At 37.7% G+C, this 144,179-nt stretch overlaps 7 protein-coding genes and 1 long non-coding RNA gene across 10 annotated transcripts in view; 2 read left to right on the plus strand and 6 right to left on the minus strand.

Moving 5' to 3' along the window:
* Positions 1-424: 424 nt before the first annotated feature.
* On the plus strand, positions 425-42,548 carry kcnip1b (Kv channel interacting protein 1 b). 3 transcript variants are annotated; one of them, XM_051909364.1, is made up of 8 exons: positions 425-1,517; positions 37,588-37,712; positions 38,680-38,749; positions 38,845-38,915; positions 39,014-39,121; positions 39,201-39,305; positions 40,991-41,053; positions 41,440-42,548. In XM_051909364.1, the coding sequence occupies exons 1-8, from the start codon at positions 1,430-1,432 to the stop codon at positions 41,485-41,487; spliced, it is 678 nt and encodes a 225-aa protein (XP_051765324.1). In that variant the 5' UTR covers positions 425-1,429; the 3' UTR covers positions 41,488-42,548. The 3 variants fall into 3 exon arrangements, with proteins under 3 accessions (XP_051765324.1, XP_051765325.1, XP_051765327.1); XM_051909365.1 differs by lacking the exon at positions 425-1,517 and adding an exon at positions 22,528-22,762; XM_051909367.1 differs by lacking the exon at positions 425-1,517 and adding an exon at positions 27,384-27,745.
* A 1,376-nt stretch (positions 42,549-43,924) lies between these two features.
* Positions 43,925-48,608, plus strand: npm1a (nucleophosmin 1a). Its single transcript, XM_051909362.1, has 11 exons — positions 43,925-44,090; positions 45,147-45,226; positions 45,334-45,453; positions 45,573-45,666; positions 45,784-45,893; positions 45,971-46,050; positions 46,134-46,203; positions 47,102-47,179; positions 47,280-47,420; positions 47,601-47,675; positions 47,821-48,608. Exons 1-11 carry the CDS (start codon positions 44,051-44,053, stop codon positions 47,860-47,862), a joined length of 930 nt encoding a protein of 309 aa, XP_051765322.1. The 5' UTR covers positions 43,925-44,050; the 3' UTR covers positions 47,863-48,608.
* Positions 48,609-49,903: 1,295 nt separating this feature from the next.
* Positions 49,904-55,680, minus strand: tlx3b (T cell leukemia homeobox 3b). Its single transcript, XM_051909363.1, has 3 exons — positions 54,881-55,680; positions 52,474-52,711; positions 49,904-51,050 (listed from the first exon to the last, which is right to left on the minus strand). The coding sequence occupies exons 1-3, from the start codon at positions 55,320-55,322 to the stop codon at positions 50,837-50,839; spliced, it is 894 nt and encodes a 297-aa protein (XP_051765323.1). The 5' UTR covers positions 55,323-55,680; the 3' UTR covers positions 49,904-50,836.
* Positions 55,681-72,216: 16,536 nt separating this feature from the next.
* Positions 72,217-74,638, minus strand: ugt5g2 (UDP glucuronosyltransferase 5 family, polypeptide G2). The gene has a single exon (XM_051909549.1). It carries the CDS (start codon positions 74,255-74,257, stop codon positions 72,863-72,865), a length of 1,395 nt encoding a protein of 464 aa, XP_051765509.1. The 5' UTR covers positions 74,258-74,638; the 3' UTR covers positions 72,217-72,862.
* Positions 74,639-78,577: 3,939 nt separating this feature from the next.
* On the minus strand, positions 78,578-84,488 carry LOC127521932 (uncharacterized). The gene is made up of 4 exons (XR_007932486.1): positions 84,354-84,488; positions 83,716-83,792; positions 81,636-81,880; positions 78,578-78,756 (listed from the first exon to the last, which is right to left on the minus strand). It is a non-coding gene; the product is annotated as an uncharacterized LOC127521932 (long non-coding RNA).
* Positions 84,489-88,512: 4,024 nt separating this feature from the next.
* Positions 88,513-90,830, minus strand: ponzr2 (plac8 onzin related protein 2). Its single transcript, XM_051911352.1, has 4 exons — positions 90,653-90,830; positions 89,964-90,077; positions 89,519-89,673; positions 88,513-89,140 (listed from the first exon to the last, which is right to left on the minus strand). Exons 2-4 carry the CDS (start codon positions 90,067-90,069, stop codon positions 89,018-89,020), a joined length of 384 nt encoding a protein of 127 aa, XP_051767312.1. The 5' UTR covers positions 90,070-90,077; positions 90,653-90,830; the 3' UTR covers positions 88,513-89,017.
* A 9,749-nt stretch (positions 90,831-100,579) lies between these two features.
* On the minus strand, positions 100,580-105,490 carry cldn7b (claudin 7b). Its single transcript, XM_051910780.1, has 4 exons — positions 105,018-105,490; positions 102,771-102,935; positions 102,268-102,352; positions 100,580-102,118 (listed from the first exon to the last, which is right to left on the minus strand). Exons 1-4 carry the CDS (start codon positions 105,238-105,240, stop codon positions 101,962-101,964), a joined length of 630 nt encoding a protein of 209 aa, XP_051766740.1. The 5' UTR covers positions 105,241-105,490; the 3' UTR covers positions 100,580-101,961.
* Positions 105,491-111,413: 5,923 nt separating this feature from the next.
* The window catches only part of fgf11b (fibroblast growth factor 11b), a 63,430-nt gene continuing 30,664 nt past the window's right edge, over positions 111,414-144,179 (minus strand). The window contains exons 3-5 of the mRNA XM_051910668.1: positions 134,672-134,775; positions 117,386-117,584; positions 111,414-116,055 (exon numbers count right to left, since the gene is read on the minus strand). Of these exons, the coding sequence (XP_051766628.1) occupies positions 115,922-116,055; positions 117,386-117,584; positions 134,672-134,775 (437 nt within the window). The 3' untranslated portion in view covers positions 111,414-115,921. The remainder of the gene's footprint in view (positions 116,056-117,385; positions 117,585-134,671; positions 134,776-144,179) is intronic.

Here is a 144,179-nt window from a genome sequence, read left to right on the forward strand (position 1 = left end):
GCAGAATAGAATATTTTAGCTGTACAAAATATTTTACTTTAACATTGCAAAATAAGGTGGATATAGTATAATATAATCGAAAGTTATAGAATATAATGGAATGTTATAAAGTAGAATTCAATAGAATATTGAAACTTTAATAGAATAGAATCTAGACAATTAAAGCAGAATAAAATAGAGTATTTACTAAATTTAATCAAACATGAATAGAATAGAAACTTTAATATAATAGACAAGCAGAATAGAATGGAAAAAAAGTTTTAATGAAATATAATCTTTAACAGAATAGAGTAGAATATAATGAAAGTTAGAATACAATGGGACAGAAACTTCAATATAACCTGTTATAATACAGCAAAATAATACAGATTTAATAGAATACAATCTTGAACAGAACAGGACAGAATAGAATAGAAACTTTAATAGAATATAATCTGGTAGAATAGAGCAAAAGGATAGAATAGAATATTAATAGAAATATTATCTTTAATATAGTAGAATATTTTATAATGTCATACAATAAATAGAATAGAAACTTTCATAGAATCTGGTAGAATAGATTAGAACAGAATAGAGTAGAATAGAATCTATTCTACTATAATTTTAGCTTAGCTATGACAAAGCAAGAGTGAGAGAGATGTGCAAGAAATGCTTCCTGAGAGAGGGGGAGAGAGAGAGAGAGAGAGCGCAGTAGTCTCCTCTTTTATGCAGCAGGGATCTGTCCAGCAGCACAGAGCAGTCAGAAACACCGCAGCAGACCACCGACTTCTCGCCACAACACACACCACACACTCACACACGCACAAACACACATACAACTAGAGGAAGAGAGAGACAGAGGCGTAACCAGGAGAAGCATCGTGAAGGAAAAGGAAAGCCACTCTTTTGTCTCCATGGACACTCAACTTCCTCCGAGCACTTCATAGTCCTTGTAGCGCAGCATCGGGCTCTTGCCATCCGCTTAATAATTCATCAGGTCGGTCTCTGAGCTTTGAGCCTGCAGCGCTCACCAACTTTTCCTTCTCTAACTTTCGTACAGCAGCAGTCGGCTGTTTCAGCAACTCTCCTTTTATACTTCAAACAGTTGGCACAGAGGCAGAGGAAAACAGGTTCAGGCACTTTGTGAGCGTCTTGTGTGTGTTTGTGTGAGTGAGAGTGTGTGGGGAGAGGGCAAAAGGTGTGTGTGTGTGTGTGTCATCTGGACGGAGGGCATCCTGGTCATCTCATTCTTGGACTTGGTACCCATTTGTTAAACTGCAGCTCTTGTGGGACTAAACGTGCGAGACTGTGACGTGAGAAGCACTCTGGAGTCCACAGAGAGGCTCATATGGGACGTACGCCTCGTCTGTGAGCACCTGGTGAAAGCAGCTCTGTGCTGTCTTTAGGCTGTTGTAGGGGCTGTCTGTGCACCCTCGGATTCTCTCTCATCATGGCTGGCTGTACCAGCCGCTGCAGACAGGGGGTGCTAAAGCTCATTCAGTCCCTTCGGAGGCTTGTCTCCGGAACCCTCAGTAAAGGTAAGACACCTGCATTAACATTAAGTTCAAAGAAAAAGGGAAATGAGCTTGTTTAAAAGCTTGAGTAGAGGTAAGTTGGGACAAGCGGTAATGTTTTTTATATTTAATATAAAGGTTTTATGTAATATTAGATTCAACACAATTTTTAAAAATTCTATTAAAGTATTTGTTTTTAATATTATATTTAATAAAGTTTTTTTTAAATTATATTCAATATCAAGATGTTATTTTTGATATTAATTTATTATATTCAGTATAAAGTTAATGTTATTTTATTAGAAAGCATTTATTATTTAATATTATTTTCAATATAATGTTTTTAATATTTTATTTATTGTAAAATGTTTTTAATATTATATTTAATGCAAAGTTTTTGATTTTAAGATTTTTACTTTTTTCTCTGTATAGTGTAGAGAAAAATATAGCTATTAAAAATGGTATTATTTATGGGGCATGAGCCATTTGGCATTATATTTTAAAACAACAGCAACTACAGAATTTTGTAATGTGTCCCAATTTACCTGTATTCATTTATAATGTATTGGTATGTTTTTTTTTATATTTCAAGCTTGTATAGTAGTGCCAAATAGATGAATATGCCAATGTTAGGATGGAGTTCCAGTGCCTCACTCTTTCATTCTTCACCTGGGTTCTTTCATCAGCACACTTTTCCACTTCCTTTTAGGTCCTATAAAAATCGTCTTTTGTAATCACTTTTTTTACTTTAAAGAACAGTCTGGCCGCATTGTTTGGCAGTGATATTCTTTTCTCTCTTTCATCTCCCTTATCTCTTCTTTTTTTTTTTTTTTTTTTTCGAGTATCATAGCACTGTGTCAGCAGAAAAGCACTGCATGGTTCGTCTCCATGCCGACGGTGCCTGTGGAGATGCTGGAACCAAGCAGTGGCTGTTTATCTGCTGTCACTGAGTGCGGAGAGCCGGAACCTGGCTGCGCACTGCATGATGAACCCCGCCATCTCTCGACTCCCTTATTATATCTTCCTCACTGATAGATACTCTTCCCATACACAGGGGGATAGGAAGTTAATTTAAAGAGGATATTGAGGATTTGAAGGGACGGTATAGAATCTAAACCACTCTCTCTAGACTACTATAGCAACACAGTGAGGCAATAAACACAAAGAGCGCTAAAGCTATAAAAGGAAGCTGTGACTTTGTACTTGTGTAAGCTGACTTTATCTTAGTGTTACTATCTTAGGCTGTGTGAATAAAATATAGAAGCAGAAAATAATCCTTCACCCCCAACGGAACTGCTAAATGTTCAGTTAGAGGCAAGGCAATACGATAACAAACAATAGTGTTGTCAAAAGTACCAACTTTGGTACCAAGTCAGTACTGACATTTTAAAAATGTGACGATACCTAATATATCCGCTGATAGACACCTGCTTTTAAATGCTCCCGTGTGTATCTGTGTAAGCGCTTAGCGAAGATGTCTATTTACAACATGTTTTTGAAGCGTTGATCATTGTAGCCAATCACAGACATATCTGTTGAGCATGTGAACACAATGGCCAATCAGAGAAGAATCCGCTTGGTCCCGACTTGGTACTGAAGTCAGTAGTTTTGACAACACTAATAAACAATATACTTATACTTTAGTAGAATAGAGAAGACTACAATAGAATATTTAACAAAGTATAACAGAATAACATTATAGAGTAGAATAAAATCTTTAATGAAATGGAATTTATAGCAAGAGTTCTATTCTTCTCTATAGAGTCTTTATTACAACAGATTAGAATAGTTTGATCTGGCTAATCAGCCTTCTTTTAGAGATGATAATTTGTGTGAATTTGTAATGAAAGCTCAGTGTGAGAAAGAGTCTGTATTCGTTCATCATGGTTATTCTAGTTATTCTAGAAATATTGTTGTCCACGTACACCCAGTCAGAAGCTGTTTCATTGTTACACTCGCAACCAAGAGTACGAGTGACAAGGTCAGTCAAGCACATGGCAAAGTGTATGTGTTCTGTTTAAGTGCAGTGTGTGTGTGTGTGTGTGTGTGTGTGTGTGTGTGTGTGTGTTATGGGTGACAACATGGCTATGCTGGTGTTACTGCAGTTTTACAGCTCCAATAGGATGAGCCTCTTGGGGGAAGAGAAAGAGCTTTTGACATTTTAAAAGAGTACAGGGTCGATCAATCCAGCAAACTTCCCTTGACATGCTGCAAATTTTCCATGTTCTCTGTAGAGGAAATGTAGCGCACATGAGAGTGTATGGTATATCCATAACAGTTACTGTGAACCCTTCTGATTGGCGGAATCAGTACTGATGCAAACTCGCTTAGAATTTTGCACCAGGTTGAATGTTTCTATGGCAAAGAGCTATAGAAAGAGAGACGACATTCCTATATAGACACATTATACTATATATACACATATATACACATGACACGTGCTGGCAAAATGAGTCGGAATGCGCACGGGCTAATTTCAAACTACATGCAAAACAAGTGAAAAATGTCAATTTTGGTCGAAATTGAGGTTTTCACAAAAATAGTTCATTAAGCCCTCATCTAGCGATCCCAATGCTCGAAATATCCATTAAACATCTAAAAGTATCTTTATTTGTTCATTTTCTATGAGGAGTACCTTTCCTTTGCTCGTGCTTAGCTCGTGCTATTGGTGCTTCCCTCGTTTTAAAGCGCAGCATTCCAACTTTGTGAATATTCATAGCGAATTCATAGCGAACTCATAACAAGTCTGAACCAATGACATGTGATTTTCAAACTCATGCTGATGTAAACAAAACGATCTTACTCGCACTGACTGACAGATCTGAAGCGCACACACAAAGACGCCTCAGACAGCTCGCTATCCCGATATACACATATACACAGAATTACAGTATTTCAAAAAATTTGTCTTTGCGAGTATTCACGCAAACATTATCTAGTATGTCTTAAAGGGTTAGGTCACCCAAAAATGAAAATTCTGTCATTTATTACTCACGTTCATGCCGTTCCAGACCCGTAAGACCTTCGTTAATCTTCGGAACGCAAATTAAGATATTTTTGTTTAAATCCGATGGCTCCGTGAGGCCTACATAGGGAGCAATGACATTTCCTCTCTCAAGATCCATAAAGGTACTAAAAACATATTTAAATCAGTTCATGTGAGTACAGTGGTTCAATATTAATATTATAAAGCGACAAGAATATTTTTGGTGCGCCAAAAAAACCAAAATAACGACTTACCTTTATGGATCTTGAGAGAGGAAATGTCATTGCTCCCTATGTAGGCCTCACGGAGCCATCGGATTTAAACAAAAATATCTTAATTTGTGTTCCGAAGATCAACGAAGGTCTTACGGGTGTAAAACGGCATGAGGGTGAGTAATTAATGACAGAATTTTCATTTTTGGGTGAACTAACCCTTTAAGTGAATGTTTGGTTAAGTGTTGGGGAAAAACATCTGATCAGTAACATCATATTTGATCCATTTGGTACAGCAGGTCTTAATATATAGGCTGTCTGTTTCATTAATGTTAATCATACAATTGTGAAATCATGGGAAAAAGTTTATTTTTTCCTATAGATATGGGCTTTTACTTGGTTTGTGCCAAATGTGGTGTATTACCGGGGGTAAAACATTTATAGATGTTTATAACATCTATAAATACATATTTCTTTAGGAAAAATATATAACATCTATAAATCTATAGCTCCTTTTTTGTTCCACAGAAGTCATACAGGTTTGGAAGAGGATGAATAAATAATGACATTTTGGGTGAACCTTTAGGGCCTGGATTATAGACACAATTCCACTGAATCTAAAGCTCAACCTCTCTCATTTTGTGTGCCTTTAATAGATTTTTATGAATTATATAGGCTACCATGTCTGAAGTGCTGATGCAATGTTCAGTCCAATTGCCTGAGGACTCTAAACCAGAACATTTTAGAACAGTGCAGAACAAGATGTACCACACACACTCACAAAGAGAGAAACAGAGAAGGAGATATGGAGATTAACTCAGTGATTTAGTGTCTCATTACAGTAAAGGGATAGTTCACCCAAAAAAGAAAATTCTGTCATTATTTACTCCCTCCAAATAGGGTTGTCACTGATACTTCAGTACCAAGTTGATACTTAAATTTAAAAAAAACTTAACGGTACCAACCTTTCTGCAGTACCGGTAATACCGAGTATCGGGTCATTCTAGTACCCACTGATAGGCACATGCTTTCAAGCACTCCCATCAGTGTTGCCAAGTCCGTGGTTTTCCTGCAAGAATTTAATTTTCAAACACTTAAATAGGTAAAATAGTTTCAATTGTTTTTGCTATTGATACTGAGAACCGGTATTGAGACTGGTATTGGTACCAACTACTGAAATTTTGGTGCCAGGACAACCCTAGTTCCAAACCTTTCTTTCTTCTGTTAAACACAAAAGGTGAATTTTTGAAGGGATCCTGCACTTTCATTATGATAAAAGTGAAAGGATCTGGATCTGTCAAGCTCCAAAATGAAAAAAAGCCCCATAAAAGTAGGCTGTCTTATCAAAAGATAACATGACTCACAGTTTATATTCCAAGTCTTCAAAACCATACAGTAACTTTGTGTGGGAAACTGACCATTATTTACTGATTATCATCCCCTCTGATATGCAGAGTGGAAAGTGCTACACATATCTAGAACTTACACTTACAAAACGAAAATACATGTTTGCAGCTTAGTTTCAATTCAAAACATTGAACTATTATTTCAAAAGATCATTACATTTTTTTCAAGATAATACCTCAAAAGAGCTTACCTATTTAAGATAGAATAAATAAAGATAGTCTAAATGACAGGTCATGTTAGTAAACGTAGAAATGATTGAGAGGTTTTTAATGAGCGCATGTAAATGATAATGTCTTTGAAATTGGATAAATAAGTTGCAGTGGGGAGTCAAGGTGCTTTATATGCACTGAACTAATTTAATATATTTCCTTTATTTTCCAAAAAAGTTTTTTTTCTTCTCCATCTGGTTTCAAACTCTTTAGTTGATACTAGTTTGTTACCATCTGTCTGACAGCTACAATGCCAATGCAATTTAACTCTCCCCCACACTCTTTCCCTCCTTCGCACATTTTCTCCTTCTCTTCTATTTCCTTCTCTGTCACTCGCTGAATTTCAATCTCTTTTCAGACTCCGGCATTTTCTCCACTGTTCTGTTTCGTTTTGGCTCAAGCAGCTGTGGAGGTGCCAAATGTTCCTCAGCATCATCTTATGTAAATGTAACATTAGATGTGAAACGTTCACATCTCAAATTTATTCAGGCCTGTTCACGTCCTCCTCCTCCACCTCGGCCTCCTGCTCCTGCTGAGCTGTTGATAGTGTACGTGTGTGTGTGTGTGTTTCTGAGGTTCATAATCACTTGCGGCAATAACACAGGCAATGCCAGCAGGACCCAACCTCTAACATATTTGCTTTTATCTAAAGAAGGAGAAAAGTAATTAAACAGAGAGAAAGAAACGGTGACATCCTAATGGCCTTTTCGTGACCTTTAAAAGAATATGTCTGAATTAGCATGTTTATATGTGTGTGGGAGAGTGAACTCAGGTCCTGTGTGCTTGCCCTGATCTGTGCATTAATGCTGTTCACACTAAGGATGATAACTATAATGAAAATTATAAATATACAGTTCTAACAACTGCTCTACATATAAATGAATAGCAGAGTCCACACTACAACTATAATGATGTCACAGAGAAATTATATTGTTGTAATCACTTTCAGAATGATTTTTTTTTTCTAGCTGATGAGCGTTAAAAACATTGACAGCCAAACAGAATCCATCTATTCTTGTAATAAACAGCATGATATCACCCACTGGTGTGAATGCTAATATAGTTACCATTATCTTTTTTGTAGTTATCATTCTTGGTGTGATCATTATAGTTATCATTCATTAGTCTATACCTGTGGACTGGGAAAAATAAGCCGTAGTCTGAACCATTTATAGGGTGAATTCAGGTTAAATGGGACACTTTTTCCCAGTCATCTCAGTAGTAAAAAGTGTCTAATTTAACCTGAATATATCAGGATGGCCATTCACTATTGTGTCTTTTGAATACTGTATCAGTTACTTTCTATCGTGGAACACAAAAGTAGATGTTTTGAATAATGCAGTTGCTTTTTTACATACAATGTAAGACAGTGACCAGTAGTCCACACAAATTGTGTGCCATTTTCAAAATATTCCTGAATCTTTGTGTTTCATCCCCAGCACAGCAGTCGCTCTCAAATCACATGCACACACTTGGGCACATTCAAATGCGCCCTGTGAAATATGAATAACCACAATGTGGATTTGTATTTCTGGTGCTTGTGTTTGTGCTTTTATGTACATATCAAAAAATAATAATAATAATAGTAATTGTGTTCTACAGAAAAAAATAATGTCTTAAAGGTTTGAAAATGACAAAGTTGAGTAAATTATTATAGAATTATTTTCATTATTATTCACTATTGGAAGTGTAGTCAATATGCAGATATAACAATACAAACATGATTTAATAGACAAATAGATGTTGAAAATGCTTTAAATATTATTTTTATATTTTGTCTTAATGCATAATATTAAAACCTATATTAATATCATCATATCAGCATATTGGCCTTACCCACATTATTCCACCCCAGAATGAAAATAATCCTGTCATAATTTATTCTTCATGCAGTTACAAATATGTAAGACAACTGCAGAATGCCCAAGAAAAAGCACCACAAATATAAATACACAATGTTATATTTCATAGGAAAATTACACACTGCAGCTTTAACATGTTTATGCACCTAAAAATATGCCTGTGTTAAAAAAAAAAAACAAAAAAAACAAAAACAAAAAAAAAGTCCGAAAATTTCGTATGCGTTTTTTCGTATTCGTGATCTTAAAAATTTGTCACGCACAGAGTCCTTGCACACTGAGTCTGATGTGTATTAATGAATCCGTTGCGAAAAAATTTGCAAAACAATACAAAATGGAGTCTTCAAGCTGGGAGAATGAATTAGTTGTCCTCTCTTCCTAAAAAGAGGAAATATTGGGCCCATCCAATCCCGAGATTGCGTAGAGAGAGAGAGGAAGGAGAGTTCCACCTCATCAAGGAGCTGCATGATTATCCCGAGCATTTCAAAGTTTTCTTCAGGATGTCAGTGGCTCAGTGTGATGCTTTGCTAGTGATACTGTCTTTATACTCTGTGTCTTTGTATTCCGCACTTTGTTTTCATACAGTGCTGCTGCTTTGTGATGTAGACGGCGTGGATCAACTTGTCAGATGGCATTCTGGATTTTGGCGTTTGCTTGTACGGTGGCTCTGAATTGTCAAAACGTCTCTCAAAATGCATGCCACAGATGCAAAAAACGCAGAAAATCGAACCTGATCAATTTTTTTTTTTGACGGACGAAAGTTTCGGAGTCAGTGTGCAAACGTGATTGACGAAACATGAGGTCGTATTTATTTTTTAACGTGCAAAAATTTCGGATGCGAATTTCAGACTCAGTGTGCAAAGACCTTAACTCTTTCCCTTGATCTCAGGAGAATAATTATAATTTATCATAGATTCTTGTACATTTTAATGCAAATTCTGTCTCACAATGAAGAACTGCAGTGTGTCAGAGTTTACGTAGCTTTCTGTCTTTCAACGTTCATGAAATGTTGTTTCATGTTTCATAAAACATATCTGAAAACCTGGTTTCATGCTTCTGACAACAGACTTTGTACAGGCAAACTGAGGTTTGTATGCATATGTAACCATGGTTACCCTGGCTGTTTAACAGAGGCACTTTAATTGACTTTTAATGGAGAGATAAGCTGGGACCAGGAGAGACCAGAGCGGAACAGCACTGCATGTGTATGAGAGCAAAGTCCACCTGACTGCAGCGTCCCGGAGGTGTGTTTGAGTCTGTGTGAGCTTGAGCAGAGAGAGGCAGCCGCACAGACACACACACAGATGCAGAGGCATTCAGCACTTTTCAAGGGTCACACACGCACATTGGCACACACTTGGACGCACTTTCAGAAACACCTGGATTGAACTATCTCTAGAGATAGCAGTCAGCTTTCTTCCTACCATACGTCCTCTCTCTTTTGCTGTCCTTTCTGTCCTTTTCTTTGCACACAAGAACAAACACACAAATAGAAACATTTAGCTATGAACACATCCCTTTTTTTTCCCCTTTCTTTTTCTTTCTTTCTTTCAAGAGCTAAGCATTGATTGCAGCTGGCCTCGTTGGGTCAGATTGGCTCTACCCAGCAAATATATATATATATATATATATATATATATATTAGAACTTTCTACTGCCAATAGATACACAGACACGCTGCTGTGAGCATGTAAGATATGCTGCTGCTGCACGAATAAACATAAATAAATACTACAGCAGATCTAGGCGTGGAGCTGGGGAAGGTGGAGGGTTTCAGCACGCTGCAGAACTAGCTTACAGCAAACACTGAACCAGACTATTAAATTGTTGAACAAGCAATCTCATTGGCTGCAGGTTCAAGAGAGGCCAATCAGTTTGTGCCATGTGTTAATGATGTGATTGCTTACAGACTGCATGTAAAGGACCTATCAGACTCTAGATATAGAAAGAAGGTTCACTCCTATTACTTGTGCATGGGAGAAACTGCAACATGCAATATGACGGAATATGCATCACCTTCTAAGTAAAAGAGCCAATTGCTGATTGGTAAAGTCATTGCGTCACTGCAGCTGACGTTAGAAGCTCCGTTCCTATAGAAACCTGAGACTTGCGCTTAGGACTGCACATGCACATGGTCATGTTTTTTTTTTTTTTTTTTTTTTAACTCTATTTGAGCATAAGAAAGAACATTTATTGGACAGCTTATGTCAAATTTTATTGCTGATTTGAAATTGTGAGTTTGGCAAGCAGTTTTTGAGATTTCAGGATTCCCCCATTTAAATGGATAGGACTTGGTCTTGGATGCCCGAAATAGCTGCCTGGAGGCGTTGCAATTATGGCCGCCGAGTGAACAGACTTTCCTTAAAAGGGACTTTGCTATCAGCTTACGCTATCTAAAGTTTCATGACTGAATTTTATATATATAAAATTACATAAAAATTATAAAAAATTACAAGGTTTTCAATTTATATTATTATTATTAATAATAATAATCATAAATTATTCTTATTGATGCTTCTCACAAATTCGGCAAAAATATGATGAATACCTTTATCTTGGTGAGCAGAATTTACAATAGCAATGTTTAGCACAGCACAGCAACCCAATATGCTTAAAGTTTGCAAGACATGAAAACACATTATTTCAAAAATTTGTAATGTTGCTTTTAGACCATAAACGACATCTGCAAAGTTACGACGCTCAAAGTTCAATGCAAAGGGAGATATTTTCTTTTAAAGAATTTGCTGTTTAAGGACTACAACAAATGGCTGGTAGGGACTACAACAAGCTTCTTCCTGGGTTAGTGACATCACTAACCCTAAAATTTACATAAACCCTGCCCCCGAGAACACGCAACAAAGGGGGTGAGGCCATGTTGAGCTGCTTTAGAGAAGAAGAGTAGTTGTGGTAGTAGAGTGATTTTGCCATGCCGTTATTTTACGCCTGACTGCTTCACAAATGAGGGTCAATTCAATGCTGGATTTGCACAAAAGATTAACATGACGGCACATGCTAGTCAATAAGTTGAATCAACTCCACAGCAACTACATAAATTTATCGACTAACCATTCAGAAACGTCCAGTTGCATTCTAAAAGTTGTAACTTCTTCCTGAGTCTCTCGATCAATGTCCGACTTCAGTTTGAACAGTGTAAGGCTGAACACCGTTACTGACAATCGTCATTTTGGCTGCGTGAGATTCTCCAGCTTTGTTGTTGTTGAGCAACCGAAGCGTGAGCTGTTAAAGCTCCGCCTCTTCTGGAAAGCGTCCGGGAGCAGCAGCTCATTTGCATTTAAAGGGACACACAAAAACGGCATGTTTATGCTCACACCCAATTGGGGCAAATTTGACAAGCTATAATAAATGATCTGTGGGGTATTTTGAGCTGAAACTTCACAGACGCGTTCTGGGGACACCAGAGACTTATATTACATCTTGTAAAAGGGGCATTAAAGGTCTCCTTTAAAGACTGAAGTAATGGCAGCTGAAAATTCCCTGAGGATATCACCAAAAGGACAAGTTAGCTACCATTCAGGGACATTTAAAAAAAAAAAATTACAAACACACACAAAAATCAATCCTTTACTAAAGTAAGAATATGTTCATATGAGACTCAGTAGTCTCACAACAATGTCTCACAGTGTATTCACATTGACTAAAGACTAAGAAACAGCTGTTAAAATGTTGCCTGTCCAGATGTACTGCTACAGAGGCCAGATGTTAAACTCACTGGAGTGAAGACAGAGACTCTGTCTGGTTGGCAGCAGTTCTTTCTCTCCCCTGCAGAGTGAACATAAACGTCTACTATGATGCTCTAAGTTAGGGTATCTTACGTTATCTCTCTCTGTCTTGCCCTCACTCTCTCTCTCTCTCTAACAACAGATCGAAGCTGACAGTGCACGTCTCCACCTTTAATTTTTAAATCACTCGTCCCGTTTTACGTAATCTACTTCCTCCTGCAGTTTATTTTTATCCCCAGCATCTCTATCCATCTCTCGCACTCTTCCTCTCCATCTCTTATCTCCTTTACCCATCATTCCTCCATTTTCATAACACTTCCCCCATTCTCTCTCTCTTTCCCTCTTTCTCTGCTGTTTGTTTCCCCATCCATCATGTCCTTCTCTCTTGTCTTATGCGCGCTGACCCAGAGCATGAGGCCTTGCATCTTACTAAGACAATCATGGTTGGCTTAGATCTGCTCGCTGAGAGTTTACGAGCTACTGAAACAAACATTACCAATCATTTAGTTATGAGATCAGTGCATTATATCAGAACGGCAGCAGAATAAGTGCCGTTCACGCTGACAGCGATTTTGTCCCTGCTAGGCACTGTACTATCGTTAGTAAGCTTTCAAGCAATACCTCAGGAGTGACAGAGCATGTGCTTTGGTAAAAGTGGATCCCCAATTTGCAGTTTGTTTGCAACAAGTAGCTTACAATCAATGTTAATAACTTTAAACCAATAGACTGACATTATTATCATTATTGCCAAGTTACATTTAAAATTAATGACTTTACTCTGGTAGCTTTGTCGCTTCATATCACTGTCAATGTGAATGTCCTTTACCTGGGACTTTGTATGTGGGGGAACGCTAAAAGTTGCATATCCATGTATATCAGATTTTGTTTTTTTTACATTTTATTTTGTGATTTCCCTGAAATTGAGGAGAAGTGTGCATTAGAGAAGCGTGGGCAACTCTTTACTGCTCTAGGCGGATATATGACCTCTAACAGGGTCTGCCACCGACTAGAGGGAAGCATAATGCTGAGTATAATGAACTTTAAAGGTTTTTTGGAGGAGGTACACTCCTTAAATGGACACAGAATGTGCTGGACCAAACAAAACTGGCGCATACAGGACGTGAAATGAATATGGCATCTATGATACTGCATCAAAACAATTCTGTGCATCAGTGATTATAGGCACATTTTTATTTTCAGCAAAGCTCATTTGAAATTTTATATATATATCATCTGCGTTAAGGGTGTGCAGATTGTTTCCATGGAGATAAATGTGGCATGTGGTATTTTTAGGCAGAAAGATATTGATGTTCTTCCTCCATATATGTGATTTAATCTTTTTTTTAAAGTTATTTTATAAGTAGCCCATATTTTACAAACTCATCTTCACTAAAAGTATAGTTATGCAGTTATGTTCACACAAAATTCTATAAATTACAATAAAGAGCTTCTTATAGATCAAAACTGTAGACAATAGAGATATCTGTTACAACTCAAACATGCAGTGAATGTAAAGAAGCTCTTGGGTCACGTAACAAGAGCATGGCTCTCATTGTACTGGACAGAGAGGAATTTAGTTATCAAGATTAGTTGACTTACTTTATATCAAGATGTACAGCTGTGGTTAAAAGTTGCTTACAGCAGCACAGCATCACTGCCTGACATCACAGAGGTTAGATGGGAGATTATCTGTAAAATGCTGCCCCCTTCTGGTTCATGGAAGAACTATGCACACTTGTTAAAGTAACCATAAAATCAAGATTGATAATTCAAATTTTTTATGGAATGTTGCACTATTTATTATAAATGATTTATCAGTGCCTGTCTTTATTTTAATCATCAATATTAGAATTACCCAGGGTTAACTATTTTAAATGTGAAATGCACTTTTGTTTAAAGTGGGTCATTCTAAAACCCAGTTAACAGAATCCTGGGCTGTCTTCCTTCATATTTCACACTGCTAATAAGTTAACAATTAAACCTGGGTATTCATAAATATTTGCTGTGTCATTGCCAATGATTGGACGAATGTAGCACGCGACCTTTAGAGCACGATAACCTGGGGTTAAGTGCCATGAGAAAAGCCCTATCTTGAACTAGCCTATGACCAGTCACTTCATTGTGTTTTTGAGTTACACATTAACTATACAATATTTTTTGTTCTAAATTAACAAACTGTAAATAATGACTGAGTACATCCATCTTCCAAGACATGTTTTTGCCTTACCCCCTAAAAAGTAAGCCTTTAATAATTATTTATATTTTAGAGCTGTCAGGACAAGGGTTGGTTTTCGCAGGAAACTTTATACTTCCATCATTCATCCATGTTTACATCATATCCGTAAATAAAGGCTACAAATATGCAGTGGAATGTGTCCTAATAGCTTGAAGCCAAACAAATGTAGGCCTACCTGGAACTAACAAGTTTCCCAGCCAAAAATGTAAGCAATAATGTCCATAAAACACAAATCAACACTGGCTCTCAATATTGGAGTTTAAAAATAAATTGTTTGCATACGATCACACTTTCTGTGCATTGGCAAAGTTCACAAAACAATGTTTATGCATAAAGCCATCAAATTCCCCAGCGCGAAATAGAAGAGCAGAAGCACAACTCACCTAATAACCAAAACAATGTTCCTCCCCAAGTAGCCTAACTTGTAGTTATATGGTTCAACCTCTAGAGGACCAAAAGTGAGCCTATATAGCAGGGGTACTCAATAGGCGGACTCCGGTCCGTTTCCGGACCCAGACACGGTTAAATCTGGACCGACGCCAAAACCAACATGCTATTTTAATCATAATCCAAATGAGTTTTCAGTGCAGTGCACAATTTTGATTCCGCGCTATATATCTTTGAGGCTTCTACTCGGTTTGGCTGCTTCATCTATGTCCGATCACATCAGCTGCAACCGCATCGCTATAACAACGTCACTCACTCAAGTCAGTCAGATGTATCCACCGGTCACGTGCTCTGGACCAGGCAGATAAACAGGCAGTCTCATCGTTTGCGAGCAGTGGAAATATCGGTAACCGTTCTTTTTTTTTGCTGTCTAAAAGTGAAAATGGCGTGCTCAAAGCTGTCTGTTGATAAGAAAAGAAAAGTTGATTTTGAAAACCGCGAGTTTAAAAGTGAGTGGACAGAAAAATATGCGTTCGTGCTCCCCGTGGGAAGCACAAAACCAATGTGTTTAATCTGCAACGACACGGTAGCAATCATCAAAAGTGGTAATGTGAAGCGCCATTACGAAACCAAGCATGCACATTTTGAACAAAATTTCCCTCAGAACACAGAGTTGAGGACCACAAAAATAAAACAGCTGAAATCAGCCTATGCAGCTACAAGCAGTGTAATAGTTAGATCAGCCACACAACAAGAGCGGGCAACAGAAGCCTCACTAAGAGTAGCATGGGTCCTGGGAAAACACAAGAAACCCTTCTCTGATGCTGAAATAGTCAAGGAGTGTATGAGTGAAGTGGTGACTGCTCTGTTTGAAGGGACTCAAAAGGATGAAATAATCAAGAAAATAAGCCAAATACCCTGTTCTGATTCCACTGCGGCAAGACGAACTGAAATACTTGCTAATGATTTGCTTGAACAACTTAGCTCTGCTATAAAAAAAGCCAAATTCATTTCATTGGCTGTGGATGAATCCACAGACAACACAGACGATGCACAACTCATGGTCTTTGTCAGATTTTTTGATGAAGAAAAGGGAGAATTTCATGAAGATGTTTTGGGTGTCACAAACCTCCATGGACACACAAGGGGGGACGATATTTATGAAGCAGTGACACAGATGCTTAGAGACAGAGAGATAGACCTGAAGCATGTTGTTTCCATTGCTACTGATGGAGCGCCAAGTATGATTGGGAGAGAGAGGGGATTAGTGGCACGCTTGAGAGCTCACCACCCTGACCTCATGGCATACCACTGCATAATTCACCAGATGGTTTTGTGTGCCAGCCTTGGAGAAAGGTACATGGAAATCATGACAACAGTCATGAAACTTGTCAACTATCTGAGAGCATCCTCTGCTCTGCAACATCGTTTGTTGCGCTCATTTCTAATAGAGGTGAATGCAACATTTGATGATTTGCTCCTTCACAACCACGTCCGGTGGCTTAGTAAAGGCAAGGTACTGGAGCGGTTTTGGGCACTGCGGAAAGAGCTGGAGACATTTCTATTGGATCAGAAGAGTGCAAAAGCCAAACCGTTTGTGGATTTCATGAAGAATGAAGAGGAAATGGAAATTGTTGCTTTTCTAACTGACATTACTTCCCATCTCAATGACCTTAATATGAAGCTCCAGGGCAAAAACAGCACAGTGTGTGGCCTCATGTCAGCTATCCGTGCTTTTCAGAGGAAGCTGGAGGTTTTCAAATGTGACTTACAGCAGGACCTGCTTCACTTCCCAAGACTTTTGGATCAGACTGCAGGAAAACATCACCATCACAATTATGCTGAATTCCTGGACAAGCTGATCAAACATTTCCAAAGTCGCTTTGAAGATTTCCCTCTGGGAAAACAAGTCTTGCTGTGCATTGAAAATCCATTTCTTGTCAAAAATATTGCAGAATTCTCAACTGAAGCCACGAAAGTCTTCCAATGGGCCAGTGCTGCTTCTCTGCAAACAGAGCTAATTGAGCTCCAAGAAAACCTAGCACTGCAGGAATCTCACTGTGACCCTGTCACCTTCTGGACGAAGATGGTCACTGCAGCAGGTGTTCCTCTCCTGCAGAAGATGGCCCTTCAAATTCTCACAATGTTTCCCTCAACATACTGCTGTGAATCTGCCTTTTCAACCATGAACATGGTGAAAAACGCATACCGCAGCACACTCACCAATGAACACTTACATCAGTGCCTCCGCCTGGCCCTCACACCTTTTATGCCCAAGTTTAAACAACTGGTGGCACAAAGAAGGTGTCACCTTTCACACTAAAAGGCCTACCATGTCGTTTTTTTGTGTATAGTTCGAAAGTTCTGGGGATTGCCTCTGTTTTTTTTGTTGGAGTTCTCTATTTGGAATTTGACCATCACTTTTCTGGACCTCGGACTGAATGGAAATTTGGTAAGTGGACCTTTCAAGTTTATATTTGAGTACCCCTGCTATATAGTGTAGCATTAACCATTAATGTCCGACAGCTTTTCTTTGGTCCCATCAGTAACCACAAGAGGGCAGTATATATCCAACATAAAAGCACTGGAAGAAAAATCCCTGTACTGAGATGATTTAATGCCTCTGTAAGCATTCTGAGGGTGGCTGGTAAAATTAGATATGACAAAAGGAAAATACATCTGCAGCCAACAGGCTCAAAAAAATTGCCTACAAGGCAAAAACATGTGTAACAGTTATTCATAAAGAAGCTGACAAGTTAGAAACCTATAAAACACATTTTAGGAACTGCACAACTGAATATTCAAGTCTGTAAGTTTATTTTCCATGGCATAAACAGCATGCCATGTAGGCTATTTGTAGCATTTGTAATCTTAATCGTATCACACTTGCAAATCATACTGCAGTCCTTCCGCGTTCACGAGGGACTGTGTTTACATACAGTCGACAGCAGGCCTGGAGCAGAAGCTGACTGTGAACTGTGGGTATATGAGGGGGCACGAGCTGATGATCTACCCCAGGCAGTAACTCACATACTGTGAGCTGCAGCTGCCGCTGTCGAGCAACTGATACATTAGCTTTGAAAATACCATATAATGAGCTAAGTAACCTCAGTTTAACAATATTAAGCTGGTATGGTGCATTTTTTCTTTCTTTCTTTCTTATTAGTATTACAATGCAGAGTATAGCACATACCCAGTGGAAGATTTGACTGCAACGAAATGGTTGCTCTTTCAAAGCTTGTTTCGTTTAAGTATCGATTTTGGCTCAGATGTTTCATCTAATCCTTAGCAGGAATACAAATAGAAACACATGAGACAATTCACAAACAGAAAGAGTATAGTGCTATAATGTGGGTAAGGTAATGTGAATAGCATTGGTTTTCTGATAAATTCATAATGAGTTCATATTGAGGTCTCTGCATTTTGATTGACTTGTAGTGAGTCACAACATTGTGACATTGTTGAGATCTCGACATGCTAAATTACTTTTTCACAGAAGAAATTTTTCATATTTTATGTTGAAAAATTGCAATTTTATTTACTATTTACTACATAACTTTACTAAATTATTGTTGTTGCTGTTGTTTGTTGTTGTTGTTTACTCTTTCCATCTTTATGAAAAAAGAGATTACATCACTTTAATCACTCTTTCATATACACCATACAATTCAAAAGTTTGTATACTCCTTAATAAATGTGGACACAATTAGTCCAAACTGACTGAAGGCCTGTCCCCACCAACATGAATGTTTGGCACAAAAATACAGTCCAATTTTCGCATGTAATTTGTTGTCTGTTCTGACTGACACGATTGCATGTGACTTGTGATTTTTTTTTTTTTTTATACACAGAGTGTTCTAATCTCTTTTCCACTAGGCAGAAAACTGATCAAACTGACAAGCAGAAGACAAATTGTATGCGAAAATAGGACCGATGTTTTGTGCCAAACATTTGTGTTGATCTGAACAAGAAAAGGTTCTATAGAACTCACATTGCTGCACATTGCAAGCACATTGCTGAGAAATCTTTCAGCTCTTGACAGAACAAGAGTTTACTTAAAAGAAAAGAACCTCATCCTTTCTTTCCCATCAACATTTCCTTCTATTTCCTTTGTCTTTTATCTGGCTTCACATTCACTATTTCATTATGATTTTTAACTTTAGTTAGTGTGTAATGTTGCTGTTAGAGTATAAACAACATCTGCAAAGATACAACGCTCAAAGTTCAATTCAAAGGGAGATATTTTCTTTTAAAGAATTCTGTTTAAGGACTACAGCAAATGGCTGGTAGGGACAACAATGAGCTTCTTCCCGGGTTAGTGACATCACTAACCCTAAAATTTACATAAAACCTGCTCCCGAGAACACGCAGCAAAGGGGGTGAGGCCATGTTGAGCTGCTTTAGAGAAGAAGTAGTGTTGTTGTAGTAGAGCCGTTATTTTACGCTGGACTGCTTCACAAACGAGGGTCAATCCAATGCTGGATTTGCACAAAAGATTAACATGACGGCACATGCTAGTCGATGAGTTGAATCAACTCCACAGCATAACATAAATTATCGACTAACGGTTCAGAAACGTCCAGATGCATTCTATAAGTTGTAACTTAAGTCTCTCCATCAGTGTCCGACTCAGGTTTGAAGAGTGTAAGGCTGAACACCATTGCTGACGATCGTCATTTTGGCAGCGTAAGATTCTCCAGCTTTGTTGTTGTTGAGCAACCAAAGTGTGAGCTGTTAAAGGTCCGCCCTCTTCTGTAAAGTGGGCAGGGAGCAGCAGCTCATTTGCATTTAAAGGGACACACACAAAGATGGTGTGTTTTTACTCACACCTAAATAGGGGCAAATTTGACAAGCTATAAAATATGATCTGTGGGGTATTTTGAGCTGAGACTTCACAGACACATTCTGGGAACACCATGAGGCTTACATTACATCTTGTAAAAGGGGCATTACAGGTCCCCTTTAAGACATTTCTCCTTAAATAGAATCTTTTTGGCATAAATGTTTCTTTAAAATTGAGTCAAAAACCCTAAAGGATATTAAACCCCTTTTAACCTTTTTTTTTTTTTTTTCTAGGAATGTATATAATTTTAGCATACTAGGGTTAATATGTCCATTCTCATTAATCTTTCATCAAAATGTATTAACTGGCTCTGCCTCTGAAACATGTTTTTTTTTTTTTCCTCTCTTTTTTTTCCAGCTGCTGTCATTATGGAAGTAAAATAAGTTGTTAGCACTGTTTCATGCTGACTTAAAGAAAAAGTTTAAATTTGTTTCCATTTAATCTCACTGCTGTCTAAGAGAAACAGTTGTGAAAAATTAAAGAGATCTCCTTTGTGATTTCTCTTTCCTAGCAAAACAGTATCTGATATTGAACTGAGAACACACAGATCAATCCTGTGTCCTAACCTCACCTGCCCCAGATCCTCCACTGCACCAGCAGTTTCCTCTGACAGAAGCAGAGATGAGCAGGGAGGGTGGAAATGGGGATGATTGGGTAGAAGATTAAGGAGAAGAAGAAGAAAGGGATGGGCAGATGAAAGGACACAGAATGATGTGCAAGCACATTGCTGAGAAATCTTTCAGCTCTTGACAGAACAAGAGTTTACTTAAAAGAAAAGAACCTCATCCTTTCTTTCCCATCAACATTTCCTTCTATTTCCTTTGTCTTTTATCTGGCTTCACATTCATTCACTTCTGTCACACATTTCCCCCCTCACGCAGAGAGGAATGACAGAGGAGAAGAGAGATTTGTGAAAAGATCAAGGGTGCAAAGCCTCGTCCTCACAATTCCTCGTCATCCTCACTTCATCCCTGTTCTTTCTATCCTCATCTAAGCCTTTTTTCTGTTTTCGATCCCCCTCCTGAACACATGCTTTAGTCCTGCTTTGTGTTTATCCTGCGCTTTTTTTTTTTTTTCTCTCCAGCTCAAGGATTTGATGCTCTTAAAGCTCTCTTTTTAATAGCCCAAATGCTTGTATTTTAATTGCAGGGTGTAATTGAATCCCTAGTTTTTTTCCTCTGCGTGTGAACGAGTCAATATGGAGCACTGAACTAAAAGATGTCAATGTTTAAGTGGCCCAGATAGATAAGAGTCTAGTCCAGCATGTTCTAGAGAGCGAGCGAGAGCATTTCGGTTAAAGTGATTATTTTAATCCTCACACTGTGATACTCTAACCACTGATAAAACCATGTATCTGAGTGAGAAATCCAGTGGTGCAAATCAAATTTATATTTTCAAAATCCACTAGAAATGGAAAATTATTTTAATCAAAATCAAAATATATAGACAGATATATCAAACGATGATAATAAATAATATTAAGGTTTTTGTCAAGCCAAGCCAAGCCAATGTTTGATGTTGAATTCGTTTAAATAAACTGCACTTGGGTTCTCTACAACTTGGAATAAGAGTCTTATCTAGCGAAACGATCTATCCTTTTGTAAAAAAAAAAAAATTATTAAACATGTATATACTTTTTAAACACAAATGCTCATCTTGCACTGCTCTGCGATGCGCCACACATTACGTAATCACGTTGGAAAGGTTGCGCTAGATGTTGGCGGAAGTACCGACCCAGTGTTTACAAAGTGAACACCCTTTACAAAAAAAGGAAAAACAATGATGTCGGATGATTTTGAAGTTGGAATAGAAAATTAGATGGAGTTTTCCACCCTACCGCAGTACTTCTGCCTATGTAACGCATGACCTTTCCAACTTGATTAAGTAATGCGCATCGCAGAGCTAGTGCAAGACGAGCATTTGTGGTTAAAAAGTATATACATTTTTAAAATTGGTCTTTTTTTTTTTTTTTTTGACCGATTGTTTCGCTAGATAAGATCGTGTAGAGCCCTTTGAAGCTGCATTGAAACTGCAATTTGAACCTTCAAACCATTGATCCCCATTGAAGTCCACTATATGGATAAAAATCCTAGAATGTTTTCCTCAAAAACCTTCATTTCTTTTCAACTGAAGAAAGAAAGACATGAACATCTTGTATGACATGGGGGTGAGTAAATTTTCAGGAAATTAATTCTGAAGTGAACTAATCCTTTAAAATAGAAAACTGTTATTTTAAATTGTTATATTATTTGACAATATTACTGTTTTACTGTATTTTTGATTAATTAAATGCAGCCTAGGTGAGCATTATGGACTTCTTTCAAAAACATTAAAAATCTTACCGACACCAAACATTTGATTGATATTGTACTGTCTATCCAACCATTACATCATCTTAATAGAAGTGCTGTACTATAAGTCACACTAAATGTAAAATATGTGTCTTAAAGAGCTGTAGTAGTCTTACATACCAAACCACCAACATTTTAACATGCATGAATAGTATTTCATTTCTAATTTTTACCTATTACAAATGTCATGGGGGGAAAAGTACTTTTTTCAATGGTAAAATACTTTTTTTTTTTTTTGTTAAATTATCTTAAGATGCAGCTTAATATACTTTAAGTCAACTATAAATAAGCTATTTGTAGGCTGATCTCCCCAAAAAGTGTGAACACTGTAGCTTTATGGGATTATCAAAATAAGCTCTTTGTTTGAGCATCCCGACCAGCCCGACAACAGCAGCACTGGCTCAACCAATGGTCTGAATTTGGGGCAGGGCAATATGTTTGACCGACCAATAGAAGACAGGGAATGTTTAGGTCGGAAACCTGTTTGGAAAACAGTCGTTATTTTTACAATTTTGTTTGATGATGCTGGTGCCACAGAAATTACACACTTCACTTTTAAAATCTTTGACTGAAGAGAATCATCTTTTCATACCTGCTGGACAGATTATTAGATATTAGAGATATCTGCACCCACGGGTCTGTTCTTACACACTGCTGAATGGACCTATTAACTACTCAGTTTTATCACTCCCTCATTCTTCACTAGTGTTCCTATATGAACCACTCACCATCTCTCATCCTCTCCTCATCCCCCTCCTCTCTCTCAGCCCCATAAAAGCTCAGGAAATGATGAGCAGCCTTCAGAGTCCACATGATAGACAGACAGAACGCGGAGGAAAGTCAGAGACAGCGAGAGCTAGTAACCAACAACTCTGAGAGCAAAAGAGATCAGGAGATAAAATACAAAAACAGGGAATAGTGATTTTTTTCAAACCAAGATCTGAAGTGAGGAAAGTGAAAAAGTGAAGAACTCTGATGAAGATGGGTGTAGTACTGGGGACCTTTTCTATGCACACCAAACAGGTCACCTACAGGACAGGTAGGATCTAATTTTACACATTAAGCAACTAGAAATACTTTCATTAATGAGTTATTGGTTTGTGAGAAAGAAGGACAGGTAGATGAGAAAAATTAGAAGATATTAGTTTCGGTGTCATTTTGATGATTTTTAATTGAGTGTATGCTTTTTTATTATTTTTTACATGTATCAATCTTGTTCTACTTAGTGTGAAACTTGAATGTCTGCATGTGTGTTTCTAACCTAGATAATTTTTGGAGAACAAAACTGCAACAGAATGCCCCTTGAAGTTGGATAAAACAGAAAAACTATTGGGGCTGTGTTAAAAAGGAAAAATGGTTCATAAAGAGACTAAATAATTTTTTATACACTTCCACAAGTGCCAGAATTTATATCTCAAAGGGCCAGCAAACAGCAATTTTAATTAGCCGAATTTAGTTTTGAGAAAGTCAAAGAATAGTTCGCATGTGTTGTCAATTGAATGTTTTGGCATATGCTGGCAAGGGCTCCATACAAGGCATTATGGGTTATGAAACTATTACATGGCCATTTATTCCAAAATTATTACCTCCTATAACGCTCGAAGCTGAGAGGATGGAGGAGGCGATTTGAAGGTTTTTGAAAAGCAGAGCGATCAGGCTGCAAGTATGTGATAAGAAAATGCATAAAAAGCGGAAAAAGTGAAGGCGGTTTGTTAGTGATTATTTATGCCTTGAAGGTTAATTAACCTACACTGTATGCAAATTTACCATTTCCGATTCTCCACGGCTTTAATGCGCTGCAGAAAATGCTAAAACAATACTGAAACAAATCAACACAACATCAATACTGCTGCACTCACATGTGTGAGCATGTGTTTATACTCACTTATAAGAGCAATAGAGAGAGCCACACTTCATATACACAAACACACACGTATACACACACCGGAGACCTGAAGAAAGACTATGGAGCCAAGAGGATTATGAGTTCTGGGCAGAAAGACAGAAATCTTGTTTGAAGTCTTCACTAAAATCCCTAGGAGTTATAGGAGCTGCCTGTGAGTTTCTAACTAGAGACACAAACTGTGTGTCAGCTTTGGCACTCAGCCCTGACGGACTATAACTTCTGCTGGATTTCTGAACGGCGCTGCTTCAGGTTCATGTGTTGGGGATAAAAACTGTGAGGATGATAACTAGGAGATTTCAGTTTCAACTTTAAATAGTGTTAGTTTGTAGGAATGGCCTATAAAGCACCGCAGCTGTACTGTGTTTATATGTTTGTATTTGTGTTAAACCCGTAGGTTTAACTCACTTAGGAATAGTTATACATGGCGGACTTTCTTTTATGATACATTTCAAACAGCCCAGTAATGTGAGTGACTAATAAGATGTCTAATCCATGTTGAAACTTTATTAAAGGCACACCCAATTCTTAACATACAAGACATGATAATGGTAACAATGAACAGGTCATTTTAGTTTTTAGCACAAAAATGACTAATTTTAACTAAAAAACTAACATTTATTCCAGACATCAAGTAACTAAACAAAATTAATAACAACTGTGTAAATAAAGCTGACAAACAGTGAAAACATACAGCCTTATTAATTATTCATGCCCTGGTGCATGCTGGGAACACCAGAATCGTATAGCTTTAAATAGCTGTCACCCTTGCTGCTTGCTTACTATACTGTACTACATTTGGTTTGAAACTTACTTCACTCACAACCAAGTATGTTCTACATGAATGTATGTAGTATGAATGAAATTTGGACATACTATATCTGCCATGTTGTCATTGTCATGTGACCTGGGAGTCAGTTGTGTTACTTCACTTCCATTCACAAATCCTCTCCCGTGGCCTCATGGGATAGTAAAGTGTTCATTGAATGCGCACTTCAGAATCTCCCTAGTAGTAGGTCATTTGGGTTCACCTACTGTTTTATGAATGCTATGAATACTTGGCTCACATACTTTTTTTCGCATACTATATATGGTTCTCAGTGATACAAGGTTTCAGGCTGTTATTCGCACCATTGCATGTTTCCAAGGGTATGCCAATCATCTGTAACCATCTCCTAGCGCATTAGCAGATTCAGTGAGGTGTCTGAATAGGGAAAGTCCAACATAGACACTTCTGAGTGAGAGAAAGAGGCTTACACCTGCCTGCGTGGATTTCACACATGCCAGTCGTTTGTTGGATATCATTGTTTCTCTTCCATGGACAAGGTGCACTGTAAAAAATTATTTTCATGATTTGTTATCATAACATTTTTTCTTTTGTCAAATCAACTTAATAATTAATGTAGTTCAGATAACATAATATTTTGAGTTTCTGTTGATTAAACCAATTGCCTTCATTGTATTAACTCAAATTTTTAATTTCATTGAACTTAAGGCAACCAGATAACTTACTTTTTTTAAGTTAAACCAACAATTCTTTTTTACAGTGTGTGTGACCACAGGGTGTTGAGATAGATAGAAAGAAAGAGAGTGTGTTTTGTGCAGACAGGGTTGTGGTGATGGAGTGCAGATAGTATTTGCTAGAATGAGGATATCTTGGCCTGATTTTCAGGTCAGTCCTGCTGGATTTGCGTAATATGGAGCGATGAGGGTTGATATTATGTAATTACTCATTACCTTCAACTTCTCTCCACACTCCCACCCCAAAGCTTGTCCGTCTGAAGTCTCATCTTTTTTGTATTATTAATAAGGTTATAGACCTGCTGTTCTGAAACTAAGACATCCCCCATCGGCAATTTCTTTTCCTCTGTAGTTTCTGTCTTTCTTTAGCTCTGTTTCCGTCTTTTTAATCAGCAAAGTTTGTTGGATCGGTTCCCTACTAACGAGGGAGAGTATGAAACAAACAAGAGTATATAGGTCGTTTTACAATGCATTAAAATGGTAAATGTACAGTACACAAACAAAAACACACATTTGTGCATAGTACACACTAAAAATTAGAGTACTTGATCCATGAAACATTCTTATCCGAGTCACGCACAGTGGCTCATAACTGGAAATGAACAATGGATGATGAAACAAACTACTCACAGTCGTACCGCAGCTCAGTTGATGTATGTTTTGCCAACATTATGGAGACTAAATGACTCCACAAATGTAGTAAAGTCTGAAATATCTTACAATGACTAGTGATACACTGTAAAATATGTTTGTAAAGACAAGACAAAAAAATGCAACAGTAAAAACCTGTTAATTGGATAACTGTACATTTTGTATGTATTAACTTTATTTGTTATATGTAATTTTACTGTACAATACTGTCAAATGTATAGTTGCATCCCAAATGATGCACTATACACAATGCACTATTCATGTAGTGTATGAATTTTATAAGTTTATTTTGTCATTAAACATTGTTTTCTGATCCCCCTCCCCCAACGTAATTAAAGCTGCGACAGCTGAGTGCATGAAGTGTCCAACATTCCACACTTTGTTTTTTCCATTAATTTAGTGCATCATCCAGGTATTTAAAGTGCACTTTTTCTTTTTGGAATTTTCTGTGTGAACGCATTACTCACAATATTTGTACTTAACGTCATAGAATAGTGCATAAGTACATGAATTGGGACGCACCTTATGTTTTTTGCAAATAGGAGATTCCAAGAAGTTTTTGACTTCATAACACATGATTATATATTTTATGTAAATAATTTTGTTTCTTATTTCTGTCATCAGTAATGTGCAATAGTGTTTTGTGTAAAATATTATATTATTTACTTAATGGTTACTATTTGTTTAAAGTAAAAAGCAGATTTTTGTAGCTTGGTATATTAACATTATATCACTTAATGAAATACAGTATACAGTTATAATTTTTATAAATTGTTATAACATACCATCCCGTAATACCTGAAACATTGTCACCATATTTATATATTAATATTAATAAATATTTGTGACCTTTAAAAAAAAAAAAAAAAAAAAAGTGTACATAGGGTAAAATGCTTGACAAACTAACCAATACATAATATGTAAGAAATAATAATAATAATAATGTTTTAAAGGGATAGTAACCATTTTCGAATATTTCACTCAAAAAAAAAAAAAATAATAATAATAATAATAATTTAAAAAATGTGTAAAATGTGTAATGTGTAATAATTCGACAAATAAATATATATATATATATATATATATATATATATTGAAAAAAATATCTTTTGTTTTGATTTTCTTACAATGAAAGTAAATGGGATCCATTGTTGTTTTGGACACCAGTGACTTTCATTGTATTTGAACATAAACAGTTGAAAAATTCTTTAAAATATCTGTATGACTTTGTATGACTAAAAAGATTGTGTTTCACAGAAAGCCATACAAGTTTGAAACAACATGAAAGTAAGTAAATTATGACAGAATTGACATTTTTGGGTGAACTGTCCCTTTAAAATGTGAGTTTTAGATGTAAGGTTAGAGGATAAACATCATTAGCTCAGTATATTAAAAAAAATAGAGGTCAATGTAACATCCCCATAAGATAGAACAGTAAGTGTATGTGCGTATAAGTGCAGCAGAGTGTAAACGAGAGTCATCATCCATCTTGCCACATTCAGTGTGAAAAACTGCAATTCCATATGGAAGAGATCCGTTTGCTGTGTGTGCGTGCAATAGAGGGCATTTCATCTTCACACTCTTCCTACTGCTTCCCATGCAGAGCAACAGTTCCTGACACCGAATAACAAGCGGGACCCAGCAGAAACAGCAAGAGCGATAGCAAAGAAAGAGAAATGAAGGGAGAGAGAGAGAGAGGGAAAAATTGTGGGAGGGGCATCAAGGAAGCAACCATATGCTTTTAGCAAGAAAATTCCAGCTTGTTTTCATTCACTGACAAGTCAGAGAAGAGTGGAGAGGGAAACAAGAGCAGGGGCTTCAACAAAGAAAGACAGACTAGTGGACTCAACGCTTATTAGTTTGAATGTGCGTGTCTCTGCGGTGGCAACATGGGAGCAGTAGTGGGCACATTGACTATGCAGACAAGACAAAGACAACCATCCAGAGGTATGTTCACAAATGGCAGATTATCTGACTTCTATTCAGATAAATAATGATGCATTTTTGTTAAATGGTTCTGTAATGGAGAAAGACACAAGGAGTTTTGAAGTATCAAATCAATGGCTAACTCAGACCCTGAAAGGGCTGAAAGAACGTTCAAGGAAAAGAGTGCCCAATTTGTGATGGATAACACTTATAAAAAAAGACATGATTTATAAACAGACAATGTTAAACTAGAGAGCTGAAAGAGGATGGAATGGATACAAGGTTGTAACAGAGAAGATGTGCAGTAGACAAGCAACACATCACGATCTGCTGTTTACAAATGATGGTTTAACCTCGTCCCTCACAGATAAACATCATCGACAGTGTGTGTGTGTGTGTGTGTGTGGCATCTTGATACGTGAGCGGTTGTTTTAACACTCTGCTCACATATCATCCCTCTTCCTGTTCACATGCGCCATGGTGTAGTTGTCATGGAGACAGCTTTCTAATGCTTGGTACAGTAGATGATGGGATGTTATGATCGACATGACAGCAAGGAATACAGCACTGCAACTGTTCTTGATCAATTTACATGGATCAAGTTTCATCAGTTGTTTATTCATTCAATCAATCACTAAAATCACTAAGGTCAACTGCACAGCAAATAAGCAGAAATATATTAAAACACAGGATCTATGTGCTGTTACATTTAAATATAATATAATATATATATATATATACAGACACACATACATACATACATATCACTCTCTCTCTCTCTCTCTCTCTCTCTATATATATATATATATATGTATAGAATATCTTATTTATGAAGAGCTTAAAAGGAATAATAATCCCAAAAAATATTTTGGATGATATTTTTCACATTTACTATGATTTTTCTGCTTCACACAAAAATATATTTTGTAGAATGTCCAATCTGCTCTGTTCCATACAATGCTCAAATAAATCCACAAATTAAAAAAAGCATCATAAAGTGTCCCAATGTTGAATTTCAATGTAATTCATTTCAAATTTGAATATAACAAAATAGAATTAAAATAAATTGAAGTGGAAACAAATTTATACATGTAATTTTTAACTAGAAGAGCCAAGTTTGTCAAAACAAAGCCTTGTATGAAGGTTTTTGGGGCAAAGTATAAAAAAGACAATGCCTGGCCAAAAAAAAAAAGGTTGCTGTTTGAATTTTAATAGGCAAATACTTGTCTATGCATGGATCATTATTACAGTGATTATTATGTTTCTAGCATGTTATATGTTTGGCAACGGTTCTTTTAACCCTTAAAGATGGAGTGTGTAGCTTTTCATTTCTTAAACAACCATCATGGCCATATTCCAGGATGACAATGTCAAGATTCATCAGGCTCAAATTGTGAAAGAATTGTTGGGAGGGAGCATGAAGGATCATTTTCACACATGAATTTGCTCTGACCTTAACCTCAGTGTAAGTTTTTGGGATGTGCTGGAGGAGACTTTACAGAGTGCTCACCTCTTGCATTGTCAATACAAGATCTTGACCAAAAAATGATGCACCTCACGATGGAAATATATGTTGTGATGTTATTTCCACCAAGGGGTGCATCAATTTTTGGTCAAGATCTTGTATTGACAATGCAAGAGGTGAGCACTTTGTAAAGTCGACTCCAGCACATCCCAAAGACTTTCAATGAAATTAAGGTCTGGACTCAGAGGTGCCAATTCATGTGTGAAAATGATTTTTCATGCTCTCTGAACCATTCTTTCACAGTTTTAACCCTGGTGAATCTTGACATTGTCATCTTGGAATATGGCCATGATGGTTGTTTAAGAAATGAAAAGCTACACACTCCATCTTTAAGGGTTAAAAGAACCGTTGCCAAACATATAACATGCTAGAAACATAATAATCACTGTAATAATGATTCAATTATAGATTAAGTATTTGCCTATTAAAATCCAAACAGCGATTTTTTTTTTTTTTTTATTTTTTTTTTTTTTTCTTTTGGCCGGGCAGTGTTTATTATTAAAAACAGAATTTTAACAGATTTCTCTCAAATGCATTACCTGTGTCGATTCTCTCAGAATAATAATTCAGTAAATTCCACGTCCTGTCACTCTAATTCAATTTCCTGTGAGGTGTAATTAATTCATTTCAAATTCACACTCATGAACTAAAGGGGAGTCAATTTCTCAATTCTAAATTCTGCACAATGGTGATTAGAAAGTTTATGACTAGTGGTTTAAATCTGATCTGAATTAACAGAATTTTTTGTGTGAATTATTTCTCAAAAATCTCCTAACCTGAGTTGGTCTAATGCAAAATTAAATGCAACTGCTGCCATCGGGCAGATGGTCTTTAGTTCCCTTTGCTCCAGCCAAACAGTTTTCCATATGACGAATGCTTTGGGACATTAGGCTCCAAGCAAAGTATCTCTCCATTTAAAGATCAGTGATCCAAGACATTTGACAGGTCTGAGATGCCTTTACTTGGCTTCTCAGCTCTATCTAAGGGGTGTAACTCTGTCCCAGTCCTAATAAGAGGGGAGTTTAGAGCTGCAGTAACAAGTGATTTGCACTGCCTTTACAGCAGCTGCTCATGAATATTCATCCTGCTGTTTAACTATTTGCTTGCAATTTGTCACTTTTCTCTGACATCTTACCCTATAGATCTTTTAGATCACTGTGTGCTCCCTTGTGGCAGAATGTGGGCAGCTTGCTCTGGTTAATTACCTGTTAGTGGGATATAGTTGAGTTTGACGTCAAGGGCTGGCTTCTAATGACAGTCTTCTTATATGTAGCGCCATAGTGATGAACTGTATTTTTTTTATCCTACATTTTGCCTGTACTGAGAAGAATGTCAGGAAACTTGAGTTAACCTACTTATAATTGGCTCATTAAAATGCTTATAATTGAAACCGAACTAGCAAATTAAATAAAATACAGCACTCAGTCATAATTAATTACTTGTTTTCATTTAGCAATTAGTGTTAAAGTGTGTCATAGTTACATATCGAATGATGATCTCTGCACTGATAACAGCATCAGAGGAACCAGAATAATAGTATACTAGGATCTAACAAAAGCAAAAACAATTACATTTCAATTTATGTCATAACTAGGCTCAAAAATTTGCATTACAATTTGCTTGCAGCTAACAAATTTCAATCTGCAGTTATTTCCTAATGAGTTCAATTCATCTCAGAGCTAAGAGAGCTCTCTAAGTTATAAAATCAATAAAAGAAAGACATCATAACAAGAAGACAAGATGGCTTGTGCTGTTGTTGTTTTAAACTTTCTTCTATCTCTGTGTTAGAGGAAGCACTCTAATGGCACTAATAGCAGCTTGAATGGAGGATGTGCCTTTTAAGTTTATTTTAGTGTGTTCCTATTGCCGCTGTTTTCAAGGACTTTGTTGCTGTTTTAAGCATTAAAGAGGAAAAGAGAGAAATAAACGGATGCAGAGAGAGAGAGAGAGTTTCAGACACATGCTGTGTTCTTTTGCTCTTCCAGCCAATTTTTTCATGTGGTGACATCTCTCTCCTTCTCCATCTTTCTACTGATCTCTCTGATTTCCCATACTAAAATCACACATTTTCAACCCCCTCTATCTTTTATGTAATATTCATCTTTTCAATTTTCAGTTTCAATTTCTAAGTAATTTATTGCCATGATTGTTTTGCATACAATAACAAAGCATAAACAGCAACAGAAATAATGAAAAATAAAATAAATACTTTTAAGTTCTTAAAGGGTTAGTTCACACAAAAAATGAAAATTCTGTCATTAATTGCTCACCCTCATATCATTCCACACCTTTGTTCATCTTCGGAACACAAATTAAGATATTTTTGATAAAATCCGATAGCTCAGTGAGGCCTGCATCGCCAGCAAGTTAATTTTCACTTTCAAATGCCCAGAAAGCTAAAGACATATTTAAAACAGTTCATGTGACTACAGTGATTAAACGTTAATGTTATGAAGTGACGAGAATACTTTTTGTGTGCCAAAGAAACTAAATAATGACTTTATTAAACAATATCTAGTGATGGGCGATTTCAAAACACTGCTTCATGAAGCTTCGAAGCTTTACGAATATTTTGTTTCGAAAGTAACGTGATTTCAGTAAACAAGGCAATTTCAATGGTTCACGTGACTTTGGCAGTTTGATACACGCTCCGAACCACTGATTCGAAACAAAAGATTCGTAATTTTGTTTTTTTTGGCACACAAAAAGTATTCTCGTCGCTTCATAACATTAAGGTTGAACCACTGTAGTCACATGAACTGTTTTAAATATGTCTTTAGTACATTTCTGGGTGTTTGAAAGTGTAAATTAACTTGCTGTCACTGCAGGCCTCACTGAGCCATCGGATTTCAACAAATAATTTGTGTTCCGAAGATGAACGAAGGTCTTACGTGTGTGAAACGACATGAGGGTAGGTAATTAATGACAGAATTTTCATTTTTGGGTGAACTAACCCTTTAATAGACATTAATTGTGCAGATAATGAATATGTGAATATGGGGATCAGTGGTTGGTCTATTTCTCTCTGCCTTTCTACATCTTTCTTAGGTATATGTTCCCCTTAGGTTTTCTTTCAGCTTTCCTTTTCATTCTCACTGCACTGCAATCAGTCTGCATGTGTTAAAAAGAAGAGAGGTGATAATTAAGACTGATGAAATGAGGGGCTGCCCTGTCGAGTTCTTGCACAAGTAGAAGCTTCACATCATTCCTGTGAGATATATTCATTATTCTTATCACAGTTATCAGACAGATCGGACAATGTTCAAGACACATTCAGTCTAGATTCAAGTATATATTCTCCATCACCACCCTATCTTGTCAGACTGGTTATAATAGCTTGCAGTCATTCAAAATAGATAGAATTTGTTTTAAAATGTCAGCGATTTGTTAGAGAGATTAAGACTGAAGCAAACAAGCCTGGCAAAGAAATGAAAAGCAAGCTGGAGGATCAGAATATTACTAGTGCAGAGAAAAGATTGAGATTTGACTGTGGATAGTGTGTTGTGTTAAAATAATAGTGATGGTTTAAAGTGCTAGTTCCCTTTAAAATAAGAATTCTGTCATCATTAACTCGCCTTCATGTCATTCCAAATCCTTATGACTTTATCAGTGGAAACACAAAAGAAGATGTTTATAAGAATGCTGACGCTGCTCTTTTCAATACAGTGAAAGTAAATGGTGACCAGGGACTGGTAGACTCCTAAAATGATAGAAAGCATCACAACAGTGTCATATATGCCGCCCATACAATTCATGCACTATATTAAAAGGCTTCAGATGTCATATCATAGCTTTCACATAACTGTTTACTGATTTCTTTATCCAAGGTAATCATGGAACAAGCAGGGAAGAAAAGCATTAGCAGGATTAGCATTAGCTATGATGAATTTAACTCACAAAACCAGCATCATATAGGCGGTGTAGACACACTTGAGTGAAATATGTCCAAGTTTCCAAGGTTAAAAAAAAAAAAAAAAAAGGCACACATAGCATACTACTGTTCAAAAGTTTAGGGTCAGAAACAGTTTTTAAATGTTTCTCTCTTTTGCTCACCAAGGCTGCATTTATTTGATCAAAAATACAATAAAAACAGTTATATTGTGAAATATTATTACAATTTAAAATAACTGTTTTCTATATATTTCAAAATATAATTTATTCCTGTGATGACAAAGCTGAATTTTCAGCATCATTACTCCAGTCTGTCACATGATACATAAAGCATTATAATGTGCTGATTTGGGGATAAGAAACATTTTTTATTATTATCAACACTGAAATCTGTTGTGCTTCTTAATATTTTTTTGCAGAAACCATGATAATTTTTTCACAGGATTCTTTGAGGAATAAAAAGTTCAAAAGAACAGCATTTATTTGAAATATAAATATTTTTGTAACATTATACATATTTTTACTGTCACTTTTGATCTCACACACACACACACACACACACACACACAAAATAAATCTTACTGACACCAAACTTTTGAATGGTGTATGTTGCATTTTGGATGCTAATGTCCCCAGTCCTCAGTCCCAAAATTGCTACCAGCATAAACAAATTCATACTGCTCTAAGCAGATCTTTAGCTGTGATAAACATGAAATCGGTTAATGTTTTTTCTATAAATTGTCCAAACTAGTCTGAAATGGCTAATGGGATCATTCTTTATCTTCTTGTGTGACTGTGTTGGTACATTTATGTTTTCAGGAAAGAGGGATGGTGTTGAGAGCTGTATGCATTAAATGAAGAATTGAAAAAAACTCATTAGTGACTGAGAGCTGTTACTGGCTGTGCTATAAATCACAGGGCTGATATGGCCATATTTTGAGTAAAGGGGAAAATTGAGGTAATAGATTGTCGTTGATAGTTTAATTCAAAATAGTTTGGAGCCGTATCAAATAGAGAACTTTAGATTTTGACCAATTCATTGGCAAAGTATGGTCCAATCCTGTGTGAATTCAAACACACACCACTTACATTAGCATCTAAGAAAATTTTTCATCTTATTACTGGCTGCCAAAATAACACTATTGGTTGAGCCAAAAGATTGCTCAAATGAACTGAGCTTTTGAAAGCAGCACAATGTTGACTCTTCAGGGAAATCAGTCTCTGAATGGCTTTCTTATTGATCCCTCTGCACATTTAACAATCCATTTAACAAACTGAGAAAGTAATTTAACATCTCAAATATTACAAACCTTCACTCATAATGTTAGCACCACCACTTTGTGGGTATATATGCACATCTCTGTGTGTTTGAGGACATGGAGGTTAAAGTGTGCGCGCGTGCGTGCGTGTGCGTGTGTGTGTGTGTGTGTGTGTGTGTGTGTACCAAAACCTGAAAGAGGATTTATAAAGGGTTGGGGCATTGATAAAGAGATGCAATGGCTCTCCAGTGTTCTGTGAAAGATGAAGGTCTTCCCCCAAGCTACCCATGGCCATTTTCATTCGTTCTACTTATTTCCCCCATCACCCCATCTGCCTCTCTACCCACAACCAATCACTTTGCCAGAGCTGACACAGCAGCAGCAGCAGAGCCTGCAGGGGACCGTGTGCGTGCGTGTGTGAGAGGGAGTATCTTGAAAGACATGAGTCATTTGAGTTTCTTTACCAAAAAGAAAGTCTTGAAGTGGATGTGTACATTGTGGGTTTGTCCTGTGACCACATCTGGTTTTGCGAAGGGAAACAGCCTTTTCATCCGAAATTGAATACTTACCCACTATATATTATAAAAAACAGTACTGTATAAACAATTCATAGTATTCGAAAAGCACCCGGATGACCTACTACTTCCGGCGAGATTCTGAAGTGTGCATTCGATGGACACTTCACTATCCCATGAGGCCACGGGAGAGGAGTTGTAAATGGCCGTGAAGCGACACAACTGACACCGCTGGTCACATGACATGACAATGGCAGCATGGCGGATGTAGTACGTCTGAATTCCTTTCATACTACATACATTCATATTATATGGAACATATTTTTTAACAAGGGCAAAGTACATTTCAAACCAAATATAGCACCTACATTGTGCGATTTGGGACGCAGTGAGCATGTGTAACCCCTCACCCAGGTCCTACTCGCCACGCTCTGCACGGGCCTCAAACCTGGGTCTCCGGCGTGGGAGTCGGACGTTCTAACAAGGAGGCTAAAGGGCATCAGTCACTAGAGCATCTCTTGAGATCAGAGGAGTGAGGTTTACTCGCACAGCTCTTACTAGCCTACATCTGTTACAAATGTTCCTAATCAATCCCATGGTGCTTTCATAATCTCATCAACTGCACTGAGAAGAAACAATGTTATCCAAACTGAAGTGCTAACTAAAATCCAAGCTAAAGATTAAAGATTAAACCTTTAATCTAAATTAATTATTGTTGTTGTTAAAGGGGCATTCAATAGTTAGCAAGTGTTAGCATCTCTGTTCTATTTTAAGTACTGGTACCACAATAGTATTATGACACAATGGTGTTATTACCATTGGGAATTTTGTGTGAGGGAGAAAGATTCCCCATGCAGATTTCGCAATGGATTCACTACAGTTACAAACAAAAAACTGCTTGGTTTAAAAATGACTTCTGTTTGAGCAGTGCTTGATACATCAATATACTATTGGCAAGAAACAACGGACCTTTGTTCCACTAATGTGTTCGCACCTTTGGATGCTGCCATCTATCGACAAGAATCCGCATGATTGTTTTATGTAAATGATGCTGATAATTATGAGTTTTAGAGAGCAGTACACAAAAAAAGAAGCAACTTGGGCATTACTTCTCAGGATTTTCTCCATTGTCAAATTTTTCTAACTTGTGTTGCTGTACCGATGTTTATCTGTCTATATTCTGGCTTCGGATCTTTTCTGCTTGTACAGATAAAAAAAATAAATAAAAAAAAACCCACACAATTTCCATCCCATGTGTTTAGAAGAACAAAACTGACACTTCCTGGGAAATATAATTAAAAAAAATGTAATAACTATTATTATTATTTACATTACTTGTAAAGCCAAAGTCTTTTCCATAAAGCCAAAGATTTCCACATGATGTCAGTTGTTTCACATCCAATTCGTCTAGATTTAAACTATCTGATCCATGCAATTCACATTCATATAGTTCTACACTCTAAAAAACACTGGGTTAAAAACAACCTAATTTGGGTTGTTTTCAACCCAAGGGCTGGGTAAATATAGGACAGAACAATTTTACCCAGCAAATGGGGTTGTTTATTTAACCCAGCAATGGGTTGATAAATTTTTACTATAATTTTCTTTTACTTCATACATGAATTAATGTTTACAGATTAACTTATATTCTCTAAACTTTTTTTAAATACTCCACACAACCACTGGTTTGCATTATAGTTCCTTTATTTTAGATCATATTTTATATCATTTTTAATGCATATTCCCTACATTTTAAGCTCATTTAACAAATCTTAGAAGTAAAAATTAAACTTTTAGAAGTAATTCAAGTGTAATCGACCAGTCTCTGTTGTCCTGGTTCCACCATAACGGCGCTGGATCTCATGGCGGAGATGGCTCGCGTTCAGCAGGGGAACTACTAACTTCAGACCACCGCCCTGCGTTTCACTCGTAGCCGAAAAATGCTGTGACTGACTCCATAACCTGGCCATAAATAATCAGTGTACAATTCTGAGAACATATTTTAACATCCTAAGTATTTATATTCTGTATCTTTTTGAATGAAATCATACAATTTTATGCACAGCATCAGGCGTTTCCATCACATGAAAAGATTTACATCTTTTTAGGTGACTCACATCGCACCCCTGTAAGTTGCTTTGCATAAAATTAAATGACATACAGTACAATAACGAATTTTTAGATAAAATAAAACATACACAAACCTGTATTTTACCGAAGACATGAACCAATTTGATGGAGCTGCACAGCTTTCTCCTGAAGAGGTCGCAAAAAGCCTGCAATAAAAAACTCAACCCTTGGGTTGTTATGTCTGACCCAGGATCTGGGTAACACAAAAACTACCCAAACATTGGGTTATTACATCTGACCCAGGAGCTGGGTAACACAAAAACTACCCAACACTGAAAAAATAACCCAAAAAAAAAAAAATGACCCAAAAGGCTCAATCCAGGACTTGGATAGAAAAAAATAACCCAAGATTTTTTAGAGTGTATAACCTTACAGTATGTCAACAACTGTCTCATTTGTCTCACTTTTATTTCTCTTAAGAAATTTAAGTAGGAACATCAGAGAGAAAGTTGACACTTCTTGCGCTATGAAAGAGCAACCTCTGAGCAATCTGTGACCATTTATCAGCCTAAAACTGACATGTCGCTCTCTTTCTCTCTCTAGATAAAATAGATGATGAATTAGAGATGACAATGGTCTGCCATCGGCCGGAGGGTCTCGAGCAGCTCGAGGCGCAGACAAACTTCACCAAGCAAGAGCTACAAGTCCTTTACAGAGGCTTCAAAAATGTACGTTGCCTGGTATTTCTCACTCATTCTCTTCACTCCCACATCTGCACATTTACTTTTCACAAATTTCTTTTGACACATTTTCACAAGCTTATGGTGTTTATGTAATACATCTTTATGCCTCAATATCTTTTCTTATGAATCATCGCATCTCATCTGCATATACTGTCCCTGTGGTTCTGTTTGCCATGTCTCATCTGTCTTTAAAACTCTGTAAACTCTTATTGTTCCTCTTTGCATTATCCAGCGTGTCACTAATCACTGTGCGCTAGCCTCAAGCAACAGTCAGCTAGTCATATTTCACAATACCAACATTCACACGCTGTATTAGACACACATAAACAATCAGCAACACACCCACACAGCAGCTCATATTTGTTGTGTTAAAAAAAGATTGACAAAAAATAGTGTGTAGTATTCTATGGCAGTGCTTCTCGACTTTTATGTTTGAGCACTGAAGCCTGTCATATCTCACCATCTTCATTAACATGTTATGTAACTGCATGTGGTTTGTCGAATACTTATTAAAAATGTATAAAAATCACATTTATTAATATAATAGTCTATACTAACATTTTTGGAACACTATTTTAGTGTCCTTGTTACATGTTACTTGTAGTTACTATAGTAAATAAATACTATAAATTCTTACGCATAATTACATGCAACTAACCCTAAACCACACCCTAATACCCTATAGTAAGTACATAGTTAATTATTATTACTCAGTATTTAAATATATAATTACACTGTAACACAGACACCTTAAAATAAAGTGTAACCAATTGTTTAAATAATTGTTCATTATTATATCATTATATTATATTATTATATATTTTTTATCATTTAATGAATCACCTGCAATTACATCCACTGGGGACCTGTGGAGCTCCAATTATCATATCCAATTTGCATATGCAGGAATCAGTCTCAAGCCAATAATATGAAGTATTTTTTCCCCCCTCAGGAGTGTCCAAGTGGAGTGGTGAATGAAGAGACATTTAAGCACATTTACGCACAGTTTTTTCCACATGGAGGTACTTGCAAAGTAAAATCCTTAAATATTACATGCTTACAATGGGTATATTTCAGGGGAATCTTAAGTGTTTAATGTTTTCATCTGCTGTACCAGATGCCAGCACGTATGCACATTATCTCTTCAATGCGTTTGACACCGGAAATAATGGATCCATAAAGTTTGAGGTATGAAGACTATGAGCCTGTGTGCAGTTTCGGCACAGCTTGAAAATATATGTTTTAGTGACATTGCACACAGGATTTATTTTCTCGCTCTCTCTCAGGACTTTGTGATGGGACTATCTACTCTACTGCGGGGGACAGTCAGAGATAAACTAGAATGGACATTTCATCTCTATGACATCAACAGAGATGGATTTATCAATAAGGAGGTATGTCATATTTAAAATAGGCAGCCATAATTAATATAACTTAATTCAGTAACTAACTCAATATTCATGTACCTCACAGGAAATGACAGAGATAGTGAGGGCAATCTATGACATGATGGGGAAGTACACGTATCCAGCTTTAAAAGGGGACGTACCAAAGCAGCATGTGGATGCCTTCTTTGAGGTCAGTAATAAGTAATTATTCAGTGAATCTTTCAAAAACATCCAGGTCTTATATATTAGTGGCCAAAGGTGATGGCCAGCCTAGGAAAGTTGACATCTTCACCCTTTTCAAATATTAAATTTGTTAAAGGATTAGTTTACTTTCAAATGAAAATGACCCCAAGCTTTCCTCACCCTCAAGCCATCCTAGGTGTATATGAATTTCTTCTTTTTGATGAACACAATCAGAGGTATTTTAATAAATATATCCTGACGCATCCGAGCTTTATAATGGCAGTGAACAGGGGTCACGAGTATGAGCTGAAGAAAGTGTCTCCATCCACGTCCATCCATCATAAACGTGTACTCCACATGGCTCCAGGGGGTTAATAAATGCCTTCTGAAGCGAAGCGATGCGTTAGGGTTAGGGTTAGTGTAAAAAATATCCATATTTAACATGTTATGAAGTAAAATATCTAGCTTCCGCCAGACCACCTTCCGTACTCAACGTATGAAGAAAGTGTAAAACTCTTGCAGTTCAAAAAGCTTACGCTACGTCCTACGCCTTCCCTATTCAACTTATGGAAAAAGCTTAACTGACGCGACGCCAGTTTACACTTTCTTCGTAAGTTGAATATGGAAGGCGGTCTGGCAGAAACTAGATATTTTACTTCATAACTTGTTAAATATGGATTTTTTTTTTTACACAAACGCATTGCTTTGCTTCAAAAGGCCTTTATTAACCCCCTGGAGCCATGTGGAGTACACGTTTATGGTGGATGGATGTGGATGGAGGCACTTTCTTCAGCTCATACTCGTGACCCCTGTTTACTGCCATTATAAAGCTCGGATGCATCAGGATATTTATTAATATATCTCAGATTGTGTTCATCAGATAGAAGAAAGTCATATACACCTAGGATGGCTTGAGTGTGAGTAAAGCTTGGGGTCAATTTCATTTGAAAGTGAACTAATCCTTTAAAGATTTTGTAAGCATATTGTATAGTTGTGCATGGAGTCAATTGTTTTATTTGTGATGAAACATGTCAAATTGTGTGGACATAATTTTTGGCCAGGGTGTCATACAAGCAATTATGAACACATGCAAAAACAAGAAAGAACCAACGAAATATTAATAACTGATTATATTGTAGCCAATGAATGTTTTTTTTTTTCTGTGAACTTTTTTTTTTTTTTTTTGAATAATAAAATAAAACCTGTAGCTGTAGTTTGCCTTTTTTGCCAAATAATTTTGTCAGATAAATACCTTAACCAAGTTTAGCGTTTTGTTCTTCCCTCATATGTAAAATATTTATAAAAAAAAAAAAAAAAAATTAAACATATTAAATACATATATTTTAATGATTTAATCTAACTTTTAGGGTCATTAAAAACTAATATCTCCTCCAGACATCACGTTTACTGTATGTATGTAAGTATATATACACATAGGCATATTTTAGGACTATTAAGATTTTTGGTTCTTTTTTTAAATTCCCAGATGATTCTCATTAGATTCTTGTTAGTAAAATGTGGTTCGAAATACATGTAGGCTTCATTTCCTTATTGATTTATACATTTCTTTCAATTTTGGCGTGAAACATGTACAGAATAGTGATATTCACCCATAGCAGTTCCCTGTGCGTGGTTTTTACAACAACAACAAAAAAATGAGAGCAACCTAAATAAATTTTCTCTCTCCTACAGAAAATGGACAAAAACAAAGATGGAGTTGTGACATTGGAGGAGTTTGTTCTTGCCTGTCAGGAGGTATGTTCACATTACATGCTGTAAGTGATTTCAGCTGTTTTACTTACATCTGCCTTAGTCTTATGTTCACAATTCAGAACCATAATAATTATTTATGGCTTAAAAGAGCACTAGTTATACAGATTCTTACTGTTTACAGAGGCTGATTGTTTGGTTCAGTAATATCTGTCCGGTAGAAGGGAAATTTTATGCATGGTATTTAAAAATATACTTTTTTCCTGCTATTTTTGCCACATATGTAATAACTGGGGAAAAAAAAAAAAAAAAAAAAAAAAAATCCACTGCGATGTTCATGTAACGTGATCCAGTTTCACTGAAAAGATTATGCTGCCACAGTGTGGTCAAACAGATGAACTACATGTAAAAGTTTCTCTTTTTTTCACCAGGATGAAAATATGATGAAATCCATGCAGCTCTTTGAAAATGTGATGTAGAGAAGATCAACCAGAAGAAGAAAATAGCAAAACAGAGAGTGGGAAAAAGAAAGCAAGAGGGATTTATGTTTAAATATATATTTGCTTTCACATGGACTGAGTTCTGGGGGGATATTATGGCCTGAGAGGGATGAGAGTCTGTAGGCTTTGTTTTTCTCTCTCTATTCAAACATTGTAACATATTTAATGTTGTCTCTTGCTGGTGTTTTGGGAGACTATCAGCCCAGAATCCACCTTGATCCAGCCACGGAAGACTGCATATGTTTGAAAGGCATTGTGCGATGCCCGACTAGTGGGTGGCGATGATCAACACCCTTCTTTCCCCGTGAAAAGGAACGCCAGTCTCAAACTTTTTCCGTTTGCTTGACCCTAGAGCTCAGGACTCTTGGTGTACTGGAACTGCATCCAGGAGGAAATACAGCCTCCTATGCTTGCTTTCTTGCCAAAAGAGCTTGCATGAAAAAAAAAAATGAAAAAAAAAAAACAGCAGATATGTTCCCTATGAGTTGCTTGAAAATTATCTTGGCCTTCAAAAATAGTTTTATGATTTATCTATGACATGGGGTTTGAGGGATACTTAATTGGATGTTGATTTTGTGTCTTTGTGTTGTCAGCGTTGTTTGTTAGTAATTGCTGTTTCCAGTCTGCCCGTTTATGTCTATCTGTCTCAGTACTTGCCAAGCCATTTTTGCCCACTAGATCATAGTGAATAAGGTGGGACAGAAGTTAAAAATGTTTGTGTCTACGTGGGAGTATGTGAGGAGTACTTAAGAGATTACAAATTCACAACTGACAATCTAGTCCCTGGACAAAACAGTATATTTACGAGAACAAAAACCCAGATAAATTACATAAAATAAAGGTGGAAAGAAATATTTATATAGAGGTCAAGTGGTCAGGTTGAGTCATAAGAAATATAAGCTATGTATATAATTGCAAGTGTGGTGCCACATGAAGAAATGTCCAGTGAGGCAAATACAAACTGTGAAAACGAAATATCAGAAATATGCTGTGCAATTCAAATCTCAGTCAAAACTTATTAAAACGTTTGTGGAATTACATTCAGCTGTGTTTTATTATTTCATTGTTCATTATTATATTATAATAAAACTTTTTTTTTTTTTACTTAAATGCTGGGTTCAGTCTTTTAGGTTATTTTGCTATGTTATTATTAATATTTTTACGTAGGTGCTGGAGAGTATGAATGGCATGGTAACACTTTACAATAGGGTTCATTAGTTAACTACATTAGTTAACATGAACTAAAACAAACTTATAATGAACTGCTCTTATACAGCATTTATTATTCTTTGTTAATGTTAATTTCAACATTTACTAATACATTATTAAAATCTTGTTAACATTAGTTAATGCACTGTGAACTAACATGAACAAACAATGAACAACTGTATTTTCATTAACTGACATTAACAAAGATTAGTAAATACAGTAACAAATGTATTGCTCATGGTTAGTTCATGTTAGTTAATACATTAACTAATGTTTAACTAATGAACCTTATTGTAAAGTGTTTATGACATTGTCAGAGATGGATTTCTCAATAAGGAGGTATGTCATAATTGAAAAGGCAGCCATAATTATAATTCAGTTACTAACTCAATATTCATGTACCTCACAGTATGTACGTTTGTGGAATAACATTCAGCTGTGTTTTCTTATTTCATTGTTTATTATTATACTCTAAAAATTTTGTTGTGTTTTTACTTAAATGTTGGGTTCAGTCTGTTGGGTTATTTTGCTGGGTTATTATTATTTTTACGTATAGGTGCTGGAGAGCATGAATGACATTCCTATATAGTGCATTATTATTATTATTATTATTTAAAAAATGGATTATGACTTCTGAAATTCATTAAATGTTTAATCTCAATCAACAATGTAAATGTTTTATTAAAATGTTTCACTGTGATAACTTTGATATTTTATGAAACGGAGAACAGAATAGATCAGTGGTACTCAACTAGTGAGTTTGCAACCCAACAAAAATGGATGTGTCACGAACAGCAGGGAATAACCTGACAAAGCATAAATAATAGTGTATATTAAGGATATTAAAATAAATCAGCTCAGTAATTAAAAATAAGTATGTAAATAAATAAATACTTCCTAATCAAAATACAGAAGTTTGTATTCATCTGTTACTTGGCAATATCACATCAAATTCTAATCTTTACCACACATAAAAAAAAAATAAAAAAAATCCATTATAATTTACCAAATCCTTCCAGTGCAATTCCGAACAGAAACAAGAAGTAAAATAAAAGTGCATTGTTTTTCTAATGCACGGAGTTCGAGAGTGTAATATATTGAATTTAAATTTTTTTAAGACATGCTTAGTCTGGTCAGTCTCATGCTCTCTTCAGTACATATCAATCATACCCTAACTCCGTGATTCTCTGTCTATGGAGTTCATTCATTGGCTGGACTGGAGGACCGTCCCATAATGGGCGTGATATTCTCAATGTGGGTTAGTGTGTCCATCCTGCACTCGAGCGCGCGACACAGTTCACCCTACGTCCAGACACATACATAGACTGCAGAGATGGATCTCGAACAAATGGGTCCCCAAACCTTCCTTTACGGTATGTAATACATTAAATACTTAACCTGATCCGTTCTGTGTCATACAGTCTATTAGATCATACGTATAGGACGTAAACGTGGCAATATGAACTTGTAAGTTAAGCAAACTGAGGATGGCGTACTGTGGTAGCTTGCCAGCTAGCCCAAGTTATATTATCAGACTCAAACTGCTTAAAAGCAAATGTTGATGTTTTAACCGGTGTAATTACATTGTATTATCTTTCTTAAATGCCTTGATATGGAGTGACAAACTAAAGCACGTGTACAGCATGAATTCGCACTAGCTAATCGATTAGCACAAGGTTAATCTCATAAGGATAATCAGCAGTTAACCTGACACCAATTTATGTTTGTTCTAGCTTTTATGATCAAATTAACTTATGAATTAAATGTATTTAAAGCAACGAAAACGAAACCTTCACTGCTCATGTCTCCCTGCACGCGCTCTCTAAACACGTGCATTGGCCTTGGCGCTCCAAAATGGCGTCACTGTGCTACACGTGTTAGATGAGAAAACGCATTAAGTGTATTAATTTCTCTTGCTAGCTTGAAGCTGAAAGTTGTATTCTTCGTTATATCCAATAAGTTAATTGGATGTTCAGTATGTACTGTTTTTTCGTTTGTTTTCTTAACAAACATACCCTGTTATTTGATCAAATTATACCAGTGCTAACGGGGTTGCAAACTATTGGTACCAAAAAAGAGCACTTCACAAATCTCGCCACGTGGAGTTTCTTGCTTTCACATAAAGTTAGTTATGTTGCGGTAATACACCGTTTGAAATGTTCTCAAATAAAACCGTCATGCAGTGAAATGACGGCTAGAAATAATACTTTAACGAATCGGATTTAATCAAACCGAGCGATTCACTGACTGATTCATTAAACCAAGATCCGTGTAGGGACCACGTGTCGACGTAAATGAATCACTGCATTGGTTTTGATAAAGAGTTGATCGAAAGTACCGGTTCTCTGAAGTTAGTTACGTTACACTACCCTTTATTAAAGGTGTCTTAATGCTTTTAATTTAATATAAACTTTTGTTTGTGTTTACAGGTTGTGAGCTCAAGGCAGGCAAGGATGTCAGTTTTAATCCAGAGGATGATGATTATGATCATCAGTTATCAGTCAGAATGGTATGTTGCATTTGCTGTCTAACCTCTCTGGGGTCGTTTTAAATGGTCATCAAAGTTTTATTAACATTTAAATGTTATACCTAAGACATTTGTTCCTGTTCCTGCAGGCCTGCGTTGATCCCGCAACAAAAGATGAACTGAACGTTGTGGAGATTGAAGGGCACGATTCAGAGGGTCAGAAGGTTAAAGCAGTTCTGGCCACACTCAAGCCTTCCACCCTCCCCAGTGTAAGCAGAGTCATCGTCCCTAATGAGCAATGTCATTTCACACATCTTTTGGTTAAGCTTGAGTTTATCTCCTGGAATTGCTCTGTTTGATTTTAACTATAGATGTGTTTGTATTTCAGGTGTGTTTGGGTGGGTTTGAGATCACTCCACCTGTTGTGTTCCGTCTACGTTCTGGTTCTGGTCCAGTTCACATTAGTGGACAGCATCTCGTCAGTGAGTACTTGATAATACTTGAGGAGGTCTATGATTATTTACTGTTGTCTCAGATAAACATGTGGAAAACTGCTTCAGGAAGCCTCACTAAGTTTCTTATTGAAATCTTTCTTTCAGTCATGGGAGGAGACCAGTCCTTTGATGAAGAGGAGGAGGAGGAGGAAGAAGAAGAAGAGACCGTGACGACAGCTAAGAAGAGACCAGCATCACTGACTGCTAAGCCTTCAGTAAGTTCTTAAATTAATTTTTAGGATTCATTATGATACTTAAATTTTGTAGCTGATTTTTTAACCAACTTTCATAGAAAAAAATGAAGTTGGATGAACAAGAGGAGGAGGAGGAGGAGGATGATGATGACGATGATGATGACGACGATGAAATTGAGTAAGTGTGGTCTTTGCCATCTTTAGTGTTATAGAAATAGCAGCTATTTTTAAATAAAATTATATTTCCATTTTACCTTCCAGTGATGAAGAGGATGATGATGAGGATGATGACGATGAAGAGGAAGAAAGTGAAGAAGAGTCACCTGTAAAGGTGAGATGAGTTCAGGCACCTTAAAGGGTTAGTTCACCCAAAAATGAAAATTGTCATTTATTACTCACCCTCATGTCGTTCCAAACCCGCAAGACCTTCGTTCATCTTCAGAACACAAATAAAAGATATATATTTTGATGAAATCTGAGAGGTGTCTCATAGAACAAAATTACCACATTCAAGGTCCAGAGAAGTAGCAAAGACATCGTTAAAATAGTCAATGTGACTACAGAGGTTCAACCTTAATGTTATGAAGTGATGAGAATACGTTTTGTGTGCAAAAACAAATAAAAATAACTTCATTCAACATTTTTTATTTTTTCTCCCCTCTACCCTGTCAGTCTTCTACACAGTTGACACAGTGCAGCTCTTCCGTGTTTACGTCCAAACGCCGGCTCAGTATTGGCTGACGCTGTTCACGTGAGCACCACGATGCGTGTGATGCTGACACAGAGTCGGCGTTCTGACGTAGAACACAAAAGCTTTGCAGTGCGTCTTCAAAGTAAACTATGTAAGAAAATGACAGGGTAGAGAGGAAACTGTTGAATAAAGTCGTTATTTTTGTTTTGCGCACAAAGTATTCTCGTCGCTTCATAACATTAAGGTTGAACCACTGTAGTCACGTTGACTATTTTAATGTCTTTACTACTTCTCTGAACCTTGAATATGTTAATTTCGTTGCTTTCTATGGGAGAAAAAAAATTCTCAGATTTCATCAAAAATATCTTAATTTGTGTTCTGAAGATGAACGAAGGTCTTACGGGTTTGGCCCGACATGAGGGTGAGTAATTAATGACAGAAATTTCATTTTAGGGTGAACTAATCCTTTAAGTTTTGTAGGATGTGTAAAAGTGTAATCAGAAATGCTTATTTCATATTTCCCCTATTGTTCTGTCAGGAAAAGAAGACTGCATCCAAACCACAGACCCCTGCACAGAATGGAAAAGGACCCAAGCCCAGTACACCTGCTAAACAGGTTAACATCTCTTTCTCCTGAAAGAAAATTGTCCACTCTTGAGTTGCAGCATTTGCTGAAGTCTCTCTAGCCTTACTGATTTGATATTTTGCTCTCACAGAACAAGACTCCAGAAAAGGGCAACAAGGGTGACAAGAAAGCACAGACGCCTAAAACACCACAGTCACCTAAAACGCCACAGACACCACGGGTTTTCACTGTCCCAGAGATCAAGGCCAAGATGATGGCAAGTGTAGAAAAGGTGTGTTTTCCTTTGCATCCTCTCTGCATAAGTCACAATGAGTTAATGTGTGTGTGGTAAGAAACCATTACCATTCCATACCTTGATGATGGGATACAGTGTAGTTGATGCATAATATTCTTGCCAAAATAATCATACCTGAAGACATCACTTTCAACATGTTTGTTTTTGTTTTTGTAGGGTGTATCGCTACCAAAACTACAGCCAAAGTTTGAGAACTATGTGAAGAACTGCTTCAAGGCCACTGATGCAAAGGTACGTGTATTGCTGTTTTTCTTTGACATTGATGTTTAGGTCAAAGACAGGGTGGTTTTTTTATATAATGTGTGTGTGTGTGTGCAGGCGAAGTGTCATGAATGAAATGTCTTACCTGTTCTTCTATTTTTGTTTTTCTCCCAAGGTCATTGAGGAGCTCTGGAAGTGGAGACAGAGTGTCAAGTAGAAGAACTGAAACACTTTTTTATTTTGCTTAAATTATTAAGCCTTTTTTTCTTGCCCAAGATTTTAGTTTTTGTTACCCACAATTTTATGTTTGTTTGTCCCCATACCCTTCAGTTTTTATGTCAAATCCGTGCCATTCCTTGAATAGACTTTACTCAGAACATGACCTTTTTCATCCTTTGCAATCTGCCCTCTCCTCACCCCTGTGGTGTTGTCATGTCCATAGAGTGTGGCCTTCATTTGGCAGCCTTGTTGCTCAAATGACTTTCTGAGCAGAAGATTTCAACCTTCTAATTTATATGGAGATTTGTTGACTGTACCCGTCCATGATTTTAAAATGACATGGAAATATGTGCATTGTATTCTGATTAGAGATGCGACTGAGAAGTTGATTTATTGAAATCTTGAAACGCTTGACTTGGTTTGCGATGCATTAGTGGGTTTCAGAATGGTATCAATGATGAATAACATTATTTCAGCAGTGTGTTATTTTTGTAATTGTCCATACCCTGTAACATGCTAGAAGGTGGAATGTATTAAGTGTTTGGGTTTGATTAGTCAACTGTAATAAATCCAAATGCCAACAATGTATATTTTAGTTCATGTCACAATCTGTGCAGCTAAATCTCAACAGAATCAGGACTCAATCTATGAATACGGTTCAGATGCGGTTCTCTTGTTCACCTTTTTTGACTTCCTTGAATCTGTTTAAATGCAAATAAAGTTTATATTTCAGGTTTAAACCCAGCTACTGTGCAGTGTTTTGGACCATAAGTGGCATTTTTAAGTAGTATGAGCAGCTGAGAGCCTACATATAGCATATAATATACATATTAGTGTTATATGTGCGGATGTCTTAATTCAACGTGCTGAAACAAAATTATAAGTGACTAATGTAAATTTTTCAGTTCTAAGATTACCTCAGGAACAGTTGAGAATACCACCGCCGTGGCGTTATAGTGTTACTTTCGCGCGTTTTGTATTTCGCCTCGTGTTGCACAGAAACGTTTCGACTGATTAAAATTATATATATATATATATATATATATATATATATATATATATATATATATATATATATAAATTTTTTTTTTTTTTTTTTACGTTTATATCAGGTCGTTCATTGGTGCCACAGTACGGTTTGCTATTTTGCCAGAAATGGTTATAAAATGTTTCAAATTTTTGTGTACTCTATTTTGTCCATAACTTTGTTCTACACCTTTTTAGCAGTTGAATCAAGTTAGATTATTTTAATGTATATCTGTTAAATATAGCTTTAATATTTTTATTAGACGTTTATTAAATGTAGGCCTAAGTTCTCATCGGAAGACTGCTGTAGACTGACATAAGAGCATTTGCACATAATAGCCTGCAGAGGGCAGTAAAACACCACCCTTTACAAATCAATTTGTAGTTGAGCAACTGTAGAAGTGGTATCACTGCTGTGTGGAAAGGAGCCATGAATACATCCTTTGTAAATTATCCTAAGCATTGATTCTATATTACTGAAGGCTTTCTCAGATGACCCCGACTCAACTGTACACATCACCTTACCCTCTCCAGTCAAAGAGGCCCTGGCACAGGTCACTACTAACAATCTGTCCACAAAGAGCTGTGGTGGAACTCCACAGGTTCACCCTGCGGAGGCTTCGACAGCATCATAATGTAAGGAGTCTGTTAAATCACTTTATAATGGACACCCCTCCATTTACCCCCCACCCAGGCCTTTAAAACAGGTCAGTTCCTGAGAGTCAGCACTTTGGGAGGAGGGAGTTGGTTGCAGAGGGCATAAAGGCATTTTTATGGTCCCACAGGATCCCGCATTTATCTGCTTGAGGACATAAGTGCTTCTTTGCTGTGGCAGGCATAATCGACTGCAGCCAACTACCAAGACTCAGTGTTTATTTGTCGATCAAGTTGTGTAGAACGGCGGTAGGACCTCTGAAAGCAACACATTACTCCAGAGAAGAGTGCTGCTTAGGGATTTGGAATATGCCTCTTCCAAAAACATTAGGGGAATAACAAATTAAGCAAAGCACACGTTTTGTGTTAATGCCAAAACAGAATGTTTATTACTTTTTGTTTGCTATTTACATATTTATCAAATACAAAGTATAATAAAGAGTTTGGAATGCAACAGCACACCTACATCACAGGGGCATTTAACAAACCCTTGTTTCATCTGAATTGTTCTTTCTCTCTGACACACAACATTCAGCCATCGAAGCATGTTTCTGAGGAGTTTCTGAGCTGCAGTTACTGCTGAATAAATCTAACCGATAAAGTATATTGCAACAGCCCCGTATGACGTCATATGCCTCTCTTCTGGACGTTTCATGCGATTCCTCATACGGTTGGGATGTGGTTTCATAAAAAAAAATAAAAAGTAGCTGGTTCCTTTTGACCCTTAAAAAGATGAATATTTATATACTACCCAGCTTTAAAAAAAAAAAAAAAAAGTAGATGATTGAAGAGTGTCTATTTGTGCGTGTTTGTGTCCTTTTATTTCCACAAATGGCCAGATTGGGGGCATTTTAGGTCGTGCAACTCACATTATAAATAATTAAATCATCATTACTTCCCTCTTCTGCATTAATTCTGTATTCTACAGTTCTGAGTGGTGGAGGGGGGATGAAAGGATGGAGGAGAAGATCAGTGGATCTGTAAAAGGGTCAGCTGAGATGGCCTGTTCCTTTCTACAGGTCACTTTGTCAATGAAACTGACCCTAATGGGGATAAAAGTCTCTGTACGCACAGACACACCATCGAAAATGGCCATCATTTATTCAGAGGCTGAGGCTCGTTCGACGCAGAACCTTTTTATTTATATGGGTTTGCTCGCTGTTGGATGGCCATAATTAGTTCCTCACTTTTTTGTCGAATGAAATAGTCTTTCGGGACGGAGATAAGGTCAACCAACATCCTAGTCCATCAAAAAAGAATGAGAATGTCATTTCCTTCTTGAGTTCTGGTACTCATACAAGCGCGGTCACTCCTCCAAGCTTGCCACTCTCCTCGCTCGCCCAAGGCTGTAGGTTCTGCAGGGCGAACAGTGATGAGTTGTGGATGCAGAGCGGGTCTGATGGAACTGAATCAGTCAAAGACTTCTGGAAGGCATCGTGCTGGAGTTGAATCATCAGCCGGTTGGCCTGCTGACGCTCTGCCTCCCTCTCCTCCGCCGTCTGCCGTCTGACATGAGATAGAGAGGGAAAAGATAAAGAGAAAATTAGAGGAGTAAAAGTTTTACATTTGCCACAAACTTGCTCATGTACTGCATCTATTCAGTTTCCAGTATAAAGACTGAATTACAGGATGAAGTGAATCACAAACACCAAGATTACAACAAGATATGGTAATCTTTGAAGGAACAAATCACTAATTGTGAGAATATTTCACCGACGTGTAGATTTGGATAGAAATTTGTGAAATGCACAAGGTTTTGTGGACATGTAACTGAATCAACCGAACCAAAAGGTAAATGTAGAGATTATTTACAGTCAAACCAAAAATTATTCTGACATTTTGGATATTTTTTATATATTTTTACTAGTGGATGCAGGACACTATAGTTCATTTATGTAAGTGAGGATAGCAAAATAAACTGTGACATATTATACCCAAAAATTCGTCATACACTGGACTACCAGTAAAATTGATAAAAATTTGGAACCAAAAATGTTTTGCTTAAGTGTTATCTGACATAATTAAGATTTTTTTTTTTCTGACGCAGTTTAACTCTGAAATCTTGTCATATTTTATAACAATATAAAATATATTTTTTTAAACTATAGTGAATAAACTGCATTAATGAATGAAATGTTCAAGGTGTCTGAATAAATTTTGGCTTGACAGTAAATATTAAATTTGAGAAACATTCAAACAACCCCTCCTCTTCTCCAAAGTGTGGCATGTCGTTAGTGTGTTTGCCTTAATTAATAATTCATATTTCTTCCTGACAACCCCATTATTTTCCCATTAATTCTTACAGATATTACGGCCGTCAGTGGGTCAAATCTAAAAAAAAGAAGAAAAAAAAGAAAAGTGATTTCAGGTCATTACAGACACTAATTTGGTTAGTATAGATAGACAGACAGACAGACAGACAGACAGATCGACAGATAGATAGATAGATAGATAGATAGATAGATAGATAGATAGATTATCTGTATATATTATTATAACTGTATTATAACTGTATAACTATTATTTATGGTCCAAAAAGGCCTAAATTTTAGCCTGTCTTCAGTTTGCTAAAATTTTAAATAGGGCAATAATTTATATGACAGATAAAATATTTCAGTCCACTCAGTGATTCCATGTCCTTATTTGAAATCATTCCCATCATTTCTGTTACCTGTTTAAAGTGACTCTGGCTAAAACCACGTTAGTAAAAAATCAGGACACCTATTTCACAGTATGTATTATTGCATTATCAATGTCCAGATTCCAGACAAATGTTTAGAAAATTATATGTAATGGGAAATATTATTCTAGTTCTTGTGCCTTTGTTCCTTTAATCACAAACTGAATGTTCACATGAGTTTTACATCATTTATCTTAGCATTTCTTCATCTTATATTAGTATATACCTCACTTTCTTTCTCTGTCTCACCTCCACTTGGTCCTGCGGTTTTGAAACCAGGTTTTGACCTGGGCGTCTGTCATCTTCAGAGTTTTGGCCAAGGCTGCTCGTTCAGCGCTGGCCAGGTATTTTTGTCTGTGGAAGCGCTTCTCCAGCTCACAGATCTGCACTCGGGAGAAAGATGTGCGGGGCTTCTTTCTTTTAGGTGGTGTGCGGTTCTGGTACGGGTGACCAATACGCCGAGCCACAGTAAAGGGCGTTAGAGCTGCTGTGGTATGAAGAAGGCAAGAAAAGCCACAGAGTGAGAGATGGGGAAAGTCGTGATGAGTCTGTCACAGTTTATTGACCTCTTTCTATCACAATGAATAATTTTTCTTATAGTAGAAAAAAAGCCTAATTGCAATCTGCCTTTTTTTAAGTTTCAATATGCCTTTTATAATATAATGTTTAAAAAAAGTATTTTGCACATCCATCTACACTGTAAATGATTTCCGTTGTTTTCAGAGTGTATTTTAAATACATTTAAATGTAAAAACAGACTGTACAAACCCCCCAGAAATGGGATGCATTTTAATTCTATTAGATGAAGAATGCACTTTTAATCTTTTATTATTTTTATGAAGGACTGTTAAGAAGTAAACAGCTTTTTGCACAGTAAAACAGCATTTGCTTGTAATTGTGTGCTGCATTAACTAGCCTAAGTTTCTGACTCTTGCTGAGTCAAAGGAAAACTGCGTTCATCATCATTTTTAAATTACTCCATACCTTTATGCACTTTAGATGTCAGATCAGACATTGTGTTATTGATTGATAAATACTAAAAAAACCCCTCATAAATAGATGAATTGCTGATGCTCTTAGGATTCGTTGAGAGGCCTGTTACTCAGGTTACACAATAAAATCACACAAAACATAACCTATTAATGTTGCATCAAATACAAACAGCAGCTGTTCTTCTAATGACTGTAATTTCCTATATTGTTCATTTATTTATTACCTAAAAAACACAGAGCAGCAGAGACCGCCTGTTCTCGCAGCTATAGGTGGCAATAATTAAAGCTGGTAAAATATTGATATGTCTTTCTAATGGAACAGCGTTCGCCATTTGCCCCAGAATAAAGCAAGCTGGTGATCTATGTGACAGCTCTGAACTAGAGTTTACATTCATATGCAAAAGAGCGGTTAACTAAATATAACAATACTCATTTACTCCCGTATTTATGTACGTTTGGTAGATGTTCAATACATATTTGGAGAAAAAAATATCCTATAGGCCCATATTTTCACTTAATTTATTCAAATAGAACAGACTATATTTCAGACGCCTTATAAATTTTTTGTATGATTTTAACGATTATAATTATTTTGATAGGCTTTATGTGTTAAAATCTGATGGCGCTCGAAGATTAAATAGTTATTCATAGGCCTATTACAAAGTAAATTAAAAAAAAAAAAATCTTAATGCTGATAAAAAGCTGTAAACACACACTGACGTGTTTCTTTCGCCCTTCTTCTTTTAATTTCGCCTATAATCGGTACAGGTGTTTCACGCTCTTCAAGGTCAAATAAAACTAAAACGAGCTCTTCAGCAACATCCATTTATCTGCCGCCTCTTTATGGAAACACCAGGATCAAGTTTCCCAGACAGTCTGTCTTATATTTATTGTATTGAAACCTCCATCAATTCATCCTTGTGATTCTTTCACAAGCAAACACGCAACATCATCAGAGCTACACAGCTAAAATAAAAAATGATAGAGATTTTGTACATTTATGCTATTTGGGGGAATACATTTCTATTACTGCGTAATTAAACTATACTTTAAATACGTTTAATAAACTACTAAGAAAATAGTTTTCTTAGTAGTGTGTTAATATGAATATATATTGAAAACATATTACCTAACTGTTTAAATGTACTTTAATGATAACTGAAGCGTAATATATTATAATACGCTTAATGTTATTGCAAATGTATGTTATTATCACCAATAAACATGTAAAAAATACTTTTTATTTTAGTTCTTCACTTTTGATAATGCCGTTCTATACATGAAATTTAAATAAAAAATAAATACATTTGAAACAAGAAAACACACAAACAAACACACACACACACACACACACACACACACACACCAGAGGTTTTACATTTCATAAGTTGTACGTCTGCTTGACTTTTTCTCTGTCAAACAACATCTACAAACCACCGCCATTTTAAAATACATCACAAGTATGTTAAAACATAATTCACTTAGAGCTTGGGCTTTTTACAGTTATGTTTGTCTTATTGTTATACGACGCAAATGGCGAACTTGAGTGATTTTTGTTTTCTCGGTCAGTTTACCATTTCCTGATTCCTAATATTTCAACCACGTGGAGCTTTTTGTTAGAAAAACGAAAGGAACAGATGGAAAAAATGCGAGTATTTATTTACCTGCAAACCTGTCTTTTGCGAAGCGTTGACTGCTCTCCATCCAGGGAAAACTGAGGCTCCCAAGTCCGGGTACCGCGCTGGCCATGGGTGGAGGCACGGCCGCGGTCAGGGGCCTGTGAGCCGGGACCCTAATCACTCCTCCGGGTGCAAGGGTCAAGTTCACTCCGTATGGACTGGATTCCTCATATGGTGCCGCGATACCATGAAATGTGCCGGTTAGTGTCGTGTACGGCGTTGCGCTCGCTCCCGTTGGGCTGCCGAGATGGTAACTGCCTCCGCTCGCGCTGCTGCTACTCTCGGAACTATTCCTGGTCGAGTTCTGCTGTGACTCTTGATCGGTGCCGCTGAGAATCTGGTCAATACCGAAGCTGATGGGTTCATGTTGGGTAGGTTGTGATGTTTGACTAGTGCCACTTGGGCTGGAGCTTGGGGCTCGGTCCATCCTCACCACCCGAACCTTTCCAGTGGGTTTATTCCACAGACAATTTCCACTGACTTCCCTGGAATTGCACTATGGAAAACTCTACCTCTATGAGTAACGGGGATTCCTAGTAATATCTACTTTGTGATGTATTACTCCTCGAGATTCAATTCTTAACTTAAGATGGCTTGGACGCATTCGTCTGTGGGTGAAAAGTTTTTGGCACGAGGACTTGGCAGATTTCTGGCACTCTCTCTCTCCACTGGATCCCTGCACGAAGCTCGTAGAGCTTTTCTCTTCACTGATTGGACAGTGCTCAATCTCCCTCTCCTTATTGGCTTTCATTTTGTTACAAGCCACAAAATATTGTGACATCATTCTTTAAAATGCAGATCATTTACTTCTCAATTTCTGTATTGGTCAAGTATCTCTTTATTATGGACATGCTGACATCAGCACGTCATCATTAGGCTAGCTCTTTAAATATTTGACTTTTAATAGAGATTCTACAGTGGCCTCATTTGGAAAATATAGCGCTCATCAACTGTATTATTTACCATATATGGCCCTGTCTGTGTAAGAAAAGTCGTTTAATGCAGTTTAAACAGATGAGATGCATAATTTGATGACTTGAGTTTTTTAACAATATATTCTAATGAGAAACTCTAATTGCTTGTATTAAAACAAGGGGCGCTTATTATCCATTTACGCTTTTAAACTAAAAAAAAAAGAAAGAAAAGGGAAAAAAAAGAAGATTTTTTTTTTTTTTATCGCCTCCAGCAATCAGATGAGTGCTTTTGACCTTAAAACTGCCCTCAACCTTTTTTTCTAATATGTCAATCAACTTTAGACTCGTTCTCGGCTTTATTAGATGAAGAGAAAACAAATTAAATATCCTCTTTATTTATTTTGTCCATGGGGCAGTTGGAATGTGGGAATAGGTCGTGTATTGTTCATATAGCTTTAAATTTTATTACATCAGTATAAAGGACAATAGAAAGGATAAAAATGATAACTAAATATATAATAACATGAAGAGGATTTTCAATTGCTGTTCGCTTTAGTCGCTGTTATATGACCATTTAAATTCTAATTATTTCTGATTTATTTAAAATTCTGCTTTATTTACTAATCATGTTAATGAATGGTCTTGGTCACATCTTGGTTTTGTTGAGTGTTTATGGAGAGCCTAGCATTTTTCTCTAAGGCTATAGGCTATATTAGGCTACTCCTAAATATTACAATTAAACACGTCTGAGATAGAAACGTCTTTGACGATGCAATTTAGCATTGGTTTATTTCCGAGATTCAGAGTATCATTTGGCAATAATGGTAACATAACATTGCACATCATCGCACAAGTTACTAAAGCAATTTTAACTTTATTAATGCAGACAGCATCTTACTTTTGAAAGTGTTGTTAAAGCCACGTCAATTATTTTGTTTCTGTTAAATATTTTCTGGAATGTTGAGTTCATTTTATTTAGCACGTATGGGACCATCATAATTTTAATGACTTTTTAGATGAGCTCTTTCTTTAGTTGTTGCATCCGGAACCCGTTAGTTTCACAGCTGTGCGCCTAAAGGAGCCAGTGCTGGCGCTTGGAGAGCTGCACTCCCATGCGCTTATTTAATCGAGAGTGTTGGGACACCCGATCTTCTGACAGCGGATCTAAGTGGTTCCTTGTAATCTGCCACGTAAAAATGATTATGCTCTTTTGGCCTGGCCGCCGCGTTTGATTAGCTTCAGGGGGTGGGAGCTGGTGTGGAGCAAATCCGTTTACTTTGAAGTAGTTGATATTTTAATAGACCATTAGTGAGTTCTGACGCTAAAAAGCCTCGTTCCCCCGGGAGCTCGGCCCTCGTCCAGTGGCTGAAGACGCTTACGTCATTCCCGTGATGCTTGTCGTTGACCCATGGTCACTGTTTCGCTCTAAGCCTATTTGCTTTTATCATGTCACATATTTCAGATCTATCTATCTATCTATCTATCTATCTATCTATCTATCTATCTATCTATCTATCTATCTATCTATCTATCTATCACGTGTTCAAGTAGCCGCAAAGAATAAAATAAATCGCTAGCCTATTCAGTCACATATAAAAATAACGCTCATAAAAACGATATTTTACTTTTCTATTTCTAGGTATTCTTTTTGTTGTTGTTATTATTAGCCTATTATTATTCTACAATAAAAATAATAGGCCTACATTTTGTTTCAAAAGTTAAAGCACTTTTTTAAATGTGCAATTTTGTATTTTTGTAGCCTACATCAATGAAATGTTTTGCATAAATTCAACTTGTAAAAATGTAAGCTTTTCTTTTTTGGTGGGTGGGTAGGCTATATAAAATCCATTCATAACTATATGAGGGACACAAACGGTTTCACCTGGCAGAGCGCTGGAGGAGAGCTCGGACCCACTTCTTATCTTTGACCCGTGCAAACAATTTAGCAGCCGAGAATCAATAGATTGATGAAAACTGAATTAAAAGCGTGAAATCCCTCGCTCAAAGAGCAAATAAAGGAATGGTTGGCGAATTGTTGGAGTAATTACCGGGATCTGCATATGAGCGGGCGCGCGTGCCACCCTGCCCCCGGCGCTGTTTTTATTGCGCGTGTCTGCCGTTATCAATTCTGCCGAACATTTTAAATGGGAGTCTGGCAGCCCGCAGTATAAAAGCGCTCAGATAATATGCAAAAAGACGACGCTGCTTTTGAATAATAAATGACGCACTTTTATAGCGGCTTTAAAACACCTGTGATGCTACGATATGAAAAGACCATGATAAGTAATAGTGCATTTAAAAAGGATCTAGTATGTTTTTATTACTATATTTTAAAAAGCATAGAGTGAGAGAGACGGCGGGAAGGAAATGGGCTGAATGAGGAGGGGCTGGGAGCCAGAGAGATATCTGTATTATTGCAATAAAAGCCAAGAAAAAGTGAAAGGCGCCGAAATTCCCTCCCAGCGAAATACCCTGCTTAATGAAAGTTTAGAGTCTCTCTCTATCTCTCTGCCCATGAAATATTCACTCAAATGTTATATAAAGCTCAGCGCCTAATGTCCTTTATGGCTTTTCTTTGTTTTTCTGCTTGTTGTTCTTGCTTATTATTCTTGGGCTGTAATAGAACTCCTTTTAATTTAGTTTACATGGTGCGTCATCTGCGCCTTTTTCTTTCTTTCTTTCTTTCTTTCTTTCTTTCTTTCTTTCTTTCTTTCTTTCTTTTCATGCATGACAATCAAAATGGAATCACTTTACATGTGCATCACCCTCCTGAAATGACAGTAAAACGTGTAAGTTTGTGTAAAAAATATATAAAAAATATATATATATAAAAAATATAATTAAAAATGGTGGTAAGAAAGTAAAATGTATTGGATTTTTACAGTCATATTGATGAATGCATACACTGACACATTATGTGCAGTTATGTGTATCAACACATTCGAAAGTTTTTAAGCCTTCTGGTCTGTTCATCATTTCTATAATAATTAGCTTGTGTGGAGGTTATACAAGTTAAACAACAGAACCTTTTAATTAAGATGATAGTTCTGTCTTTTAAGATCTTTGTCTCCCACAATTGTGAAAGTGCACACTATTTGTTTATTTGAGTTATTCGCCTATGTGTATTTGACATATTTGTATTGTTGTATTTTATTTGCTGTTCAGAATTAAACCATTTCCTTTTTATATTCTGAAAACAAAACTGCTTGAAATGAAATGAGCGTGGTGGGTTGTAATGGGAATGGCATTTGATTATTTTAACAAGTACATTTGATCACCACAATAAATTATAAATTAATCCACACACACACACACAAAAAACAAACAAACAAACAAAAAAAATTCTATAGTAGGCTATTACAATCCACCAGTAGTGATATAGATTGTAACAACAGCACTCTTTGTACCTGACATTAATTGACACAGTTTAGACACACAATTTTCTAAATTACTTTAATTTGCATCAGATAAATATGGGAACAATATATAGAAGTTTGAGACACATAAAGCACACTGAGTAACAGAGTAACACTTTCCTTTCTGCCCTAATTGATTCATATCATTGAGTCTTCAACATTTCTGAATGCAGATGCACACATTTTTAATCTATATGTCCCCATGAATATCCAGCTGATAGATTTACAGTTCTCCAAGTTTCACAACAAGACATGAGCAGATTCTACCAAACTAAGATGCATTGCTTGATCAATTAAGACTAAAGACCATTTACTGTAATACACATCAATTCTTCTGAATAATTTTAGCAGTCTGTGACTGCAAGACTGATTAATACAGTCATTTGTTGGGTTCTGACTTCATGCATCTTCTGCATCTTTTTTCTATTGTTCTTATTCAGCTTACAATCAGCTATTATTATTATTCTTTGTCTTTCTCGACTTCTTATTGTTGTTGTTTTTCTTGTTGCTTTTATTAGTAATCTGCGATGTATGGTAATATGAACCTATCTATACAGTGGAGAATCAGAAAGCAGCTGAATCAGGAAAGACCCCCTACCGTGGGACACTGTAAACAGAAGCAGATCTCTCTGTGTGTGTTTGGGGGTTGTACTGCCACAGGCTTTTCCTTTTAGAGATCTCAGAAACTGCTCCTGATTGAGAAACCTGAAAAAAAAAAAAAAAAAAAAAAAATGAGCAAGAGAGAGAGGGAGTGTGCAACGCACAGCTGTTTAAGACAATAGAGCAGGCTTTAGTGTAACCTGCTCACTGGGAGCATTTCAGCAACAAAGAGCCAAAGAGGAGTTGCCCCAGGGAGGAAATGGATAGCCTCTCTCTCCCCCTCCTCTTCCAGAGCTCTCTCGCTCACTCGCTTTGGTTCACACAGACACACAAGTGCATCTCTGTGCCTCATTATTGCTCAGTGTTCAGATGAGCTACGCTCCATTGAGTGAAGAGATGGAGAGAGTTTAACACACCACGCTGTGTAGAAATGAGCCGCAATCGGAAGTGCTCCTCTCGATGTGTGTGTTTGACTGGACCTTGTTTGATGTGATGCAAAGATTGTGGTCTTGTAAATGCTTCACTATGGCCATTTAGTATTTCCACATTCTGTCTGTCTTGATGAGCTTTATGAGTAACATAAAACAGTTCTGCCCATCTAGTCCAAACTTAAACTAAATAAAACTAATCCAACTGAAGTTTTTGTTTGTTTGTTTTAATATTATATAATAAAATATTGTATTATTATTAATATTTATGTTGATTTCATGATATTTATTATGTATCATATTTTTATATATTATTATGCTTTTAAATTGTATATTTTATTATATTTAATGTTCTAATATTATTTTAATATAAAAATTGTTATTTTTAAATGTATCATTAATGTATTTTATATCTAATATTTTAATATCATTCCAATATTTATTTTATTTTTATTTATAAAAGTATTTTAAGTGATTTATTTTACATTCATGTATTTTATAATATCTAAAAATTTTATATCATTTTAATATTTCAATTTACATTTATTTTATTTTTTATATTTTACATTTACGTTATATCTAAATTACATAATGCGTCTGGATCAATAAAGAAAACATTAATGACAGTCAACTGAGGATCACAGAATGTCATCTAAAACATTACCAAATCAGACCCCATACAGAATCCATTGATCTAACAGGTAAAGTCATCATCAAACGGGCAGAAGTGATCGCTGTACATGGAAAGCAGATTAACATTGTGTGTGCCGGAGGGGATGCTGGATCTGTGGCATGTGGAGAGCAGAACCGCTGCTCTGATGGTTGAGTGCGAGGCTATGTTTTGCTTTAATGGAAAATGAGACGGGGCAGACGAGGGGGGGGATTGCATGTTGAGGGGGGCAGCTGCAGGAACCATTGCAAGAGTTTGCAATGAACTTTTGTTGGGACACTTGATGGCACACTTTACAATTATTGTCTACCTGCTCTGAATTCACATTCAGTGTGTTTATTTTGCCTCGTAATACATATGCATTGTGTTTTCCTCTTCACATGTATCTATATCTGTGTGTACATGCTCATGCATTGATACATTGAGCCTGCGTGTGTGTGTTTTGCGCGTGTGTGGTGTCAGGTGTCAGCCTCGCCGTGAATCGTGTCAGAGGCACTCAATAAAAGGCGATTATGCAGTGTGTCGCTGTGCCTCTCTTTGTCTTCCTAACGACTGGCTTTTGACCTTCTCACCCTGCCTGCTGCCTGCCGGCGGGAGGGGAGGGAGCGCGGACCAGCTGCCACCAGTCTTACTGCCCCTCTCGTTGGCAGAGGCCTCCGCTACAGCCCCTGCTCCTCCCAGCACGCTGGGCCCTCAGGGTGGAGCAAGCTGTTGAGCCACCAGTCTCCCTGCTGTCCCACCTGCCCTACACACATTTATACATACACACACACCGTCTCTCAGCATTGCCCGAGGCTTCGTTGTCTCCTCCTATGTCTCATCCATCTCCGCTCACTTCCAGTCCGTTCATTTCATGTTTTGTCACTTTTTTGGGGGTTTAGTTTTAGTGCTATTTTCTTTTAGTAGCAATAGTTGTTTTTCCCTCCAAGCTGTTTTCATCTGTTTACAGAGTTAACTGTCAGTTTTAAGTTACATTAGGTGGTGACATACTTGTAGCACAGTTTATAGACTCTTCTACTGGTTTGAGGGTGTTTATAGGATTTTCTATTAATGTTGTTTGCTGTCTAGAGTATGTGTGTGCTGACATCCAACATGAGGCTACTGGGGAATAACAGTGCTAGTTATGGACATTGAAAAACAATGGAAACATTTTACAGTGAGATTCAATTAGCATTAGCATTAGCATTAGGTATCATGGACTAACCATGAAAAATGTGTTTTACAGCATTTATTAATCTAGATTAATGTTATTTATCATTGTTTGTTCATGTTTGTTCATACTACATGAATTTTAATTTAGCCTATACAACTTGAAATGCTAAAAAAATACATTAGAATATGTTCAAGCATTAATCTACAATGATAAATGCTTTAAAAGTATTGTTCATTGTTAGTTCATGATATCAATAGTTCACCCAAAAACTGTATGGGTTTCTTTCTTCTGTGGAACACACACACACACACACACACACACACACACACACACACACACACACACACACACAAACACAAAGATAAATTGAGGAACTAATATTACTCATAGAAAAAGAAAGTCAATGGGGTCAAAAACAACATTGGACCCCTCTGACTTTAATATGGACAAAGCAGTGAGATTTATTCGTCTTATTATTATCATCAAGTACGTAAACATGTAGGCTATGGTGAACTGAAGTATATACAGGAATTAATTATGTGATTATTTTCTCATTACCTTAATAGCTTCGACATATTTCAACCAATTAAAAAATGTATGCCACATAGTTAGTTTTAGAAATGTCCACAAACGCTCATGCAAACCAGTAGCACTCGTGAGCCAAACCAATGGACACACACACATAGGCTACACTCAGAGACGGTTCTTTCTGCTCTTTTCTTTCTGACATCTCCATGATGGATGGCTTTCAAACACACACTTTATGAGCTGAGCATTCATCTGGATTCACAGCATCCACAACCAGATTTATCTGGGACGTGTATGAATGTGTGTGTTAGTGTGTGTGTGTGTGTATGCACGCGCATGTGTGAACCGAATGTGAGAAAGAAAAAAAAAAAACTGGGTAGAGACAGAGAAACAGTGAGGGGGAAAAACGCACAGGGTGCTTTTCATCCATTCTGCGGTATTTTTTTGTCTGAAATCTCAGATATAACTTTCATTCAGAATTATTGCGAATTTTAAATAGAAAAAAACCCACTAATACATTTAGAAGATTTTCCCACAGGTGATCGGCGAGCCTCAGTTGTCAATCAAAGCTTATGGGCGGGGCTCCATGTGGCCAGTAGAGTTTGTAATGAAGGTGCTCTGCAAGTTGACATAAGTTTAGGAGAGGACTGTCAGGACAGGGGTTTGGAATTTAGTTATTCTCTCTCCTTCTCCCTCTCCTCCTGTCTCTCTCTCTCCCTCCTCCCCACTTTTCAGAGCGATTAACGCCCGGAGGATAAGACAATAAATCCTGGCCGCGCTGAATGAACGCCATTCATCATATTCATTTTCCTGTCGATACAATTATGAAAAGCCTCTGGCCTTTCTCTCTTTCTCTGGAACTCAATTCTGCTCAGGGAAAACGCAATTAGTGTGAGAGTAGGAGAAGGCTATCTTCAACTCCCTCTCCTCGATTCATCCCTTTCTCCATCCCTCTGTACCTTCAACTTTTCCCGTTTCGTTATTCCCCCCTCTCATATAGCTGAGCGAGGGAGAGGTTGTGCGGTCCGCGCCGCTCGGAGTTGAGAAGTTGCCCTCTCCGTCCATCTGCTCCATGCGGTCGGTAGTTGGAACGCAGACTGACACCTGCTGGTCAGCGTCTCTGTCGACTCTGAGGCACAGACGTTATTGATTTATCATTATATGTGTTTATAAAGCATTTCTCGGGCCGACTGCACTTTGTGTATGTGTGTTCAAACAGGAGTCTTGTAGATGATACATGTGCTTTTATAATACACACTGCATCATACTGTACCTCGCTTGATGTATAGAGTCTGCGCGAGAGGAAAATAAATTTCCATTGCCGCGCGAACGTGTGTTATTCCAGTGCAATAATTTGTTTCAATGTAATGTTTCTATTTGAGTTAGAGACGATGACAGTGTGAACCATAAAGTGGAATACGTGCTGTACTGTGAATATATCACGGTATTTTATGAACATGCTAAAATATCATTTACACTCTCTGAGCAGCACTGAGGAATAGATTAGTTGAAATAGAGAGGGGAGATTCTTGAATCCCATAATGCTTTTAAAAACATTTTTTAAAAATCTTTTCGCTATTATTGTTGCACGGAGAGAGCGAGAAAAGGACATTGATGTGGGCAGGGGGAAGGAGTGTACAGGTGAATGAGAACAGGAGGGAGAGATAGAGCTACTTTATGAACGCACGAGAGAGAAGAGGAGAGCAATAAGGTGAGTAACCAGCCCTGCGGCCCTATGCTGCCAGACTATTTAAAAGTTATTAACACACATCTTTAAAATGTAGAGCCAAAGAGAGAGTCAGGAAGATGGGCAAAAAAACAACTCTGTTAGAAGAGGATCCGCATGGATGGATGGATGGATGACTGAATGGACAAGAGCAGTGCGTTAGACGAGAGAGAGAGACAGGCCAGGTGTGGGGCCAGTCGTCCTCTGTGGGTCTCCCCCCGTCCACCCACCCCCCCTCCTGGTGCTAATTGATTCTGGCTGCTCTGAGCTGATTAGTGTGAGGACTCATGGGGTCTGAAGGCTTTAGCCAGCTGTCCCAGAGCAGTGTGTACCCCACCACCCACCTGCGGCACTGACGCCCCCTATTGGAGCGGCAGTGTACTATCGCAGTAAAGGGGAGGGGCGGGCAGGGAGTGGACAAGCGATACAACACGCTTAATGTAATTTTGATTGCCTTCAGATGCTGGATGCAGAGTAATTAGTTAATAGGTAATTAGTAATTATTGTGTACTTGGCAGATTAAGTGCTTGAAGCTGCGATGTGCTGATGTGATGAGTCTCGGTGGTGAAGCACCATATCTACACATCCTGAAGTTAAAAAATTTCTGTACTGAACAGACGGTAGTTACACCGTGTGTATTATTCACTCCGCAAATTATGCACTGATTTTCAAAGGGGGACGACGTTTAACGGGAATTGTCGGAATAATTAGCCAATGCCTCGCAGAAACTAAATGTCTTTGGGATAAATAGTGTTTAAACAAAACTGTGGTATACTTGTAAAATGTAAAGTGATAAATAATTGCAATACGAATGTTTTGTCAGTATACCGTTCTAATGGAAAGCACTCAAGTAGCTTTACTGTTGCTCCCTAACTTGACTTCTGCTCGCGATGGGTTAGTTCACTCAAAAATGAAAAATCTGTCATTAGCTACTCGCCCTCATGTCGTTCCAAACCCGTAAGACTTTCGTTCATCTTCGGAAAGCAAGTTAATATATTTTTAATGAAATCTGAAAGCTTTCTGTTCTTCCAGAAGGCTGTGTATCCAATGAGGTTCGTTCTCATGTGTTATGCACCACGTTTGAGCTACCGGAAGAGGTTTGTTCTCGCGCGTCATTCAGGTTTGGTTGAGCTTCTGCTTATGTTTGCTGATCAATGTTTATATGTAAGTAAAAGCCTAAATTAAATCTGTTCATCATAAAAAGCAATCAAGTCTCTTCAGAAAATTTGGACTAAACCACTCAATTCATATGGATTAGATTTACGATCTCTTCATAAACTTTTTGAAGCATCAAAGTTTCAATTCCATAGGTTGTCTATGGAGTGACAGACATCGCTCAGATTTCATCAAAAATATCTTCATTTGCATTCCAAAGATGAACGAAAGTTTTACAGGTGTGGAACAACATAAGGGTGAGTAATTAATGACAGAATTTTCATTTTTGGGTGACCTAACCCTTTTAGAAAAGTAACTGTAATAAAATTGACTGTTATTCCTCATGAGGTGTAAAATACTATTATTTCTTTCTTACTTTGCAATCCTTTGGGAGGATCTATTGACAGAAATGCAATATAATATACATAACTATGTTTTCAGTGGTGTATAAAGACTTTACATAATGAACCGTTATGTTTTTATTACCTTAGAATGAGCCAACAAACTGCTCTACAGATCGTGTTTAGTCACTATGTTGTTCTTCTTCTAAATCGTTCGTGTTTTTAGAGGCAGGTTGCATCATCATTATGTTGAATACGCATGAAGTGGTGGTAGTAGTCATCTTGTTTATTAGAAACAGAGACCGTTCTTTGTTAGAAGGAAGAAGAAACCTCATGCTTCACACAGGCTACTCTCTACTGTCTCAGACGACGGCATCTTTGTCTTGTGTCGGCCAGACGGCCACCGTAGCTTCTCCGAAAGGGGTGAGCGCTATTGGTTGAAGTTCACAACCTCACCACTAAATGCCGCTCAAATTTACACATTGCACCTTTAAATGAGAAAGCCTCAATGACATATGCAGCTTTCAAATGTGACCTCCGGAGGATGCAGCCTTCGAAATGAGACAAACAGATTTTTTGAATGGGTTTTTGGCTAGTTGCTTGAAATAAGGCCTGTGGTGAACACAAGCTCAAGATTATTTCACGATTTAATCTACGATATGAAATACATCCGTAGTACCCTCTTGTGATTTTTTTTTTTTTTTTTTTTTTTTTTTTTTTTTTTAAAGCTTTTACTTGTCTTGTAAGAGGTGGTTGCTAACAAATGGGTAAATGGAATTACAGAGGTTGTCATTAAACGTCACCATGCCGAACAGGTAAACTCATCTACTCACTAGTCCGCTTTCACAGCCTCGCTCTTGCAAACTATTAAGGCGATGATACATGGGGCAACTTTTTGAGCAATATTGCCAGGCAATGTTGCCAAAAGATGTTGCTTAGGCACTTTCCCATTGAGAATGGGCAACAAATTTCTATCTGGAAATCTTGCCCATTCTCAATGGGAGCCCACAACAACATCGCTTGGCAAAATTGCCTGGCAACATTGTTCAAAAAGTTGCCCTACGTATCATCACCTTAATAGGTCGAACGTTCAGGGAAAATGTTTTTAAATAAAGACTGAAAGAGTTGTCGGAAGCTTAGTGATGATGATGCTGAAGAAATGCATCCGTGGTGTAGTTTGTTTATAACCTACGTTTTGCTTTGCTTTTGACTTTGATTTTATTTACGCTCAAAATGCATAAAAGTTGTGTTTATTTGTGAATATTATAACAATGAACAAAACGTGTAATAATCATAAGCTTCTATTAGTCACAAACCTTATTTTCTGCAATAAACCAAATGTCAATGGAAAAATCCTGTTGAGATTTTTTCAAGGGAACCAGGGTGATGTTGGCCTACAAAAACAGGCTATCATCCCTGCATCACTCCATTCTAATTGTATGAAATGTTGTTTTGAAGATGCTGCTGAAATGTGTGTATATTTTTAAAAATAATAATTAAATAATAATTATTAATAAAATAATAATAAAAAAAACAACAATGCAATTTAGCACCCTTCATACACTTCAATTTATATCTAATTTTAGAATTTATTTATTTATGCTAAAACAGTTTACATTTAAAAAACAAACAAACAAAAAAAAAAAACACCACACTTGTGAGATAAAGATATGCTTAAATATTTTAAGATAATTTTTCAAAAAACTGAATTTTTCCCTCCTTACCAGAGCTGTACTATGAATTCAGTGCCGCAAATGTATATCCTTCTGGGCCCCTTACATTTTTAAAAATAAAATGAAGAAATTCCTGTGGCCCTTCTGGACCTGCGGCCCCTAGAATCATTCCAAACTTTCACCCTGCTAGCTACGACCCTGCTTTTCAGTGGTTAATCAGCACTAATTATAATTTTCAACCCAGGACTAATATATTAGATAAAGCACTGAAGTTCTGAATCAAAAACATATTCTTTTTCTTTTTTCTTTTTTAATCTATATATGAGGTATATGCTGGTCGATTTAGCATAAACCCATTGTTTGCAAAGAACAAAAAAAGAAAAGGAAAGGAAGATAAATTGTAAATAAAGAGCTGAATAAGTGTAAATATTGTTGTATGAGATCTAAAGAAAGTGAAAATATGTGTTTCCATTCATATTTTCACCTCTCTCAGGTAACTGGCAACCTAACATAAATTCTCATCTTCAATCGTTTGAAGTGTGGGTGTATACAGATTGAATATTTGTTAATGTTTGCCCGCTATGATTAAGAGACAAAGTTGTGTGTCGGCGTACCTGTCTTTGTGTGCGCATAAGTATGTGTGTGAGCGCGTTTGTTTGTGTGTGTTTGGTAATTGGCTGTATATTAAAGATAGTTGTGATCCTGCCCTCTCTAACACAGCAATAAAGCTCACTTAGAGTGTTTTATTAAAAACAGCCAGCGAGAGGGGGGAGGCGGAGGGATGGGGTGGCAGAGACGTAACAACACAAAAATATTGGACTTTTTCCTGTATCATTTTTTGTCTTTAAAAAGTCCAAATGACCACTCAAATTGGGTAGTGCATCATTTTCTGTCATGCAGCTGAAAGCGTGGCAGACAGTTCTAATTCATCATTTTGGTGATTTAATAGCTGAGAAATATATTAAAATAATAAAATGTGGGCTGAAATGCCCTGGATTTGCAGTGATAAATAGCCCTCTCTGGCCTGATCGGATTAGTTGCACTAACAGATATATTGCGGTCAGGATTCACGCAGGCACGCACGATTGTTTTCCAATAAAAAGTTGCATATTAAATTCCAACACAGAAAAGGAGGGGAGAGGCCCTTCTATCTACAAACCCTCCAGAAAAAGAGATAGAGGGGAAAACGAGAGAGATGAATGTAGAGAGGGAATAAGGGATTTTAAGTGTTACACCGATACCATCCGGAGATATATTGCCAGAGCCGAACCACCACAGCCGATAAGTAAGCTACTTAAACTTATTTATCTGGACATTTATAGCAAATTCTCACACATACATAATTCCTCATGCTCAGAGAGTCATATTAGCATGCTCACAAGCTCATAAACTTTCATTTAAACTCTCTCTCTCTCGCTCCCTCCCTCGCTCCTTCCGTATCCCTGAGGAAAACATTTGGAGTCTCATTGTCCTTCGACTCATCAGGAAGTGCTTGGTTGTAATTAATTAGCTCATTTGTTTATGCAAATGTCTGCAATTAAGTCATATTGTTTGTTAAAGAGATAATTTTCTAAATCAAAAAAAGATGTCCTGTATCTGAGAGCAAATGATGTTCGTCTAATTAAGCACATTAGTCCAAATTTGTAATTAACAGCGCATAATTAGGTGGGAAGATATCCTGTTTATGCGTGACGTCATCGGGGGGTTTAAACACACGGGCCGAGAGTCTGACAGACAGATGGGCAGGTAGACAGAATCACAGATGGACGTACAAAACAGACAGCAATGATATAAACGGGTGAAAATCACACCGTATCCGTAACGGTGTGTGGGAGAAAAATATGCGGATTCACAAAGTCGATGGTTTTCCGATTTTTTCGTCACTCTCTTGGCCAGAAAAAAAGAAAATATCTGTTTTCCATTGTATGTTTTCCATTGCAATCCATGTCTACATGTGCTGTCATCTGCACCCAAAAATGTGTGTATTTATTTTTAAGAGGGTCAGTTCATGTTTTTTTGTGTGTGAAACCCGATGGAGGGAAGGTGTTCGGGGTCAAAGCGGTTGAACGTTAAAGGGTTAAATCTCTTTCATTATTACTCCCCAAATCGACCTGGGGGGATGCAAGGAGAACTGATTAGAAAGGAGAGAGGAGGAATGAGAAAGCTAAAGAGAGATGAAGACAGAGGGCAGAGAAAGAGAGAGATCTCAAAACAGTCCGATATAAATCATAACAATCATAACCTCAGGGCATGTCATGATAAAGAAGAGAAGGAAAGAGACAGAGAGAGAGAGAGAAAGAAAGAAAAGTGAGGGACACTATACAAATACAACCACAATGTACAGCCATAAGAATTGTTGTGATGTTTAATTGTTGAAATATGAGGGTTGTTTCATCATTAAGGTTACATATTACATATGAATTACAGAGGACCAAATGTGAGGCCAAAAAGAAAGCATTTGTTTTTTGTTTTTGTTTTTGTTTTGTTTTTTTCATGCAAATACAATGCAGGACTGGAGCAATCAAGTTTCAAAAAGGATGCAAAAGGACCATAAAAATATCATAAAAGTAGTCCACGTGATTTATGTGCTATAAATATTTTGAAATCATACAACACTGTGTGAAAAACAGTCAGTTTTCACTAAAAAATCATTATTAATAAGTCATTATTCACTAAAAATCTTTACATCCACCTTAGAGTTCATGAGAGAAATTTATAAATGAGCCATTCATTCCAAAAAAAGATGGTTCTTTACACATTCTATTTAGAACCATATCATCCTGAAGGATGCTGAAATGGTTCTTTGCATTTTTTGAATTTTTGTATTTTTTTATTTCTTTTTTTTTTTTATTCCCGCCCTTTTGTTTTTTAAATCTGGAACTTTAAAAAAAAAAAAAAAAAAGTCTTTCAAAGCCACCTCCTTATTGATTTTCTCAAGCTCAAACATGAACATCGAACTACACAGACTGTCAACACACTCTTAGCAGGTGCCTGATGTCCTCCTTAAAAATATTTATAAATTTTAAACTAATTTTAAATTTGTAAATGGTTTCCTACCAATCATACTCTCCTTTTTATTTTTAGTTATTTAACAGGACATGTGTGGCCAGCTCTGTTCAGTTGAGGATACTTCTCTCCTGTTCTCCGCTATGTAAGTGACAGAGATATTTATGATCTATATTGTTAGAGTTGTCAGTTTTTTTTATTTTTAGTTTAGGTATAAATATATACAGTCATACCATGACTTTTTAATCTGGTACTGTTTGAAACCATTCTTCATAATATTGTTCCTTTGAGCCAGATCTTTTCATTGAATCAATTCAGATTCCTTTCACAAACACAGACTGAATGGTCTGCTAATGAATCAAATTTATTCGGTTCTTGAGTTCAACTTACTGACTCACTGATTCAATGCAGCAGTTAACAGCTCACTGGAGGGGAAGATTATCAGTGAATAGTGAATTTTAGTTTGTTCCTCGCACAAATCACTCGTATGGCTTCAGAAGACATTTTTAATCATGATTTTGTTATGTATATTCTACATGTATTACTTTTCTATATGATCTACGTGTATTTGTATTGTATACGCACAAAGTAGGCCTTATGTGTGCGTGTTTTGCCTTGTTTTTAATGCATCAGGGGGATGGATCTAAGAGAGGGCTGAAATAAGTAGTCTATCTCTTTTGGGATGGAAAGTGCCTCTGAAGAGATTTTCACCAGACCAGCCCGTGTCCCAAACAAGCCACAAATGAACAAATAACACACTAGAATGTTGCATTGTGCTCTTGAAGAAAATTACCTACCACAATGAGAGGGGAGCAGCAGAAAAACAGCTCAGTTTACTGAGAATGACGGAACATATAGTGGAAAAGCAGAAAATATTGAAAGCAGAGAGAAAAAAAAATCGTAGAATGACCATGGAGTAAAACTGGGAAAGAATGAAACGGAGCAGGATCGAAACGGATCATTTATCCTCGTGCGACTATAGAGTCTCTACTGTCCAGAGAGTTTTACACTGCGTCTCCGTTATGGGTGACCAGGGGGAGGGCGAAAGACAATGCCATCACTCTGTAATTGGTTTTTAGTTTTAATTTCTTTGTGTTTAACACAAATAGGATGGTTCTATTAATGTTAAGTAGGCTTGTGTAATAAGTTTCTATGACCTGCAGGAATTCCTAATCATTAATTCAAGCAAAAGCCTAATGACCTTCTAATCTGTAGCACTTATGAAGAACATTAGTCTCTTTCTCTCTCTCTCTTTCACTCGCTCTCTCGTCCCACCTCTCTCTCTCTCTTTTGCTAAGAAAGGCTAATTAAAATAGCCATTTGGCAGCCTAGCGTCCTAATTGCTATTCCCATCATTGCTGGTCGATTGGGAGGAGATAGAGAGATAGAGGAAGGGGAGAGAGTGAGGAAAAGAAAAGATGAGCGAGAATAAGATTGATAATGAGATAACGAGTCATTAGAAGCATACATTAGCGAGTACAGCCCAGGCTAATGTCCCCTCAATCAGTTAGAGCTCTCTCATCCTTGCCTGTCTTCTTTTTATCATTCTGTCCCTGCATGTGCTTCCAGCCATCTCCTGTCTCATATCTGGAGAAAAGAATGGCCTCCTCCTGTGGTAAAGAGAAAGTGCTGTGACACGCACCATTTTGGTCAGGTTTGTGATCATCTAACTTTAAATCATTTTTGCTTTAATGAAAACATGGCATTTTGATGTATGGTATATAAAAATCATTATGCTGATGTAAAATTGTATATAATCTGATTTTGGATTGCAGAAATAGAGTAATACTATGAATATATCCATAGCACCACCTGCTGGTAATCTGCTGCAAAATATAAATGCTTGTTAAAATGAAACCTGCTGTTTTGGACTCTGTTAAAAGCGTTTATTTTGACCATTTGTTATGCATTACAATAGTAATTAACCATGTTTTACGCAAAAAAAAAAAAGTGAATGGTTACAATCAAATTGTTTCATGGAGCTACAAATGATTAGATGTTTTGTACACATTGGAGCTGTATGTCACATCCTGAACAGGCTGAGTAGGTTATACAGCATGACTTTACCATTCAATCACATCTGATTTACATTATGCCAGAATATTGACCAGCAGCATTGTCACTGGTGAGGTGACTCACCTTTTTTCTTTTTCTTTTTGCAAATGGCCTTAAATGCGTTGTGTGCAGGGGGATTACAACAAACGTTAAGGATTCCAGGAAGGGATCTGCACCTAATCACCAGCATGCAGTTTAGTCTTGGCTGGGAATTGCAAGAGCTCAAGGAAAGAAATGGGGGGAGGGAATTAAAGGCAAAGAAAGAAAGAAAGAAAGAAAGTTTGTAGTTCTCTGGATTTTTACTAAATTCTTGTTTTGCTTGCTCTTGGCTTGCTCTTACTTGGAATAGAAATATTATTGCTATCTTTCAGAGCATTAATGGTCTCTTTCGGCCTCTTACTGCTGTCCTTTACAGCTTTTTTGTTGCCATCTCTAACAGCCTTTTTTGTCTGTCTTCTCCATCTTCGTATCCATATTGTATAGACACCTCCCAGAGTCACCACAAGCATGAGGAGAACCAATGCAGCCACATCTAGGCAGTAATAGGAGTACATGGACATGTTGTAGGCCTCAGCGTGCAGATGGCGCGCACCTTTATTGCGCAAGACAAACTCGATCCAGTACACTGCTTTGTCGAGAGGATGCAGAGGTCGGTCTCGGTGTAAACCGGAGAGCTTCTGCATGTTCTGACGATATGTTGGGTTCTCCAAGATATCGCTCAAAGCCTCAAGGAATTCTTTTGTGGTACAAGTAGCTGCATCCAGCATCCTTGCCGCACCTCTTGCCTGAAGACGTATGATGTTATCTAGCTGGTCAAATAGCAAAGGGAGTCCCAGAACTGGCACCCCATGATAGATGGCTTCATATAGGCCATTGGTGCCACCGTGAGCCACGAAAGCACGGGTCTTCGGATGACCCAGCAAGTCATTCTGAGGTATCCATTGAAGTAGTAGGGTGTTATTGCCCAACGATGAAGGTCTCTCGCCAATAAACCTCCAGACCACCTTCTGCGGCACGCGAGCGAAAGCTGAGGCAATGGCCTCCATGATCTCTCTGGGCAATCCTGCGATCAGCGTTCCCAGAGACATCACAACCACCCCATGGTCTCCTGAGCTCTGCATGAACTCCTCCAGCTCGGCAGGAAGAGGCTTGGCTGGACGACACTGGAAGCCACCAATGTAGACGAGGTTTGGCATGGAGGGTCGTGGGAACTCAAACACAAAGTCTACACGGACTAGCCACAGCTCTGCTGAAAGTTGCATGGCGAGGAGGTCGGCGTTTGGAGGGAAATAGTTGAGCAATAAGCTGGTATACATGGGAATCACCATCCACCGCTCTTGAATGAGGTTCAACCCGTAATGTAGAAGGTTACGGGATCTTTCTAACAGGCCCATTCGGTCCGTCAGACCTGAGCCAGGCACAGGCACGTAGGAGATTGGAGAAGGTGCAACGGAGAAGTGTCCCTCTCCAAAACTCATCCAGCGGACGTTATAGACCATTGGAAGGTGGAGGTAATGTGCCAGGATGATCCCACCAGGCATGGCAGGATCAGTGAGCATCAAATCATAGTTCGCCATCTTTATTTGTTTCATCAGAGCTTTGTTCTCCATCATGGTGGTCAGCATGGCACAGGTTGCGGTGTGAGCCACCTTCATGATGCCAATAAATTCAGACATCTGGACAAGTGCTCCCACCATCGGGCCCTTCCTGCGGGCCTCAAGAATCCTTTGTGCTGCGATCTCAAACAGGTCCAGGTCTATGTGTTTCTTTTCAAGCTTCACTGTAATGGAGGTGTAGTAAGATGAATTCTCTTGGATGAACCAGCTGTCCTCCGGCCGAATCACACTTAGCTCGTGGCCACGAGACTGCAGCTTCTTCACCAGCACCTAGGAGCAGTAAAAGAGTGCAGTCAGGTTTTGATCATAGCAAACAGGTTAACTTGCTTTCTTTTGTTTTTCAAGTATGTTCTTTTACCTTTGTTATATATTTCTCTTTTAGTCTTTTTTAAAAAGTAAATTGAATTTTATATCTTCAGAGGAGCTACAGCATATGGAAGCCAGTTTCCTTTCCACCTTACAATTTTTTAGTGATTTTTTTTTTATTATTGAAAAAATAAATAAGGTAATTGTGACATTACATCTCACAACTGTGACAAAATGTTGCAATTGATTCTTCATAATTGTGATTTTATATATATCATAATGCAACTTCTTCTTTAAAGACACAATTATGTAAGATTTGTGGATTAAAATATCCAAAAACCACTGGAACAGTGTTACATATTTTGTTGACTTGTGTACTTAAAATATTCCAAATGTTTTCAAGAATGTTTAAATCCAGAGAAATAACCAATTTTAACCAGGACACGGATCGTGTCCGTGCGTCGCCTATCAATGACACCATACACGCGTTACCCTCGATTTCCGATTTTATTTTGTAGAAACAACTGAGCAGGTCACAGGTAAGCTACTGTTTGATACATTAATCGACAGAAAACGAATCATTGTTATGTAGCTCAACACAGTAAATCTTCTTGTTTAAATCTTGTTTTCTTGATTTACCACAAGTACCATGTTTTACCATGACTAATATCAATCTAGCTTACTGCAGTGTGCAACAAGTGTCTCATTGTAGCCGCCGAGCGAACGCACAAAGTAGCATTATAACAACTTTCAACACACAAATGTATCTAATATACATTTTTCTATTATTCTATGTTTTATCAAATCTAATATGACTCTCATTAGCAATCGCTCCAGCGGCCTCGTTCCGCTCCAATGGCTGTCAGCCGCACCCTGCTTCATACTACATAATGTTAATAAATCTTTAATACATTAGCTCATCAAATCAAGGCATCATCAAGCTACGCCTTTGTTTTGAATAAGTGACCTCTAGCAGTGAAAAATTACATATTGTGCCTTTAACTCACTTCTTTGTTTATTTTAAAATTCCTGTTTTGTTTTTACTTTGAGGGAAATACAGGAAAACAGCAATTTACACAAAAGCCGTGTTTCCACCAAAATGACCCGGAACAATTTTATCGTCGATACTTGATCATGGTCTGTTGACGCAACCCAGGTTATCACGGGGGCCCCCCCAACACGCGGGCCTGCCCCCCCGCCGCCCCACAGTGCGTGCCCTGTGTGCCCGTCTGCTACGCCACTGCTCTTATCGCTAGTAAAGCAGTAAAAACTTACATCGCTTCTCTTGTGGCTCATCGACTGAAAATTACAACCAAAAGCTGCACAATGTTGCATCGTATATTATATTCCGAGTTGTGTTGCAGTAAAAATAGCAATACGGACAGTGTCAGTAGCTCAGTGAGTGCAACCATTTGACGTCATCGACGTAGAACACACTGTGCACCTAAACAAAATGGCACCGCCCATTGTCCAAATCGGTCCAAATATGTCATGGATTTTTTTAAATAACGTAAATCTTTCATAGATTTTCTACTACATATTTCAGTAAGAGACATCATTTATGTTATATTAAGCCATACAAGTCTTAACACCAGGGGTTCCCTTTAATAAAGCCTGAACCTCGTCGTCGGTCCATCGGTTGTAAGTCCCTAGTTCCTGGGGAAAGTTCTTGCAGTGGTCATATAAGTCATATAAAGAACAATGAACTTTGCTGGAATTCTGCACTCATTTAAATCTACACTTCCTGCTTTTTAAATCAGTACCTCCATGTTCACCCAGTGACTGCCATCAATGGGGAAAACCAGGATCTTGTCGCCATTATAACCACAGGGTAAAGAGAGAAGGACGGATGTCCAAAGGGAAATGAAGTATGCGTATCCACACATTCCTCTCTTTTTCTTCTCTCAAAATAAAAACAATCAGCATGAACATCAGCATTAAATTTCTCTCTAATACAAGAAACATGTACATGACATTTAAAAAAGGACTAAAATGTAGACTGTAAAATTCTCTTATACAAGTATATATTGTATAAATTAAAACTACACAAGCTAAATTTGTAGAAATATCACCACCTTGGAATTATAAGGTTCTATCTGAATTCTGAACAGTTCTGAGATATTGAGCTTTAAAGTTTTTGCATTCCATACCTTTGTGGATAGACCCTTTTTGTTTTCTAAAAAAATGTCCCAAAATGCAAAACACATAATATAAATAAGTTGTCACAGAATAAGAATATGCGAATAACTCAATTTTGATAAAAATGTCAGATAGAACCTTATAACTCCAAGGTGATGATATGATACTGTAAATAACCACGCACCTATTTTATGTTTAGGTTACATACCTCAGTTGAGCCTTAAACAGTTTCAGTCGCACAAAAATGTTGCCACGTAAAAGAAAAAGCCTTTCACACGGTCTCTAAAGAAAGAGAGATTAGCTTCCCCATTAAACATAATTCCTTTTTTTGGCAAAAGTACTTTGTCGTGTAACATTTCTTAGTTCAAGCTCTTCCTGTCCAGCATGTTATTAACTGTTGAGTTGTCTATATACTACATTCTGTCTTTTTGACCAATCTAATCCTGTTTCCATACAGCCAACTGTAAATATACAAACAGCATATAACAATCTGTTTATTTCTGTAAATGGTTTGTTTGTTTTCTTCAGATTTGAGGTCTCTGCTCATTTCCGCTATTTAAGATTCAGTTATTCACAGACAAGTTCACTCTAAAATACTCAAGCGAAAATCATCAGATTAAGAAAACAAGACTTCTATATCCATTTAATCAGATGTTTTTATTATTATTATTTGAATAATTAAAAAAATTAAATAAGTCTGATTACATAGGTATATTCAAGGAATAAACAATATAAAGACAGGTATTTTCCAAATGCACCCAAGCCATTCACACAAAATCATTTATATTAAGCAGGTTAGATATTATATTATACGGATCACTTAGTATTCGGTCTCTGTGTGTGTGTGTGTGTGTGTGTGTGTGTGTGTGTGTATACATTTAACCTACATTATGGGGACCAAATATTCACACAAGGATAATAAAACCAGAGATCGCCAACATTGTGGGGACCAGCCAGCGGTCCCCACAAGGGAAATAGATTAAAATTTTTTTTTTTTTTAAAAACATACTAAATTATGCCTATTTGAAATTGTAAAAATGCAGAAAGTTTTTTGTGATGAGTGGGTTTAGTATAGGGGGATAGAATATACAATTTGTACAGTATAAAAATCATTACGTCTATGGAGAGTCCCCACAAAGATAACAAAATCTAATGTGTGTGTGTGTGTGTGGTCCTGGTAAACCCTACGTTATGGGGACAAAATGTCCCCACAAATAAGGTAATAATAAAAATCATTATGTCTATGGAAAATCCCCATAAAACATGGAAACCCAGCATGTGTGTGTGTGTGTGTGTGTGTGTGTGTGTGTGTGTGTGTGTGTGTGTGTGTGTGTCACAAGCATCTATATCCTATTTAACAGTTGTTATGATTGTAGGTGGACCAGTCTGAATTGGTGCCATCTGCATTGCAGGAGCAACTGCTACCGGTTGCGCACGAATCATCTCAACCGACTGCTGTGTAGAGACAACTTGTGTGGTGGTTGCCATGGGCATTGGTTGAAACACGGTAGGTGCGGTTTGCACTATGGTGACGGTTTGTTTGCGTGCTTTGATTTCTCTACTCAACTGACACCATGAACACCAGATGCAACAGCAAGACACCATGATGTCCTCGCAGAGACTGCCCTGTTGCAACACAAACAAACAAAAGAATGTTTTGTGGCCCTTTTTCTTTTATTGATAGAGGCGAAGGAAAACTCACCCCAATATCATATTTGTAGCGAACTGCCACCCTCATTCCCAGAGTCACAGGCGGCACACATGTTGCAATCCCAAACGAAGCCAAGAGACATGGGCCAAATATGTCCAGCAGAGGTAGACAGGTGCTCTCTCCAAACTCCCCAGTGGTGGAGCAGGTAAAGCAAGGAAAGCACCAGTATGCATAGCAGCCTGAGGACAAAAAAAAAAAAAAAAATGCACATAACGTGATTTCATTTATATGTAATTCTGTCATTTTTAATGAACAGTAAAAAAGGAGCTGTAATGTTTATTATAAGGCCTTAAAGTGGAATTGTAGCATACATACAAGAATTCAAGTCCTGGCAACAGTCACATATTCCTGAAGTCCAGGCATTACTCTGAGTCTTGATGAAAGGCTGCTGCACAATTACAGCCGCCATAGCGATTTGACCTTACTGATATGGAAGAATGACAAAAAAAGGAAAGGTTTTTACTGATCCTAGTTGTTATTTTAAACTATCATGTAAACTGAATTTTACTGAAAACCCACACTGACCTCACTTTAAAAAAATAACTTATTACAAGCAATTTTTGGAGTAGACCCAACTCAAATCGATGAGTTTACCAAAGAAAGCTAAGAATTTAAAGAATTTTGGGTAACACTTTATTTTACAGAGCCTTCGTTACACATTGCATGCAACTAACCCTATGTTAGGGTTCTGTCTCTTCAGTCTGTTTATTCTTGGTTTGGTGACAGAGCTCTGACACTCCTTCTGTCTTGTCATTGTGAGAATTTCCGAGTTCGCTCGGGCCGTACGCTCTTCTGTCCATGCGAGTTGCTTTGTGTGTGGCGCGTGGTTATTTAGAACCCGACATTTCGGTCTAGTTGGGTTTTGGTTCTGTGTCAGAGTTCGGACATTCATGCTCCGTGTGTTTGTCTTCTGTTGTGTCTTCAGTTGACTTGAGCATGCAGTTTTGAATTTGCTAGGGCCATACGCTGTTCTGTCCGCGTGTGTGTTGTGTTCTGTGTAGCAAGCGGTTTGTGTTTATTTCGGCCACATGATTTCTTGTTGTCATGTTCAGTATGGACATGCAGTCAGTGAGAGCTCTCAGTGTCTCCGTGTTCATGTTTGGTGTGAGTGAGCACATGGCTTGTCATGTTTGTTTCTTTGTGCCATGTGCTCTCCTGTCTATTGTCTTAACCCCATCCTTCTTGTTATCTGATTATTGATTCATTTGCCCCACCTGTCCTCCCTTGTTGCCTGCTTTGTTTGCTCCCTATTTATTCTCCTTGTGTTTTCAATCCTGTGCCAGTTCATTGTCATATTTACCCATCGTGTCTTGTCCTGCCTTGTCTTGCCATTTCCACTCTTGCCTGTCCGGTCCTGCTGCCAGTGTTTTCCCCTACAGGGTTTTTGTTTAATTTTTTTTATTTATTTTTTTATAACAAATAAATGCCTGTTGTCCTGCACCTTGAGTCCTTAGTTACTGTTGCTTTGTCCGACAAGCCGCTCTCACACCACATATCATGTTCTCACAAAGTGAAAAATACATCGCAGAGCAAAGAGGACACTGACAACGCGCTGACAAACAAGACAAAGCAGGTTACTTATGGTGTGAAATAAAGTCTCAGCTTTCAAATTTTGTAATTTTTTTAAGAAATTCAAACAATTAATACTGTTTTTTGGCTCTTTAATGTGTTGTGACAGATCGCTGTAGTGCCTCAGTTCAAGCGGCATGTGAACCGGTCATCTCTTCCTACTAGTGATGAATTAACATTAGAAGGTATGTTTTTTTCAACCACAGAAAGACATTAATACACACCATTTTTCAAGTCCAAGTTCAAGTCCACAACGTTAATTTATTAACTATCCTGTGTTTGTTTGTCAGACAAAATGGCGAATTCAGTGTCATGATTGGTCAGATTGCCTGCCAATCAAATTCCCGGCGAAGGGTAAATTTTGTAAGACACCTTAAAATAAAGTGTTACAAAATTTTGTATAATGTAATGAGGCATATTGAGGTTTAGTAATGCAAGAAGTTCTAATTGGTTATTAATCCTTTTAATAGAAGTAATTTTATTTTTTTCATACAGCAATGCATGCTGGGTACTATTCAAAAAAAATTTGTTTGCATTGCTAAACTTTCAGGTCACCTTTTGCAACACTGTTCAAAATGAAACTGTTTGCTTTAATGACCCTGTCTGGCAAGTCTCACCAAACTATCCATGTAGAGTTTCGTTTCATATTCAAAATTGAAAATTTGCCTATATATATATATTCCTATGAACCGGTTCCACTGGGTTTTGTTTGTTTGTTTTTCCTTTAAAGCTTGTAAGAACAATAAATGTATATGAATGTAGAGCAAAGAACTATCACAAAAACAGCTATGTGGCAAGATGTTACATTTTCATTTATTCTCAAATGTCTGTTATTAATAACTTCTCAAATATTTTGAGTAATGATCAGAGAAATGTTTAATCACTAAATCTTTCGAAGATAAATTAGTTAAAGATTGTTTAAATTCAAAGAAATATGGAATGCAGCATTGTGAAATTTAAGATTTTATTTTAATCTTACAAAAAAAGAAAAAAAAAGAAAAAGAAAAGTTTTTTGCAGCCTGCAGCTCTGGGTACATTTTAAAAAACAAAATAAGACAGTTTCTTTTATATTCAGGTAACACTTTACAATAAGGTTCCATTAGTTAACATTAGTTAACTACATTAATTAATATGAACTAACAATGAAAAAGACTTCTAAAGCATTTATTAATCTCAGTTAATTTCAACTTTTACTATAGTTAAAATCAAATGTTGTATCTGTTAACATTATTTAATGGACCTGAGCTCACAAGAACTAACAATGAACAGTTGTATTTGTATAACATTAACAAAGATTAATCAATACTGTAACAAATGTATTACACATAGGTAATGCATTAACTAGCATTAACTAATGGGACCTTATTGTAAAGTGTTAACATATACAGATGATTTAATGACTTATGAATTTCACCCATAATCAGTGTGCAAACTTATCAATAGTGTGACCTGGTTTTGTATCTAGGTTTGCAAAGTAATTTACAAAAAGAAAATAGACTAATTACCAATACACACAAATTAAATAAATATAGCATCTAGCATACAAGTATAGAAGACAAACATTTTAAAATAGGAAACATTTAAAATTCGGAAAACAATTTCTAAAAAATATCTAAAAATTCTCATCTTTTCAATTTTTGAAAAGACAGCCACAGTCAGAGTGCAACTGTAACAGAGTGTAAACATTTGATTTAACATGCTGAAAAAAATGAGGAAAGATAAGAAATTACTTACTTACTTGTACTTCTAGTGCAACCTTTCCTTTTTCTGTCAAAAGAAAATAAAAGTAGGTGTATTTATACATGCGAGATGTCATGCGAGGGGAAAAAAAAAACAAAAAAACAAGGTATGTTTTACTGAACCACAGATAATATGCAGATAAACCTGAAAGTCCAGTAAATAGGCCCTGGTGGTGGAACAAAGGGTTGTTTGATTCAACACAAATGGATGGAATCTCTCCACCTCTTGCAGTTTGAATTCTTACAAGAAAGACATAAAATTAATTACACGTTTATGTAAAAGTAAAAGTTCATTACACTGTTCCGCATTCACCTTCATTTACCTCAATGACAAATGATTTTAAATAATAGCACCCCAAGAGTATAGTATAAGAACAATCCAAGATCAATAAATATTTTTTAATCAACTTTTAATGAACATTAATTTGTCAGCTGACCTATGGATTTGTGAGATACCAGATAATTTGTAGAGCCTCTTACAGTATAATATACACAAGGGGGACACAAATGTAAAATACATTTTATTAACAAAAAGATGCACAGGAATAAAATAAACTACTAAATGGCACTAAAACTGAATAAGGAAATAAAGCACATGGAAAAGTGATTAAGTTGGAAGTTGCTATTGCAGAGGAACATTAAGATGCTCCCCTTTAAAGATGCGGAAAGCGATTTCTGAGAAACTGTTGATATTTGAAATCAACCAAAACAAGCACACCCCTCCCTTCATTACTCTGCCCTCAAAATGCATGAACACACAACCGATGGATGTCTCTTTATCATAGCTGAAGCGAAGCAAAATAATGCTTTGCGAAAAATACGAACAAACGACAAGGAAGAACAAAACTGAACATACAGTACACAAGAGTATATACAAGCAAGAGTTGGTTGTTGGTCACCAAGCTGCACACCTGCTCCAGACAAACAATGGCACTCAAAACTGCCCTATTACTACAGCCAACATTACAACAACAGCATATCTTGCTTCTTTGAAACATAGCAAAACCAATGTTACTCACGTATTGAGCAGAAACGATGCAACCTTGGCATCCGTTTTCAGGCCTTCCTGCTTGGGTCTCTCCAGCGCTGGAAAGCTTTTCTAATATTAACACGGGTCCTGAAGCTCTTGCCTGATCATAACCCTTCTTTTTTCCTGTAATATTCCTACCGACCTTTTATTTTTTTGTAATGTCTCTCAGCCATCTCCCTTTCTACAGTCTTTCTTCAAATCTCCCTCTTGCTCTCTCTCTCTCTCCTCCCCCATCATGAGTGTATATGGCCCATACTGCTGATTGTCTACAAGTGTGTTGTGCTGCTCGGTTCGATCCACTTTCAACAGCGTTTCTCAGAAATTGCTTACTGCACCTTTAAGAACAACACTCAAAAAAAAAGTAAGCCTTTTTTTAAGGTTTATGAATTTCAATTAATAGTAAAATTCCATCAAATTGAATTGAATAATCATTACATATTATTCATATTATGAATTAAGAATTTTAAATGAGTAAAAAAAAAAAAAAAGAGCTTAATAAAACATTTTGTATAAATCTTAAAGGGATAGTTCACCCAAAAATAAAATAAAATAATTACCCCATGATTTATTCATCCTCAAGCCATCGGTGTATATGACTTTCTTCTTTCCGACAAATACAATCGGAGTTATATTAAATAATGTCCTCGCTCTTCCAAGCTTTATAATGCCAGTGAATAGAGGAGGAGATTTTGAAGCCCAAAAAAGTGCAACCATCCATCATAAAAGATTTTAGAGACCATAGCAGATAATCCGTGGCATCCCTAGCTGGTCGCGATGGTAACTTTAGAACCCACTGACTACAAACCATATTTAAAATTACTCAATAGTTTATCATCGAAATCGTTGTTTTATTGATTGTTTATCGCACAATCATCCTGTGATTACTAAAGTGTTCCTACAAACACCAGTTATAATATAAGAAAGCTGGCGTGGACTAACTTTATAACTTTGTTACTTAGTAACACTGCAAACTGCACACTTCATTAACTAAAACAACCTTTAATCATAAGAAAATGCCATCAGATAAAAAAACGACTTTACTTACTCGTTGAGTCTGGTTTTCATCCTCCATGCTGAAATATCTCCGCTGTGTGTGTTGAAATCTCCCTTAGGTGGTGGTAGCTGTTTTAAAAGTATTAAAGTAGCTGTTTATAATGTATTTAAAGAATTGTTGTTATTAAATGAAATGTTTGGACATTTAACACTTATTTAATAACATTATAGATTGATCTGAATAAACAGGGTCTGTGCAACTTTGATGTATAAGACAGCAGGTTTTGTGCAAACGATATAAATCATAAAGTGATTTTGTAGAAATTGTTATCAGGTGCTAAAAAAGAGTACCCATTAAAATGTCTTTACATAAAGGACCCGATCATGGAACAATGCACTATACAAGCGCAGCGTTGAGCTTCTTGAGTCTGTTCAGTAAGGAGCGTTTTGATTGGTGGATTAAAAGCTCACCGCGATTGGCTAAACAGAACTTCCTCCAAAAAAAAGATATTTATGAATCTTAACCTGCCAGGAAGGTCTCAAAAATACTGCACACAAATTCAAAGCAGTCCACGCACATGTGACGATTTGCAAATGCAGATTTAACGATCCATAAATACATGTAACATCATTCATAAATGTGTGATGGAAATTAATTCAAGAACCTCCACATACAAAAGGAATTTATACCTGTATGATATTACGCTGTAGCCACATTGGAGCAGCAGTTTGGAAAATGGATAGATGGATGATTCAGCTGCATGCGCCATCTTCTGGTGAGATGCAGTAATTCATTCAGTGCAACCCTCACAGTGCATAATGGGTATTCTCTAGTTGTTGAGTGTACGTGCTTCTCAAACGGAAGGCTCTATCCTACCGAGATATATACATATTTGTGTAAACATTTTTAATTTATTTAGGTAAGATGCATTTGTGTGAGCATTTGGGGAAATATTTATGCTTTTACTTGTGTATTTATGAATTGTGTTTTGAATTTACGAATCAGATTTTGTAAATGTGAATTGTGCTGTAAATTTATGAATTTTGTTTTGTAAATGTATTATTTTTGATGCTGATCTGGCTCAATGGTATATGAAGTTTTAGCTCAAAATACATACAGATAATTTTTCTATAGCATGTTAAAATGGCAAGTTTTGGGGGGTGAGCAAAAACACATCATTTTTGTGTGTGTCCCTTTAATTGCAAATGAGCTGCTGCTCCCTGCCCCCTTTCAAGTAGAGGGCGGAGCTTCAAGAGCTCATTAAACAAAGCTCATGTCCGTTTTTTACTCCGCAAAATCACTGTAAGAGCTGAATAAAACATAGTAAGGTTACAAGAAGTGTGTATTAAAGTCTTATCCATAAACTCTCTCTCTTCCTTGCAATTATCAACATACACAACAAACACTCGTTACAACTAACAGTAAAAAAATAAATACAGACCTTCTTTTTTTCTATGGGGGTGCTTAATAAACTGGTAATCTTATACAGTATCTGCATTGACCCTCATTCACAAAGCAGCCTGGAGTGAAATGATTTGTGCAGACATAAACAAATTTAGGTATATTTTGGGGAGCATTACCTTCAAAAATGTATCCACAGCGTTCTCAGTGGCTCAGATGATGTAGGAAGAAAATGAAAACTCCTATGTTCACTCTTACATCCAAGAACAGAACACCGGGATTTCTAATGAGACAATGTTGTCGGTAAAGCTCCTCAAGTGTGGAGAAAATGGCAGACAATGTGAGCATACAACTCGCTGAGGGCGGAAACTATGGTAATGCAGGACTGTCAGTCAGCGGCTGTGGGCGGGACCTGAGCAGTGTGACAATCAAAACAGCATGTCTAATGAGACTGCTTTGGTTTAATGGGGATTAAAAAAAAAAGGAGTGGGTGGATTTTTATCATTGTAGGGTGGTTGTGTTCACACACTGCCAACACACATTTATGTCCAAACACCATGTAAAAGTGGATTTTGCATAATAGGTGCCCTTTAATATACATAAGCAGTGGTACTTCGGACTGTGGGATTACAAATTTAAGAATCTGTTTAAGAGCTGCTGATCCTACATCCTGATATAACATCACATGAAAAACTACACTGCATTGGGAATTCAAGGTGAACACAATGGCATCAATTTTCTGATTAAATTCAATATAGTTTCCAGTTAGTGGGTTTTGTCAGTCTTTTATCTTCAAAGTCAGAGTCAAACTATGTGTGAATGTTTACATAGTCTTAGTTCTCGTGACCAGCTGCTGTTTATACCATTTGAGGAGACTGTTTATACATTTGAGGAATCACCCCCAACTGTGATTGCCTGTGTTGTCTTTAGATGCTTTTGTTCTAGTGGTCACTTCAAAGGCTGAGAGTAAGGACTGCCCATTGAATGCCTATAAAATACAATGTGTAGCTCCCTTAGTTAGACTTGATGACTGCAGCAACCAACAGCATGTTCTCAAATAGGGCACTATTTGAGGGCACAGCCATTTTTAGTGGTGTCCGACACCATAGTGGACATTATTAAGTGCACTCATTCAATTTCATAATGCACCGCAATAATGAGTGTACAACTGATTTTGTGTTTCTCAAACGGAAGGCTGCATCCTACGACGGCTGCCATGTCATCAAACGTCGCTGAAGGCCATTACAATTTGAAGGATCCTTGGAAGGCAGCCTTCGTTTCACGTCCTTCATTCAGCCTGTTTTGAAGGACACATCAGATCAAACTATGCCTTAAATCACCCAAAATCCTTTACACACATTCCAGTTCATGAAAATAAACTGACGGAAAACGAGTTTATTATGAAATGTAAGACAAAAATAATTTTTTTGGGACATGAAAGCATAGATGTTATCTTTTATTTTGCTGTAAAATAATCACTTAAATGGGTCATATAATGACACTTTTACAAGATGTAAAATAAGTTTCTGATGTCCCCAGAGTGTGTATGTGAAGTTTTAGCTCAAAATACCCTACAGCATGTTAAATTTGTCTATCTTAAAGTCATTGATTAGCGTATTCTGTCATGATAATCTATAAATCGCTTGTGTGGGAACTGTTGTAAAATCCTACAGAGCCAGAGAATATATGCTGCAAGAAAAAAAGAACAGGTATAGTTTAGTTTAATTACAGTTATAAATTATGTTGTCATCTTGCTTTTATGACATTTGTGCTACACACTGTATTGCAATAACATGGCCTCACCCCCTTTGTTGCGTGTTCTCGAGGGCAGGGTTTATGTAAATTTTGGGGTTAGTGATGTCACAAACCCGGGAAGAAGTTCGTTGTAGTCCCTACCAGCCGTTTGTTGTAGTCCTTAAACAGAGAATTCTTTAAAAGAAAATATCTCCCTGTTGTTTATGAGCAAACAGCAACATTACACACTAACTAAAGTTAAAAAAGTGAAATCATAATCAACCACCCTTTTAATACTAAACTGCCAATAATGTAAGCCACTGGGAGACCACAGATGGCTGTCATTCACTGTATTGCATTAATAGAAAGCCAGTTAATATAAAGATTTGTAATACAAATTTAGTATTTTTCCAAAATTAAGTTTTAATATTATTTTCGTGCCGTGACCGTGGGGGCAGGAACATGTGTGACATAGCTATGCATACTTACTAGACCATCTCATTCTAGCCTTTAATGCTGACGACTAGAGAATGCCCATAATGCACTGTGAGGGTTGCACTGAATGAATTACTGCATCTCGCCAGAAGATGGCGCCTGCAGCTGAATCATCCATCCATCCATTTTCCAAACTGCTGCTCCAATGTGGCTACAGCGTAATATCATACAGGTATAAATTCCCTTTGTATTGATTATTAAATTGTATAATTAAAGTTTATACATGCTAGTTTCCATGACAGAGTTCAAGATAAATCTTTTCATTACTCTCATTTTCATTTACTCCAAGTAGACTATATTAGTGGAGTAATGTAGGGAATAGTAAATGAGGGTATAGGGGGTGATTTCAAACACAGCATCAGTTTGTGTGCTGTCGTTCCATGGAGGCATGTTAATAGAGTAGAGCTGCGGGGCTACTGGCCTGACAGTGGAAACGCAGCCTAATTTTGGCCTTGAGGCTATTGGCCCCGCCCGTCACGTTGTTAGCCCTGGCTTGCACTGGTCCGACAGTGAAAAGGCAGCATTATTATGACACATAAGCCTGTTTCAACAGTGCTCTTAAATAGTATGGGTTTATTTTGTAATCAGTTAAGCATGGATGCCTTAGAAAAGTAATAAATAATTTGCGACTTTATAGGCCTATCTCAACTGCAGCATTGTTTCTCCTAATTATGACTTTTTATTTGATATTTAACTTTATATCTTGATCTGCAATTGCAACTTCATAACTCAGAGTTATCTCACAATCTGACAGATCAGACCATCTTCTTACTTTTTATGAGACTGAAACAGGCTTCCATACTGATTAAAAAATAAACTCACATAGGGGTTAAGCATATCCTGTGCTGCATGGTGACATACCTTGTTGCTATTTGTTTTGCAAGTATGTCGTTTCGCAGGTATGCTGTCACTTGACAGATGTTGTTTGTAGAAAAGTCCAGCAGGGGGACACAAAACATACATGCGTTATATGATATCATTGCTAAATATGAGAATACCAACATCCACATAAACATCAAAAGAGATAAAAAAAAAAAAGATCAAATGAAAATTCATGTTAATGATAATAATAATAATAAATGTAATGAGAATAATAAGTAATTTCTGCATCAAAAATGTTACAATAAAACAAGAGATTATAGAATACATTTCAGAGCAAGTCCCTAACACACAAACACACCTTTCCAGAGACATGAAATGAAGACATGAAGTCCCAGAAAATGATCAATAATTTATTGTTTAACAACACATGTGAAAGATATCAAAGATTTTCAGTCCCACAATAAAGGCAAATGGGAAAAGCAAACATGTTGGGAAGCAATACACTTTTCTTTTCTCATACACATTTATCATGCCATAACTAAATGCAAATTGTTTTTCTTTGTGTTCTGCTCAATTACAGAATTACAGAAATTTCTGAATTGTTTTAATAAGGTTTATAAGACAAAAAAACACTGATGATTTTAAGTACTTTTTACTATTGTCGCAAATAAACAACAGTATATTTTTTTCCATAAAGTTTTCATATAGATGTGTCACACACTAATTTAGCTGATCACACTTGTCATGATATTATGCAGATTAGAAGCAGAGTACCTGACATAAAGATATATGACAGCACAGGCATTTACTGTTTTCATTACAAAAAGATTTTCCTTCATTTTCCTTCAAGATTTCTTCATTTGTAGTATATACACAAACAGCATAGCTACTTCAAAACACATTATAAATTCCTGGCACCAACAAGAGTGATTTGTAGATCTCGTGCTTTCATCTCTCGTGACATCTGACACCAAACGCATGCTCTGCAGCAAGTGACCAACAGGCAGTCATTACACATATCACCCTGCAAATGAACATAAAGACACAACGGCTATTACAAATAGACCTACTACATCACTATAAAACTCATTTTGACACTGAGTTTTAACAATAAAAACATTGACAGCCAATCAGAATCCATCCTGCTTTAAATTGATTCTTGTCTTAATGTAGGCTATGTCAGTGTGGTTTAATGTGTTCACTTGTTACATAGTAACTATAGGAAAAAATATGATATTGAAATTTGAGTTTGAAAGTTTAAACTATATGTGTATTACTATCGGAAATAAACATTTATGTGATTAAGCTTTTGGCTCAAAACCTCAAAGTTAATGAGAAATGTGACAACTAGACTTGGTCTCTCCTAAAAGTATAGTAAATTCGTTAGAAAAGTGGTTCTCACCTTAATCCCATAACGCTGGCGCATTGAGACTCTTATGGACATGGTTATGGGTGGGACGCACCCGAAGAAGTCCAGCAGGGGGAGACATAAGCACTCACCGTAATTCTTGGCTTTTATGCACGTGAAACACGGTAAACACCAGAAAGCAAAGCAGCCTGTTTACAGAAAGGGAGGTAATAATAATATTTATTATAATACACTGTCTCTGTGACTTTAAGATGGTTCTGATCTATGACAGTGCTGAGTGTGGAAAACTAGTACTCAAAAGATATTTTGTGTTCCACAAAAAAAGTCAGTATACAGGTTTGGAATGACATAAACTTTCCCTTTAATTCCACTACATTCTACTAACTATAAATAACTTTGCAAAGTTACTTATAGCATGTCTAAAGTGGGCCATCGAAATAAAATGTAATCTTTGTATTTTATTCCAAACTTTACTTACATTCAGACATGTCATCGCAGCAGTCAAAGGTGCCTGACCCCCATTGGTCAGAATGTCTAGAGACCATAACAGGCTGTGGCTGCGTGACTACCATTGATTTCGACATGCTTACAGCTAAAAATGTACAACAGGCAGAGAAGTATGATATGATTTCAGCATCACACTCCAATGATATTCCACGTGTGTGTGACAATATATTCTAAACCTTTGTCAATGTTAGTTATTAAAAATGTTCATGGTGGTTCACAGTGCATTAACTAATGTTAACAGTTACAACTTTTGAACTTTTTAGTAAATGTTAAGATTAAAATTAACTAAGATTTTTTAATGCTGTAGAAGTATTGTTCCTTGTTAGTTCATGTTATGCAGTCAACTAATGTTAACAAATCAAACCTTACTGTAAGGTGTATCCATAATATTTTAGTATATTATTAATTTTACACATAAGTAGACCTCATTTTAATTTACTTAATACTTGTATATATTTGATGAAGATATTTTCTTGATATTTGAGTTAGGATTAAAATTAATTACAGTTTTATTTAGCATTCAAAGATGACTTGCAAGTGTCACAGTAAAAACTATTCAAGTCCTAATACAAAAGGTTAAATAATCATCTTAAAAATGCAGATGAGAGTAATGAAATGATTCTCTGATTCTGCATATCTCTGTAGAAAATCTACACTCACCTCTGTGTTGGCAGGTCCAACGTAAAGGAAAGTATCTGTATATCTGTATGCTGTTTCTAAACAGCTGTGATCACAATCTTGCCTTTTTACTGAGTGGCTATCAAAAGAAAAAGATCATCACATTGGCTCTAAAGGAAAACATCCTTAACCTGTTAGACTCGTTCACAGCAGCATCTCTTTAGCATTACTTTTAAAAAGCACACAGGGTGGAGAACATAACTGCATTGCTCCATTGCATATGAAAAATCCAGACGCTTAATGTATGAAAATATACCATGGGGCATAACACTTGCAACATGAATGTTTACAGCGCAATCATTTGAAACCACATAACAAAATACTTCAGAGAGTAAGACAGAAATATATCCAGACACAAAAGTATCTTTAAAAATATTTTCAAATGGTTATGAGGGAAATTTAAAGACATTCATTGTGGGAAAATAGCCAAGCCACATCAGAACAAAACCTTTCTCACTGACTTCCTCATTGAGATTCAAAATCAGATTTTTTTGTTAGATGAAAGCTGTTAGATTTTTTTTTTTAGAAGGGCTTTTGAACTGTCTCTGCTGAGGTAAAGGAATCCTGTTAGCAGTGGCATCCATTAAACATTTCCCTTAAGTGCCTCTCACTCATGAAAAATGCAATACATTAAGAACGGACCTGGTAACATGCTGAAACTCATATCTTGACATCATGCAGAAATGTTCAAATGATGATGAGAGTCATTGCACAACTTTCAACAGAGACTGTGCAAGATGTGGCTTTTGTTTTCAGAGCTTTTAGAGTTTCCATAGAGTCATAAGGAAATATCTGAAGCATTTGGCAGGTTTCATTATTGATATGGAGATTAGCCAAGGTATGTCAACGAATAATCCTCGCTTATCTTCTTCCTTATAAGTTTCGATCCTCTCGTCTTTTTTATTCTGACATGCAGTACCTTTCTCATGCATGTGACGCAGCATTTTTAGTTGGTTTACATTTACATTTATTCACTTAGCAGATGCTTTTATTGAAAGTGACTTGAATTGAGGAATACAAATGATAGGGGCAAGATGAAGAGGCAATGAACACAAGAAATGCAATTAATACAAAGTTTCAGCCATCGTTCAGGATAATACAATCTAGAATAGGGAGGGATTAAGGAACGTTGAGAGTATAGGTGAAGGAATAGAGAAATATTTTTTTTGGTTGCAGTTAAGTGCTAACGGAAGAGATGAGTTTTCAGCTGTTTCTTGAAAATTGTCAGGTATTCGGCTGTCCGGATAGGGTTGGGAAGATCATTCCACCGGCAAGGAACAGTGAACAAAAACATTCTTGAAAGTGATTTTGTGCCTGTCTGTAATGGTAACCCAAGAGAAATTGGAGGTAGGAGGGTGCAGAGCCCGTGGCCATCCTGTAGGCAAGCACCAATGTCTTGATCTTGCGAGCTGCAACTGGAAGCCAATGCAGAGAGATAAACAGTGGCAAGATGTGGGCTCTTTTGGATTCATTGAAGACCAGTTGAGCCACTGCTTCCTGGATCATTTGTAGGAGTCTGACTGCACATGATGGAAGTTCAGCCAGAAGAGCATTGCAGTAGTCCAGGCTATAAATGGCAAGGGCCTGGACGAGAAATTGTTTTGCATGCTCAGTTAGGAAGGGCCTAATCTTCCTGATGTTACACAGTGCAAACCTGCACGATCGTGCTGTAGCAATGTGGTTTTTGAAGGGCAGCTGGTCATCAAAGATTGCCCCAAAATTCCTGGCCAAACTTGAAGGGATTATTGTTGATGAACCTAGCTGGATTGTAAAGTTGTACTGTACTGACAGGGTGTGAAAACGAGAAGCTCTGTGTTTGCTAGGTTGAGTTGTAGGTGAGGTTCTTTCATTCATGCCGAGATGTCCGCCAGGTAGTCTGAGATCTGTGCAGCTACTGTAAGATCGTCTGGTTGAAATGAAAAGTAGAGCTGTGTGTCATCAGCATAGCAATGGTAGCAAAAATCATGTGCCTGCATAATGGGTCCCAGTGATGTAGTGTATATGGAGAAAAGGAGGGGTCCAAGAACTGATCCCTGGGGTACCCCAGTGACCTGATGATGTGTTTTGGATACCTCCCCTCCCCAGGCAACCTGAGGTAAGATTCAAACTAGTCTCACATAGCCAGAACTTCAGACTGATGGCAGAAGGTCTGGACTCTATCGCAGCTTTCAAGGACCGCCGAGGAGGACGTTTGACTGACATGTAACGCAACCAATTACAGTAAGTTTTGTATTTTGTACATACTTTTGAAAATCCAGCGTTTAGTTGATCCTGGTAAACGCTTGTAAACATGAAGTTCTTCTTCCACGAGAGAGTTCAGCGTCACTGCATTTGTTTCCAGGCGGACTGTTAAAGAACGCGACACGTGCGTCTCCCGGACATCCTGTATAATTCAATCAACCAGATGATGACTTTGAAACTCCTGAAGTGTTTCCAGATAAGTGTGCCATATGCATCAGACGTTCAGCCAACGGTCCGTGGGCGTGAAGTCTGAGGCTGAGACTAGATTCAAACCAGCAAAGTGGAGTTCCAGTGACGTCTAGTGATGAGAGGGTGGATAGAAGGATCTGATGATTAACAGTTTCGAAAACTGCAGGTACATATAAAACTGATGATTTGGAATCAGCTCTTGCATTCCACAGAGCTTCCATATCCAACAGCAAGGCAGTCTCGGTTGATTGGCTGCTTTTAAAACCTGATTGGTAATCATCCAGCTGGTTGTTCTGTGAGAGGAAAGATGATACCCCTCTGAAGGCCTCGTCAACATGCCAGCAATCGGCACAGATCCTCAGCAAAAAACACAAGAACCAGACAGGTCCTCCGCACAGGCCCTATGGCCAGCTTTGGCTCCATACCGGCATGATGAATCTGATCTTAAATCAAAAGGAACTGGATGAATATTTGAATGCTACCAATCCCAATCTGAATTCTGACTTGTGATGCAGCCTGAATCATAATTACACCGTGTTCATTCATTGGCCAGAGGAGAACTGTGTGGGAGAAATGGCTTGTAGGTGTGAGGGGATGGGCTCTAGGGGGCAGGGTGGCTGGAGATGAGAAGCTTATAAAGTTCTTCTTCTGAGAGAGGAGATTGTTAGCTGTGGGTGTGGTTGGTTTGAGTTCCCGAGTGTGTGATGCTGAGAGATGGTTGTAGTTTTGTATGTGAAGTAGTTAGAAAGTCATCAGCTGTTAAAGAGATTGTGACATGGTGAAGGGGGGGCAGAGGATATAATTAAATGTTTTAAATAGTTTGCATGTGTCAAAAGTACTGTTGATACAGTATTGTTGTGAAAATATGAAGTTTTGGCAGTGTGAACCTGAAAGCAAAGACTCATACTTACTGAGGTCAGCTAAATCTTTTGATTTGTGCAATTTTCTTTCAGCTGCCTTAAGCTTGGTCCGGTGCTCACGGAGAACATTGGATAACCATGGGATTAGAGGGAGTAGCACACGCTGGCCTGGAGGAGAGGACAGATTTTGTCTAGATAGGATGTTAAAGTGGAGAATAAAGTGTCTTTGGTGTTATTAACATCTAGTGATGAGAATTGGGTGGGGGAGGGAAGAGAGGATGACACAACAGAGGAAAGGTGGGAGGGAGGAAGGGCAAGTGGATTTTGTCTGAATGAGACTGGCTGGGGGTTGGTGGTATGAAAAAAGGAAGTTGTAAATTAAAAGTGATAAGGAAGTGATCAGAAATGTGCAGAGGTTTAACTAAAATGTTTTCTGTGATACATTTGAGTGAATAGATGAGGTCAAGCTGGCAGAACCTGATTTTGCCAAGTACAACATGTTCCTGGATCAACATTTTTGTTGACCTTGGAACTACATTCGATTCAACTAATCAGATTTGAAGGACAAGTTTACAGTTTATGTAGCTTAAAATCAGGGTTTGGTGCTTCTACATCAGTGTTATTTACCTGTCATTTCCTTATGGGTAACTTATGGGTAAGGTTAGGTTCAGGGGTAGGGGTATGGTTAGAACTACATTTGTGGACAGGAATGTTGTTCCAGGATCAACAAAATATGTTGACCCAGGAACACGTCTAACTCTGCAAAATCAGGACGTGCGTCAAGCTGGTTGCCTAATTTATGAGTACCTTTGGTGGTGAGCCACCGAAGATTGAAAGAGGCTAGGAGAGAGTGGAAATCTGCAGCATAAGGCTTCTCCAGGTGGATGTTGACGTCTCTGAAGACTACAAGTGGGCTGCCATCCTCAGGGAATCAGGACAGCAGCACATCCAGCTCTTTTAGAAAGTTGCCCAGCTGACCTGGAGGGCAATAAATGACTTATATGGAGTTTTTCAGGGAGTTTTGAATGTATTTACTGAAAGCATGAATTAAAGATGCACAGGATGAGCTCTGTCCCCTTCAGTAATCTCAGAGACAGATTGTGATTGAAGATGAGCAGGCCTACAACTTTCTCTACGGATTTATTAGTTTGGTTTCAGGATTAAAGTCGGTACATTGTAAGCTGGAGTACAGCTGGGCAGTATACAAGAGTTATGACATAAGGGGGTGTTGGATTGGGATATTCTGACTTACCACGAAATGCTTTTCCTGTCTAAAAGACATACATATTCAAAATTGGAATACTAGAATTTGGAAGTAGTCCTGAAGGATCCTAATGTGCAATTGCTCATAGAATTCCAATATTAACAGCAAGAGGATCTTGTAATTCCTGATCAGGATGTTCCAAGACATTTTAAATAAATCTTTCAGTATGTTAAATCTCCTGTAGCTTCTCTGTGATTTATTTAGCAAGACATTACTCCAGCAGAATCAGCATTCTGATAAAGACTACATAATATCTAATCTAATATATGTATGCATAAATATATAACAATGTTATAGGTACTATATCTTTGAGTGGAAGGATGCCACTTTTTGAATTTGCCTAATAAAATATTTTAACATTTAATATAAAAATATAGAAATCGCAGCCTGTACAGCCTACTCTAATGTAAGAACATATGATAAGAGATATGCTACTGTTTATATTTTATTTCTTCATAGAGACAAAACATAAACAAAACTTTGGTTTGTGATATGTTATATAAACTAAAGCCCCCCACCCACAAGAAAGTTAGGAACCAAACAAAATTGATTTCCATATAGCCACTGACACAAAAAACACACAAAAAAAGACTAGGATATAATTCTACTCAGAAAGAAAGATAAATTATGACAGAATTTCGTTTTTTATGTGAATTAAAGACGGGGAATATAAAGTGATAGGCTTCGTTATTGTCATTGAGGTTTCTTATTAACTCTACTAGAATTTATTAGTGTTTGAATGACTAATGTGATTATCAGAAAGTGAATCTTTACGCCATCCGGACCGCTGCATCGTTTGACTGGAAGATGCACAGAACACAAAGACGGTCATTACCGAGGGATGCTGGTCAAGAGCAGTTGAATTCTGCAGTTTTCCGCCTGAATAACGAAGTGTAATGAAACACGAGCTCACTGCAGAGACAACGACAAACGTATCCTCGCTACGTCCGTTTCGTCGTCCTATACACTTCTGAATGCTGTACTGTTGCGGTGGTAGGGAGAAGGAGGAGAAGGAGCACAGGGGCGCGGAAGAGGCGTTGATGAGCAGCGGGGAAGCGGACACCGTCACCGCTGGAAACCGGGAAGAAACTCCGGCTGCAGGGATGTTTGACACAGCGGATATGCCCGAGCTCCTGCCGCCCTCGGGGCAACTTCAACCTAGTCCCCGTGACTCGGTGTGTCATATGCAGCATTTGCGGGTTGAGTTCAACAAGGACTGCTTGAGCCCCGAATCCCCTCAGCAGAGGTTAGGCCAGAGGGCCCCCAAACTCGGACAGATTGGACGGTCAAAGAGAGGCGAGTAGGCTATAATGTTTTTGTTTCATTTATTAAGATATGGATACTTTATGATTTTTCACTCCTTGCATTTTTAGTACGGTTACTCCACGAAATGTGTGCCTTTTTCATTTTTAAAAGATGATTTTTATAGCCTATATTGAGATTTGTTTTAGGAAGATTTTAAACATAGAAGCTCTTTAAGTGTTAAAAGTAAAGTCAGTTGCATTGTGACTTTTTCAAACTGAATTTAAATTCTTGTTGGGATATAGATACATGCCTATAAAAGAACAGGGTTGACAGTTTTATTGCTTATTTAGTCTTGTGCTCAAGGTCATATCACAATGTGTTTATTGGGGGAAAAATTTTAATGTTGATATTTCTACAAATACAGTTTTAAAAAATAATTTATTTTAAATTCATTGAGATGACAATTCAAGATTGCCCCTTACTAACAAACATACTTACGAAGAAATAAGATGAAAAATTGTTTCAAACATTGTTAAAAATCATTGTTTACACAGGTTCATGAGAGACACAAAAGGCACTTTTTATGGAATGACCTATTTAATAGAATATTTACATATTAATGGCTCCACCTTACTGATTTAATTACACTGTACACACTATAACTGTGAAATTTCGTCTCTGTTTAAAGTAGGATGTGAATTTTATTTCATAGTGGTTATAGAGGATGAAGATCTGGATGACGTCATGAACAACAACAACAACAACGGACCACTACCTGTCCCTCTCAACAATGAGCCGTCCTGAGCCTCCCCAGATTCTTAATATTCTGAACCAGCTATTCATGAAATGCTCCCTTCTGCCACAGGACAGTCGGGACACTTTCAGCAGGAGAAAAGACAGACACCTCTCCCAGTATCAGATTCACACGAGATCCGCATGCGTTTCAGCTGTAGTTTACTAGTCGCATGGCAGCAGCTGTCAACCTACAACAGGCCACAAAGGTGATTTGTTGCATAGTAGCTTCTTAGACCAGAGCTCTGTGTGTGACACTCGTGCCTCCCAGAGGGAGAAATGTGTTTATGTAGGCTGATCAACATATTTCAGACCAAAGGTAAAGACCGGCCACTGTAGATCACTCTGTCCAGATTTGTGCTGTTAAAAAGATGTTGTCTTTAATTTTATTTATTTAAACATTTGGCGAGACGATTAGCACAGTGTTCTTGTATTTTTACTCAGTTTGACTCTTAAAACCAGGTAATGGAAATATATGCTGCTTCCTAGAGTTGTGGTTTTAAACCTTTTGACTAAAGATGATATTCAAGGGGCCCCCCATGTAGATATTTCAAAGCTTCTTGTTTTCAAACATTTTTATTAACAGAAAGGTTATAGGTTAAAATAATATGATTAATTTCCATGGTTTCCATGACTTATTTGATGAATGTTTGTTTGTTTGTTTGTTATTACAATTGTAATTAAGTTTGATTACTTTTAACTTTTTTTTTATTCTTTTGATTTATTTTTTTCTTATTTTGTACATAATCTTAAGTCATTTTGCACGCCCTGGTTGAGAATCACTTTCCTAAAGGCTTTGCATCTCTAGCTGGTTTACATACTTTTATGCCTTATGAAACATTGCACGTTACATTAGTTATCACTTTGAAAAGCTATGCACTTGCTTGATTATTGCCATGATAAATTATTTTTATGCATTTTGATCAACTATGTAATACGTTATGATCAGTTGGCTGATTGATTCTGTGGCACGTATGAAGAATTTATATTGTTTTATGTGTTGCTTGCATTCTGTATTTCAGCACTGGAAAAGGGACATCCAAAAAATAATAAATGTGTAAATCAGTTTGACATACTCAATAAATGACAAGTGTAAAGCTGAGCTCCTTTTTTGAGTGTCAAAGTGTCAAGCTGTTCCATCTTTGGCCACTAGAAGGCAACAAACCCTAAGAAATAAACAGTTCTGTTTTAGGCTTTTGTTAACTTTGCCTACTGCAGCTCTTTTTTTTTTGCAATTTGCAACCATTTATAGGCATTATAGACTACGTACTTGAGTACTTAAGTAATTTCCAGCATTTTCTGGATTTAAGTGTATCGTTCTTGGCGCCCCTTATCACAATTAGCCGTCTGCTATCTAACAGACATTTTGATATTTTGTGATATGTAAATCTTGACAGCATGTATGATTTGTAAATGTTTCATCCTATAACATTTCAAGTCAAAGGTAAACAACTATAGTAATTACTATGGTAATTTCCTCAGGTAAACGCGATTTGTGTAGTCAAGCGTCTACCACCAGTGGCTATAATTTGTAGCCTAATCTTGTTACTGATTCGTTATAAATTAAATCATGTTGTTGGGGCGCATTTACTATATATGCCAGCTTATATGTAGCCTATAAAGAATAAGACGACCTTTTATTTTGACTTTCTTTAGGGGGCTGAAGTCTGAATTAGCAGGACCAATAATGTTTTTAGCGTTTGCCTGACGAGGAGATAATCTATAGCAGGAATTTATCTCTGAGTGGCAGCAGAGAGCACAACACCCAAACAAGGAGGAAAAGTACCTTACATTTTGTCTCACATATTTCTAGCTGGTGAAATGCAAATTCCCCTTGTAATCAAGTGTTTTATATATCATGTTCTTCCTTATTATAACCAATGATAGCATATTCGTGAAATACAATTGGCTGGGCATAGTAATTATTACCCACAGCATAATGTACTGATCGACTTCACTGATTCTACCGTGCAGTGGTGTTCAGAAATGTGGACGCACATTTTTAAAAATTTTTATGAATCAAAAGTAAATTCATGTGCATTACTCTTAACGTTGACACATCTTCCTTGTTAAGTGAACATTACTTTACATTACATCAAAAAAGTAAAAAAAAAGAAACCAAATAGCCTACAATTCTATTTTGTAATTTTACATTAACAATGTATTGTAATAAATGTTCTATTTATCAAAACCAAGTCTCATCGAGTTAGTGTTTTAAGCATTTCTACATTCATTCCAAAATAATAACTAAAGGCTGTAACAATTTAAACAATATATTTTATTTGTGTATTGATGTTTTTCTTTTTAAAGGTCAACTTAGGCTATTTTGGATCATCAGTCATGCTTCGCAAACACCGTCTGTTACAGACACAAAGATGTATTTTTAATTTCACCAAGCTGATTGCACTAAAAAAAAACCCGCAGTCATCATGTTTTCAGTCCATTTCAAGTTTGATTTTGACGTGACATAAAGCGGTGATATCTAACTGGGTGATCTGTTTACCTTTCAATTAGTCTTCCCATTGACGCCATCATTTGTTCATTCGAACTGACGCGCGGAACCTGCACGTAAACAAGAGGCGGGATTTATCGCACAAACCAATCATATCCAATCATAACCAATTACATCCAATCATAGCGAGATGGAGACATTGCCTCCTCTCACGTGATTTCCCCCCATTCATTCTCAATTACCCCCCACAAAACCCACCGCACGCTATAGGGGTCTAATGGTTTTCTATGAGTGGAAAGGGAGGCATGACTCCTGCTGTAGCTCGCTGTTGGGCAGTGTTCCTTTAGAAATACGAGTGACTTGCACTCTTTTTAATGTCAAATATTTGTGTTGTTTTATGTGTAATATGGATTAATTTCTCGTCCTATTTTTTTTTTTTTTTTTTTTGAGGAGGCACTGCCTCCCTTGCCTCCTCGGAGGAAACGCCCCTGGTGGTAACCCATTTTCCCTTCACTCATATTCTCCCATTACATGATTATTTACATTAAGACACGTCTGCAGCCATAGCCAGATCATGCAAATTGTGTTGACACAAGTCAGAGGACCACGTGACTGACCAAGGATGAGGTATTTGCAAATCACTAATATGGGTAAACTGCCACAGATATTAGACACACATATATATATATATATATATATATATATATATATATATATATATATATATATATATATATATATATATATATATATATATATATATATATATATATATATATATGTGCGTGCGTGCGTGCGTATGTGTGTATATACATACATACATACACACACATACATAAAAATAACTTGACATTAGACAGGTCTTGTTTAAAAAAAAAGTTTATTTACATAAAATGTGTAATTTGCAAACTTAAACAGTCAAAAACATTTTTAAAAGTTAAATATTTGCATAAGCTGGTCACAAATCAAATATAACGTGACCTAAATTTACTTAAACTCCTAAACAGACTTAAGAGCAACCCATCTCAAGTGGTCCAAGCACAAAGACCAGAGCAAAAAAGGAAAGAAAAAAAAAAAAGAAAGAAAAAAGGTCAGAGTTAAGATTTCATGTTGTGGACAGATAGAAAAAGACCTCATGTGACCTCTAATTTGTAACCAGCTATGATAAAACTGTATAAATACAAGAAAGGAGTATCAAAACATTTTGTAACATTAGCTTTATAAATGTGCACATGCAACAAGGAGGACACTGAGGAGCTGAAGCACAAAAGCTAAGGTTAAGTTTAACTTTGCATAAATAAGAGCCATTTCTTTGATTTACAAAAAAAAAAAACACTGATCATGTTGCTCAGTAAAAGAAACAGACCAATCTGCAAAACTGAAGTTTAGTGCCTTCTTTATCTTTAGCATCATCTAAACCAAGTCAAACTTTTGTTTTTCACCTACAATTTTATTCTAGTGTCATCAGTATAACACTACTTTACATAAACAAGTTCTCTTAGACTAGTTCAGTAATTTTATACATCATTTAAAAAAAAAAAAAAAAAAAGTTCAATACAAAACTTCCCTCAGAGGATGTTGACTTGTATAAAATGAAGTATCGTTTGCATTTGTTAAAAGAGACGGTCTGATGGTACAGGGACCAGGAAATCATGCAGCAAAGTGAAATAGAAATTATATTTATGCCTTAACTCTTAAAAAAAAATAAAAAATAAAATATATACATATACAATAAATGCTTGTTGTTCTTCTCATGCACCTCAGTGTCTGGCACAATTCATTAGATGATGCACACAGCAAGCAAGGCAGATGGTGAGGTCAGGACATGGCTTTACAGCAGTAAGCAGTGATGCAGTGTAACTGAGCGGTACGAGTGGTGATTTTTCCCTGAGCATGCTTCCTTCTTTCATGTTCACTAAACATGGCAGTCTTATGAAATGAGGAACACACTGAGGAAGAACCCCCCTTTCCAAACTCACAATCAGCAACAGGATTCAAAATAGGAAGTAAAAAGACGGTGCTTTTCAAAAGAAAGAAAACAGAAGTGACCTTTTTTTCTGAGGTGGGCTGCTGTACCGAGCGCGAGTAAAAGTTGCCCGAGAACACTGATCTGAGTAGTTTGTTCTATTCTAAGTCAACCACAATTAAAGAAATTACAATCTAAACAGATCTCAGATCAGCTGACTAGGGAAACTTCTGCACATGCTCCGTGATTCATTATGGACTTCTTCAGCTTGTAGAACCGAACTCAAACGTACTCCCTGCTGCTGCTGGGGGGTCTGGAGGACTTGGGGTACTTGGGAGATGGTTTACTCTTTGGGCACGAGGCAGCCAACATGCCTCCACCCATTATGTCTAGGAATGCACCTGCCCAGGCGATGAAAATGGCTGCACCAAACTCATACCTATAGAAATAGAGTATTATATTATGAGCTGTGACTTCCCTTCTCAGTATTGTTAATTAGGAGGAAGAGCGACTATAAAATATGGTGAAGCACATGGATAAATGCCTAAACATACTTTTCTTGTGGTTTACAGCCACATTTGAACTTACTTTGTATTGACAGGTGTGAAGGGGTTGTAGAAATCCCGGACGATTTGACTTGTAAACCAGCCACAGGCAACAATGCTACAAAGGGCTGAGGAATGGAAGAGACGAGATAAATTAGTTACTTATATATAAAAAAAAAATTAAAAAAAATTCCAAACATTTTTTTTTTGACACAGTTTCTGCTGGGAGTGAACATTTTCTGCATGTCATCTGACAAAGTTACATTCTATAATTCAGAGCAATGAGAAACCAAAACTGTGGAGATAGACATTCCAAACCTGGCAAGAATTCCTTTAACCTTGGTATTTAAAAAACCTAATTTAGAAAATGCCAATCATCGTTATTTAATTTTAATAATTTTTTATTAGGCTACTTATATTTTACTGTATATTTAAGGACTCTTTTTTTGGGCTATGTACTTTTTAGTACACAAAACACTGTTTTTGATACTGCTGTAGTTTAATTACAAAACTAACATTAATATAATTTTATTAGAGTGAACGTACCTGCAACAATGAGGATTATACCGCCTGTCATGGCAATGCGGGACTTTTTGACCCTGTCATCACCACCACAGTTAGTGCACTTCATGCCCATGCTGGCCACACCCAGTCCCGCTACTGTGAAAAGGATCGCTACAATCATCAGGGCACGAGTTGCCTGAAGAGCACCTGAAAGAGGGAGGAGGGTAGAGAAAGAAAGATGCAGAGAGAAAAGTTAATAATCGGTCTCGACATTGTTTATTCATAGTACACCAAAAAGCTTATTTTAATTGTTTATCATGGTTGAAGTCAGTTCAGCACATGAAAAGGATAAGTGCACCAATAGTGAATCAAAAAGATTATGATGAACAAACTAAAGGGTTGTGAAATGGCCCAATTCTCTGCAGGTTTTTGTTTTTTCCTCTCTGAATGAAGAGAAAAGCCCTTCCCCCACTACACCTGCAGTCAGGTGCAACAAAGACCGGTTCCAACCGGAAGTCTCCTTTGAGAGTAGATTGTTCACATACGTGGGCAGCAATGCCCTTTAGATCTAGAGAAGGACAGGTTTAACCAGTCATGGGAACTTGGGTTTTACAATCTATCTAGTTTTGCTTTGTGGGCATGGCTTTCAAAAGAATTACAACACTTTCCTTTAGTATTAAGTCAAATTATTAAGAAAATCTCAAGTTATTAGGAAGAACTCGTTACCTGAAGCAAAATGCATTTTAAAATCTTACAGGATGTACAAAATGGTTGCTGGCCATTTTGTCACCTTGCCTGTTTTTCTCGCCCTGTTAAATCTCATGGTTCCTCCCTAACAGCAATACTACAGTAAGATATCATTAAATAGGCCTATACGTGTTGTATTTGTGTGTGCATAACATAAAATGAAAAATAAACTCACTGATAAGAGTTTTACACAAGCTATATCAAAAGATTGATATGGTAATTGGCTAAATGACTTAAGTGTCTATAAACATACTGTATAGCTATAAACAAACTACAGAAGTGAGCCAAATGACTCCTTTCTATCAATCTCAGGTGTGAAGAGTAAAGAGGGGATGAAAAACATCACAGGAGCAAACGCCTCTGTTATTCTAAAAAGGCCCTCTTTGATTTTAAATAGCTTCATTCTCTGTGTTTGTGTTTTCACAAAGGAATCCTCAGTTAGTTGTTTTAATAAGCTGTTGGCAAAATACTCGAGTCATTCAAAGACAATGCCTGACTCCCCCACCCGATACAGGAGCACTGAATTTCCGCGAGTGGAGGAAGGGTGGGAGTCACACCCGTGTAATCATTACTTTGAGTAAATGCGTAACCCAACCGTATCACCCAACACTAAAACTAGCATTGTCCCAGTCAGAATGTTCACCCTAATGTTAAAACGATCAGCATTTTTTTGTTTGTTTGTTTATTAATAATGAACAATCTCCTATTTTGAATACTCTGGCTTGAAAACTTCACTGCATTTGTTCACACATTCTTGAAGGACAACTGCCCTTTATACCACATTTGAGCTTACTTTGACCCAAAACGAAGGAATACATAAAATCCTCGAATAACAAAGATAACATCAAAACAAATAGCATTATCTAACACCAAGCTCTGCAAGAATGTGAGAGATACTAATCAAACATATTTTTACAGGGTGTAAGTTGATATCAAACGTCACTACATCACAGCCAAAATTGGTTGTTCCATTTTTTCTCACTTTATTGCAGTAATCAATAGAAAAACGTAAATTTCTGAGGAGGAACGAATGATGGAATAACAGGTGTGTGTCTTTGCTGTGGTAACAAGAGATGAGTTGCCGCGAAGTGGCTACAGGGCGTGGCAACGAAAAAACAATTTGCATACTAGCTTTCATGTACGGATAAAGACAAACATCACAACAATGTGTCTTACACCTTATATTTAGCTATTAAAAGTATAATTAGCCTACCAATAGTTTTGTATGTTATCGACAAAATGTAAAAGTTTAATTTTATTATTTTCTCTACTTACATGGCTATATGACACGACACAAATAAATTACACCAGTAAGCTGGCACCATTCGAAGCCAAAACACTCGTATCATTATCATCAATGTGTTTAGTGATAATATGCCAGGACGCTCAACAGTACGCGCATGCGCCCTCTCAGGTACAACATTTCACCAAGCAAATCCTTACTTTAAAACCACAACTATACGGGTTTTCTAAAATAGATATCCAGCAATTCTGTCAATAATAAAGCTTTTGAAAAAAACTTTATAGGCGATTTGCACTTACCATCGAGTTGTAGGATGGAGTCGTACACCTTGCACTGGATTTGTCCGGTGCTCTGAAATGCGCACGACATCCAAAGGCCTTGATACATCGCCACCGCTGTGATTATATTATCTCCAACGTAGGCAGACATCTTCCATTGAGGCAAGATTGTGCCAACAATGAGCCCAATCAAACCCAGAACCGACAGAGTAAATCCCAGGAGCTGCATTCCTTTATTTGCCATCTTCTCACAATGAACTTCAAAAGATGAACTAGTCTGAAACTATATCTGTTTAATGTCTGGAAGCAACAGGTCGGCAAAGAGCTATAATTGTTCCCAAAAAAAGAGCGCGGTTTCTGTAATCCTCCGATTTGAATGGGTTAAACACAAAAATATATTAGAAATGTTTTTTTAAAATCCGTTAAGAGACGTTGTGGATGCCGTAACAGACACCTGTTGAGTGAAGCCGCACCTTGAATATGAAAGGAGCTGCTGATTTGAGCTTTAAGAGTCTCGTCCTCTTTATGGGCGGAGACATTTTGAGTTTCGTGTAGGAAAGGTTCAGTTTACCTATGTTGTTTTGGAGAGGTCGGGGGGTTTCGTGACGACACCGTATGGAAGTATGAGTAACGTTACTGGTTATCATACAGTAAATCACAGCTTGGTCATAGGCTACTTTCATCGTTTGAAGATATAGAATATTTATCGCATCTTGTCTCTGACTTGAATATCGAGATGTTTCGAAAATGGATATAAGACTCTGCCTAAACCCTTCTCCATAGATAATATGGGCTACATTATGTGTAGATTGTGAGGACCAAATGTCCCCACAAGGATAGTAGCTAAAACCTAAGATCACCTACATTGTGGGGATCAGCCAACAGTTTCCACGAGGGAAATAGATTAATAAACATACTAAATGATGCTTATTTGAAAATGTAAAAATGCAGAAAGTTTTCTGTGATGGGTAGGTTTAGGGTTAGGTGATAGAAAATACAGTTTGTACAGTATATATATATATATATATATATATATATACACACACGTATACTAAAAAGTTTGGAGTTGGTAAGATTTTTTAATGTTTTTTAAATAAGTCTCTTATGCTCACTACAACTGCATTTATTGGATATTTTGAACGATAGCTTTGTTGACATTTTTCTATTTGGGATTCGGTCCTCAAACAAATTGTTGTGGTACTGAGTCATACTTCTGAAGGATGACATTGTTACAACTGAAGTGCTAAACACAGTGAAAATGTCATGGCTATTAAATGGAGGAATTATTTTTAGACTTCATTTGACATAATCTAGAGATTATTAGCCACAGGCAGGAAACTCACAGACCACATGTCACAACTTTTACAGGAAATGCACCTGAAATGCCATATTAGTATATCAGCACATGATTGACACAGACACAATATTGTTTGGGAGCATGTAGCTGTACCTTACACAGGGGTTTTAAAATTTCAATTCAAATTTAAGCAGAATATAAGAGCAATAATGTCAAGAGCAATAATGTTTTTATTTATTTTTTATACATTGGTTTTGGCATGGCATTTTATGCGGGCGTCCTGAGGGTACCTACATAACCCCCAGGCATACCCAACACACTTTTCAACTTTTCAAACTGTTGTTTCATAAACAAATTATTTCAGTGCTGTTCTGACATGTCTTCACTGTTTTGTGCTGATAACATGTATATGTATTGTAAAAAAACAAACTGTTCAGGTTTTTAGTAACCGCTCTGTAGTTCCTTAGAAATGAAAACTCTTCTTCAAATAGTTTTTCAGGGGAGTTATTGCACTTAAGGATAATTTTTCATTGCTGTTTGTCTAGCCACATTATCATAAACATACAGAGAAAGAGAAAATGGATTGTCTTTAGAAATCGTACAAATGATGATGTCACAGGTTTCAGTCAGGAAGAAAAATCTTTGATATGATTCACACACTTATGAGTGGATTTACATGCACTTTCGAGTATGAGTATGTGAAACTGTTCACTAAAGCATTATTTGCCACAGCTCTCATGGGGGAGGGTTTAACATATACCGGTACTGGTCAAACAGGTTCTACCGTGAAACACAGAACAGCAACCCTGGGCATTTCCTGGAATCTAAGCTGAAGATATTCATACATATAAAGATCTCTGCTTTATATTTCTCTCCACACACACAATCCAATACACACATCCACGTATCACAATTCTCTCATACTATCTTATACTCTAGTGAGACATTTCACACACCCCACCAGTCACTGTCTCTGAGAGCATGAGAAACTCGGAAGTTTATTTCTGATGTTGTGTGCAAATGCAAACTTCCTATAAATATCTTCCTCATGGCAGTATAAGAATCATCTTATTTTCTCTCTCTGCACTTTTTCCTGAGCAGAGATTTGAATGTCACCTCTATGTTTTTGGGTGGTGGGGGAAAGGTGTAAGGGGAGTCTTATTAGACCCACCCCTATAATTGTTTAGAGTTCCTAGTCAAGTAATTCAAACTGTCAACTGATAGTGATTCATAACTCGGAGTAAATGGGATGAGTATCAATTGAGAAGCTCATAATTCTGACAGCTACTGTTTTGTTTTCATGGTAATGTTATCATGTATTGCTTTAGTTTAATTAGCTCTGGGGTGTTTACATATACATATATATCTTGTAGCGTCTAGCATTATTATCACTTTGATCTTAACCACAGTTACTATGGAGACGAGTTTCATAGAAACTTTCTTTTTCTCTGTCTGCTCATACAAGCAGTTTCTACTTACTACCGCCCCCTATTGGAAATACCACATTAGTGTTCAGTTTAGCCACTAGGGGGAGTCGTGGCCTTTCATTGTAGCTTCAGTCCAAGGTCTGAGAGCTCTGACATATGTTTTGTTCTTTCTTTTATCGGTGTAATGGATGCTTAACATCACCAAAATGTCTCAGCAGACTCTCTCTGTTTCTCTCTTTGTTCTTCTTTCTTGGGGTCTGATAACGATAATCTCCATTTACATCCTAATGAGAACAAGGAGGTGAGATGGAAAGAATGAGGGAATAAAGGACAGAAGAGAATGTGTGGGAATGAGATAAAAGTGAAATCAATGGTGATGTTACCAGGGCCTCACAGGGAAGGAGAATGGAGGACATTAGGATAAATACTGAGTGTGTGTTTTTAAGAGGCTACATACAGTCTATATGTCTAAGACCAATTCTATTTACATAATTTAATTACAAATTATGACCATAACTATATAAATTACATTGTTTGTCTCTCTTTTGCTTTATTAAAAGCAGCCCCTGAATATTTATTTGAAAATTACCCTATTATTTCCCATATTATTTTAATGTGTCCATAGTAGTTTTTTTTTTTTTTTACTGGAGATCTAAATCTCCATTTTACCATAAAGTAGGTATAGATTTTTTATCATGTAATGTATTTATATCTGAAGTACTAATATTTTTCATTGAGGATGTTTGGAGTATGTTACGAAGTGATCATGTGTCATAAAATAACAGAAAGAAGTATCAACCTTATGTTAACCATTAGAGGAACATGAGGGTTAAAGTAAAGTATTTTAGGTAATAATGGTGCACATCCTCTCATAATCGAGGCTGCTGACTCAGGTTTCATTTGCGTTGTGCATGCAGCGTCTCCTTCATCCACTAGAGAGCAGTATAAAACAAGTCTTAAATTGTTGCAGTCTCATACGCCGAAGACCTTGACGATCCGTTTAAGTGGTACAATCAGGGGAGAGTCTGGAGATGTGCTCAGGAGGCCTCAGGGCAGAGCTAAAGGCCTCAGGGAAGAGTTCAAATATTGTGTTCGATGTCAGGTTTGGATGCACACAGCATACAGAGTGAGAAGCTCTGAGAAGATGCCATGTTGGATCAAAATCATCATCCGAGAGATCATAGAGGCTTGTAAGGGAACACAAGCGAAGCGTGTGTGAGAGTGTATTGCTTGCCAGTGTGTATGTATGCATGTACAGACTTGTTTCTGCTTGCGTTATTCCTGCAGCCTGTGTGTGTGTGTGTGTGTAGGGTGAGGACAGGAAGGGAAGCCCCGGTCTAAACGCTCTGCCCAGATGGCAAATGTAATGAGGAGCCGTATGCAGAGGTGCGTTCTCTGACCCTGCCACCCTCGCTATCCTCTTCCCTTCCTCCCCAGGGACACGTCCATGAATAATGCATGGATCAATTATTACTTCTAACATGTTGCTGTATTTCCTCCAGAGCACCGTGAACACAGGCGAGATTGCAGCAGGGTGCCCAGCAATCTGCTTTTATGTGGTCAGTTGGAAGACTTTCCATTAGAATTTAACCATCTTGAGAAAAAATTCTACTGAGCATTTATCACCCTTGACAGATTTGTGCATTACTGTTGTGGTTTACCTTTATCGAAAGTTGCAGAGGTTTGCCGCAGGTGAGGGTCTGATACAACCATGACTCATAGCCTCGCTGATGCTTTCAAACAAGTTCTGGCGTGCTTGTGTTATTGGGTGTGTAAAATGGTCATATTACACGTATTTGTGACGTAATTTAGTGTATTTTTTTCTGCTGACAATATCTTGGAAGCCCAAGAGGGCATGGATTATTTATGTTTTTCAGCCTTCTTTTTTGTGTTGTAATTTTCTTGTGAACAAAGTTTTCTCGTGCCCTTGTTCTGTTTTCCTTGGTCTGGAGGTAGCAAAGCAATTTCTAAGTACAGTATTTATACTTAGACTATGTATTTACTTTCGCTTTTACGTTGATCAGCGACTTACTTGAGCTGAAATAGCTCTATGTCTGTCAGTGATGAGTGGCCTTTATTCACTAACAATTTCTAACAATTTTGTAGTTATGAGCAAAGAAAAACACGCACAATTTCCAGCGGATTCACAGTAGTACGCAAATAGTTTTGTTTTTACCCTCGTTCTTGTAGTATTGATGGATCAGAATGAGGGAGCGCGTGCTGCTCGCTGACAGTAATTTGCATAATACTTGCCCAAACCATGTCCATATAAGGGCTTGCTGTACTACATCACCTGTCTCTCCCGCCCGCTCCCTCTCTCGCGCGCACTCTCGCTTAAGAGCATGCGCAGAAAGACCTTCGAACAAAGTGTGCCATTCTCAAAACCGGTTAAAGCGCAATGAAGAGTTTTATATTGGCCAACGTTTTGTCTTGTCATTTTTATTGTAACTCAGAAATAATTAATACTTTAATAGTCACTTGACTTAGTTATTCCTTATCTAATAGCCTGTTTTTTTTTTGTTTTTTGTTTTTTTTTTTGGGGGGGGGGGGGGGGGGGGGGGGTTAACTGTGGTTAAAAACTTTGACATATGATTTGCAAAAGTTAACCTGTGACCACAAGAAAACAAGACAGAATAAACTTACATTGTGTTTTCTAAAACTTTTCATAACAACAGTTTTTAGTGTCTCCCCTCATCCTGCAGAGAAATGATCACTGTGCAACTATATTTTATGATTTATGCTGTACATTTGAAGTCTTCACTCTTTCCTTGTTTAACCCACATGCTGTCATTATCTCAGATAAGCAATCTGCCTTCGAAATATTTCTGAATATTCTCGCAGCAGGAGTTCTGATCTAGAATTTGTTTCTAGGATTACTTTTAGTTAAACAGCAGAGGGATCTGAATTACGTTTCGGCCTCCCACGCTGAAATTCAGACCCTGTTCTGCATGTAATTTTCTCATATTAATCCATCAACTGCCAGCTAATCCTCAAATATATAGAAGAAGCTTGTTTTAAGAGTTTGTTGGGTCTGTAAAGGCGTTCAAGACAATTATCTCGGCTTGCTTGAAGGGTCTGGAAGATGATCTACGATTTTATTATACGAGTCTGCATGCAAGAGCGAGAGTGGGCTGTGGTTTATATTTCACCCTGCGGTATTAATTTTGTTTCTCATCTGATTAGCGAGACTTCCTGTAATGCAGTGACATAATGCAGATGTTCGTAGGTGGCCAGTGAGAGGATTAGTCAGGGTCTGGTGACATAAAAGGGGAAAGTTGAATAAATACTGTGCACAGCGAGTGTTTTTGTGTGTGTGAATGTGTTGTCTATGTGCAGTGTGCCAATGCTAAGTGAAAGGAGCAGAGGTTGTCTGTCACTTGTCACCTGACTGCTCACCTGTGAGTACCTGCAGCTGTCTGTGCCATCTGTTTTCTACATGAAATTATGCATGGTAATGTTCTAAACCCAGGGGCAGCGAACACTTAAAAGCACACATTTTACACAACATAGTCCATCACACATCTTACAATAATACAAATATAACTGTTTATTCAATAATATGTAATAATAAGACACACCCCTCCCTCCTCCCAGCCCAGAGATGTATAATTGCTCTAGAAATGTACATAGGATGGCAAGTTGGAGGTCAGGAGAGGGTGCAAAGGAGATCCTGTGCTCTGTAACGGGGAGTCCTTTCCTAGTATTTCCAAAGTAGGATGCATGCAGTAGAGTCTTAGTACTCTCCCAGGTGTGTCAGCTTTCAGAGCAGTACGTCCGCCATGCTGGTTAAGGGCGCAGGGGATAGCCAGCTGACCCCGGCTGTTAGTCTATGGTCAGCCTTCTTCGAGTCTCCGCGTAGGTCTCCATGCTGTTTCATAGGGCAGGTGTGTGTAGCTCCGCCTCCAGTGGCTGTCAGCCAATCAGCCTGTTCCTGCATTCACTGTAAGATTGAGGGCGGGGCTTATGCAGGAAGCCATGTTCCGTTTGGCAGTTACTGCCACACTCAGGCAAACCCTGGCTAGTGGAAGACTTTGCTTTTTGGAAGACGAGAAGATAGGGGGAAAAGGATTGGCTTGTTTTCTTCTGCGTTTCATTTGGAAGACCTGATTAGAAAAGGTGCGTTGGCTTTCTGGTTTCAGTTTGAGTTTTTTTTTTTTTTTTTTTCTTTTGCTTAAAACTTGCAAATCATGTGTGGGTGAAGAGGTCTCGTCCAATTAGTTGGACAAAAAGTCCAATTAGTTAGTCTGTTAATGACAGCTTTAAGAAAGAAATATTTAAAAAGGAGAAAAGAATATATAAAAACAAGTTTGCACAAAGGAAAATATGGCAGAAAAAGAAAAATGAATCAAACAAAGGTTTGATTTTTAGGTTCATATACATATTTTCCACTAAATATAAAAGCAAATTTCAAGGTAGTACCCATCAGTTCTTCAAAATGACATTTTCACTGTGGGTAAAATGGCCATCAGTTGCTTCAGTTAATATCACAATTTAATAAAAACAAATACAAAAAGAAACTCAAATCTGTACATGTCCACAGTCCTTATGGCTCACAGCAGTTTTGGCAAGACCAGGCAGTCCATCTCCCCAAAAGCACCCATTTACAGTACTTTCATCATTTTTTGATTGCATTTAATATTACTTCTTAATCATTCTTTGATTTATATACACATATTTTTTCTCTTTTACTCCTCTGAGATAGATAGTATGAAATCAATTTTTTTCTTCACAAAAATACAGCATGAAAATTTTATAAGTGTTCCCTTGATCGTCTCACTCTTTTTGCATGCTTGAATTGAGGGCAAATGAAACAGAGGGTGGACTCAATGTGTCCTTGAGAACTTGCCCTGATTTAAAAGAGAGCGCGAGAATCAGGAGAGATCTGAGACCATAATACTAGAAACTTCACAACAAAACCAGGTCTGGACCGAAGAAAAAGAGCGAGATCAAGCGAGCAAGGCCCATTAGACAATACCAAAATTGGGTTTACGATCTGAATGTCACTTTATCTCCATGTTGTCTCCTCCTCTGCCGCTTTCTCGCCGACCGGATAAAGTCCCACACACACAAAGAAACTTCTCAGTTCATCGTCTGCTAATGTCCTCGGGTTCCTCGGTTGCACAGGGAAATTATTGCTCACAGCGCTGGGCTATTGCTCTCCAGTTTGGCTTTTATTGAGTCAATCGATCGTTACTTCGCTCTATCTATCTCTCTCTCTGTCTCACTCTCTCTCTCTTTCTCGCTCACACACACACAGAGCTGGAGGGAAGGTTAATAGCCACTGGACACACAGGAGAGGGTTTGGGGAGATTGCTCAGGAAATGGAGCGTGACTTTGGAGCACACATGAGGGGGCGTGTGTGCGCCGCATTCGTCCTTGTGTTCTCAACGTCTCCGTTGGGCCAGGTAACTACTTCGCACGCGTGCGCATAAACGTTCCCCTCCCCCCATCCTCAAAGGACCCTGTTCCTCGCCTTCCGCTCAATCAGCAAGAATTCATTCAGTGTCTTAATTCAGAGAACAGGTCTTGCTCTCATCTTTAGCACCAAAGCACACACTCTCCTCCAAGAATCCAACTTAATGATCTTCTGGTTTTGCTCCTCATAATCTAATGCCTCTAAAGCCGTCTTCCTCTCCACCAGCTAACTTCAATCACTGAGCTGCCCTCAGGACTTTAAGAGTGTCTCGCAGCCAGCGAAACCTCTTCATTCCAAATCTCGTCTCGCATAACCAAACTTTCTCCAGACTTTCTCATGCTACACATTACAATTCCTTTTAAAGGAATGTTCCAGGTTCAATACAAGTTAAAGTCAATATACTGCACTTGTGGCATAATGTTGATTAACACAAAAATTAATTTCCTTCTGTCCCTCCTTTTTCCAAAAAAAGAAGCAAAAATCTGGATTACAGTGAGGTAATTCACTACAATGAAAATGAAGATAGCAAATGAACATAAATGCTAACATGCTAACTGTTTTAATAGAATAGCCACAAGACATAAAAATTTGCATGTTAACATAATTTCATCATAATCTTAAAAAAAATGTCTAACTAACCCTATTGGTATAAAGGTATATGACAATGAAACAGCTGTAAATCCTTGAAAATGAACCCTATTCATTTCCTTTGTAAATGCATCAGTGTAACCCAATTTTTTGCTTTTTTTTTTTTTTTTAAGAAAATTAGTATAAATATATTTTCATTGTAATCAACACAATGCCCAAATGCTGTCAATTAAGCTTAACTTGTATTAAACCTGGAATATTCCTTTAACTTGGCCACTTCAACTTTCATTTAGACACATACACGTACCATGCTTCAACATGCTAAAAACGTTCTACAACATGCGCAAACCCTCACTGACATCCGCTATACCTTCTTCCGACTTCCTGTTGCATTTTCCGAAATATCTTTCCTTCGATTTAATATTTTTACTCAAAGTTTCATTCATTTAATTTTTTAATTTTTTATTTATTTATTTGTTTTTTGCTACCCAGGTGTTCAGGACACAGCTCAAGGACATTGAGATGACCATGCAAACACACATATAAAACAACAAATGACCTTTTTCACAAAGATCAACAGCAAAACCAAACTTGTGAACCTGCCACATCTGCAGCTCAGGTCACACCTTCCACATTTGTTGATATTGGCCCACAAATGATTGATGTTATAATCACAGAGCAGGTCTCTTCCCTTCTGAAGGACAAAAGGGCACCATCTGTAAGATGGTTGACCAACTCTACTCAAACACACACATTGCAAACAATTTACGGAGTGTGGTGTGTGTGGACCGGTAAGATGCCTTTGGAATTACAAAGAGGTCCTGGATGTCACAGCACTTCCTCTTGGTTATGTGTCAATTATGAATCCTGGAGAAGGTCATCAGTCAACATCTCCAGGCAGATTAAAATGCCCAGACTCGACTGAACCATTAAAATGATCAACTGTGGTGTGTGAGCCAATGCGTTTACACGTGTGCCCAGACTGCCACACACACACAAATAAATAATGGAAGCAGATGTTCATTTCGCATCATTCTGTCTCTTTTACACTCTAATACACACGTCTAAATGCACACAAACACTGCGTCATTGATCGGCTCGCCACAATTTAAATTTGCATATTAAAATTTCTCATCCAAGCTGCTTGAATGAGCCGTGCGTTCTCGGGAAAAGGAGTAAATAATTCAAGCAATCATGGCTGGACTCCATGTAATCCTCTGTACGAATTCCATCAAAGAACTATCAAACAACTGCCCCGAATAATCTGCACTCGTTTGCCAATGATACGGATGCTGCTCCGAGCCCATTGGCCATTAAACATTAATAGAGTTGTCACAAGAGAATTTAGTTGTTTTTTTCTTTTTTTTGGATCTTACAGCCTGCAGGTGTAGCCGCAATTAAACCAAAAACAGATGCGTTTGGGTTTGTGGATTCAATCTAAACTCATTATCATCGTCGTCAGGTTGTTTTTGAGAATATCAGTGGAAGGAATTGGAACTACGGAGTTTTGTTTAATTTTAAAAGCTGCCCGATCACAAATTCTGGACGATACCATTAGTTTCCCTGGCAGCGGCCCAGAGGAAATCAATCTACACCTGCTGACCAATAGAACTGGATCCTCCTTGAATGGTCCAATAAAATGAATTTTACTGTACTCCTTCTGATATAGCTGATTGGCACAGAGCAGCCGTTGGCAAAGTGATGGCAGGAAAAAAATGAACCAGCGAGGGTCTCATCTGCTGGAATCATTATGATGATATTAGATAATAACATCTCTCTCTCGCTCGCTCTCGTTCTCATACCCAAACTCTTTGTTCAAACAAAAAGAAACCATAGGGAAAGAAAAGTCAATTGAATTCTTCAGTTAGGATGGATATTGTATGCATTTTTCGTATGTCACTGTGACAGAACTCAAGTAGGGCATGTGGGGACACAGAAACATGTTTTCCAGGGGATTATAGGATCATATGGTGGGTCAGGTGTCATGCCGGGTCAGTGGAAATATATACGAGCTGGTTCGACCGAGAGAGGCAGGGATTCTCCTCTCGTTGCTGAGAGCCAGGGGCTGCTGTCTGATCTCGCCCCATTTAAAAGCAAGCAGCCGCTCATACAGCTCTTCCTGCCCCCATTGCATGAAGGAAAATGGAGTTCTCAGTTTCAGTGTAGTCCCTCACCCTCCCTGTGTGTGCCCCCTGTGCTATGAAGCATCAGCTCTGGGGGCCTCTTTCCTGCCGTTCTGGTGGGAGGGGGAGTCCGAAGTCTTTACGGTTTTGCGAGGAGGACTCTGCTCTGCTACAAGCTCATGCAGTGAAGGTTCCTTGTACATGGCCACTGAGGGAACGAGAAGAACAAAGACACACTGATGTTATTTAAAGCAACAACAGAGGAACTAAACTAAGTTATAGTTTCATGAATAGTGCGACTATTTATGACAGTGGAAAATGTAAAGCTTCAAGAGTCTGCAACTGAAATACTCATGCTGGCTGACCACTAATCTGAATATTGGGAGAGCCATTAGCTGGTTATTATCTGGTCTAAACTATTACAAACTGGATATTAGCTGGTCTATGTTGGTGCAAGCTGGTTATTAGCTGGTCCAGGCAGGTTATTAACTGCTTTAAGTTGGTTATTGGCTGGTTTAATCTGGTGCAAACTGGTTATTAAGTGATGTAAGGTGGATATTATCTGGTCTAAACATGCAAGCTGGTTATTATCGTGTCTAAGCTAGTATAAACTGGTCTATGCTAGTGTAAACATTTAGATGGCCCAAACAGATTATTTACTGGTTGTTAATCTGGTGCAAGTTGGTTATTAGCTGATCTAAGATATTAATTAGCTGTTTCAAGCTGCTTAGTTGGTCTAAGCTGGTTATTATCTGGTCTAAGCTAGTAAAAACTGATTATTAGCTGGTATACGCTAGTGCAAGCAGGTTATTAGCTGGTCCAAGCAGGTTATTAACTGCTCTAAACTGGTTATTGGTTGGTTTAAGATGGTGCAAGCTGGTTATTAGCTTATCTAAAATGGTCATTAGCCGGTGCAGACTGGGTGGTCTAAGCTGGTCTTTAGCTAGTGTAAACTGTTTATTAGATGGTTGAAGCTGGTTAGCTGGTTCAACCAGGTTACTGTTACTGTAAACTTGTTAGTGGCTGGTTTAATCTGGTGCAAACTGGTTATTACCTGGTTTATGCTAGTGCAAGCTGGATACTGGCTGGTTTAATCTGGTGCAAGATGGTTATTAGGTGGTGTAAGCTGTTTTTTTTTAGCTGGCGTAAAGTGTTTTTTAGCTAGTTCAAGGTGGCCATTAGCTGGTCTAAGCCGGTTATTATCTGGTCTAAGATAGTGCAAGTTTGATATTAGCTGGTCTATGCTAAAGCAAGCTGGATATTAGTTATTGGTCAGTGCAAGCAGGTTATTAGCTTGTGCGGGTTGATTATTTGCTGTTTGACCAGCCACCATGTTTAACCACCTTAGCTTGTTTATTGATGGTCCAAAGTGTACTACTAGCATATCACCTGCTTAATGACAAGCTTAAACCCCTACTAGAATGTTCTAAAACACAGTTACCACTTTATGCTAGATTTTCCATCATGAAATGTCATTCTTTGCTAATCTATATTCTGCATCTGAATATGTCTCAAGTTTATTTAAAACCTGATCTGACCTTCGATGACTTTAGGTAGGAAGTGTGCGGCCGCTTTGGTCTTCTTCACACGGTTGCCCTTCATTACTTGGCCGTCCCGGTTGATGCCAATGTACCACGAGCGTCCCGACTGGCTTTGGCGGTACAGCATGGAGGAGTACGTCACATAGTAGTTCTCAAACACACTCTCTTTGAATTTGCACTCGGGGTTGAAATGCTCCTGCCAAAGAATGAAAAACACAAATATGCTAATAAGCACAGAGATTTGAAATGCATGCACATACGTGTGTGAACACAAAAGATGACAAAGTTAGCATGTTGCGAACAGAAATAACATAATGCCATATTTTTGATTGGTTGGGCTGCATCTATAGAGAGGTAGGGGAAATCTCATCATGGAGTTTCTTTGAAAGCAATGTTCTCCAGAGAGCCGGAGGTAGATTATACTACTCATCAACTGCGCATTCATTTGCATGACTGATGAACTTAACACTGTCCCCAAAGGTACTCTTTAGAGAGTAGAGAAGCGGTGAGCTCCACTCAATATACATACCAGCATGCATATGTAAACATGCTAACTTGAAAGCAGAACCCACATATCTACAGATACTCAAAATGTCAAGACCTGAGATGAAGAAAAACACACTCCGCTTTCAACCTAAAACTTTAATTTAGCTTGTTCCGAACATAACCTCGCCGTTCCCATTCATCTCCCTTTTGCTAAGAGCCCTTCCCACCAATCCAAGATGCTGTAGCCAGGTGACTGTAACTAGGAGCGACATGTATACATCTCTCTTAGTCTTCGTCAGGGTCCTTGCCCTGTCAGAGAGCAGACCCAATCAGCAGGATTGATTTACTGAGGGTAGCCAAGCAGAAACAGCTGACTGAAGCCTTTCGGCAAGCCACCGGAGACTGAGAAATTCGGAACGAGTGAGGGAAAGAGAAACGGAGAAGATTCTGGGCTCTGGAAAGGGATGAAAGTGTTACAGGGAGTTTTTCTTCCCCAATATTAAGCAGCTTGAGTGAAAACTAGCAAATACAACCAAATTTCTGCCTGTATGCTTTTAGTCTATGCAACACAAGGATTTTTTCTTTGATTTGTCTTCATCAGCTCTCTTGTTCTTTTTCTTTCACTCATTTTATCCAACCCACCCTTTCTCCCTCTCTCCTGGCCTATGCATCAAAATAAGCAGCTTTTGCCTCACGTATTTGATGTCCTCAGAATCTCACAGACGGAGGAGATCAATAGATGATCAGCCTCATGGAATACTAATAACAATCTAATCATGTGAATTGAGTTACCATGGCCACAGTGAAGGACATCGTCACCCCCAACCTCACATTTTCAAGTTCAATCTTCCAATATATGACCCCAAAAGGGGCTTTCGCACTGGGTAGTTATAGGAACTTAGTTATAGAAACTAGCCTCCAGGGGTTTACCCCAAGAACTAAATGTTCCCCTAGGGCCAGTAGGAACTCTGAAGTGACGTAACTCGGCCGACATCGACATCATTTAAGCACAGCATTCAACAATGTCAACAATTAGAGAACAGAGGACACCGTGATCGGAGCTGTGTTTTTGTTTTGTGTTGTGGCATTCGTGATAACGGAGATGGAATGTAGACATATAGGTTATGCAATGGAAAGAGCAAAAAGGAGGGCTAAGAGACTAAATCTCCTACGACAATTTGTGGTGCTACATATTATGGAGTCTGAAAAAAGAACACAACGCTGCAGACAAAGGTGACAGGTAAATGCTGTTAACATTAGCATTCTGTATGTTTCTATATGTTCGTGGAGTAAATTGTGTGCGTTTACACAGCTTTTGTAAAAAAAAAGGTGCTGTTTCGTATGGCATGCGTTCGACCAACCAACGTACACGTACATCACTTCTAGTTCCTATTGTGCTGGTTTAGACCCTACTCTGAAGTCGGAATTTAATTTGGTTCCACCAAAAGGTGTTCCATTCCCAGTTAGTGCGGTACGAACACGCCAAAAATTGGGTACTTCTGCCATTAGTTCTAGGAACTATGAAAAGGTTCCTCTGGTGCAAAGGCCCCAAAAGTTGACCTTTGACCTACTACACAACATGCATCACATCATAGCTTGTGGTACTATCTTAAGACATTAAGAACTTGATCTCTATACTCTGACACCATCTCCCAGGAGTTTAGGTCCTAAAGTCAACCTAAGTTGGGTCAACAGAAGGTTTTGGTTTTTAAACATTTTGATGCCAAAAACCTCCAAATATGATGGTCTCCTTAGGATGGACCCCCTTCCTAAAATATAAATTCAGCTATATATATATATATTTTTTTTTTACATATAAATATTCATTAATACAGTAGCAGAAAAATATTAATTGTGATATTTTAAAGACAACAAAATTGAAAAATGGTTTCTAAAATTAAATAAATGGCTTTTATATTTTCATTGATTAAGCAAATTGTTATTACTAATTTTCTCTAAAAATAGTTACTTTTTATTAAGCATTTCTGAGATGAACACTTAAAAAAAAAAAGATATATAAATATAATTGTATAATCAATAATAATTCAATATATATATATATGAAATCTATATGATTAGAAAAAATATTACTAAAATCTAACTACTAAAGACTAGTGCTGTCAATGCAGTAATCACAACTAATCTCATAATTTCTGAGAAGTCTTTAGAAAGGAATAGTATTTAATCATAATATCAGATTTGGAAAATAAATAATTTATGTAATATTTCATTTGATATCTTAAGTGCACATATTATCATTAACAGCCCTAAAGATACATTTTGTAACATCTTCTTCGTCTTAAATTTTTTATGGTCTCCCTAGCACCTTCTTGCGCCCCCTTGAGGTCCCTGGACTCCTGTTTGAAAGCCCCTGACCTAGATGACCAGCTCCTATCTGTGCGTGGGAGAGTTTGCATTGAGTAGCCATGATTATGGGCTTAAATAAAAAGCTAATCCATTTGCTCTGACTCTTGAAGGAGTTAGACAGCCTCCTTCAGCTTGCGTGTCTGGTGGAATGGGTTGGAATGACATGTGGAGAAAAAGGTAATATCCAGCCTGCGTGTGGAGAATCCCGACGACGATGCCAAGATCTTTATTATGCAGAGCAGCACTCTGACCTTCCCCTCACCCCTCCCCCTCTCCTCCCCTTCTCCTCCTCCTCGCTGCCTCCCTCCATTTCTTTCCTTTTGCATGCAAGTGTCCGATTGAATCTGTTTAACTTGGTCATCAAAAAAAAAAAAGATTCAAAATCTGAAAGCATGCTTCCCTCTCTGTAAATTCTCTGATGACGTCAGTTTGACGGCTTGGGTGGAACATCCAAGTTAGAAATGGTGAGGTGGTGCCCTAAAATTAAGCTCCACCCTCAATTTTTTCCTCATTTAATCTTCCATTTTACAATATGTCACAATACTAAAGTCAGTCACATCTTCTACTTCACATGGACTTTAACAATGAAAAGTTGTTGTTTTTTCTTACCACTCGGCTACATAGAAATGTATATGATTTATGGAATTTTAGGCATACACAGACAGTCATATATTGTGACAATTTATTCTACTATAAAAACATGAAATCGCTTTTAGAATCTCTGAAGAATTTCTTAACTTTTCAAATGTGTGTACTTTAAGCTTATGACAAAGCAAACTATAAAAATTAAAATTCTGATGGTGACAGATTTGTTATACATATATTTAATTTGCATATTTTTTTTTTGTCCAAAATATATTTTTTTTAAATATATTTAGTATTATAAATTATTCTGAATGTCAAACTAAATGATTTTGCATTACACCACTGGATTATAATGAAACCAAAAGCATCCTTGATATATGTGTTAAATGACTAAAATATGACTAAAATATATTAAAATATAATTAAGTTCGAAGAATTTTTTTTAACTGTTATATAGACATACATACACAGACATATAATATATATATATATATTTGTGTGCATACATACATAATACAGACATAAAAAATAAAAAAGCAAAATACAAGGTTTGTGTAAATGAATTTGATGATTATTATTTAATATAATTAATTAAAATTATAATTGAAATGTGTGGATACCTAAATAAGAAGTTACTCTAAGTACTTTCTATGTAAATATTGATTTCTTGAATCTGAAATTCAATCTACACTAAACACAGCCTATAATATGGTGTGACTAATTTATCATATGAATTCAGAAAAATATATTTATATTTTTTTCTGATTTAACTTTTATAATAAATACTTTAATAAAGCGACATGTGAAGGCCAAGTATGGTAACCCATACTCAGAATCTGTCCTCTGCATTTAACCCATCCAAAGTTAATGCACACACATTAGGAGCAGAGAGTAGTGAACACACACAGCAAACCGTGGACACACACACACCCGGAGCAGTTGGCAGCCATTTTGCAGTGGCACCCGGGGAGCGACTGGGGGTTAGGTGCATTGCTTAGGTGCCTTCCTCAGTTGAACCCGCAACCTTCGGGTAACCAGTCTGTCTCTCTAATCATTAGGCCATGACTAATGTGACACCATATACAGTTTTGGACAGTCTATAGACTAATTTATGCCGACACATGGCAACAAAGTGTTTAATGTACCAATGACAGTTAAACAGGGATTAATTAAGGTTTTGTGTGACTTACAGCATATGATATGAAAATTTACCATGAACTTATAAATTGAAGAAACCCTCTTCACCTTCTAATGTCCTTCAGACTGAGAGATATCATTGCTTTTTCTTGCTTAAAAAAAAACAAACAATTTCTTCATGCAGGCTGTTCAAAAGTACTATATGTGCCACATGTTATCCATTTCTTAAAACAATATATATTTCAGATAGCTACAGTACTGACTTGGAAATGTACTATATAATGTTTTTTTCTTGAAGTTTGAACTACAGATACTAGCAAACATGCAGACTCAACAAAACATGTGTCCAACACACTCCTCAATCACCATGGGACCTGATATGACGTCCCAATTCAAGACATTTTGCAAGCTTCTTCTCACAGCTCTTGGTTCAGAGAGCATGAAATTGACAGACGGAGGGTGTGGGATCCGACTACTGTGCTGTTACTATCTCTTGTCGAAGTGGAGTTAATGACCTTGTTACTGCCACATGGCAAACTCAGAAACACTTTACTTGGGGGCAGTTTACAGCACCCACTCAAGTGCTACAAAGAGCAATCTGCAATGTTCCACTAGGCCTGTCGCACCTTTAACGCCCATCACAACAATAACTAAAAGATGATGAAAAATTTAACAGTGACGTAAAACTGCCAACGACAAGAAAAGCATACAATACGACACTTTTTAAACTCACTTTAATGCTTGTAAGAGACATACAACAAGCTTTTTGCAAAGTTTTGCAGCTTTGAAATTTTCTTGAAATTTTGAGACCAACGTGACCTCTGTGTCCATTAGATTCTCAGCAGGAAGTTCTGGAAACGTAACACAATGCTGGAGACACGGTTGAATAATTGATATCAATTATGCTATTTCAAAGACACATGCATTATTCAGTGAAACTTTGTATTAGTCCCAAATCCATGACTACAGCTATAGGCGTTACACCGAGACAGGAAGTAGACAGAGAAATATGCCCTTCATCTCAAGATCATGCGAAACACACGAAACAAGTATCTCGGCCACAAAGGAACACTGGGAAACCAAAGTTACAACTCAAGCTATAAATGAGTGCCATACTTCCTGTGAGTGTAGTAGGCCTATGGCACTGGCGGAGAACGGAAAAAGAAAGAGAGGAACTGGATAGCCAGCAGCTAATGAATTATACGCATGCTGTAAAAAAAGTGTTGTACTTGCAAAATATTTGTTTTTAGTATCTGATTTAGTTAGAAAAGATGGGTACTTTTAAATGGCCGTCAATAAAATGCTGCAGGGATGACGTGATTTTGTAGGCCAACCCGTAAGTTAGCATCACCCTGGTTCCCTTAACAAAAAGCCAATAGGATTTTTCCATTGGCTTTTGGATTAATGCATAAAGCAAGGTCTGTGACCAACAAAAGTTAATGATTCTTACACTGAATTTTGAAGCCTAAATACTATCAACAGAAATAAAAAGCTAAATGTAGGCTATAAACAAGCTACACCGCAGTCACATTACTTCAATATCACCATCACTAAGCTTCCGACAACTCTTTTAGTCTTTATTTCTAAACATTTTTCCTGAAATTTTGCGTTTGAATATTTTGCAAGAGCGCAATTATAAACATTATGAGGCTGTGAAAGCGGACTAGTGAGTAGATGAGTTTACCTGTTTGGCTGATGACGTTTAATGTCCTCGACAACCTCTGTAGTCCCATTTAGCCACTTGTTAACAACGACCTTTTTCAAGACAAGTAAAAGTTTAAAAAAAATTAACAAGGGGGTATTATTACTATGTATTTGATGTTGCAGAATAAAACATGAAAATATCTTGAGCTTTTGTTAACAATGGACTTTATTTCAAGCATTTATCCAAAAACCCATTCGAAAAACCCATTGACTTCGGGATGGTGGAACCGGAAGTACTAAAATGCAAACCCATTTTCAGGTTTTGGCTGACAAAATTACATCATCCCTGCAGCACTCTATAGAGAAAGAGTCTCAATCTGCTCCCTTGTTCAGTAGTCAGGGCACTGAACAGGGTGTCGGCCATTTCAAGGGCTGTCTCAATCGCAAAATCCTTCCAGTTCACTGAAACCTTTGCTCCCTAAAAAGTCCCACAATGCACCACGATGCTCACTATGTTCCCTTAACGGAAGTTCTAAAGAGTGAAACATAAATCACTTGAGCCAACTCACTGCACATAAACACGTGATAGATGTTTCTTAAAATACAAACCATTATTTAATTATAAGTCAGCATAAGCATACATCACTAGACATAATGAACATAATCTAGCTAACATAATTTTTTTATGGCTGAAATGTTGCGTGTATATGTAACAAGCGAAGTATTTATCATAATGTACTTTAAATAACATAAAAAAAATAGATATCAGTTCTGCTGTTGTTCATAAATACCAGTAGTGATGTTGTACAGTTGTCATGTTGATGTCAGTGTCCCAATGTGTAGTGAGCCAGGGTCCTTACCAGTGGCCGAGTTTGTGTACACAATATACTGTTTCACAACATAGGAAGTGTGGGAGTTGATTGAGACGCACCCGTAAATAGATGTAGTAACGGTATTCACCAGCAGGGGCTAACTGGACCATGCTAACCAAGCTAAACCCTGACACTTTAGTTTCCTCTCCGGATTTGATGCTGTCTGACCGAAAGTGGCCCCTACAGTGCTGTAATCTCTGTCTGTATATGTTATTTGGAGCCAGTCTCGTCCATGATAATATCTCAACATAAAGCTCCTTAATGGGGCTTACGTTTCATGGGCGAGTGTTTGTGTATGTGTGTTTTTTATACCCAATATGTTTATGCCTCAGTTAATCTTTGCGCTTGAATGCATGTGTGTACATACGTGTAATGTGTCTTCCCACTTATACATATATGTGTGGGAAGACAGATTCACTGTTGTAAGTTTGTGTGTTCGGCAGATGTTCAGTGACATACAACATTACATAAGTCTATAAAGCATGCAGGGCTACATTAGGAAACATCAATGGATGGATGAAACGAATGTAGGCAAGGTCAAAATCAATTTACGCTCTGCCTATGGTGACGTTTACTGATGGTTGTGCAGCTGACGAGTCTGGGCGGGACTATTTCAGACCGCTGATGGCATTTATCTTTGTTTTGAGTGATGAATGGAGGGTCCCTGTCAATAAGAATTATGTTATGGAATGTTAGATGGCATCTCCTGTTTTAATGAGCAGGGGCTATCGATGGGGGGACAACCAGGAAGTACTACTAATAAGCATGAGGCAAAGAAAATGGATCTCATTTTTATTCATATGTAGTGTGGAGCACATGTACATTTGCAATATCAAAGTGCTGACAGCATCTAAACACTTCAAATGTTTATGAATCTATTAAGGTTCAACGATTAATTGAATAGGTTGTTTATATTGTATTTATAATAAATGAGATTAATTAAATATGTTTAACACCATCACATTGATTTTTTAACTCATTTACCTAATTTGACTTCATGTTTTCATTGTTTTGTGATGTTGAAAGATTGACAGAACTGATGTGACACCAATGACACGTTGTTTCCAGGCTATTTAGAATAGCATACTAGCATACATTTTCTGCAGTATATAATATGAATGCACAGTATGTGCATTTTCTGTATGCATAGATTGCCTGGATGAACTAGATTTTATAAAATGTACAGTATAAAACCATAAAACGCAGCATGAGATACTGTATCCCACTGTGCAGTGCACTCGACTTGACCTTTCCATTTCCAGTGTGATGAATGAACTGTTAAGACAAATCTGCTGTTAGTGACTCATTATTTGACTGCCACTGAGTACAGGCATTTTTACAGAAAATTGTATTAAAAATACAAAACATCCATTTTAATACAAGACATGCAGTGTTTTATAATGTATTAAACTACAGATGATTATCATGGAATGAAAGTGTTCATGCTCAGCATTTTGAAGTCTTTAAATGGTTAGTTCACCCAAAAATGAAAATTATGTCATTTATTACTCACCCTCATGTTGTTCTACACCCGTAAGACCTTCGTTCATCTTTGGAACACAAATTAAAATATTTTTGATGAAATCCGATGGCTCAGCGAGGCCTCTATTGCCAGCAAGTTAATTTACACTGTCAGTGCCCAGAAATGTACTAAAAACATATTTAAAACAGTCCATGTGAGCACAGTGGTTCTACCTTAATATTATAAAGCGACAAGAATATGTTTTGTGCGCCAAAAAAACAAAATAACGACTTTTCAGCAATATCTAGTGATGGCCGATTTCAAAACACTGCTTCGAATCTTTTGTTTAGAATCAGTGATTTGGATCGCGTGTCAAACTGCCAAACTGCTGAAATCACGTGACTTTGGCACTCCGAACCGCTGATTCGAAACAAAAGATTCGAAGCAGTGTTTTGAAATCGGCCATCACTAGATATTGTTAAAAAGTTCATCAAAAATATCTTAATTTGTGTTCCGAGGATGAACGAAGGTCTTATTTGTGTAGAACGACATGAGGGTGAGTAATAATTGATATAATTTTCTTTTTTGGGTGAACTGACCCTTTAAGTGGCCTCCTCAGTCCCTTGAGCTTAAAGGGATAGTTCAGCCAAAAATGAAAATTTTGTTATCTCTTAATCACCCTCATGTTGTTCCAAACCTGTATGAGTTTCTTTCTTCTGCTGAACACAAAAGAAGATATTTTAAAGAATGTTGGTAATCAAACAGTTGAAGTTAGCCTTTGACTTCCATAGCAGGAAAAAAAATACTATGGAAGTCAAAGGCTATCTTCAACTGTTTGATTACCAACATTCTTTAAAATATCTTCTTTTGTGTTCAACAGAAGAAAGAAACTCATACAGGTTTGGAACAACATGAGGGTGAGTAAATGATGACAATTTTTATTTTTATTTTTGAGTGAATTATCCCTTTGGGAAATTATAAACCTCAATTGTGATAAGTCATGCAGGTCTTCCAATGAAGCTCAACTTTGGGAAGAACTTAAGGAGGATTGGAAAGAAGTTGAACACGACACATGCGCCAAGTCTAGTGAGTCAATACCCAGGAGAATGGCTGCTGCAATCAAAAACAAGCGAGAACCAACAAAATATTACCAACTGATTACATTGTAGTCAATTTATACTTTATTTCCTGTGAGCTTTTTGTTTTTATATGCCTTTTTGCATAATGCAATAAAACCCATATTTAATTATATGCTGGAGTTTGCCTTTCTTGCCAAATAATTTTGTCATTTTAATACCTTAACCAAGTTTAGTGTATTCTTCTTCCCAGTATAACATATTCATCATATTTTGATTGTTTAATAGAACCGGAAGCGTCATTAAAAGCAAATATTGTGCAAATATCCCCTCCAGACATCACTTTTGGCCACTACTGTATATGTTTTGTAAGGACCCCCTGGTCGGCCCAAAAACGGATTCCGACGGCCTGGGCGAAGGTATAATGCGTGTATGTCTTTTCAGCGCCCCTGTGAAGTTCACTCAATTTTTAGAATTTAGTTTCAATTTTACTTTAGCTGCTCGTTTAATCTGACTCCAATTTCAAATGATTATTACTCTTAGATCGTGTTTCTAATTAAGGAATTAATCATTGGTCATGTATTAATTTAGACATTTGATTATTCTGGGTATCCCGTACTTTCAATTATTCGTTCATTATGGACCCGATATCACACAGGAAGTTACATCAGCCGACTATGTACTTCCACGATCACAAATTTGTCAGTTTCTGATACTTCGTCAGAGGGTGCAGAGTTTACTAATGCATTTGAGTCGAACCGCCACATGCTTGTTCATATAAAAACACAGTTTTCTTAGTCACGATACTGCAACTTGCTAAGTCAGTGATAGACAGAAATCCGAAGGTCTCACATGATGTGCAACATGCTCTTTTTATTGAGCCTTTAGTTTGAATCTATCCTGACGCAAATTTGCGGAAATATGGACTTTCAGAAGAATCCAATATATATCAAATATAACATTTTATTTGTCAGGTAAAATGGGTGGGGTGGGTAACGACAGTCATACGTCATTTCATGACACTGTCATTATTTTTACGCCAGCTAGAGGGCGCATGCCTTTAAAACGTAAATATAGGTAGTAATAAGGTGGTTGAAAAACGATCAATAGGTCATTTTTTTGGAGGACAGTCTCTAATAAACACAAAACATGAATTGCTCAAAGATGACTCTAAGAGTAAGAAATGCGTACACATAGTGGGAGGGGAGGGGGGGCTTTTTCTCAGCTTTTGGTCTTAGCAGGAAAATCAAGTCTTACATTTTGAACACATTCACTCTGAAATATTCCAGAAATTTTAGCTCTAAGTAGTTGTCAGAGGACATGGGAAGATTAGTATGTCTCTAAAACATATATACAAGATATCATACATATTAGTGTCTATCAACACATTCAAATATACCTACGAATACTAATGAGATCACCTTGGGCAAAGACAGAGAGGCCACAGAATAACAAGATTCTCAATTGAAGGGTGCTAGGGTTCATAAGGGGGCTTCTGAGAAATGGAGGCAGCTTAAAATGCCGCAGAGGGTTTATGGGGATGAACAGCTACAATCTGCAGTTCATTACCTGCAAGGGGGAAGGAGAAGATTACTGAATCACTTACACTTCTGTCTCTCTCTCTCTCTCTCTCTCTCTCTCTCTCTCTCAGTCCCTCGTCGACTTGTGAGGGAATGCTGGGAATGAGGTGTGTTTGGAAGCAATTGCATGTGTTTTAGTTTGGATTCATATCGGTATGTTTCTGGCTTCTCATTTACCTTTACAAACCACATGTCTCTCTTTGAGTCTGCAGTATGATAGGTGTGATTGCATCTCAGTGACGGAAGCATTCTGAATCTCAATACCATCTGCAGAGGAGAGAGTCTATAGAAACCATTTATCAAACTTGAGATAAAGGCACCACAACACACACTATACACATCTTGTCTGAGGTCACACAATCACACACACCCACACATGCACCTATTGTGCTCACACAATGCCATTATACTGTAAGTTAACTGGTAGAAACTTTGTTTGAAGCTGAGTAGTTTTAAATCGAAGCTTGTGTCGTCTGAATAATGGCTGATCATGGCAACAGGCCCATAACTATTTCTGTCAGGAACCTTACAACTGTGTCAGCGCCTCCCACTCCCCATATCTTTCTCGTGTTCTCTTTCTCACCCTCTCTCGCTCAGCCCAGGAGGGCTTTTTCCAGAGCATACTGTCTATAAAATGGGTCAGGACGGGACCAGGCTCTATTTTTATCAGGAAACCATTTTCATAACTCCACAACAGGTATCTCACAGAACCTCAATGCCCACACAACCCCCTCTACCGTAGACCAATAGTGTGGAGATTCCCTCAGTAGTCCATTCCCCATCGCTCTCCAGGGCTACACAAGTGCTGCCTGGATAGTTAAAGACGCAGAACAATGAAGGCTGCTGGAAAGTTTTCAGCTCAGTGCTGATCTCTGTACGGTTGGAAATCAATGGAATAGTTCAACCAGAAATGTAAACTCGGTCATCTTTTACCCATCCTCATGTTATTACAAACAATCTGACTTTCTTTCTTTCATAGAAAAAAAGATACGTTTCCGAGCAGCTTTTACATATGAAAATTGGTGGTGTTTTATAATGTCCAATAAATAAATACTAATGCTAATATAACATCATATGGGTAAGATTATGCTTTTTTTTTTTTCTTTTTGGAGCTTGACAGTTACCATCCACACTAGTCTAGAAAAGAGAAGCTCATACATTCTGTAAAATACCCTCTTGTGTTCAGTGGAAGAAAGAAAATACAATATATGTAATGATGATGACAGAATATTGGGGTTCCCTGTTTTTGACCAATGAATTTCCACTCTTAAAATTACACTCTTAAAAATAAAGGTTATTTATTGGGATCTATGGTTCCAATAAAAAACCTTTATCATCCATGGAAACTTTTCAAATGTTCTTCACACTAAGAAAAAAAAAAATGATTCTTTAAGAACTTTTGAAAGGTTCTTTGGGGAACACAAAATGGTTCTTCTATGCTGGCATCACTGCGAAACCCCACTTTTGGAACCTTTATTTTTGTGTGGGATTCTAAGAGTGTAGGATTCTAAAAATCATTTTGATTCAGACTGTTATGGCTAATGAATTATTCAGACTATTTTGCGATATGTTTGACCAATTAACTAAAAATAATCAACTCTCAAAGGAACAATCTGGTTGAAAAAAAGTTTTGCTCAACACAAGAGAAATATTTAGCTGCTGAAATATTTTGGAGCACATTTTCCATGACTTGTTGTTAAATGATTTTTCCACAAATGGAAATAACAATTTGGTCCCACTATATTATGTGGCCTTAACTACTATGTACTTACATTAAAAATAAGTACAATGTACACTATATTGCCAAAAGTATTGGGACACCCCTCCAAATCATTGAATTCAGGTGTTCCAATCACTTCCATGGCCACAGGTGTATGAGACAGACTGCTTCTACAAACATTTATGAAAAAATGGGTTGCTCTCAGGAGCTCAGTGAATTCAAGTGTGGTACCGTGATAGGTTGCCACCTGTGCAATAAGTCCATTTGTGAAATTTTCTCACTAGTAAATATTCCACGGTCAACTGTTAGTGGTTGTTTTTCAGGGGTTGGGCTTGGCCCCTTAGTTCCAGCGAAAGGAACTCTTAATGCTTCAGCATACCAAGACATTTTGGACAATTTCATGCTCCCAACTTTGTGGGAACAGTTTGGGGGATGGCCCCTTCCTGTTCCAGCATGACTGCGCACCAGTACACCAGTTTGGTGTGGAGGAACTTGACTGGCCTGCACAGAGTCCTGACCTCAACCCGATAGAACACCTTTGGGATGAATTAGAGCGGAGACTGCGAGCCAGGCCTTCTCACCAACACTCTTGCCTGACCTCACAAATGCGTTACTAGAAGAATGGTCAAAAATTCCCATAAACACTCCTAAACCTTGTGGAAAGCCTTCCCAGAAGAGTTGAGGCTGTTATAGCTGCAAAGGGTGGGCAAACTCCATATTAAACCCTACGGATTAAGAATGGGATGTCATTAAAGTTCACGTGCACGTAAAGGCAGGCGTCCCAAAACTTTTAGCAATATGGTGTACTTACTGTGTTCATATTGTATTGCAAAACACTTTTGCTACTATTGAGGTCAGGTTTGGTAGTATGGGTAGGTTTAAGTGTGGGTTAAGGTGGAAGGGATGGGTCAACAGTGTAATTATAATGTCATTACAGAAATTCATTAAAGATGTAATTACATGCAGGTATTTTAAAATATAAGTACAATGTAAAAACATGTACACAATAAGTGCATTGTATCACATGAATAATTTAAATGTAAGTACATAGTAGTTAAGGCCACCTAATATAAAGTGGGACCAAAAATGTTAATTTTTCTTTTTTTTTTTAAATATTATGATAAATTATAATAAATTATATTATATATACATATTTCCAGGTTTTATTTAAGATGGAATGTTTCTCTTTTTTTTGATTAAACCCAACAAATTAAACAAATTAAATCTCATCAATCTTAAATCTCATAAATCTCTATCAATCTATTTCTAATTACATTAGGGGATGCAAATAACCATCATGGACAATTTTCATCAGATATTGAGGATAAGGGCTTCCAAATGTTATTTTGGCAGTTAAGAGTATTAATATATAAAAAGTAAGGTTATATTACCATAAAACATCTGTTCCTTATGCGCCATCCAACGTAAAATACTAAATAGAAAAAGGAGATCTCACAACATTTGTATTTTATAGATGTGCCATATTCAAAAGTAAATGACAATGGCATATTGTCATAATTGCAAATTTAGTGGATTTTAACCTTTTAAATCATGCAGCTGAATTGCCCCTTCCAGATTTGATGGTGCATTTTAAACCTTAATGGTCATTACAGGCTTTGCACCAAACACTGGATGAGGACATGAAGAATGTCTGCCCAAGGGGATGTATGAAATCCATTATATGGTAGAAGAGCACAATCCCTGAGGCAGCTCGTCTAATTTACGTGGGCTTATTACAATGAGATACTTATAGAGCTTGACAATATAGTGGCATATTATGAATGACCTTCTCTTTAGCTGCAGTGAGGAGAGGAGGGGAGGGGAACGGGAGCATGCGGAGGAGAAAAATGCTCCGGGGAATGAGGTGTTTCCCCATTGGCTGTGTCCTCCGAGTCTCTGAGCCTCTCTCACACATTTGTCTGTTCCGTTACACGCGCTTTCTCTAAGCCGATGGTTATCATACACACACTTGCACTCGCATTTAAACCCTCACGTACGCTTAAACAATCTTATGCGCACACTGGTGATATAACAAAACCCAGTAATAATTTCCTGCATCCAGATGCCAGTTAAGCAGCATTGTAAACATAGATATCATTCCTAAATTAATCTCCTTACATAACCCCCCTGACATTGATTAAAATACACAATTTTACCCAGAATTCCATGTAATGTTCTCTGATTCGACTGCAAGCAAAAATAATGTTTGTTTGAGTGCCAAAGACTGGAATAGGGCACAGAGAGGACAAATTCAGATGGTTACGCTAGCACGGAAAGGACAAATCTATTAAGGACGAGTCCAAATGAAAGGAAACGGTGAAAATGACAGGGACAGGACAGACAGACCAGACCTAAGACATAAAAAGGGGAGGGGAGATGGACAGTTTTAGGATAGCAACACAGGGCAGGATGTCCCAAAGCTTGCAGCGCATCGGTAAGCTACACAGGCTCTGAATTAGAGTCAGTTGCCTTTGAACCAAATGCCGCTCTCCACTTCTGAGAAGAAAATCCCCTCATTTCTCAGTTCACAGAGAGGCAGGAGACAAAAGCTCTCTCATCCCCGCATTCTAATCGGCAGCTCTGGGATGCACACTCACACACACATATACACAGCTTAACAAACACACACTCAATATCTCTCTCTGAGAGCTGTCTCATCAAGCTCTCTGTTCTCTTTATCCTGCTCTAGCCGTGACACAGTCTAAATATCTGCTCCACCTTGCCTGCTAATGCTGCTGCTTTCCACTCTACTCCATATCAAGCACAATTTGGGTAATTGGTCACACTGTATGGGCTAATCCTTTGTTATTGTTTTTATTTTTTTGGGAAAGACTGACCTTTGGGACAGCACAGCGCATGCTATAGGGTATCTAGTACATTTAAAACAGGATTCGAAATGTTAGAACCACAAGAGATTTCTCATATCCTCTAAGAATGTATAACTCTGTTTATGTTGTTGCTTTTCAAGTGAGGTTAATCTTTTTTAAATGTTTTGTGGCTAAATACACTACCGTTCAAAACTGTTCTGGCTAAGTTTTTTTTTTTTTTTTTTTAAGAAAAACAAATTAACCCTTTCATTCAGTAAGGATGCATTAATAAACAGTTAAATATGACAAAGACATTTATAATGTTACAAAAGATTTCCATTTTAAATAAACACTGTTCTTTCTATTTATCTTCTATTTTATGAACTTTAGATGTATCAAAGAACCCTGAAAAATTGTATCACGTTTTCCACAAAAACACTTAGCAGCAACTGTGTTTATCAAAACTGATAACAACAAGAAATGTTTCTTGATCACCAAATCAGTATATTAGAACGACTTCTGAAGGATCATTTGACACGAAAATTCAGCTTTGCCATCACAGGAATAAATTATATATTATTTTGTATTAAAATAGAAATAGAAATATTTCACAATATTCAAACAAACTCCTTATTAAAAGTCACTGGTCTACATAAAAACAAGTTGATGACGTTTCGGTGTTCATCCAAACACCATGCTCCAACCAAAGTCTTGTCAAGTTGTTTTTATGTAGTCCAGTGACTTTTAATAAAGAGTTTGTTTGAACATTTTATTAACTGGATGTTTTAGACATCATGAATCTACATAGACATATCACAATATTGCTGTTTTGTTGGTGAGCATAAGAAACTTGTTTTAAAAAAACATTAAAAAAAAATCATACAGACCTCAAGCTTTTGAACGGTAGTCTAGCTATACAGAACTGCATATTGAACCATTTTATTTGGTGTTGTGAAATTAGAGCTCCAAAATCTGAAAAAAAAAAAAGAAGATTCTGATGCCCTGGGGTGTCCAGTTCGGCTACTGGAGGGTTGCCTCAAACCTGCTCCAACACACCAACCTGAACGTTTCTAGTCTTCCTAAAGATCTTGATTACCTGGTTTAGGCGTGTTTATTTAGTATTTGAGGTACACTCTGCAGGATAGTGGCCCTGCAGAAAGAGGATTGGGCCCCCATGATATAACCAGAGAGGTTCAGCACCATGGAGAGCAACCTACAAATTCAGCACCATGGAGAGAGTCAAAAATCTTCAATGCAAGACCCAGAATGGGTAACTTTATGCCATAAACAAAGCCTGACGTTTTCAGCACCAAAGAAAGAGTCCACATCGTCCTAATTACGCCATCTTCTTTCATACCACTTTGTTTGGCCAAAACTCTTTATTATGAGGAGATTAATTAAACTGTCTGCATAATTATTTACCTCTCTAAAAGCTGCACATCGTCAATTATCTGTGAATCATTATTGTGGAGACACATGGAGGGCACCAGCATAATTATTCTAATTATGATAATCATCAATCCTTAAAAGAGCATTTAGTCACTTACAGAAGTGTAGAGATATCCCTCGCTGTTCATGCCCAGGTAGAAACCAGTCTTCGCTCCCTGAATTGCCACTATCCGCAGACCCACAGGAATCAAGTTGAACTGTGCTGTGGGATGAAATCAAAAGAAATTCATACTCAGAGAATTAGATAAAATACTATATAGCAAACAGTGTCAGGTGTCAGAGAAAATGGAATACTCAGGTTTAAAACTGGTTGGTTGCTTTTTGATGTCAATCAAACTGTCTTTTCCTGTCTAGGTGGGCGGTTCTTGGGCAGAATAAGCTGCAATGACAACCAGACTTTTTGCCTTGAGTCAAAAGTCTGGCTTTGCAAGACTAGGGACAACATGACATAGGATGAAACAGGATAACAGAGATGAAGATGAGAACGACACATAAGAGAGGATGTAAAACTGACAGGGATGGCAAAGATAATGGCATGAGGTGGGGGAAGGTTTTCAGGAGGGACTATCTGTCCTACGTCTGTTGTCCTTGATAGAAAGATGGATTGTATTTGATATGGATAATACAAGGAACATCACACAGTTAATGCTTCTGAGAGATAGAAGAAGATAAAAACATGCAAAATAAATGGCAATGAGAGGGAGGAAAAGACAGAGAGATATGCCCTTAGACTGAGCAACACTGGGTAAATATTTCCGCAATTAGTCTTCAGTGAGATTTCCTGCCAGAGTTTGACAGATATATGACAGTATGCAATTGCTGTCGGACATTATTGTAACGATTTAGCACCATCAAATTCACCTCACTGGGCGTGAAGTGTTTAGGATTCATGTCAGACCTCCCTGTCACAACGTTCATGGGATGCTGCAGTAGTATAGTTATTTAATATGTGCGACAGTCATTTCAATAGACAAGCGTGACATGTAAGCTAGTCCTTGACAACCCAGGCAGGAATGTGCTACACTAGCGCACCCTGACAACTGCCATCCCAATAAAATACTTCTCAATCCATTACACACACACAACTCACATAGAGTCACATAAGGCACAAGAGCTCATGACACATCACATTCTCTCTCCTTACTGTCTATTTCCCTTCATGAACAGCATGTTATGGTGACTCAACATAAAAAAAGATTGTACCATTGAGACCTCAGGTTGAACCTGTACAGAAGAATTAACTTCCAGAAATGGAATACCAAGATCTTGGGTTAAGTCCAGAATACATGCATATTCTATACTGTTAAAAATAAATATTCTCCAATGGTTCTTTGCAGAAACTTAAGGTGCATCCACACTGAATTAATTGCTGGAGTTGGGTAACACTGAACTACAGGCAAATCACCTGACTTCCTCTGTCTGTACTCTGACTGGTAGCCATTTGTTAGAGAGTCAGACTTGTAACCTGAAGGTCATGGGTTTGAGTCTCAGTACTGGCAGGAAATGTAGGTGGGGGGAATGAATGAACTCTTCCACTCTCATTACCCACAACTGAGGTGCCCTTGAGCAAGGCACCTAACCCCCAAACTCTGCTCAGCTTGCATTGCCAATGTTTGCTTGTGAGCCTCAAAAAGGCAACTCTAATTAAAAATGAATGACTTCTGAGACTCCATTTAACCATTAATTTCAACCGAAATTAAAATTCTATACTACTTTATTCTAAAACTAAAAATAAATCTTTTTAATTTCTACAAGTAAATGTGGGCAACATGTACAGTATGAAAAATTGGTATTCATTTTGAGATTTGCTAAAGATTACGGACTGTTAGGAAAAAATATTCTAGAACAGGGGTGTCCAAACCTACTCCTGGAGGGCCACTGTCCTTTAAAGTTTAGCTACAACTTACCTCAACACATCCACCTGGAAGTTTGGAGTATGGCTAGTAAGACCTTGATTAGATGGTTCAGGTGTGTTTATTTGGGGTTGGAGCTAAACTCTGCAGGACAGTGGCCCTCCAGGAGCAGGTTTGGACACCCCTGTTCTAGAACATTAAAGGGTTCTGTCAAGCTCTAGAACCTATTAGGGGTGTGCGATATTGACAAAAAAATCTTGATTTTTCTTATTTTGTTGATAACAATAATTAGACAATTTTTTGCTGTTTTTGTGAAGTTGCATCTGACGTGGCATTTAGATGTATTTACACAGACTGTTTAATGCAGATGTGGCATAAACACATTTACACTGAAATTACAATTGCGTTAATAATTCTATGAGATTTTAAAAACAAAATATTGAATATTACATATTGTAATATGAATTATTTAAAAAAAAAAATTAAATATGAAAATAAAACTGGAGGTAGGTGGCGGCAAGTCCCTGTCTTAATGAGTGAGTCATTGAATCATTCATTCAAACGATTTGTTCAAAACAGCAAATTCATTCAGAAAGGAAGCAAGTGACTTGCTGCGTCCAAAAACAAAGGCTTCAGTACAGCAAAAGAGTAATATGTCTGAATACATAGTGTTTGAAAAATAGTAGGCGAAAAGTACCCAGATGACCTACTCTGAGATTCTGGAGTCTGCATTTGATGGACACTTGTGAGGCCATGGGAGAGAATTTATTGCTGTGTCCAAATTAAGAGGCTGCATCCTTTGAAAACTGCATTCGAAGGCTGAATGCATCACAGCGGTGCGACAAAGGCTGTCCCAATACAAAGGCTTCTTTGAATATGGCCTATAAATGCATCCTTTTCCTGTGCCGTGAAGGATAGAACGAGTGGATCCTTCGAAGCCAAGCCTATCCCAAGATTCAGAGTGCACCAATGACAATGCTCGGTCCAGCCTTTGTGGTCTTCGAAGGCGTGGCCTTTGAAGTCCTTGTCCTTCGAAGGATGCAGCCTCTGAATTGGGACACAGCTTATGAATGGCAGTGAAGCGACACAACTGACGCTGGTAGGTCACGTGACATAGCAATGTAGTACGTCTGAATTTCATTTATACTACCCATATTCATACTATATACAATGTACATTTTACCGGTCATGAAGTAAATTCAAACTCATATGTAGTACCTACTCAGACAGTATGTGATTTTGGATGCAGCACGTGTCTTTATGAATGGGCTATTGACAGTGTTGGGGGGAAAACAATATTGCATTACTCCCTAAAAAAGTAACTAATTACATTACTTTTGCATTACTTTTTCTCACCTGGGCTGGGCTTGCTTGTTTGTTTGTTTTTTTAAAACAACAAAAAAAATGTTCTATTTTTGGCAAATGTAAAAGCCCTTTCACACTAAAAGTGAAATGAATAAGCCTCAGGCTGAAGGAAATACACATTTATGCCTGTACAGTAGAGGGCGCAGCTTAAACAAACCTTTCAGCTGTGCTGCCATTCTGAATTAAAGAAGAATAGGATACAGGAGAAGGAAGTTCAACACATTTATTTCTAAATCTAATCTAAAGTAATTTTTGCTTATTAATATGGTTTAATTAGATCATTGAAGGTCAGCAGCAAAGACATTGTTTAATAAAGTGAGATTAAATACATAAAGTATATTTAATATTAATATAAAGTAATTTAATTACAGGTTTATTACAGGTTTTCATAAAATTCTGAGTTTGCATTTCACTGTTTTTATTCATTTTGAGGAATACTGAATGTTTTTGTGCAAGTGAGAGGAGTAAATGATGTTCACATTTAGTCTAGAACAAGAAAAAAAGTAAAAAGTAGAAAAAGTAACAGATATTTTGTTGTAAATTTAAAAAGTAATGCATTACTTTACCAGTTACTTGAAAAAATAAATCTGATTACGTAACTCAAGTTATTTGTAATGCATTACCCCCATCACTGGTTATTGAATCAATCACTCAGAGGATGTACAAAATGCAGATTCATTCAGTAACAAAATACCACTGTGTTTCTCACAGACACACAATGGTTTTACTGCATTGGCATTCTAACTGAATTCTAAGAAGCTATTCACACAGAACTACTCTTTGTGGGTAACAACGTGAGAAGCAGGGCAGTGGAACAAGAAAAAAACAACTGCGAAGTTTAGAGACGTGTTTTTCAAAAGTTTAATTTGTTTAACTTAAGCTCCATGTTTTTAGAACACTGTGTCATGCACTAGACGCTTCAAAAGACGTGAGCGCATCGGTGGAACACATCCGTCTAACACGCATTTACATAGAAAAACAATGGAAAGGCAGTGCAGTGGAATGGAAAAACACATTCTGCGTGAACAGCCATTAATACTTCTTGATATAAAAGCATGGATTTCCAAAGCCTGCTTTTGTTTGGTTTTTGCAACGTGAGTGACATACTAAATAATGCTAGCTCAGACATCGTTAAAACAACAGTTACCATATTGTAGAAAAGAGAACATGGCCCCTTTAAGTATTTTAGTTACCCTTTCTGTGATCTAGTCTCTTATTGGTTGTTCAGTTACGCACTCTTTTGTATAGAGCGTAAAAGTTACGTTTTTTTCTTTAGTTAGATTTTGGGGTTGCTCGCATGCTCATCGCACGTCGGAAAACTGCCGTCCTGTGCCGGAGCAAGAGCACCTAGCAGCCACATCAGTTTCATACAAAGTGTGTGTTCATGAACGATACTGTTGGTGAGTGCGCTGTGAACTGTGACTTACATCTGTGCAGAACAGTAAACTCTGTGAACGAATCCCCTTGTCGTGGCTCATTTCACCCGCGTTTCCCACTGCATCGACCCAAAGCAGTAGCACGACAACTGGTGTCAGAAGCGGGGATTTATCTGGATGTGTTTGAAACTCCGTAAATTAACCCAGAGGGATTTTGGATATTGGCAAAATAACATATGACAACAGTGGATGTTGCAGTCGCAAGCTAATTTGTTAGCGCTTCTTCAAGACCAGGCCAGAGGCGCGAGGTGGCTGACGTCATCGCGCCCGATGAGAACCGTGTTGACTCAACTACACTAAATTGCCAGAGACATTAAGAAAATCAAATGCTCCGAGGACGTCTGTGAGGATAACTGACTGAAAAACAAATTAAGACAAAACTATATATATATTAAAAAAAAAAAAAAACGCTTCACCATTCTTCAAGACCAGGCCGGAGGCGCGAGGTGGCTGACGTCATCGCGCCCGATGAGAACTGTGTTGACTCAACTACACTGTGAACTGTCAGAGGCATTAGAAAAATAAATGCTCCTGGAGGACGTCTGTGAAGATAATTGACTGTAAAAAAAAAATAAATAAAATAATAATAATAATAATAAAAGAAAAAAAGAAAAAAGATAAATATAAGAAAAAAAAAAAATAAAAAAGAAAATAAAAAAAAAAAGATAAGATAAATATAAAAAAAAAAAAAAAAAAGAAAAGAAAGAGAGAGAAAAATAACAATAGAAACAAGAGAGATAGTAAATAGAGAAATATTAAAACATGTCCCAGGAAGATTTACACCAAAGAGCAATGGCAGCAGCAGCCCCTGATCCTGACCAACCTCCAGACTGGGTGAAAGTGATGCTCGAATGTCAGAACAAGAATAATGAGCAACTGCAAAAGATGATGGCTCCAATATTGAACCACATTGCGAGTAATACCCAAGCCCCGCAAACATCCATGTCCACTGCGCCCAGGTGGGACACCCGTGAGAGCTCACAGCCTACTGTCAGAGAGAGGCGGATGCCTTACTCTGATTCACCATTGCCCTCAGAGAATCCAGAGAGGTCACGCAACATTACAAGTGGGCCATTTGCTGCTGAGCTGGAAGTCATACAACAGAGAGCACGTACTTCAGGCCCCACCAGAGTTACCCCCTCCATAGAGACAAGTGTTAGACATCGAAGTAGTGAGCGTGGCTCTCAGCTACTGCCACCTACATACGCCGTTGAACAAAGACACAGTATTCTTCCTCATCAAGGCCAAGCCATCCCTCAAGAGTGTCCCAGAGCAAAGCTCGCTATTTTTGATGGTAGTGGGGACTGGGAATCGTTTCTAGTACCATTTGAACGGCAGGCCAGGAAGTATGGTTGGAGTGGAGCCCACAGAGTGGATTATTTGCATGAATGTCTGAGGGGGGCAGCAATTAAGTATGTCTGTTCACTTCCTGAGCATATTCGAGAAGACTACATTCTTCTTAAAGAGCAGCTAACTCAACGTTTTGGTCAGCGAGACCCCCCAACCACAATTAGAAGGAAGCTGGGAGAACTCCGCCAGTTTAAAGAGTCAGCAGCAGAGTTTGCAGAAGAGGTACAACGCTTAGTCACTTTAGCATACCCTGGTGTGGAGCTTGATCTGCAAGATCAACTTGCCACAGATTTCTTCCTCAAGGGGCTTCGTAACCAAAAGGTGGCTTATGAAGTAATGAACAGAGATCCTCATTCGTTAGTGGAGGCTCAAAGACTTGTAGAGGCCCATGAGCACAATTATCGAGCCACCGTGGGACGTGATGTTGATGCAAAAAGCAGAGCCAGGCGTATTTCCTGGGCAGATGATGATGAAGTGTCCAGTGAAACTCCAGCAGCATCACGCAGGGTGCAGAGTCCAACTTATATCACTGCAGACCATCTAGCTCTTCTTTCGCAGAAAACTGCATTCCTAACAGAAACAGTGGAGAGAATTAGTAAGAACTATGTGACTGCTGACCAGTTTCACCTCCTGATGGAGAAGATGGAGCAGCTGCAATCAAAACTAGACAATGCTGTGGCCAAGGAGCCAAGAAAGCTGGAAGCAGCAAATCAGGAAAAGAGGCGAGGTCGGTCTCCCATACAAAGTGGAGCAGCACAAACCAAGTCCTACTCACCAAGTCCCAGCCGTGTTGGAACAGGTCTGTGTTATCACTGTGGTGAAGAAGGACATTTTCGCAGAGAGTGTGTGAGGCTGTCAACCCCACCACCTAACTCCAGTCAAAGTAGTAAGGAGCAGAACCGCAGTACTGCTCCAAGGGATGTAGTAAGCTGGAGAAGCCAGTCCCCTACACCACAGGTGGGACGCACTACAAGTAGAGGCCCAAGCTTGCTCATTGATGCAACTGTGAACAGCATTCCAGTGAAAGCCGTTGTAGACACAGGAGCTGAAGCGACGGTTATCTCAGAAACCTTGTATCAGCAGTTTCCCTTAAATAAGCAGACAGCTTTAACACAGACATGTCTCCATAATGCAGAATCAGGGAAAGACATGAGCGCCAAAGCTGGACTAAAAGTTAAATTCCAAATCGGTACATGGAGTGCAGAATGGGAAGTCTTTGTGGCTCCGATACGTGACTCTGTTCTTTTGGGCCTAGACCTCCTGCAGGCTGCAAACGTAACAATCCATTCTAGTGGCAGAGTTTTCATTGAGGAAGAGTTGGTTCCCGCTAAGATTGTCGGAGGTGATGGAACAGACTACCATGTCGCACGAGTGGTCCTGGAGACAGACACAATGTTACCGCCAGAAAGTGAATGTCTTGTCTGGGGTGAAGTTGACAATCCAAAACCTGGTGTCTGTGCTGTTTTGGAACCCTACCTGATCACAGAAACTGTGGCTTCTGGAAGTGTTGTCACAACCATGGAGCAACGGGTGATTGTAAGGCTTTGCAATCTTTCCAGCAATAAGACCACCTTGCTGAAAGGAGCCTGTCTTGGTCTCTTGGTTGAAACCTATCCAGATGAGAGCTCATCACATTATACAGAGCAAGAAGAGGACTGTAGCGTTCAAGAGCAGAGTGATAACACAATTTATTCGGAACTAAGAAGACTGTCAACTGCCACTGACTTACCTGAGCACCTCCAAGCCCTTTACGCTGCTTCAAGTGGAACATTAAATGAAGAACAACAACAGCGATTTGTTGAGCTCTTGCTCTCATACAGATTTCTTTTTGCCGTTTCAGATGCTGACCTTGGTTTCCTAACAGCTGTTACACACAAAATAAATACTGGAGCTGCTGGGCCAGTACGCCAGCCAGTAAGACGGACTCCACTCGGATTTCAAGGGGAAGAGGAGAGGCATCTCAAAGCTATGCTGGAAGCAGGAGTTGTTACACCTTCCTCCTCAGAGTGGGCGTCCCCTGTCGTGTTAGTCCGTAAAAAGGATGGTGGAGTCCGCTGGTGTATCGATTATCGACGCCTAAACAGCCTGACAACAAAGGATGCTTATCCTCTCCCCAAGATTGAGGAATGCCTGGATGTCCTTGGTGGCGCTTGTGTCTTCTCTACCCTAGACCTCCAGTCTGGGTACTGGCAAATTGCAGTAGATGAAATGGACAGACCAAAGACAGCCTTCATCACTCGCTATGGCCTGTATGAATACACCCGTATGCCCTTTGGATTGTGCAATGCTCCAAGCACTTTCCAAAGGGCAATGGAGTTTGTTCTTCGAGGACTTCAATGGGAAACCCTTCTGATTTACTTGGATGACATCATTATCCTGGGTAAAGGAGTAGACGAGAGCCTTGATCGCCTTGCACTCGTATTCCAACGCCTTGACAGTTATGGGTTGAAGCTGAAGCCGTCCAAGTGTCAACTACTCAAAGACGAAGTCCTCTTTCTGGGCCATGTGGTCAGTGGTGAGGGTATCCGCCCTAACCCAGCTTTGATTAAGGATGTAGACACTTGGAAAACCCCCACAAGTGTGCATGAGCTAAAGGCCTTCCTTGGACTGTGTAACTACTACAGGAAGTTTGTTCCGGCATTTTCTGAGCTGGCCAGCCCCCTAAATGAACTCCTTCGAAAAGAAGTGACATTCATGTGGACTGAGGAGCACCAGAATGCCTTCACACAACTCAAGGAAAGATTGACTTCTGCACCAATACTGGGGTATCCTTCAACAGAAGGGAAATACATTCTGGACACAGATGCGTCAAATCACAGCATCGGAGCAGTGTTATCACAACTCCAGTGGGGAGAGGAAAGAGTTATCACCTATGCAAGTACCCACCTTACCCCAGCTCAGAAAAGATACTGTGTAACAAGGCGAGAGTTGCTAGCTGTTGTCTGCTACACCCGCCAATTTCGACACTACCTGCTTGGTAAGAAGTTTCTTTTACGCACTGATCACAACAGCCTTACCTGGTTGTTCCGTTTCAAACACCCTGAGGGACAGCTTGCTCGATGGCTGGAAGAGCTGAGCCAGTATGATCTCGACATTGAGCACAGGGCTGGAAAACACCATTCAAATGCTGATGCGATGTCAAGACGTGATGGTGAGATTCCCAATACGTGTAACTGTTATCAGGCAGGGAAGAATGTTTCAGATTTGCCATGTGGAGGTTGTCAACATTGCCAAAGACTCCATGACCACTGGGAGAGGTTTGAAGAAGACGTTGACGATGTTGTGCCACTTGCAGTAAGGCGCATTGAGTGTGAAACAGAGAAACACGATGACAACAATGAACACAATGACATTTGCACAGGCGAAGAGAACAGATCAGTTTCAGAGTTGCTTGGAGCCCCACATGTTAACTGGTTAGAAACCACTACCAAAGAACAGCTGGCTCAACAACAAAAAGCTGATCCTGACCTCTCAATCTTGCATGAGTGGAAAAATAGTGGAACCATTCCCACAAAGGAGCAGGTAGCATTGAAAAGTCCAGCAGTAAGGAAATACTGGTTGTGTTGGCCGCAAGTCGAATTACACCAAGGTGTTCTCTTTTA

Source organism: Ctenopharyngodon idella, chromosome 10 (genome assembly GCF_019924925.1).
Source record: "Ctenopharyngodon idella isolate HZGC_01 chromosome 10, HZGC01, whole genome shotgun sequence".
Lineage (NCBI taxonomy): Eukaryota > Metazoa > Chordata > Actinopteri > Cypriniformes > Xenocyprididae > Ctenopharyngodon > Ctenopharyngodon idella.

Excerpts from the sequence above, each read along its gene's own strand:
- kcnip1b (XM_051909364.1), top strand. The coding sequence starts at position 1,430 with ATGGCTGGCTGTACCAGCCGCTGCAGACAGGGGGTGCTAAAGCTCATT. Across the intron at positions 37,713-38,679 it reads TTTACAGAGGCTTCAAAAAT|GAGTGTCCAAGTGGAGTGGT; the intron begins GTACGTTGCCTG and ends TTCCCCCCTCAG. Across the intron at positions 38,916-39,013 it reads ATGGATCCATAAAGTTTGAG|GACTTTGTGATGGGACTATC; the intron begins GTATGAAGACTA and ends GCTCTCTCTCAG.
- npm1a (XM_051909362.1), top strand. The coding sequence starts at position 44,051 with ATGGATCTCGAACAAATGGGTCCCCAAACCTTCCTTTACG. Across the intron at positions 46,051-46,133 it reads GATGACGACGATGAAATTGA|TGATGAAGAGGATGATGATG; the intron begins GTAAGTGTGGTC and ends TTTACCTTCCAG. Across the intron at positions 47,180-47,279 it reads CCAGTACACCTGCTAAACAG|AACAAGACTCCAGAAAAGGG; the intron begins GTTAACATCTCT and ends TTGCTCTCACAG.
- tlx3b (XM_051909363.1), bottom strand. The coding sequence starts at position 55,322 with ATGGACCGAGCCCCAAGCTCCAGCCCAAGTGGCACTAGTCAAACATCA. Across the intron at positions 52,712-54,880 it reads CGCAAAAGACAGGTTTGCAG|CAGCTCTAACGCCCTTTACT; the intron begins GTAAATAAATAC and ends TTCATACCACAG. Across the intron at positions 51,051-52,473 it reads AACCGCAGGACCAAGTGGAG|ACGGCAGACGGCGGAGGAGA; the intron begins GTGAGACAGAGA and ends ATCTCATGTCAG.
- ugt5g2 (XM_051909549.1), bottom strand. The coding sequence starts at position 74,257 with ATGGTGGGAGCACTTGTCCAGATGTCTGAATTTATTGGCATCATGAAG.
- ponzr2 (XM_051911352.1), bottom strand. The coding sequence starts at position 90,069 with ATGTCGAAATCAATGGTAGTCACGCAGCCACAGCCTGTTATGGTCTCT. Across the intron at positions 89,674-89,963 it reads CTGCGATGACATGTCTGAAT|GCTGCTTTGCTTTCTGGTGT; the intron begins GTAAGTAAAGTT and ends TTCTGTAAACAG. Across the intron at positions 89,141-89,518 it reads GCCAGCGTTATGGGATTAAG|GGTGATATGTGTAATGACTG; the intron begins GTGAGAACCACT and ends GTTCATTTGCAG.
- cldn7b (XM_051910780.1), bottom strand. The coding sequence starts at position 105,240 with ATGGCAAATAAAGGAATGCAGCTCCTGGGATTTACTCTGTCGGTTCTG. Across the intron at positions 102,936-105,017 it reads CTCCATCCTACAACTCGATG|GTGCTCTTCAGGCAACTCGT; the intron begins GTAAGTGCAAAT and ends TCCCTCTTTCAG. Across the intron at positions 102,119-102,267 it reads TTCACACCTGTCAATACAAA|GTATGAGTTTGGTGCAGCCA; the intron begins GTAAGTTCAAAT and ends CTATTTCTATAG.